Below are 141,269 nucleotides of genomic sequence, written 5' to 3'. Positions count from 1 at the left end.
ATTATTTACTTAAGTACATTATATACTTAAGTACATATTATACTTGAACACATTATATACTTAAGTACGTTATATACTTAATTGCATTATATACTTAAGTACATTATATACTTTTTTACATTATTTACTTAAAAACATTATATACTTCAGTACATTATATACTTAAATACATTATATACTTAAGTACATTATTTTCTCAAGTGCATTATTTACTTAAGTACATTATTTACTTAAGTACATTATTTTCTTAAGTACATAATATACTTTAATACATTATATACTTCAGTACATTATTTACTTAAGAACATTATTTACTTAAGTACATTATATACTTAAAGCATAATATACTTAAGTACATTATATACTTGAATACATTATACTTAAGTACATTATTTACTTATGTACATTATATACTTAAATACATTATATACTTAAGTACATTATATACTTGAATACATTATTTACTTAAGTACATTATATGCTTAAGTACATTATATACTTAAGTACATTATTTACTTAAATACATTATATTATTAAGTACATTATATACTTGAATACATTATATGCTTAAGTACATTATATACTTAAGTACATTATAAACTTGAATACATTATGCTTAATTGCATTATTTACTTATGTACATAATTTACTTAAGTACATTATATGCTTAAGTACATTATATACTTAAGTACATTATTTACTTAAATACATTATATTATTAAGTACATTATATACTTGAATACATTATATACTTAAGTACATTATATACTTAAGTACATTATAAACTTGAATACATTATGCTTAATTCCATTATTTACTTATGTACATAATAAACTTTAATACATTATATACTTCAGTACATTATTTACTTAAGTACATTATATACCTAAGTACATTATTTACTTTAAAAGATTATATACTTAAATTCATAATATACTTAAGAACATTATACTTAAGTACATTATTTACTTATGTACATAATATACTTAAAACATTATATACTTCAGTACATTATATACTTAAATACATTATATGCTTAAGTTCATTATATACTTTAGTACATTTTTACTTAAATACATTATATACTTAAGTACGTTATATACTTATTTACATTATATACTTAAAAACATTATATACTTCAATATATAATATACTTAAATACATTATATGCTTAAGTTCATTATATACTTAAGTACATTATATACTTAAGTACATTATTTACTTAAGTACATTATTTTATTAAGTACATAATATACTTTAATACATTATATACTTCAGTACATTATTTACTTAAGGACGTTATATACTTAAATACATTATATACTTAAGTACATTATATACTTGAAAACATTATACTTAAGTACATTATATACTTAAATACATTATATACTTAAGAATATTATATACTTGAACACATTATATACTTAAGAACATTATATACTTGAATACATTATTTACTTAAGTATATTATTTACTGAAGTAGATTATTTACTTAATACATTATATACTTAAGTACATAATATACTTGAACACATTATATACTTAAGTACATTATATACTTAAATGCATTATATACTTAAGTACATTACATACTTATTTACATTATTTACTTAAAAACATTATATACTTGAATACATTATATACTTAAGTACATTATATACTTAAATACATTATATACTTAATTACATTATATACTTAAATACATTATACTTTACATAAGTAAACGAAAACGAAAACGTACTCGTATACGTAAACAAAAACGAAAACGTCATGGAATACGAAAACGAAAACGTCATCGTATATGTAAACGAAAACGAAAGTGTCATCGTATATGTAAACGAAACCGAAGACGAAAACGAAAACGAAAACGTCATCGTATATGTAAACGAAAACGTCATCGTAGACGTGAAATAAAAATTAAAACGTCCTCGTATACGTGAAATAAAAACGAAAACGACATCGAATACGAAAATGAAAACGTCATCGTATACGTAAACTAAAACGAAAACGACATCGTATACGTAAAAAGAAAACAAAACGTAACCGAAAAACAAACCGAAAAAGTTAATCGTATACGAAATCGAAAAACGTCATCGTATACGTTATCGTTTACATATACGAAAACGAAAACGATTTCGTATACGTAAACGAAGACGAAAACGTCATCGAATACGAAAACGAAAACGTCATTGTATAAGTAAACGAAAACAAAAACATAATCGTATACGTAAACAAAAACGAAAACGTCATCGTATACGTAAAAGAAAACGAAAACGACATCGAATACGAAAATGAAAACGTAATCGTTTACGTAAAAAAAAAACGAAAACGTTATCGTATTCGTAAAATAAAAACGAAAACGTCATCGTATACGTAAAAGAAAACGACATCGAATACGAAAATGAAAACGTAATCGTATACGTAAAAAAAAACGAAAACGCTATCGTATTCGTAAAATAAAAACGAAAACGTCATCGTATACGTAAACGAATACGAAAACGTCATGGAATACGAAAACGAAATCGACATTGAATACGAAAACGAAAACGTAATCGTATATGTAAACGAAAACGTCATCGTATACGTAAACGAAAACGAAAACGAAAACGTTATCGTGTACGAAAACGAAAATGTCATCGTGTCCGAAAACGAAAACGTCATCGTATACGTAAACGAAAACTAAAACGACATCGAATACGAAAACGAAAACGTATTCGTATACGTAAACGAAAACGTTATCGTATTCGTAAAATAAAAACAAAAACGTCATCTTATACGTAAACGAATACGAAAACGTCCTTGTATACGTGAAATAAAAACGAAAACGACATCGAATACGAAAATGAAAACGTCATCGTATACGTAAACTAAAACGAAAACGACATCGTATACGTAAAAAGAAAACAAAACGTAACCGAAAACCAAACCGAAAAAGTTAATCGTATACGAAATCGAAAAACGTCATCGTATACGTAATCGTTTACATATACGAAAACGAAAACGATTTCGTATACGTAAACGAAGACGAAAACGTCATCGAATACGAAAACGAAAACGTCATTGTATAAGTAAACGAAAACAAAAACATAATCGTATACGTAAACAAAAACGAAAACGTCATCGTATACGTAAAAGAAAACGAAAACGACATCGAATACGAAAATGAAAACGTAATCGTTTACGTAAAAAAAAAACGAAAACGTTATCGTATTCGTAAAATAAAAACGAAAACGTCATCGTATACGTAAAAGAAAACGACATCGAATACGAAAATGAAAACGTAATCGTATACGTAAAAAAAAACGAAAACGCTATCGTATTCGTAAAATAAAAACGAAAACGTCATCGTATACGTAAACGAATACGAAAACGTCATGGAATACGAAAACGAAATCGACATTGAATACGAAAACGAAAACGTAATCGTATATGTAAACGAAAACGTCATCGTATACGTAAACGAAAACGAAAACGAAAACGTTATCGTGTACGAAAACGAAAACGTCATCGTATACGTAAACGAAAACTAAAACGACATCGAATACGAAAACGAAAACGTATTCGTATACGTAAACGAAAACGTTATCGTATTCGTAAAATAAAAACAAAAACGTCATCTTATACGTAAACGAATACGAAAACGTCATCGTATACGTAAACAAATACGAAAACGTCATCGAATACGAAAACGAAAACGTCATTGAATACGAAAACGAAAACGTAATCGTATATTTAAACGAAAACGTCATCGTATACGAAAACGAATACGAAAACGAATACGAAAACGAAAACGAATATGAAAACGAATACGAAAACGAACACGAAAACGAATACGAAAACGAATACGAAAACGAATACGAAAACGAAAACGTTATCGTGTACGAAAACAAAAACGTCATTGTATTCGAAAACGAAAACGTACTCGTATACGTAAACTAAAACGAAAACGACATCGTATTCGTAAAATAACAACGAAAACGTCATCGTATACGTAAACAAATACGAAAACGTCATGGAATACGAAAACGAAAACGACATTGAATACGAAAACGAAAACGTAATTGTATACGTAAACGATAACGAAAACGAAAACTTTATCGTGTACGAAAACGAAAATGTCATCGTGTCCGAAAACGAAAACGTCATCGTATACGTAAACGAAAACTAAAACGACATCGAATACGAAAACGAAAACGTATTCGTATACGTAAACGAAAACGTTATCGTATTCGTAAAATAAAAACAAAAACGTCATCTTATACGTAAACGAATACGAAAACGTCATCGTATACGTAAACAAATACGAAAACGTCATCGAATACGAAAACGAAAACGTCATTGAATACGAAAACGAAAACGTAATCGTATATTTAAACGAAAACGTCATCGTATACGAAAACGAATACGAAAACGAATACGAAAACGAAAACGACTATGAAAACGAATACGAAAACGAATACGAATACGAATACGAAAACGAAAACGTTATCGTGTAAGAAAACAAAAACGTCATTGTATACGAAAACGAAAACGTACTCGTATACGTAAACTAAAACGAAAACGACATCGAATACGTAAAATAAAAACAAAACGTCACCGTATACGTAAACAAAAACGAAAACGACATCGAATACGAAAATGCAAACGTCATCGTATACGTAATCAAAAACGAAAACGTCATCGTATACGTAAACAAAAACGAAAACGACATCGAATACGAAAACGAAAACGCATTCGTATACGTTAACGAAAACGTTATCGTATTCGTAAAATAAAAACAAAAACGTCATCGTATACGTAAACGAATAAGAAAACGTCATCGAATACGAAAACGAAACGTCATCGTATATGTAAACGAAAACTACATTATATGATGTACATGAGTATGTAAGTACATGATTTACTTAAGTACATTATATACTTACCTTCATCATGTACTTAAGTATATTATATACTTCAGTACATTATATACTTAAGTACATTATATACATAAGTGCATTATATACTTTAATATATTATAAACTTAAGCACATTATATACTTAAGTACATTATATACTTAAGTACATTAAGTATATAATGTACGTAAGTAAATAATATACTTAAGTAAATAATGTATTTAAGTATATAATGTACTTAAGTATATTATATACTTTAGTAAATTATGTATTTAAGTAAATAGTGTTCTTAAGTAAATAATATACTTAAGTATATAATGTTCTTAAGTAAATAATTTACTTAAGCATATAATGTATTTAAGTATATAATGTAATTAAGTAAATAATGTACTGAAGTATATAATGTACTTAAGTATGTAATGTATTTAACTATATAATGTACTTAAGTATATAACGTACTTAAGCATATAATGTATTTAAGTATATAATGTACTTAAGTATAAAACGTATTTAAGTATATAATGTATTTAAGTATATAATGTACTTACGTATATAATGTAAATAAGTAAATAATGTACTCAAGTATATTATGTACTTAAGTATATAATGTATTTAAGCATGTATTGTACATAAGTAAATAATGTACTTAAGTATATTATATACTTTAGTAAATTATGTATTTAAGTAAATAGTGTTCTTAAGTAAATAATATACTTAGGTATATAATGTATTGAGGTATATAAAGTATTTACTGTACTTAAGTATATAACGTACTTAAGTATATAATGTATTTAAGTATATAATGAACTTAAGTATAAAACGTATTTAAGTATATAATGTACTTAAGTATTTAATGTACTTAAGTATATAATGTAATAAAGTATATAGTGTACTTAAGTATATAATGTACTTAAGTATATAATGTTTTTAAGTATATAATGTACTTAAGTATATAAGGTATTTAAGTATATAAAATATTTAAGTATATAATGTTCTTAAGTATATAATGTACTAACGTATATAATGTATTTAAGCATGTATTGTACATAAGTAAATAATGTACTTAAGTATATTATATACTTTAGTAAATTATGTATTAAAGTAAATAGTGTTCTTAAGTAAATAATATACTTAAGTATATAATGTTCTTAAGTAAATAATATTCTTACGTATATAATGTATTGAGGTATATAATGTACTAAAGTATATGATGTTTTTAAGTATATAATGTACTTAAGTATATAACGTATTTAAGTATATAATGTACTTAAGTATATAATGCATTTAAGTATATAACGTACTTAAGTATATAATGTACTTAAGTATATAATGTTCTTAAGTATATTTTATTTTAGTTTATTTTATTTTTTCTTTAATTGGAAAACCAACAGTACTATACTTTAGTATATTATGTATTTAAGTATATAACGTATTTAAGTATATAATGTACTTAAGTATATAATGTGCTTAAGTTTATAATATATTTAAGTATATAATGCACTTATGTATATAATGTACTTAAGTATATAATGTACTGAAGTATTTAATGTACTTAAGTATATAACGTACTTAAGTATATAATGTACTTAAGTATATAATGTATTTAAGTATATAATGAACTTAAGTATATAACGTATTTAAGTATATAATGTACTTAAGTATATAATGTACTTAAGTATATTATGTATTAAAGTATATAATGTACTTCAGTATATAACGTATTAAAGTATATAATGTATTTAGGTAATTAGTGTTCTTAAGTAAATAATATACTTAAGTATATAATGTTCTTAAGTAAATAATTTACTTAAGCATATAATGTATTTAAGTATATAATGTAAATAAGTAAATACTGTACTAAAGTATATAATGTAAATAAGTAAATAATGTATTTAAGTATATAATGTACTTAAGTATAAAACGTATTTAAGTATATAATGTATTTAAGTATGTAATGTACTTAAGTATAAAACGTATATAAGTATATAATGTACTTAAGTATATAACGTACTTAAGCATATAATGTATTTAAGCATATTATGTATTTAAGTATATAATGTACTTAAGTATAAAATGTATTTAAGCATATAATGTATTTAAGTATATAATGAACTTAAGTATAAAACGTATTTAATTATATAATGTATTTAAGTATATAATGTACTTAAGTATAAAACGTATTTAAGTATATAATGTATTTAAGTATATAATGTTCTTAAGTATATAATGTACTTACGTATATAATGTAAATAAGTAAATAATGTACTCTAGTATATTATGTACTTAAGTATATAACGTACTTAAGCATATAATGTTCTTAAGTATATAATGTAATAAAGTATATAATGTACTTAAGTATATTATGTATTAAAGTATATAATGTATTTAAGTATATAACGTATTTAAGTATATAATGTATTTAAGTAAATAGTGTTCTTAAGTAAATAATATACTTAAGTATATAATGTTCTTAAGTAAATAATGTACTTAAGTATATAATGTATTTAACTATATAATGTACTTAAGTATATAACGTACTTAAGCATATAATGTATTTAAGCATATAATGTATTTAAGTATATAATGTACTTAAGTATAAAACGTATTTAAGTATATAATGTATTTAAGTATATAATGTACTTAAGTATAAAACGTATTTAAGTATATAATGTATTTAAGTATATAATGTTCTTAAGTATATAATGTACTTACGTATATAATGTAAATAAGTAAATAATGTACTCTAGTATATTATGTACTTAAGTATATAATGTACTTAAGTATATAATGTATTAAAGTATATAATGTACTTAAGTATATAATGTACTTAAGTATATAATGTACTTAAGTATATAATGTTTAAAAGTATATAATGTACTTAAGTATATAACGTATTTAAGTATATAATGTACTTAAGTATATAATGTTATTAAGTTTTTTATATACTTTAGTATATTATGTATTTAAGTATATAATGTACTTAAGTTTATAATGTATTTAACTATATAATGCACTTAAGTATATAACGTACTTAACTATATAATGTACTTAAGTATATAACGTATTTAAGTATATAATGTATATAAGTATATAATGTACTTAAGTATATAATGTACTAAACTATATAATGCACTTAAGTATATAACGTACTTAAGTATATAATGTACTTAAGTTTATAATATATTTAAGTATATAATGAACTTATGTATATAATGTACTTAAGTATAAAATGTACTTAAGTATTTAATGTACTTAAGTATATAACGTATTTAAGTATATAACGTACTTAAGTATATAATGTACTTAAGTATATAACGTATTTAAGTATATAATGTTCTTAAGTATATAATGTACTTACGTATATAATGTAAATAAGTAAATAATGTACTCTAGTATATTATGTACTTAAGTATATAATGTATTTAAGCATGTATTGTACATAAGTAAATAATGTACTTAAGTATATTATATACTTTAGTAAATTATGTATTTAAGTAAATAGTGTTCTTAAGTAAATAATATACTTAGGTATATAATGGATTGAGGTATATAATGTACTAAAGTATATAATGTTTTTAAGTATATAATGAACTTATGTATATAATGTTCTTAATTATTTAATGTACTTAAGTATATAACGTACTTAAGTAGATAATGTACTTAAGTATAAAATGTACTTAAGTATATAATGTACTTAAGTATATAACGTATTTAAGTATATAATGTTCTTAAGTATATAATGTACTAACGTATAAAATGTAAATAAGTAAATAATGTACTCTAGTATATTATGTACTTAAGTATATAATGTATTTAAGCATGTATTGTACATAAGTAAATAATGTACTTAAGTAAATAATAAACTTAGGTATATAATGTATTGAGGTATATAATGTACTAAAGTATATAATGTTTTTAAGTATATAATGTACTTAAGTGTATAATGTATTTAACTATATAATGTACTTAAGTATATAACGTATTTAAGTATATAACGTACTTAAGTATATAATGTATTTAAGTATATAATGAACTAAAGTATATAATATACTTAAGTATATAATGTACTTAAGTATATAATGTACTAAAGTATATAATATTCTTAAATATATAATGTACTTAAGTATATAATGTATTTAAGTATATAATGTTCTTAAGTATATAACGTATTTAAGTATATAATGTTCTTAAGTATATAACGTATTTAAGTATATAGTGTAAATAAGTAAATAATGTACTCTAGTATATTATGTACTGAAGTATATAATGTATTAAAGCATGTATTGTACATAAGTAAATAATGTACTTAAGTATATAATGTTCTAAAGTATATAATGTACTTAAGTATATAATGTATTTAAGTATATAATGAACTTAAGTACATAATGTATTTAACTATATAATGTACTTAAGTATATAACGTATTTAAGTATATAATGTACTTAAGTATATAATGTTCTTAAGTATATAATGTAATAAAGTATATAATGTACTTAAGTATATAATGTACTAAAGTATATAATGTAAATAAGTAAATACTGTACTAAAGTATATAATGTAAATAAGTAAATAATGTACTTAAGAATATAATGTATTAAAGTATATTATGTATTTACGTATATAATTTACTTAAGTATATAAAGTACTTAAGTAAATAATGTACTTAAGTATATAATGTATTTAAGTAAATAAAGTTCTTAAGTAAATAATATGCTTAAGTATATAATGTACTTAAGTAAATAATGTTCTAAAGTATATAATGTAAATAAGTAAATAATGTACTGAAGTATATTATGTACTTAAGTATATTATATACTTTAGTAAATTATGTATTTAAGTAAATAATGTTCTTAAGTAAATAATATACTTAAGAATATAATGTATTTAAGTATATAATGTATTTAAGTATATAATGTACTTAAGTAAATAATGTACTGAAGTATATTATATACTTTAGTATATTTTGTATTTAAGTAAATAATGTTCTTCAGTAAATAATATGCTTAAGTATATAATGTACTTAAGTTTATAATGTACTTAAGTATATTATAATGTACTTACATATATAATGTACGTAAGTAAATAATGTACTTAAGTATATAATGTACTTACATATATAATGTACGTAACTAAATAATGTACTTAAGTATATAATGTAAATAAGTAAATAATGTACTGAAGTATATAATGTACTTAAGTATATTATGTATTTAAGCATATAATGTACATAAGTAAATACTGTACTTAAGTATATTATGTACTTAAGTATTAAATGTATTTAAGTAAATAATTTACCTAAGTAAATAATGTAAATGTATTTAAGTACATAATGTACTAACGCATATAATGTACTTAAGTATATAATGTAAATAAGTAAATAATGTACTAAAGTATATAATTTACTTAAGTATATTATGTATTTAAGCATATTATGTACATAAATAAAAAATATACTTAAGTATATAATATACTAAAGTATATAATGTTCTTAAGTATATAATGTACTTAAGTATATAACGTATTTAAGTATATAATGTTCTTAAGTATATAATGTACTTACGTATAAAATGTAAATAAGTAAATAATGTACTCTAGAATATTATGTACTTAAGTATATAATGTATTTAAGCATGTATTGTACATAAGTAAATAATGTACTTAAGTAAATAATATAGTTAAGCATATAATGTATTTAAGTATATAATGTACTTAAGTAAATAATGTACTGAAGTATATAATGTACTTAAGTAAAAATTGTCCTAAAGTATATAATGTAAATAAGTAATTAATGTACTTAAGTATATATTGTATTTAAGTATATTATGTTCTTAAGTGTATAATGTATTAAAGTAAAAAATCTTCTTAAGTAAATAATATACTTAAGTATATAATGTATTTAAGTACATAATGTACTTACGTATATAATGTACTTAATTAAATAATGTACTTAAGTATATAATGTAAATAAGTAAATAATGTACTGAAGTATATAATGTAAATAAATAAATACTGTACTAAAGTAAATAATGTAAATAAGTAAATAATGTACTTAAGAATATAATGTATTAAAGTATATTATGTATTTACGTATATAATGTACTTAAGTATATAAAGTACTTAAGTAAATAATGTACTTAAGTATATAATGTATTTAAGTAAATAAAGTTCTTAAGTAAAAAATATGCTTAAGTATATAATGTACTTAAGTAAATAATGTTCTAAAGTATATAATGTAAATAAGTATATTATGTATTTAAGCATATAATGTACATAAGTAAATAATGTACTTAAGTATATTATGTACTTAAGTATAAAATGTATTTAAGTAAATAATGTATTTAAGTAAATAATGTATTTAAGTAAATACTATACTTAAGTATATATAATGTACTAAAGTCTATAATGTGCTTATGTAAATAATTTACCTAAGTAAATAATGTAAATGTATTTAAGTACATAATGTACTAACGTATATAATGTACTTAAATAAATAATGTACTTAAGTATATAATGTAAATAAGTAAATAATGTACTGAAGTATATAATGTAAATAAGTAAATGATGTACTTAAGAATATAATGTATTTAAGTATATAATGTATTTAAGTATATAATGTACTTAAGTATATAATGTGCTTAAGTTTATAATATATTTAAGTATATAATGCACTTATGTATATAATGTACTTAAGTATATAATGTACTGAAGTATTTAATGTACTTAAGTATATAACGTACTTAAGTATATAATGTACTTAAGTATATAATGTATTTAAGTATATAATGAACTTAAGTATATAACGTATTTAAGTATATAATGTACTTAAGTATATAATGTACTTAAGTATATTATGTATTAAAGTATATAATGTACTTCAGTATATAACGTATTAAAGTATATAATGTATTTAGGTAATTAGTGTTCTTAAGTAAATAATATACTTAAGTATATAATGTTCTTAAGTAAATAATTTACTTAAGCATATAATGTATTTAAGTATATAATGTAAATAAGTAAATACTGTACTAAAGTATATAATGTAAATAAGTAAATAATGTATTTAAGTATATAATGTACTTAAGTATAAAACGTATTTAAGTATATAATGTATTTAAGTATGTAATGTACTTAAGTATAAAACGTATATAAGTATATAATGTACTTAAGTATATAACGTACTTAAGCATATAATGTATTTAAGCATATTATGTATTTAAGTATATAATGTACTTAAGTATAAAATGTATTTAAGCATATAATGTATTTAAGTATATAATGAACTTAAGTATAAAACGTATTTAATTATATAATGTATTTAAGTATATAATGTACTTAAGTATAAAACGTATTTAAGTATATAATGTATTTAAGTATATAATGTTCTTAAGTATATAATGTACTTACGTATATAATGTAAATAAGTAAATAATGTACTCTAGTATATTATGTACTTAAGTATATAACGTACTTAAGCATATAATGTTCTTAAGTATATAATGTAATAAAGTATATAATGTACTTAAGTATATTATGTATTAAAGTATATAATGTATTTAAGTATATAACGTATTTAAGTATATAATGTATTTAAGTAAATAGTGTTCTTAAGTAAATAATATACTTAAGTATATAATGTTCTTAAGTAAATAATGTACTTAAGTATATAATGTATTTAACTATATAATGTACTTAAGTATATAACGTACTTAAGCATATAATGTATTTAAGCATATAATGTATTTAAGTATATAATGTACTTAAGTATAAAACGTATTTAAGTATATAATGTATTTAAGTATATAATGTACTTAAGTATAAAACGTATTTAAGTATATAATGTATTTAAGTATATAATGTTCTTAAGTATATAATGTACTTACGTATATAATGTAAATAAGTAAATAATGTACTCTAGTATATTATGTACTTAAGTATATAATGTACTTAAGTATATAATGTATTAAAGTATATAATGTACTTAAGTATATAATGTACTTAAGTATATAATGTACTTAAGTATATAATGTTTAAAAGTATATAATGTACTTAAGTATATAACGTATTTAAGTATATAATGTACTTAAGTATATAATGTTATTAAGTTTTTTATATACTTTAGTATATTATGTATTTAAGTATATAATGTACTTAAGTTTATAATGTATTTAACTATATAATGCACTTAAGTATATAACGTACTTAACTATATAATGTACTTAAGTATATAACGTATTTAAGTATATAATGTATATAAGTATATAATGTACTTAAGTATATAATGTACTAAACTATATAATGCACTTAAGTATATAACGTACTTAAGTATATAATGTACTTAAGTTTATAATATATTTAAGTATATAATGAACTTATGTATATAATGTACTTAAGTATAAAATGTACTTAAGTATTTAATGTACTTAAGTATATAACGTATTTAAGTATATAACGTACTTAAGTATATAATGTACTTAAGTATATAACGTATTTAAGTATATAATGTTCTTAAGTATATAATGTACTTACGTATATAATGTAAATAAGTAAATAATGTACTCTAGTATATTATGTACTTAAGTATATAATGTATTTAAGCATGTATTGTACATAAGTAAATAATGTACTTAAGTATATTATATACTTTAGTAAATTATGTATTTAAGTAAATAGTGTTCTTAAGTAAATAATATACTTAGGTATATAATGGATTGAGGTATATAATGTACTAAAGTATATAATGTTTTTAAGTATATAATGAACTTATGTATATAATGTTCTTAATTATTTAATGTACTTAAGTATATAACGTACTTAAGTAGATAATGTACTTAAGTATAAAATGTACTTAAGTATATAATGTACTTAAGTATATAACGTATTTAAGTATATAATGTTCTTAAGTATATAATGTACTAACGTATAAAATGTAAATAAGTAAATAATGTACTCTAGTATATTATGTACTTAAGTATATAATGTATTTAAGCATGTATTGTACATAAGTAAATAATGTACTTAAGTAAATAATAAACTTAGGTATATAATGTATTGAGGTATATAATGTACTAAAGTATATAATGTTTTTAAGTATATAATGTACTTAAGTGTATAATGTATTTAACTATATAATGTACTTAAGTATATAACGTATTTAAGTATATAACGTACTTAAGTATATAATGTATTTAAGTATATAATGAACTAAAGTATATAATATACTTAAGTATATAATGTACTTAAGTATATAATGTACTAAAGTATATAATATTCTTAAATATATAATGTACTTAAGTATATAATGTATTTAAGTATATAATGTTCTTAAGTATATAACGTATTTAAGTATATAATGTTCTTAAGTATATAACGTATTTAAGTATATAGTGTAAATAAGTAAATAATGTACTCTAGTATATTATGTACTGAAGTATATAATGTATTAAAGCATGTATTGTACATAAGTAAATAATGTACTTAAGTATATAATGTTCTAAAGTATATAATGTACTTAAGTATATAATGTATTTAAGTATATAATGAACTTAAGTACATAATGTATTTAACTATATAATGTACTTAAGTATATAACGTATTTAAGTATATAATGTACTTAAGTATATAATGTTCTTAAGTATATAATGTAATAAAGTATATAATGTACTTAAGTATATAATGTACTAAAGTATATAATGTAAATAAGTAAATACTGTACTAAAGTATATAATGTAAATAAGTAAATAATGTACTTAAGAATATAATGTATTAAAGTATATTATGTATTTACGTATATAATTTACTTAAGTATATAAAGTACTTAAGTAAATAATGTACTTAAGTATATAATGTATTTAAGTAAATAAAGTTCTTAAGTAAATAATATGCTTAAGTATATAATGTACTTAAGTAAATAATGTTCTAAAGTATATAATGTAAATAAGTAAATAATGTACTGAAGTATATTATGTACTTAAGTATATTATATACTTTAGTAAATTATGTATTTAAGTAAATAATGTTCTTAAGTAAATAATATACTTAAGAATATAATGTATTTAAGTATATAATGTATTTAAGTATATAATGTACTTAAGTAAATAATGTACTGAAGTATATTATATACTTTAGTATATTTTGTATTTAAGTAAATAATGTTCTTCAGTAAATAATATGCTTAAGTATATAATGTACTTAAGTTTATAATGTACTTAAGTATATTATAATGTACTTACATATATAATGTACGTAAGTAAATAATGTACTTAAGTATATAATGTACTTACATATATAATGTACGTAACTAAATAATGTACTTAAGTATATAATGTAAATAAGTAAATAATGTACTGAAGTATATAATGTACTTAAGTATATTATGTATTTAAGCATATAATGTACATAAGTAAATACTGTACTTAAGTATATTATGTACTTAAGTATTAAATGTATTTAAGTAAATAATTTACCTAAGTAAATAATGTAAATGTATTTAAGTACATAATGTACTAACGCATATAATGTACTTAAGTATATAATGTAAATAAGTAAATAATGTACTAAAGTATATAATTTACTTAAGTATATTATGTATTTAAGCATATTATGTACATAAATAAAAAATATACTTAAGTATATAATATACTAAAGTATATAATGTTCTTAAGTATATAATGTACTTAAGTATATAACGTATTTAAGTATATAATGTTCTTAAGTATATAATGTACTTACGTATAAAATGTAAATAAGTAAATAATGTACTCTAGAATATTATGTACTTAAGTATATAATGTATTTAAGCATGTATTGTACATAAGTAAATAATGTACTTAAGTAAATAATATAGTTAAGCATATAATGTATTTAAGTATATAATGTACTTAAGTAAATAATGTACTGAAGTATATAATGTACTTAAGTAAAAATTGTCCTAAAGTATATAATGTAAATAAGTAATTAATGTACTTAAGTATATATTGTATTTAAGTATATTATGTTCTTAAGTGTATAATGTATTAAAGTAAAAAATCTTCTTAAGTAAATAATATACTTAAGTATATAATGTATTTAAGTACATAATGTACTTACGTATATAATGTACTTAATTAAATAATGTACTTAAGTATATAATGTAAATAAGTAAATAATGTACTGAAGTATATAATGTAAATAAATAAATACTGTACTAAAGTAAATAATGTAAATAAGTAAATAATGTACTTAAGAATATAATGTATTAAAGTATATTATGTATTTACGTATATAATGTACTTAAGTATATAAAGTACTTAAGTAAATAATGTACTTAAGTATATAATGTATTTAAGTAAATAAAGTTCTTAAGTAAAAAATATGCTTAAGTATATAATGTACTTAAGTAAATAATGTTCTAAAGTATATAATGTAAATAAGTATATTATGTATTTAAGCATATAATGTACATAAGTAAATAATGTACTTAAGTATATTATGTACTTAAGTATAAAATGTATTTAAGTAAATAATGTATTTAAGTAAATAATGTATTTAAGTAAATACTATACTTAAGTATATATAATGTACTAAAGTCTATAATGTGCTTATGTAAATAATTTACCTAAGTAAATAATGTAAATGTATTTAAGTACATAATGTACTAACGTATATAATGTACTTAAATAAATAATGTACTTAAGTATATAATGTAAATAAGTAAATAATGTACTGAAGTATATAATGTAAATAAGTAAATGATGTACTTAAGAATATAATGTATTTAAGTATATAATGTATTTAAGTATATAATGTACTTAAGTATATAATGTACTTAAGTATATAATGTACTTACATATATAATGTACTTAAGTAAATAATGTACTTAGGTATATAATGTAAATAAGTAAATAATGTTCTTAAGTATATAATGTTCTAAAGTATATAATATACTTAAGTATATAATGTATTTAAGTATATAATGTACTTAAGTACATAATGTATTTAACTATATAATGTACTTAAGTATATAACGTATTTAAGTATATAATGTACTTAAGTATATAATGTTCTTAAGTATATAATGTAATAAAGTATATAATGTACTTAAGTATATAATGCACTTAAGTTTATAACGTACTTAAGTATATAATGTTCTTAAGAATATAATGTACTTAAGTAAATAATGTACTAAAGTATATTATGTATTTAAGTAAATAATGTTCTTAAGTAAATAATGTACTTAAGTATATAATGTACTAAAGTATATAATGTTTTTAAGTATACAAATACTATATGTTAATAAGTAATGTTCTAAAGTATGCAATGTAAATAAGTTAATAATGTGCTTAAGTATATAATGTACTTACGTATATAATGTACTTAATTAAATAATGTACTTAAGTATATAATGTAAATAAGTAAATAATGTACTTAAGTATATAATGTAAATAAGTAAATAATGTACTTAAGTAAATAATATACTTAAGCATATAATGTATTTAAGTATATAATGTACTTAAGTAAATAATGTACTGAAGTATATAATGTACTTAAGTAAATAATGTACTAAAGTATATAATGTAAATAAGTAATTAATGTACTTAAGTATATATTGTATTTAAGTATATTATGTTCTTAAGTGTATCATGTATTAAAGTAAAAAATCTTCTTAAGTAAATAATACTTAAATACAAAATATACTAAAGTATATAATATACTTCAGTACATTATTTACTTAAGTACATTATATACTTAAATACATTATATACTTAAATACATTATATTCTTAAGTACATTATTTACTTATTTACATTATATACTTTAGTACAGTATTTATTTATTTACATTATATACTTCAGTACATTATTTACTTATTAACATTATATACTTAAGTACATTATTTAATTAAGTACATTATATACGTTAGTACATTATGTTACTTAAGAAGATAATATACTTACGTATATAATATACTTAAGTATATTATATACTTAAGTATATAATGTATTGAAGTATATAATGTGCTAATGTAAATAATTTACTTAAGTAAATAGTGTACTTAAGTATATATTGTACTGAAGTATATAATGTACTAAAGTAAATAATGTACTAAAGTATATAATGTTTATATACTTAGGTACATAATTTACTAAAGTACATTATTAACTTAAGTACATAATATACTTTAATACATTATATACTTCAGTACATTATATACTTAAGAACATTATTTACTTAAGTACATTATATACTTAAAGCATAATATACTTAACTACATTATATACTTGAATACATTATACTTAAGTACATTATTTACTTGAATACATTATTTACTTAAGTACATTATATACTTAAATACATTATATACTTAAGTACATTATATACTTGAATACATTATATACTTAAGTACATTATTTACTTAAGTACATTATTTACTTAAGTACAGTATATACTTAAATACATTATATACTTAACTACATAATCTACTTGAATACAATATAAACTTAAGTACATTATATACTTATTTACATTATTTACTTAAAAACATTATATATTTCAGTACATTAAATACTTAAATACATTATATGCTTAAGTTCATTATATTCTTAAGTTCATTATATACTTAAGTACATTATATACTTAAGTTCATTATATACTTTAGTACATTATATACTTAAATACATTATAAACTTAAGTACATTATATACTTGAATACATTATATACTTAAGTACATAATCTACTTGAAAACAATATATACTTAAGTACATTATATACTTATTTACATTATTTACTTAAAAACATTATAAATTTCAGTACATTATATACTTAAGTACATTATATACTTAAGAACATTATTTACTTAAGTACATTATATTCTTAAATACATTATATACTTCAATACATTATAAACTTCAGTACATTATTTACATGTTTACATTATATACTTAATTACATTATGTACTTGAATACATTATATACTTTAGTACATTATATACTTAATTACATTATATACTTAAGTACATTATATTCTTGAATACATTATATACTTTTATATACTTAAGTACATTATATACTTATTTACATTATTTACTTAAAAACATTATATACTTCAGTACATTATATACTTATTTACATTATATACTTGAATAAATTAAGCTTAATTCCATTATATACTTATATACATAATAACCTTTAATACATTATATACTTCAATACATTATTTACTTATGTACATAATATACTTTAATACATTATATACTTCAGTACATTATAAACTTGAATAAATTATGCTTAATTCCATTATTTACTTATGTACATAATAAACTTTAATACATTATATACTTCAGTACATTATTTACTTATGTACATAATATACTTAAATACATTATATACTTCAGTACATTATATACTTAAATACATTATATACTTTGATACATTATATGCTTAAGTACATTATATACTTAAGTACATTATATACTTAAATTATTATATACTTAAGTACATTATATACTTGAATACATTATACTTAAGTACATTATTTACTTAAATACATTATATACTTGAATACATTATATACTTAAGTACATTATATACTTAAGTACATTATATACTTGAATACATTATATACTTAGGTACATTATATACTTAAGTACATTATTTACTGAAGTACATTATTTACTTAAGTACATTATATACTTAAGTACATATTATACTTGAACACATTATATACTTAAGTACGTTATATACTTAAATGCATTATATACTTAAGTACATTATATACTTACTTACATTATTTACTTAAAAACATTATATACTTCAGTACATTATGTACTTAAGTACATTATTTTCTTAAGTGCATTATTTACTTAAGTACATAATATACTTTTATATATTATATACTTCAGTACATTATATACTTAAGAACATTATTTACTTAAGTTCATTATATACTTAAATCATTATATACTTAAGTAATTTATATACTTGAATACATTATACTTAAGTACATTTTTTACTTATGTACATTATATACTTAAATACATTATATACTTAAGTACATTATATACTTAATTACATTATATACTTAAATACATTATTTACTTAAGTACATTATTTGCTTAAGATCATTATATACTTAAGTACATTATATACTTAATTATATTATAAACATTAAATACATTATTAACTTAAGTACATTATATGCTTAAGATCATTATATACTTAAGTACATTATATACTTATTTACATTAAATACTTAAAAACATTATATACTTCAGTACATTATATACTTAAATACATTATATACTTCAGCACATTATATACTTTAATACATTATATACTTAAGTACATTATATACTTGAATACATTATATAATTGAGTACATTATATACTTAAATACATTATATTCTTTATTACATTATAAACCTCAGTACATGATTTACTTATTTACATTATTTACTAAAAACGTTATATACTTAAGTACATTATTTACTTAAGTACTTTTTATATACTTAAAAACATTATATGCTTAAGTACATTATATACTTAAGTACATTATTTACTAAAGTACATTATTTACTTAAGTTCATAATATACTTTAATACATTATATACTTAAGAACATTATTTACTTAAGTACATTATATACTTAAAGCATTATATATTTCAGTACATTATATACTTAAATACATTATATGCTTAAGTTCATTATATACTTAAGTTCATTATATACTTAAATACAGTATTTACTTAAGTACATTATATACTTTAATACATTATATACTTCAGTACATTATATACTTAAGTACATTATATACTTAAGTACATTAAGTATATAATGTACGTAAGTAAATAATATACTTAAGTAAATAATGTATTTAAGTATATAATGTACTTAAGTATATTATATACTTTAGTAAATTATGTATTTAAGTAAATAGTGTTCTTAAGTAAATAATATACTTAAGTATATAATGTTCTTAAGTAAATAATTTACTTAAGCATATAATGTATTTAAGTATATAATGTAATTAAGTAAATAATGTACTGAAGTATATAATGTACTTAAGTATGTAATGTATTTAACTATATAATGTACTTAAGTATATAACGTACTTAAGCATATAATGTATTTAAGTATATAATGTACTTAAGTATAAAACGTATTTAAGTATATAATGTATTTAAGTATATAATGTACTTACGTATATAATGTAAATAAGTAAATAATGTACTTAAGTATATTATATACTTTAGTAAATTATGTATTTAAGTAAATAGTGTTCTTAAGTAAATAATATACTTAGGTATATAATGTATTGAGGTATATAAAGTATTTACTGTACTTAAGTATATAACGTACTTAAGTATATAATGTATTTAAGTATATAATGAACTTAAGTATAAAACGTATTTAAGTATATAATGTACTTAAGTATTTAATGTACTTAAGTATATAATGTAATAAAGTATATAGTGTACTTAAGTATATAATGTACTTAAGTATATAATGTTTTTAAGTATATAATGTACTTAAGTATATAAGGTATTTAAGTATATAAAATATTTAAGTATATAATGTTCTTAAGTATATAATGTACTAACGTATATAATGTATTTAAGCATGTATTGTACATAAGTAAATAATGTACTTAAGTATATTATATACTTTAGTAAATTATGTATTAAAGTAAATAGTGTTCTTAAGTAAATAATATACTTAAGTATATAATGTTCTTAAGTAAATAATATTCTTACGTATATAATGTATTGAGGTATATAATGTACTAAAGTATATGATGTTTTTAAGTATATAATGTACTTAAGTATATAACGTATTTAAGTATATAATGTACTTAAGTATATAATGCATTTAAGTATATAACGTACTTAAGTATATAATGTACTTAAGTATATAATGTTCTTAAGTATATTTTATTTTAGTTTATTTTATTTTTTCTTTAATTGGAAAACCAACAGTACTATACTTTAGTATATTATGTATTTAAGTATATAACGTATTTAAGTATATAATGTACTTAAGTATATAATGTGCTTAAGTTTATAATATATTTAAGTATATAATGCACTTATGTATATAATGTACTTAAGTATATAATGTACTGAAGTATTTAATGTACTTAAGTATATAACGTACTTAAGTATATAATGTACTTAAGTATATAATGTATTTAAGTATATAATGAACTTAAGTATATAACGTATTTAAGTATATAATGTACTTAAGTATATAATGTACTTAAGTATATTATGTATTAAAGTATATAATGTACTTCAGTATATAACGTATTAAAGTATATAATGTATTTAGGTAATTAGTGTTCTTAAGTAAATAATATACTTAAGTATATAATGTTCTTAAGTAAATAATTTACTTAAGCATATAATGTATTTAAGTATATAATGTAAATAAGTAAATACTGTACTAAAGTATATAATGTAAATAAGTAAATAATGTATTTAAGTATATAATGTACTTAAGTATAAAACGTATTTAAGTATATAATGTATTTAAGTATGTAATGTACTTAAGTATAAAACGTATATAAGTATATAATGTACTTAAGTATATAACGTACTTAAGCATATAATGTATTTAAGCATATTATGTATTTAAGTATATAATGTACTTAAGTATAAAATGTATTTAAGCATATAATGTATTTAAGTATATAATGAACTTAAGTATAAAACGTATTTAATTATATAATGTATTTAAGTATATAATGTACTTAAGTATATAATGTATTTAAGTATATAATGTATTTAAGTATATAATGTTCTTAAGTATATAATGTACTTACGTATATAATGTAAATAAGTAAATAATGTACTCTAGTATATTATGTACTTAAGTATATAACGTACTTAAGCATATAATGTTCTTAAGTATATAATGTAATAAAGTATATAATGTACTTAAGTATATTATGTATTAAAGTATATAATGTATTTAAGTATATAACGTATTTAAGTATATAATGTATTTAAGTAAATAGTGTTCTTAAGTAAATAATATACTTAAGTATATAATGTTCTTAAGTAAATAATGTACTTAAGTATATAATGTATTTAACTATATAATGTACTTAAGTATATAACGTACTTAAGCATATAATGTATTTAAGCATATAATGTATTTAAGTATATAATGTACTTAAGTATAAAACGTATTTAAGTATATAATGTATTTAAGTATATAATGTACTTAAGTATAAAACGTATTTAAGTATATAATGTATTTAAGTATATAATGTTCTTAAGTATATAATGTACTTACGTATATAATGTAAATAAGTAAATAATGTACTCTAGTATATTATGTACTTAAGTATATAATGTACTTAAGTATATAATGTATTAAAGTATATAATGTACTTAAGTATATAATGTACTTAAGTATATAATGTACTTAAGTATATAATGTTTAAAAGTATATAATGTACTTAAGTATATAACGTATTTAAGTATATAATGTACTTAAGTATATAATGTTATTAAGTTTTTTATATACTTTAGTATATTATGTATTTAAGTATATAATGTACTTAAGTTTATAATGTATTTAACTATATAATGCACTTAAGTATATAACGTACTTAACTATATAATGTACTTAAGTATATAACGTATTTAAGTATATAATGTATATAAGTATATAATGTACTTAAGTATATAATGTACTAAACTATATAATGCACTTAAGTATATAACGTACTTAAGTATATAATGTACTTAAGTTTATAATATATTTAAGTATATAATGAACTTATGTATATAATGTACTTAAGTATAAAATGTACTTAAGTATTTAATGTACTTAAGTATATAACGTATTTAAGTATATAACGTACTTAAGTATATAATGTACTTAAGTATATAACGTATTTAAGTATATAATGTTCTTAAGTATATAATGTACTTACGTATATAATGTAAATAAGTAAATAATGTACTCTAGTATATTATGTACTTAAGTATATAATGTATTTAAGCATGTATTGTACATAAGTAAATAATGTACTTAAGTATATTATATACTTTAGTAAATTATGTATTTAAGTAAATAGTGTTCTTAAGTAAATAATATACTTAGGTATATAATGGATTGAGGTATATAATGTACTAAAGTATATAATGTTTTTAAGTATATAATGAACTTATGTATATAATGTTCTTAATTATTTAATGTACTTAAGTATATAACGTACTTAAGTAGATAATGTACTTAAGTATAAAATGTACTTAAGTATATAATGTACTTAAGTATATAACGTATTTAAGTATATAATGTTCTTAAGTATATAATGTACTAACGTATAAAATGTAAATAAGTAAATAATGTACTCTAGTATATTATGTACTTAAGTATATAATGTATTTAAGCATGTATTGTACATAAGTAAATAATGTACTTAAGTAAATAATAAACTTAGGTATATAATGTATTGAGGTATATAATGTACTAAAGTATATAATGTTTTTAAGTATATAATGTACTTAAGTGTATAATGTATTTAACTATATAATGTACTTAAGTATATAACGTATTTAAGTATATAACGTACTTAAGTATATAATGTATTTAAGTATATAATGAACTAAAGTATATAATATACTTAAGTATATAATGTACTTAAGTATATAATGTACTAAAGTATATAATATTCTTAAATATATAATGTACTTAAGTATATAATGTATTTAAGTATATAATGTTCTTAAGTATATAACGTATTTAAGTATATAATGTTCTTAAGTATATAACGTATTTAAGTATATAGTGTAAATAAGTAAATAATGTACTCTAGTATATTATGTACTGAAGTATATAATGTATTAAAGCATGTATTGTACATAAGTAAATAATGTACTTAAGTATATAATGTTCTAAAGTATATAATGTACTTAAGTATATAATGTATTTAAGTATATAATGAACTTAAGTACATAATGTATTTAACTATATAATGTACTTAAGTATATAACGTATTTAAGTATATAATGTACTTAAGTATATAATGTTCTTAAGTATATAATGTAATAAAGTATATAATGTACTTAAGTATATAATGTACTAAAGTATATAATGTAAATAAGTAAATACTGTACTAAAGTATATAATGTAAATAAGTAAATAATGTACTTAAGAATATAATGTATTAAAGTATATTATGTATTTACGTATATAATGTACTTAAGTATATAAAGTACTTAAGTAAATAATGTACTTAAGTATATAATGTATTTAAGTAAATAAAGTTCTTAAGTAAATAATATGCTTAAGTATATAATGTACTTAAGTAAATAATGTTCTAAAGTATATAATGTAAATAAGTAAATAATGTACTGAAGTATATTATGTACTTAAGTATATTATATACTTTAGTAAATTATGTATTTAAGTAAATAATGTTCTTAAGTAAATAATATACTTAAGAATATAATGTATTTAAGTATATAATGTATTTAAGTATATAATGTACTTAAGTAAATAATGTACTGAAGTATATTATATACTTTAGTATATTTTGTATTTAAGTAAATAATGTTCTTCAGTAAATAATATGCTTAAGTATATAATGTACTTAAGTTTATAATGTACTTAAGTATATAATGTACTTACATATATAATGTACGTAAGTAAATAATGTACTTAAGTATATAATGTACTTACATATATAATGTACGTAACTAAATAATGTACTTAAGTATATAATGTAAATAAGTAAATAATGTACTGAAGTATATAATGTACTTAAGTATATTATGTATTTAAGCATATAATGTACATAAGTAAATACTGTACTTAAGTATATTATGTACTTAAGTATTAAATGTATTTAAGTAAATAATTTACCTAAGTAAATAATGTAAATGTATTTAAGTACATAATGTACTAACGCATATAATGTACTTAAGTATATAATGTAAATAAGTAAATAATGTACTAAAGTATATAATTTACTTAAGTATATTATGTATTTAAGCATATTATGTACATAAATAAAAAATATACTTAAGTATATAATATACTAAAGTATATAATGTTCTTAAGTATATAATGTACTTAAGTATATAACGTATTTAAGTATATAATGTTCTTAAGTATATAATGTACTTACGTATAAAATGTAAATAAGTAAATAATGTACTCTAGTATATTATGTACTTAAGTATATAATGTATTTAAGCATGTATTGTACATAAGTAAATAATGTACTTAAGTAAATAATATAGTTAAGCATATAATGTATTTAAGTATATAATGTACTTAAGTAAATAATGTACTGAAGTATATAATGTACTTAAGTAAAAATTGTCCTAAAGTATATAATGTAAATAAGTAATTAATGTACTTAAGTATATATTGTATTTAAGTATATTATGTTCTTAAGTGTATAATGTATTAAAGTAAAAAATCTTCTTAAGTAAATAATATACTTAAGTATATAATGTATTTAAGTACATAATGTACTTACGTATATAATGTACTTAATTAAATAATGTACTTAAGTATATAATGTAAATAAGTAAATAATGTACTGAAGTATATAATGTAAATAAATAAATACTGTACTAAAGTAAATAATGTAAATAAGTAAATAATGTACTTAAGAATATAATGTATTAAAGTATATTATGTATTTACGTATATAATGTACTTAAGTATATAAAGTACTTAAGTAAATAATGTACTTAAGTATATAATGTATTTAAGTAAATAAAGTTCTTAAGTAAAAAATATGCTTAAGTATATAATGTACTTAAGTAAATAATGTTCTAAAGTATATAATGTAAATAAGTATATTATGTATTTAAGCATATAATGTACATAAGTAAATAATGTACTTAAGTATATTATGTACTTAAGTATAAAATGTATTTAAGTAAATAATGTATTTAAGTAAATAATGTATTTAAGTAAATACTATACTTAAGTATATATAATGTACTAAAGTCTATAATGTGCTTATGTAAATAATTTACCTAAGTAAATAATGTAAATGTATTTAAGTACATAATGTACTAACGTATATAATGTACTTAAATAAATAATGTACTTAAGTATATAATGTAAATAAGTAAATAATGTACTGAAGTATATAATGTAAATAAGTAAATGATGTACTTAAGAATATAATGTATTTAAGTATATAATGTATTTAAGTATATAATGTACTTAAGTATATAATGTACTTAAGTATATAATGTACTTACATATATAATGTACTTAAGTAAATAATGTACTTAGGTATATAATGTAAATAAGTAAATAATGTTCTTAAGTATATAATGTTCTAAAGTATATAATATACTTAAGTATATAATGTATTTAAGTATATAATGTACTTAAGTACATAATGTATTTAACTATATAATGTACTTAAGTATATAACGTATTTAAGTATATAATGTACTTAAGTATATAATGTTCTTAAGTATATAATGTAATAAAGTATATAATGTACTTAAGTATATAATGCACTTAAGTTTATAACGTACTTAAGTATATAATGTTCTTAAGAATATAATGTACTTAAGTAAATAATGTACTAAAGTATATTATGTATTTAAGTAAATAATGTTCTTAAGTAAATAATGTACTTAAGTATATAATGTACTAAAGTATATAATGTTTTTAAGTATACAAATACTATATGTTAATAAGTAATGTTCTAAAGTATGCAATGTAAATAAGTTAATAATGTGCTTAAGTATATAATGTACTTACGTATATAATGTACTTAATTAAATAATGTACTTAAGTATATAATGTAAATAAGTAAATAATGTACTTAAGTATATAATGTAAATAAGTAAATAATGTACTTAAGTAAATAATATACTTAAGCATATAATGTATTTAAGTATATAATGTACTTAAGTAAATAATGTACTGAAGTATATAATGTACTTAAGTAAATAATGTACTAAAGTATATAATGTAAATAAGTAATTAATGTACTTAAGTATATATTGTATTTAAGTATATTATGTTCTTAAGTGTATCATGTATTAAAGTAAAAAATCTTCTTAAGTAAATAATACTTAAATACAAAATATACTAAAGTATATAATATACTTCAGTACATTATTTACTTAAGTACATTATATACTTAAATACATTATATACTTAAATACATTATATTCTTAAGTACATTATTTACTTATTTACATTATATACTTTAGTACAGTATTTATTTATTTACATTATATACTTCAGTACATTATTTACTTATTAACATTATATACTTAAGTACATTATTTAATTAAGTACATTATATACGTTAGTACATTATGTTACTTAAGAAGATAATATACTTACGTATATAATATACTTAAGTATATTATATACTTAAGTATATAATGTATTGAAGTATATAATGTGCTAATGTAAATAATTTACTTAAGTAAATAGTGTACTTAAGTATATATTGTACTGAAGTATATAATGTACTAAAGTAAATAATGTACTAAAGTATATAATGTTTATATACTTAAGTACATAATTTACTAAAGTACATTATTAACTTAAGTACATAATATACTTTAATACATTATATACTTCAGTACATTATATACTTAAGAACATTATTTACTTAAGTACATTATATACTTAAAGCATAATATACTTAACTACATTATATACTTGAATACATTATACTTAAGTACATTATTTACTTGAATACATTATTTACTTAAGTACATTATATACTTAAATACATTATATACTTAAGTACATTATATACTTGAATACATTATATACTTAAGTACATTATTTACTTAAGTACATTATTTACTTAAGTACAGTATATACTTAAATACATTATATACTTAACTACATAATCTACTTGAATACAATATAAACTTAAGTACATTATATACTTATTTACATTATTTACTTAAAAACATTATATATTTCAGTACATTAAATACTTAAATACATTATATGCTTAAGTTCATTATATTCTTAAGTTCATTATATACTTAAGTACATTATATACTTAAGTTCATTATATACTTTAGTACATTATATACTTAAATACATTATAAACTTAAGTACATTATATACTTGAATACATTATATACTTAAGTACATAATCTACTTGAAAACAATATATACTTAAGTACATTATATACTTATTTACATTATTTACTTAAAAACATTATAAATTTCAGTACATTATATACTTAAGTACATTATATACTTAAGAACATTATTTACTTAAGTACATTATATTCTTAAATACATTATATACTTCAATACATTATAAACTTCAGTACATTATTTACATGTTTACATTATATACTTAATTACATTATGTACTTGAATACATTATATACTTTAGTACATTATATACTTAATTACATTATATACTTAAGTACATTATATACTTGAATACATTATATACTTTTATATACTTAAGTACATTATATACTTATTTACATTATTTACTTAAAAACATTATATACTTCAGTACATTATATACTTATTTACATTATATACTTGAATAAATTAAGCTTAATTCCATTATATACTTATATACATAATAACCTTTAATACATTATATACTTCAATACATTATTTACTTATGTACATAATATACTTTAATACATTATATACTTCAGTACATTATAAACTTGAATAAATTATGCTTAATTCCATTATTTACTTATGTACATAATAAACTTTAATACATTATATACTTCAGTACATTATTTACTTATGTACATAATATACTTAAATACATTATATACTTCAGTACATTATATACTTAAATACATTATATACTTTGATACATTATATGCTTAAGTACATTATATACTTAAGTACATTATATACTTAAATTATTATATACTTAAGTACATTATATACTTGAATACATTATACTTAAGTACATTATTTACTTAAATACATTATATACTTGAATACATTATATACTTAAGTACATTATATACTTAAGTACATTATATACTTGAATACATTATATACTTAGGTACATTATATACTTAAGTACATTATTTACTGAAGTACATTATTTACTTAAGTACATTATATACTTAAGTACATATTATACTTGAACACATTATATACTTAAGTACGTTATATACTTAAATGCATTATATACTTAAGTACATTATATACTTACTTACATTATTTACTTAAAAACATTATATACTTCAGTACATTATGTACTTAAGTACATTATTTTCTTAAGTGCATTATTTACTTAAGTACATAATATACTTTTATATATTATATACTTCAGTACATTATATACTTAAGAACATTATTTACTTAAGTTCATTATATACTTAAATCATTATATACTTAAGTAATTTATATACTTGAATACATTATACTTAAGTACATTTTTTACTTATGTACATTATATACTTAAATACATTATATACTTAAGTACATTATATACTTAATTACATTATATACTTAAATACATTATTTACTTAAGTACATTATTTGCTTAAGATCATTATATACTTAAGTACATTATATACTTAATTATATTATAAACATTAAATACATTATTAACTTAAGTACATTATATGCTTAAGATCATTATATACTTAAGTACATTATATACTTATTTACATTAAATACTTAAAAACATTATATACTTCAGTACATTATATACTTAAATACATTATATACTTCAGCACATTATATACTTTAATACATTATATACTTAAGTACATTATATACTTGAATACATTATATAATTGAGTACATTATATACTTAAATACATTATATTCTTTATTACATTATAAACCTCAGTACATGATTTACTTATTTACATTATTTACTAAAAACGTTATATACTTAAGTACATTATTTACTTAAGTACTTTTTATATACTTAAAAACATTATATGCTTAAGTACATTATATACTTAAGTACATTATTTACTAAAGTACATTATTTACTTAAGTTCATAATATACTTTAATACATTATATACTTAAGAACATTATTTACTTAAGTACATTATATACTTAAAGCATTATATATTTCAGTACATTATATACTTAAATACATTATATGCTTAAGTTCATTATATACTTAAGTTCATTATATACTTAAATACAGTATTTACTTAAGTACATTATATACTTTAATACATTATATACTTCAGTACATTATATACTTAAGAACATTATTTACTTAAGTACATTATATACTTAAATCATTATATACATAAGTACATTATATACTTGAATACATTTTACTTAAGTACATTTTTTACTTATGTACATTATATACTTAAGAACATTATATACTTGAATACCTTATATACTTAAGTATATTATATACTTAAATACATTATATACTTAAGTACATTATATACTTAAATACATTATATACTTAAGTACATTATATACTTGAATACATTATATACTTGAATACATTATATAATTAAGTACGTTATATACTTAAATACATTATATTCTTTAATACATTATAAACCTTAGTACATGATTTACTTATTTACATTATATACTTAAAAACATTATATACTTCAGTACATTATATACTTAAATACATGATATACTTCAGCACATTATATACTTTAATACATTATATACTTAAGTACATTATATACTTGAATACATTATATAATTGAGTACATTATATACTTAAATACATTATATTCTTTAATACATTATAAACCTCAGTACATGATTTACTTATTTACATTATTAACTAAAAACGTTATATACTTAAGTACATTATTTACTTAAGTACTTTTTATATACTTAAAAACATTATATGCTTAAGTACATTATATACTTAAGTACATTATTTACTAAAGTACATTATTTACTTAAGTTCATAATATACTTTAATACATTATATACTTAAGAACATTATTTACTTAAGTACATTATATACTTAAAGCATTATATATTTCAGTACATTATATACTTAAATACATTATATGCTTAAGTTCATTATATACTTAAGTTCATTATATACTTAAGTACAGTATTTACTTAAGTACATTATATACTTTAATACATTATATACTTCAGTACATTATATACTTAAGAACATTATTTACTTAAGTACATTATATACTTAAATCATTATATACATAAGTACATTATATACTTGAATACATTTTACTTAAGTACATTTTTTACTTATGTACATTATATACTTAAAAACATTATATACTTAAGAACATTATATACTTGAATACCTTATATACTTAAGTACATTATATACTTAAATACATTATATACTTAAGTACATTATATACTTAAATACATTATATACTTAAGTACATTATATACTTGAATACATTATATACTTGAATACATTATATAATTAAGTACGTTATATACTTAAATACATTATATTCTTTAATACATTATAAACCTTAGTACATGATTTACTTATTTACATTATTTACTAAAAAGTTATATACTTAAGTACATTATTTACTTAAGTACTTAATTACTTAAATACATTATATACTTGAATACGTTATATACTTAAGTACATTATATACTTATTTACATTATATACTTAAAAACATGATATACTTCAGTACATTATATACTTAAATACATTATATGCTTAAGTACATTATATAATTAAGTACATTATTTACTAAAGTACATTATTTACTTAAGTACATAATATACTTTAATACGTTATATACTTCAGTACATTATATACTTAAGAACATTATTTACTTAAGTACATTATATACATAAAGCATTATATACTTAAGTACATTATATACTTGAATACATTATACTTAAGTACATTATTTAATTATGTACTTTATATACTTAAATACATTATATACTTAAGTACATTATATACTTGAATACATTATATACTTAAGTACATTATATACTTAAATACATTATATACTTAAGTACATTATATACTTGAATACATTATATACTTAAGTACATTATATACTTAATTACATTATATACTTAAGTACATTATTTACTTAAGTACATTATTTACTTAAGTACATAATATACTTTAATACATTATATACTTCAGTACATTATATACTTGAATACATTATATACTTTAGTACATTATATACTTAAGTACATTATATACTTGAATACATTATATACTTTTATATACTTAAATACATTATATACTTAAGTACATTTTTTATTCATTTATATTATAAACTTAAAAACATTATATAAACTTAATGAAACCGAAATCATTTTAATAATTCTGTAATATGTTAAACCTATCGTACGTAATGTTTTCATAAACCTATTTTAATAAGTTGTAAATATTCTTATTTTCCAAATATTATGTGCATATACTTAATCAATATCACATATTGAGACCTTAATAAACTTAATCAAAACGTAATTATTTTGATAACGCTGAAATATGTTAAGTTTATATATTTTGATTTTATCTTATCAAAGTATGAATTTACTAATTGAAATTACGATAATTTGAATTACTAATTTAAAGTGCGAGAAAATCTAATAATAATTAGAATAATAGTTTGACTAGCTTTGGTTTAAGAAACTTGTTAGAATTCAAATATACCTATATCGAATAGTAAAGTTAATAAAAAAAGTTATATCTGCTATAGTGTAATGCGTACTGGAACTTATCCCAATACGCATTACACTCATGAACTATATTCCAATATGAATTAGAATCCACAGACTTAGGTAAAAACCTAATAAGGTAGAGTCGGCGCATTTATCAGTGATATGAGATAGTATTTTGACCTATATAACGCAATGGAATTAGTTAGATTTTCATCAAAATCCAATAAGAATCTTATTAGAATCCTCAAAAAATTTTCAGGGTGAGGGAAACTGGGCTTGGCCCGGTTTCAGAAGTTAGGCAAATACGGCATTCTATACTACTTATCGCTTTGTATCTTAAGTTCCGAAGATGTAAAAATATTCATTAAAGTTGTCATGTGTGGTCTCCTGACGATCTTTATGAAAAGTTGTGATGAGGTGTACTTATTTTGCTATAATATACATCTTTATATAAATAGCTGCCGTGTGTGAAGTCCTTTGCTCCTTCGATATGTTGCGGTGATCAGGACCGTGTCATTTTGAAATTCTTACGAGCTATTTACGAACAGCAGTGAACGTTTATCTATTGATATGATAATAATGTTGATGACTCCAGCTGTTACATACACTAAATTATCGTGTCCAATACAAATTTCGTGTCCCTCCAAAAATGGAAGCTTAATGTTATTAATTATTAATTTATATCCGTGTCCAACAATTTAACATTCAACTAGAGACTGAAGCAAAATCGTCCTAAATCTAAATTAGTTAGCTGTCTACCGAACCCTCGCAACTTACAATTTTAAGTTATCGCTGCAACAGGCTTATGTATATGAGTAGGTAGGTCTACATATTTATTTTTGAATCTTTGTAAACTGGTATGGTAATTAAACCTTAATAATTACAACCGATGGTGTGACTCCAATTTTCATAACGCAATTTCCAACTTACCTACCAATTTTTATTAAAATGTCATCTCAATTTTTTTTTCGAATATCCCTTGAAAAAGTCTTTAATTACCGTTATTAGGCATTATAAAATATAAGAATGATTATATTGTCCATCATCATCATCATATCAACCGAAAGACGTCCTCTGCTGGACATAGATATTTTGTAGGGAATTCCAAATACCACGGTTTTATGCCGGTTGGATACAATGGCTACATTTAACGGCTTACCTTATTGTTAAACATAATCAGCTATAATTTAGTAATAATCACAGCTATTCTTCTTTCCTTAAGGTATACTTATAGAGTTCTGATCCTTCAATATCTATAGCAGTCATTGACCTTTCGTAGGGACTTCCCCAATCCACCATCTTGAGCTTATATTGTTCTTCCAAGCGTAGATGGTCGTAATAACACGGGCTACCACGATTTTCAGACCGGGGCAAAACAATGCTGCTTAGCGACAGAAATAAAGAGTGGGAGCTTAACTTAATTTGCATTCTGCACACAATATGGTCTGCCAAATCTCAGTTATGTAGAGTGAATTGCTAATTTTTACCTACGTATATGGCTACGTGGATGGCTAGATGGTGATGTGTCACCATCTAGCCATCTAGTCAAGTAAGCGTAGCTTGTGTTTTGGGTACTAAAATAGCTGTTGAATATTTTTATGAATATAATACATATAAATACTTATAATATACAGATGAATACCCAGACACTGAAAAACAATCATGTTCATCACACAAACATTTTCCAGTAGTGGGAATCGAACCCACGGACTAGGACTCAGAAAGCAGGGTCGCTGCCCACTGCGCCAGTCGGCCGTCAAAAAAAAAAAACAATAACAAAACGCAAGGGAGGGCAAATATAAGTATAGCTATCCTTCATTCTCGATAGACGGTAAGCAGTTACTGATACTTCAATGGATAGATGGCAAGTTACTATTTACCTATCTAACTATTAACTACAGTAAGTTACTGAAAACGGCCGTAAGATGGCAACGGCCTAACCTGTTAGGGGTAGGTATAACCGTTTTATTAAACCCGATGGAATTTACGCTATATTGTGCTAGAATGCTAAAACGTTTGCCGGCACGTGGGTGGTGGTGCGAAGACTCCAACCAGACCGGACAAGTGAAAAATTCGGAAATTAAAAATTCCCAAATTGCTTACACTCGCATTTCTCTAATTCGAGTCTTTTTTCATGTAAAACACAGCGATCAGCACTGCGCAATGAAGATCGTCAAAATAGTTTAATCTTCTTATAGTGATTTATTTACTTGAAAAGCAATTTGAATAATATAAATAACTACATTGTCTCGTAGGCCGTAGCCTACTAAGAAATTGTCTTACCTATTCCGATTATAAAGGCAAGTATCGTAGGTATTCCGCGTAAGTACGGTAAACTGTCATGTACAGAATAAACTAAAAGTTTTGGAGTGGAATCACGTACTTATATTGCGAAATTGCTGTTTGTACTTGCATGTTTATTTTGTGTACATCCTGCGGTAGCCGGTAGTATTGAGATATTTATGATCATATTATCTCGAGTTTGATAGATAGATAAATACATTTTATTGCACACAAATACATTTAAGACAACACAAATAAGTACAGCGAAATTATTTCACAAACATTGTTTTACAAAGGCGGTCTTATTGCTAAAGCCTGGAGGGCCCAAGCCTCTAATCTCTTACAGACACCCGATGGGAACCAACAAAGAATTATGAAAATTAAGCTTAATTTGCTATACTCCGCGAACAGCAGGAGAATCTGTATTGACTTTACAATGAATAATTGTTCAGTAATTAAAGTTATGATTGTAAAGTCAACATCTCCTGAGGATGCTCCGGTTTCGGAGCGAAACGTGAGTAGAGGGTACATTGCCGAGGATCTGTTTGGTGTGGAGTATACGGATTGAAGTAATTATAAACTACACCATACAGAGGATTTCCGCAAAGTAACGCCTGCTTCTATCCAATACCAACAAACAATCCTTAGCAGTTTGGTTGCATTTCTTAAAGCGATAAGGCCGCCAATGGTACTTCTGTTGAACATTATGGCGTTTGTCAGTTAATAGATTTAAAGGAAAGTTTAGTGGTGCAATGTTAATATTCAATCACTGGGCAAAGGCCTTCGCATGCACAGTAAAATTTCTAAGCTCTTAGGAATTTAACATTGTGAACTCTACATCTCCCAATGATAGTAATAGTCTCTAAACAGAGAAATGACTTCGCAAGGCATGCAAGGAAAACACTCTACAAAGAACCGCCCTGTTGGCGCAGTGGCCAGCTACCCTGCTTTCTGAGTCCAAGGCCGTGGGTTCGATTCCCACAACTGTGAGATGAACATGAATGCCTTTCAGTGTCCGGGTGTTTATATGTATATTTTAAGTATTTATGTATCCTATTCATAAAAATATTCATCAGCCATCTCAGTACTCATAACACAAGCTACGCTTACTTTGGGGCTAGAAAGCGATGTGTGCGTTGTCGTAATATATTTATTTTATTTTTTTAATCAAACCCAGGGCTTCGTGGGTGGTAGTTAAACTTGCTAACCAACGGACCAGCGAGGCAAATATAGGCCATAGTTACCGTTTAAAAACGCAATCGACTGTTGGTCCAAATCATTCCTAGTCCATAAGCCGAGTGCTTATAAATCAAATCACGGAGCCTAGCATCCGTTTTGCGCCAACATCTTTCACTTGGGCGTATGATCGGAATGATAATTTTTTAAGAAATGTGCCCCATTACGTAAGGAATGCGAACGCAATGCCACAGCTGGGTATCACTTTCTTTTGAGAGTAGGTTGCATGCAAGGGATAGACAGAGATTGAAGCGGAGGGGTAAAATCCTCAAAGATCAAGTTACTGACAGATTAGGAAGAATACACCATTATAATCTTAATTATCAAACCACTAGAAGGCACAGCCCTCTAGAAGGCATTAGTCTCCTCTCAGAATGAAAAGGTGTGTGTATTATAAAAATTAAGCTTTATTTGCTAATATACTCTGCGAAAAGCAGGAGATTCTGTATAGTGTAATTTATAACTTCTTCAATCAGAAAGACTCAGAAACTCTCAGAAAGCAGGGTCGCTGCAAACTGCGCCAATCGGCCGACAATTCCGATCCGGGGGCCGGGGTCGATTCCGGGGAAAGTAAGGTTTAAAAAATCTTAGCAAGTATTATCCCGTAGTTAGGAAATTGGTGGTGTACTCCCCTGGTCGGAGAACACATTATAAGCCATCGACGTCGGTCAAGATTATTATTAGTAACAATCTTGACAGACGTGTCACTAACATGCCCGCAAACCAGCATAGAAGCGTGGTGGATCTATGCTTCAAAACCATTAAAAAAACACTTTCTTATGAGACAGGAGACCTGTGCACAGCTTGAGATCGTTAATAGACAGCTTAATGATGATAATGAATAATCCCTACTAATATTATAAATGTGAATGTAAGTTTGTTTGATACGCTTTCGCGCCAAAACTACTAAACCGATCATCATGAAACTTTGTACACATATTTCTGAAGGTATTAGAATTAATGTAGGATGATTTTTATCCCGAAATTAAGCTCAGTTCTTTTGGGAGTAGGGTAAAAGGTGTTTGACGATTTTACACCATAACGCCGTAAAATCATAACCGATTTAAATCATTACTTTTGTCCTTCAGATGTTATAATGTCTATTTAATTGTGCCCAAATTTCGTGTAGATCACAACTCCTCAGCGGACTTTAACCCCATGATGATATCTATAAATATTTACTATAAAAAAACCTCAATAAGTACTAGGCACAGTTATCACTCGCATATTTAGCTTACCTTCATCAGTAATTAGATTATTTATTACATTCAAGATTCATTTGTATAAAAATCAGAACAGCCCATAAATCTTTACAACTAGAAATGGCATTCAGCCCCTAAAAGCTGTCAAAATAGGAGTTTAGGAATAAAGGTTCAATTATCCGCATGGCGGCTTAATTGGACCATATCTTGATTTTATTATTTTACTACTACTATTATTTTATAATCCCCAAATATTTTATCCACAAATTACATCAAAACATTTCTTAGAAGGTATCGGCCATTAACAGCCTAGTTTGTAAGTTAAACTTTTTCTGACTTACTGTGCTAAAAATCTATTTTTTAATTTGTTTGTATATTTTTTATAACATAAAACAATTAATAAAACGTTACTTAATTAAAGAAAACATTTACAGTAATGTACTATTTCAATGACGTACAGCTAGTTATGAGTGATGTAACATCACCAGGAGAAGATAAACCGACACTTGAAATAGCTTCTGAACCTCTATCAGAGGTTATGCAGTATGGCTCGATGTAATCCGAACCACCTAAAGAGCGCATCTGGTGTCGATGAAATCTATTTCCGAGTAACGAAAGAAATCGGGGACGCCGTCATAGAAGTTTTCTGTTTTGTTGTTGTATGGAGCCCTAGTACTTATTGGCAGGAACAATGTATATGTTTGCAAAATCCACTACAGCTCCCCGATTTTCAATATTTTCGGCTACTAAAAGCTCTACAACCCAACCATCAAAAACCATCCAAAGTTTTTAGTACAATAACTCTGGATGGTTTTTTCAAAAACGGTCTTATTCTCAGTATACTTGTGTCATTGTTGTAGATAAGTTAAAACAAACCGTTCTAAATCAAAAGGAGGAAGAAGTTTTTGCAACCACTTTCTACTAAATCAAAAATGTAATACTAACATTTGTAATAAATTATGCTTCGTCACATATCCCTTATCTAATTAGAAGGCGCTAAAACAGAGTGATAGTTTTCCAATACAGTGTTGCCTCCCAATTAAAATGTACCACCAGCCTACCAATCGCACATGTATCGCCAATGTTAGCACCAAAGGACATCAAGCCATCACGTCACGTATTAATGCTCGTATATAAACTCAGTCCTGGACTTCCCTAACATACATTGTGGCCGTATAACGGACGGCAGTAAGACGACCCTGCCGTCGAACAGTGACAAAACAAAAGTGCAATATGTTTAAATTAATAGTGTTATTGTCTATAGTGGCATTCGCCAGTGGCCAATACTCGGCATCGAGACTAGTGCGGAACATTTACAATGAATGTTTGAGTCAATATTCCGTGGAGTGTGTGAAACCCAGGACACTCGAATGGATTTCTCATGTGGCGAACAACGAGGAGATCAAGATAACGGACAATCTGTCAATCGTCAGGCAAGCGACGATTGAGGATGAAGCCTTCGACCCTAGGATGGCGAAGGACCCCGCTTACGCGATCATCGACTCCGTAGACAGATTCCTCCAGACCCATTCAGTGCGAGTGAAAGTACCTGAAGAAATTGCCAGCAGTGCTGCTTCGGAATATGTGCCAAGGTCGCTCCTCACAGACCTTCCGTCTGAACTGGACATGCCTTTGGACGGTGAAGAAGAGATTGCGACCTTCGAGGGGAGGAAGAAGAAGATCAAGCTCCCAAAACCTTTGAGGATTAAGAGCAGTGCGTTTGTTTATCATCGAAGATTAACAGAATAATTTTGTGAAATGTTTCTAATATATATAATTTTTCCAGAACATGGATTCATCAAGAAGGTGCTGCTTCCATTCCTCCTTGGTTTGAAGTTCAAGGCTTCTGTTTTGGTGCCTCTCGCACTTGCCCTCATTGCCCTCAAGACATGGAAAGCTCTAACACTTGGTCTCATCTCTCTTGTTCTATCTGGTAAATTATCATCATTACTCATTTAGTAATTAGGTTACATGTTTAGTATCATAGCTAGCATTAGTTATTTAGAGTTTAGTCGTTAAAACATACGTGAATGGAACATTTTTGAATAATATGGTCATCTATATTTACAGGTGCAATGGTGATCTTCAAGTTCACGAAACCCAAGGTTGTAAACTATGAAGTCATCCACTATCCTCAACACCATGTGGAACATCACGTAGACCACCACGCTCCAGCCTGGGACGCCCACGGACCCTACCAGGCGAGGTCTTATGAAGATGCACACGAAATCGCCTATTCTGGACAAATTTAACTTGACGATTTATTTAATAGGACGGACCACTGATTAATTAATTTATTTAAATTATTTATTACTAATGTAAATAAATCTTTATCATTTAAGAATCAAATTAAACAAAGGAGTGTTTTATTATCCTTTTTCAAATAACGGTACCTGATTTTTTTTTTAAAGTTTTCAATAGAAAGTGAAACCTACAAATAAAGAAACGCCTTCATTGAATTATTGATCAGACGAAGCAATCAAGACGTGTGACCAGTTTCTTAAATAAGTTTTACCGACCTATTCAAAGACATGTTAGACAATTTTAAACGACACTTAAATAATTTGCTAGTAATTCAGCAACGTTATTTAAATTGATCAATTTCAAATCTGCATGATGAATTGTTGCTTTACGAGATAACTACCTATCCTTCAGCCGTGATAACATTGTAAGAATTAAATTTAAGCTATAAATATTTTAGGAAACTAGTCATTACAATAACCAATAACTATATAAATTCACTAAAGTCCATGAATTTCACCTCATGGAAGCCTAAACTGTTACTTTTCCTAGCAGTAAAACCTTATGGATATTCATCGAGTTCAATACACATATTATAGAAATCCAAACCCAAGTTGGCACGTTTCGTCAGGTTCTTAGAAATACCTATAGATGCTAGTAAGCAAATCTTAACCTACTAAACGTAAGTATTGTCATTATGTTCACAAAGTTGAAAAGGATGCACTATTTCAGAGCTGTCTTTATTGTTAAGTATATATATATAATTAAATAACACCATGAAGCAACCACCCAGAATTCTAGATGGAAAAATATTTAGCGCGCGTAAAATATATTTGGATCAATCTAGACTTTTAACGCTACCCAAAAACTACATAGCATTTACCATCACGATGTTAGCCTTTTTAAATTACAGTCACAGCAAATTCTGCTGTTAGTTCGTAATTTTTCGGGTCCTTAACTCTAATTTCTGACTTTAGTCAGTAGTAAAATGTAGCAGCCAATGGTAGATTATTGCGGTCATAGCATTATCTTAATCAAAGTTACATATTCCATTAAAAGGATCGAAGGAATTAATGAAATAAATAGACACCTCACAGTTTACTTTTTTTCATAAATACGTTATATTACTACAGTTTCAGCAACATCGTTGGGTTCTTTATTATCATCACTATTCATAACTTTTTTATCTTTTATTGTAGAGAATTTTTCAATAGCGATCCCTTTTGTCTGTTTTTCTGGTTGAATAATATCATTTTGTAATGATTTAGACTGCGAAGTACTATTTTGAACTAAATTGTCATTGAAAATATATCTGTCATCGTTTTCTTTATAATTAAAATCAGTACTGTTAATTGAAACTAATTTGTTAAGAAAGTATTCAGGTTCCAATTTTTCCGGTGTTTCTTCCTCTATGTATAAGGGTCGATCAATTGATTTGTGTGTTGCATAATTAATGACCTGTCCGTTTTCCACTTTGGTATTCGTACTGTTTTCTTTCTCGCTACTTTCATTTATATTGAAATTCAAGGCGGTGCGATGCTCATCCGGTGCCGGTAAAAGTATCCGATTAGAGAACGTTTTGAATACATTGGAATGTTTTAAAGGATTTATTTTGTAAATATTTAACAACACCTTAAAGTTTTCCGCGTTGCTCCTTTTTGTTCTGCCTCTGGTTCTAGCTATACATAGTGTTGACATCTGTAAATAAATTTACTGTCATGATTATTATTCTAGTTAGTAAACAGACTGCCGTTATCAAGAATATCTAACTTAGGTTCACCACGCTGACCCAATGCATGCTGAAAAACTTGACGAACATAGTTTAACGCTTTGATTTTTATTTCTATTAAGTAATCTCATTAAATTAGCCACCGAAATGAATTTTCTTACCGATGTGAGTAAAAATGAAACAATTAACGCTTCGGTTTTCATATCGTTGTGTTTAGAACCATTTGCACGGGGGTTTGCTAGTTCGTTGAAATGTTTATAAACAATTTAGGCTTATCGTTCGGATTTTGGAATAACTCTCTGGCATAACGGTAAGCATTTGTAGGTTTCGAGTTCCTTACTCGGCTGAATCGGGTAAATTAGGGTAAGTATATAAGAGTTTTGCTAGATGATAAATAAATAGCTTGTGTACATATGTACTAAGATGACTGATGAATATTTTTAATAAAATTAACACATAGCAATAAGTTTATAAAGTACCTACACGTTACACAAAAACATATCAATGACAACTTTAACTGTATAAAAAAAAGCTAGGATCTTAACATTCGGTAGAAAAATAAACTTAAATAAGCTAAAAACAAACACGTATAATAATTGCATGTTGGCAGTGACATAAACAGAGTATCGCCCCTCAGCGTTATGCTGTAGCAGTGGTTTTGAGATCTCTGCTATAGCGCTGATTTTCAGGCGACCTCTAATATAATGCTCAATCATATGCATATAAAAGCTGCCCATTGTGCCATTCAGCCGTAAAATTTATTATTATAATTGGTGGTCTCTGTAGATGAGCCACGTTGCTCCTTCGCAGTTTTGTTGGCTTGAACGATTGTTATCATTATGTCACTATAGCTGGAACGTCAGTTTAAAGTTGTATCCCAGGCAGGAGGGTAAATAGCACCAATTTTCTATCTACGGGCTACCAAAGCCAAACCCAGGAATTGAGACCTTGTGATACGTAGGTTCAACCTGCTAACGGCAATTGTAATTCAGCCAACCATTTTTTTCTCTTTTAAATATTAATAGCGGGCAAACGCGGTCGCACGCACCTGATTTTAAGGGATCACCGCCGCCCATGAACATCTGCAGCGCCAGAGGAGCCACCGATGCGTAGTTGAAGCATTTTATCATAAAAAAAATAGCATACATCAATTTTAATATTTTCGAAACCAAATTCTGACTAGTCCTCGTCATTCCATCTTTTGATTAAAGAACAATGCTCGATAAAATGTTGAACGGATAAAACTAAACGTGAAAACAAATAATTGTGTTGCCAGTTGTAAAGAATTTCCAATAGCTTTTTTTAAATTGGAAAATCTTTTTGTTTAAGGATTGTGTATTAATGTGGGCTCTTCTATTAAATCCAGATAAAATAACTAATTCCTAAGAAATCTTACCAAAATTACCGGATCACTAGTCTTACCACCTATCTCAAAATAGACGCCTTTTTATATTTGCACAAGCAATGCCTTCATCAGCATCGACCACTATTTTTAATGTTTCACTGGTGGGAACAGCCCTGCCTTCTTATAGAAAAGAGGCTTTTAGAACTGAGACTCTTTAAACTGCTTCGTTTTAACTTTTGTTATGTTTATACCATGCTAATTGGAATAAAAAGGATCGACAATATATATTATATTACTCTCTACAGCGGGGTTAAAACATCCTATTTTCTCTAGAACCTTAGAAAAAAAAACCCTTGAAACAGTGGCCAGTTACGTGAAATAAATCCAGAAACTCGTGATCCTCAGTCAAATATACTTACTAACAGGCATTAGAGGAAGGTTGCATCAGTGGGTAAATAGATGGCAACATTAGTAATATTGAGCCATAACAAAAAGCTTATTCTGATGTAACCTATCATAATGTAACAGTTGATTTCATTTCTGCCTGAGTTAAGAGCAAAATGAAGTTACTGTGTTATTATTTTAGTACTTGGTTATATTTCTGCCTAAGTTAAAAGCAAAATGAAGTTATTGTGGTAATTATTATTTTAGCCCTCGATTACATTTCTGTCTAAGTTAAGAGCAAAATGAAGTTACTGTGGTTATTGTAATTTTAGTCCTTAATTATATTTTTGCCTAAGTTGAGAGCGAAATGAAGTTACTTGGGTAATTGTTATTTTAGTCCATGGTTATATTTCTGCCTAAGTTAAGAGCAAAATGAAGTTGCTGTGTTAATTGTTACTTCAATTCTTGGTTACATTTCTGCCTAAGTTAAGAGCAAAATGAAGTTACTGTGGTAATTGTTATTTTAGCTCTCGATTACATTTCTGTCTAAGTTAAGAGCGAAATGAAGTTTCTGTGGTAATTATTATTTTAGTCCTCGATTACATTTCTGCCTAAGTTAATAGCAAAATGAAGTTACTGTGGTAATTATTATTTTAGTCCTCGGTTATATTTTTGCCTAAGTTGAGAGCAAAATTAAGTTACTGTGGTAATTGTTACTTTAGTCCTTGGTTACATTTCTGCCTAAGTTAAAAGCAAAATGAAGTTATTGTGGTAATTATTATTTTAGCCCTCGATTACATTTCTGTCTAAGATAAGAGCAAAATGAAGTTACTGTGGTAATTGTTAAATTTATCTTTTATATCCTAATGGTACTTAAATTTCTGACCGACAAACATTATTGATACCATTTATAGCGTAAGTGTTTTTGTTTGTGTATACACACAAACAGACACCTTCCCTTTTTTTTTTTCATAATACCTATAGTTATAATTTACGGACCAAGCAGATGGCCCACCCGAATAAAACCGAATTGAGAAGCTGCTCCTTTTTTGTAAGTCGGTTAAAAATACATTATTAATATAACACTAAATACACCGAATTCCGTTTCCGATATTATATTTACATACTTACATACTTTGCTGCTCCGCGTGCACGCATGCAGACTCGGATAATAAGAAGGTAAAACCAAAACATGATAACATAGCCTTTATTATCTTTAATATAACAAATTAACACAAACTTTAACTCTTCCCGCAATTTTGTATGGTAAGTATGGACTACGTTATTGAATGAAGGTAAGAAATACATTTTATTTTAGCTTTATAACTTTTTTTTTAATTTTAAATTCAATTCCAATAATAAATACTTAAACCAAATCGTTTCCAAGACCATATTTCAGTTGGAAATTCGTAAGACGTGCATTATTGTGAGGTTGCAACTAGTCTTGAGTCGATTTGATAATTGAATAAAGGTAAAATATAAAACATTTTTATAAAAAAATTGATGTTACAAACAATAAGCATTTAAACTGTAATGTGTCCGAGACTATAGTCACGTGACTACGCACAGGAAAAAACTGTGGTATTTGAAAGATGTAAAGAAATGTAATATTTAAATTTATCCTTTATTAAAAACATAACATATATTTTTTTATTATAATATAACAATAAATACTTATACGACTATTCAAATAAATAATTACGTAATAAGGTACACTAAATTATTGTCCTAGTGACTTGATGGCTACTAAAATATAATATTATGTACTAAGATACTCAACAGACATCTATGATTGGGATCACCTTTATTGATTTTTGAAATTGACTGAAGATTATTTTTATGACCTACTTAATAGGTAGTTTTTAGTAATTATAACAACAACATTTTTTAACAAGTTTACTGTCAATGACTCTAAATGGAACTCAAAATCTAAGTGGATCTGTTACGCGACCACGGCTACTATTACGGGTAGTTTGCAGGCTTGAGAGCAATTTTGACATGAGACGTTTCAATATTGACAGTGTCTACTCCTATTTTTTTTGTCATTTGGGACGTGCAACCAGGACTGTAGATAGTGTATCCTATTTATGCCCTGAACAGTGAACGTGTTAAAACACAAATTTCTTTAAAAAAAAAAAACAAATTTAACATAATAAGTCTGAATTTATTAGCATTGGGCCAGCAGTGTGGACTACGGCCTAAACACTTCTCATTGTAGGGACTCCCTCTGAGAAGGCTCTGTAGTAGGCCAATAATGGGTTGGTATGATGATGATGGAATTAACATAATTAATATTAAGTTACTTATTAAATAAAATAAATATTTCTCTACTTATCTACATAAATTATTCTAGTTTTAATTGGCGTTTAAAAACTTAACTCAATAAATGCAACATATCGCTGATTTGCTTCAATGATGACACATCTCGTAATATTACATTTTACGCGAGAGCATTTTAAAGTTTGATTATAAATATGAAAAAGGAAAAAAAAGCTATTTCGGAACATTTTCTCTCACGCCTTTGTCTTAGTCTGTACAGTATCAAACTGTACGGACCGCATTCGGTCCGCTTCAGACGTCTGATTCTTTCCACAGCCAGTAGGCTGTATGCCAGTGAATTGGGGTGTTTTAGCAAGAGTTCCCTAATATTTAGGGTTATAACTGATATCGATAACTGTAGTCATTCTTAATTGTTGTGTTCATATTAGAGAAATGTCCTCATTGTAGCTCATACTATTTTATTTACCGTACTTAATTTGATTTATAATTTACTATCGTTAAAACTTTAAAGCACAGTTACATTGCTCAACCTTTCGTTGTCGCGCCTCGGAGAGTACGTTAATCTTACCCTCCCGACAATATTTCATTTGATCTTCTTATTTAAGCTCATTAACTCCCAAATTAATTCTTCCGTCTTGCTCTCGCTCATTACTATAAATACTCGCGTTAATACCAGATTAAAATATTTTAAACCATTTGCCCTAAGTGTCTACAAGAACAATACTTCCTTTTACAATCCCATCGTTCGCATGTGCCGCCTTTATAATGAATTAGTATCAAGTAATCATAATATTGACATTTTTAACAAAAGGATAAATATTTTTAAAAATCAAATTATTAAGCACTATTCCACATAATCTTTAGGGAAATAATATATATATTATTATTTAAGTGTTTTTTTTTGTTTCAACTTTAATTTTATCTTTACTTTCTGTTTAATTTAATTCGAAGTTGTGTACACATACTTTGGGTTGTAACTTAGAACAAAACTTGTTATTACTTATATTTAGATCTACTTTTATTTATTACCTGTTTTGTGTACCTAATAACAATAAACAATAACCTTTAAATCCCGCCAATATGAAATATGAAAGCAGTGTGTTGGGTGGATACTCTTAAACCTTTTCGCCTTTCAGAGCCCTGTGCCCGATGTTTTGGGCTTATGATGTTGGTGATAGTATTAGAGCCGTTCCTTTCTATTAAATAATATTCGAAACTACACGTTCACCGTGGAATCATAACCTGGTAGTTTCACTCTATATCATAACAAACGCAGGAAATTGTGTAGTTAGTTGTTTTCGAGTTGATGAGCTTAGTTCAAACACAAACCGGTAAAACTATGCACATTATTATAGCCGATGAAAAAAATACCGGTAAATAAAACAAGTTCCGAGACCTGGTTATGAGAGTTTTCTACCTACGTTTAATTTTTCGATTGCTTGGAAGTTAAATATGATTTGTATGGAATCGGAAGAGCGCCATCTAGTTAAAATACTGAGAAACAGTTGTGTTATTCACGCGATCGAATAACATAAGATCGAACACATCAAGCATTCTGAGTGTGTAGTGTGGTATCGAAGAAGCTCTCTAGTATATTGGGAAACTGCACTGTCACTGAAGCGGTGATAGCCCAGTGGTTAGGAGCTCGAATTACCTTTCGGGGGGCCGAGTTCATATGTAGTAGCACGCACCTCTCACTTTTCTAAGTATTTAAATATCACTTGCTTCAACGGCGAAGGGTAACATCGTGGGGAAACCTGCATGCCTGAGAGTTCTGCATAATGTTCTCAAAGGTGTGTGGCGTCCACCAATACACACTAAGCCAGCGCGGTGGACCGCGGCTTTAACCCCTTCTCATAGTGGGAGACCCGTGCCCTGTGATGGGTTGATATAATGATTTACTGTCACTAGATGGAGCTTATTCGTTACCCTATACTTATATCGTTGCTAAATTTCACGGGACCAAATAAGCTAACGTAGGTGGAAAATCTCCCACTAGGCACTCTGTGCAGGGCTAGCATAGGCAGCCGACAAAAATTATATCGCCTGACAAGGGATTTAAAATTAGTCTTTATGTTGTGGGGATTTGGCAGAGTATCCTGGCAGCACCTTACTCTCAAGCTAGCTAGAATGCTATTCGATTTTAAGTTAAGATAACAGAAGGAATTATTTATTTTCGTAAAAAAAAAAACAGAAAAAAAAGTGATTTAATTAACGTCTCCACCTGCTTAAGCACGGGAACATGGAATTTTAGAAGTTTACTCCTGTTTATTATTACACATATATGTTTTTTTTCTTTTTCTTAATTCTTAACAATGCTTAAAAATAAAATAAAAAACACTATTAAAAATTTATAAAAAAAAACTTCCACCCTCCGCTTGCGGGGCTTTTGAATGCCCAAGCAAACGGCGGTCAGGGCTCCAGAGTGAGGAACCTCCTCACAATACGCGCCGTTTCGAGGACATATACTCGTATTATACCTATACCATTTGTGCGCCAATGCTCAGAGAATTGATAAAACTGTGGGAGAAGATAAAATTTTATCCTCTCCCTGGGGAGATATTTGTCTCCTGCCCATGCTAGCCGTTCAGTAAATGTAAAATGACACAAGCGTATCACGAGGTGACATTACGGCGTGGCGCTTTCATTCGCCATTTATATGTTTATTTATTGTAATCAACGTTACAATTGGGGTAGAGGAGGACACAGTCTTTGGACTCCTGGCCGTCCCTAGCTGCTTGCACGTATCTGAAGTACCGCAACGCCATCGTGCTGTCGGCTGGCGGTACCAGCTCGTTGGAGTCTCTGGAAAACATTTTTCAGGTTCCTTCAAAAAGTCTAAAATCTTTATTAATAATAAAACCGAAAGATTGGATGGATATTTCTTACTCAGTCACGATCTGGATGAATTTAAGAACTGAGATAAATTATAGTCTGGAAAAGACTACTATTTTTTCCCGAAAAATGTACGATGCTCGTGGGATTAATATGTTTTTCATTTTAACGGTGCATCCACTTTTTTTGCATTGTGGTTGTAAAGGTTTCTGAGTATAACTCAGGTTACACGTTCAAATTTCCGAGCGAACAAAGTCGCGGACAGCAAATAGATTTTCATCACTTTCCCTAATCCCAAACTGGCTTACCAAGCTAAACGGCCTTATGTTTCCTATTTCTATTTTATGCAACACGCAAAATTCGACAGATTGTACACTCTTGGCAGTGTTTCCAAAGTGTACCCACTAGAGTAAGCTTAAATAAAATGAGTGATATTAAATTTGGAATTGTGAATTAAGAATTAAAAATGATTTGGAGGCGCAACAAAAAAAATATACAAATTTGTCTAAGTTATACTAACTTGCTGAGCTCGTTAGACACTAGATTGCTGTATGGTGCATGCTTGAAAGGATCCTTGTACAACGAGCATACAGCTCTCTCTTTGCAGCCTATGTCCTTAGCGCCAATAGATCCAAGAATTATATCTACTCTCTCCAGCAGAGTCCCGTAGAACTTCTCCGCAGCTATTGAATCCTGGAAGATAACATAAGTTTTGTTATTTTAGTCCAGAAGTCTTATTTTTTAAAATTCTAACTAGTTGTTTTTTGTACCCCTGACTATTTCATGATAATCTCATATCTTGAGTAACGAACCTGGTGCTACCGAAATACTTTCCTTTTTAATCTCATAATTCACTCATTCGTTTTTCTTGCACGTCCGAAGGTCGGCTTGTTGACCGTTTTTTTGGATGTGCAATAAAGTGAAAAAATAATGAATAAATAATTTAAAACTATTGAAGCGACAGCATAGCCTACCAAAACGTTTAAATTATAGCCTGTCCGTCTGTTTGTCCGGGCTAGTCTTTGGAACAACTGAATCGACTTTGACAGGAATTTGAATTACAGGATTATATAGACAGAGACGGGTGCTAAGAAAGAATGTGATAGAACACAAAGTAGGAAGCAAGTAAAGGAACTCAAGTTGCTTAGTCGTATGGCGTTGTGCAATTCCCTCTAGCTAGCATGCTAGCCCGCGAACCTGCATTAGAACAACGTGTTGGGTTAACACTCTATTATAAGAGAGCAGATCTGTACGAAGCATAGGCTGAGGACGTATTGAACGCGCGTTCACTACCACGACAAGTGTCTTTAAAGAATATCATTGTCCAGCCTATATAGGTTTATACTTATTAAAATAAATATAATACGACACTACACACATCGCCATCTAGACCCAAGGTAAGCTTAGCTTGTATTTTGGGTACTATTATGACTGTATAATATTTTATTTAAAAATAAATACTTATAATATACAAATACCTACACTGAAAAACATTAATGTTCATGACACAAACATTTTTCAGTTGTAGGAATCGATACCCATAGCCTTGGACTCGGAAAGCAGGGTCGCTGCCAACCGCGACAATCGGCCTGCAAAACTTACATTTCTGTAAGTTTACATTTTATTTAAACTTTGAACTCATTGAGTGACATATCATATTAATATTTGCACTGAGTCATTTAAAGTGAAATATATACTATGCCTGAAAATGAGGAATATCCTGATTTTTTTAAATTTAAACAAATTCCACACAACACAATACATTCATGTTTATCACACAAACATTTTCCAGTTGTGGGAATCGAACTCACAGCCTTGGACTCAGAAAGTACGGTCGCTGCCCAGTGCGCAAATAAGCCGTCAAAAGTTTACTTACTGGATCCTGTGCAGCCAAGATCTCTTGCTGTTGTCTAACCAGCTCAGTCTCCGCCTTCACCCGGTTGCTCTCGGAGAGTTTGGCCGCGGAAACACGCAGCAGTTCATCTCTAACTGGCGATGGAGGCGCTTTGGCTGCTAAGGATGCAGCTCTTATCTGGAATTTAAAAGACAATAATGCTTATTCGCTATATTTGCTACGAACATACAACAGACAAAATCGCTTGATATGTTTATAATAAATATACTACGACAATACACACATCGCCATCTAGCCCCAAAGTAAGCGTAGCTTGTGTTATGGGTACTGAGATAGCTGATAAATACTTTTTTATGAATATAATACACATAAATACTTATAATACACAGATAAACACCCAGACACTGAAAAATATTCATATTCATAACACAGACATTTTCCAGTTGTGGGAATCGATCCCACGACCTTGGACTCAGAAAGCAGGGTCGCTGCCCACTGCGCCACTCGGCCGTATGATTAAAAACGCAGTTAAATCTTTTTACTTACTAATTTTTTTTTCAAAAGATTTGGCAAAAATCCCTATCTCTACTAATATTATAAATGTGAATGTAAGTTTGTTTGTTACGCTTTCATGCAAAAACTACTAAACTGATCATTAGGAAACTTTGTATACATATTCCTGAAAGTATTAGAAGTAATATAGGATGCTTTTTATCCCGAAACAGCTAGTATGTTATATTTTGTTATATGCCTGCTATCTTTCAAACGTGAATTGGGTTAGTTTAAAAACCTTGCAATGTCTTTACAAATTTTTTTTTTATAATACTTTTGTCTTTTTTGGCAGTTGAAAGTGCCAAATCCAAAGAGGACTGTTCCCAGCAGAAGAACAATTTTGGGCTGAAGATGGTAAAGGCTTTACCATCTTAAAAGTTTTTACTAGGGCATGACTTAAAAAAGCTCACTCTCATACAATTATTTTAACTTAAAAAGTTGCGATTATATGCCAAGTGCATAATACTTAACTTAAATATAACAGCTTTGATGTTAATCGTAATTTTACCAGGGCCCGGTTGACTGCAACACTTATACCTGTTTTCACTAAACCAAGACATTGCCTAAATCGAATGCATATGATTATAGAAAAATAAACGTTTCACCAACTCTTAGGTGATAACTATTGTTGTACGGTTGAAGTATTTCTAGGAGTCTCCCAAGATTAGGGTTTACTTATTTAGGCATTGCCTTGTTCGTCGTTAGTGAAAACGGGAATTAGTTTTGTAATTGCGATTCCATGAAGAATGGAATGTGAATATATTCGGGTTTTCGTCACTCTCAGTGGAGTTATTTCAAAATGTATATATATACTCGTATATACTAGCGGACCCCAGCGTCATCTATCGGGCTGATTTGTGAATCAAAACCATCCAAGGTGCCACCCAAACGCATACCAAAAAAAACATTCATATCGGTCCAGCCGTTTAGGAGATGTTCAGTGACATACACACGCACACAAGAAATATATATAAAGACTAGCTGACCCCAGCGCCATCTTTCGGGCTGATTTGTGAATCTAAACCATCCAGGGTGTCACCCAAACGCATACCAAAAAATTCATTCAAATCGGTGCAGCCGTCTCAGATGAGTTCAGTGACATACACACGCACACAAGAAATATATATATAAAGATATAAGGCCTTTAAGAGTCCTTTAAGCGTCTTTATGAAGCAAAGGTCGTATTTTACCTCATAAAGAAGATAAGGGGTAGGTAGAACCAACTCACAATGTAAAGTCTTTATATACACCCTCAAAATATTTCAAATCTTTTACGCTAGGCGGACTTTGGCGGAGTTGCCAAAACATGGTTGAATGAATTACCAAAGATTCCTTTTCCAACTGTACTGGATCCCGAACGCCTACTTTTTTATTTCGATAATATGGATTCGGTGGACCCACGGGCCTGTAAGCAAAAAATGTCATGATTTGTAAGCATTGAAAATCCTTTGTATATTGGTGATTATATAAATACCAACTGTACTAATCAGATCTAAAATATCAAGGTTTTTTTTATTTTTCCTACAAGTTAGCCATCGACTGCAATTTCACCTGGCGGTATGTGCAGGCGGTAAGTGATGATGCAGTCTAAGATGGTAGCGGGCTAACCTGCTAGGCAGTATGGTAGTCATACCCTTCTTCGGTTTCTAAGCGACATCGCACCGGAACACTACATCGCTTAGCGGCAAGTCTATGTCGGTAAAGTAACTAGCCACGGCCAATGCGTCCAGCAAGACCAGAACTGAGAAAATTCCGAAATTATAAATTCACAAATTGCCCTTGCGGGAATTGAACCTGGGACCTCCTACTTAAATTCACAGCGCTCATCGCTGCGACAGGGAGTTTGTCAAATAATATGGTCTTCTTCCGATGAATTAGCTTACCTAAAGACATATTGTGGAAACTGGAAAAATCCAACACTCATTGTACTGACATCTTTAGGGAAAAGGAAAGAGGCCTTAAATAACTTATTCTGAAAGTATTTAGTAATTGAAACAAAAATGTTCTTATCATACCTTCCCGGATTACCCGTCATCAATATCTTTGGCCCAGTATTGTGGTTTGGGCCCGGCACCGTATGTGGAACAAGAGTGTTTCCGCTGGCGTACTCTCCGACGTTCAAAGATGGTCCTGAAAGAACAAAACCTGAATTAGGTGTACAAATATAGAAAGTATGGTCGCGAACTCCTGATTTTCTCCACCTTCTTCGTACTATCGTCTTGTAAAAGTGTCCACTAGACTAGAGACTAAACGTTCAGGATTAGACCATTTAGATTATTGAGAGATGGCGTGTCGATGTCATTACGGATGCACAGGGAAAGAACCGCCATTCAACCGAAAAAATGGCGGATAATCCACCAACAGAACAAAGGTTAAGGAACTACATAATTTATGGATAACTATAAGACAAATGAATGAAAGATTGCATTAAACATTATAAAAGATGATATTAATGTAGTGTATTATAGTGATACTCTGAGAATACTAAAGTAAAGGTCATTCAGTATTCTCAGAGTACCTCAACAATTCATGGAACAATGCTGTCCACCCGTCATGGAATAGATCCCATTGAGATCCAAGAGCGCATTAAATGACGATAATGAACGCGGTATAGGAGTCATGCTTCGTGCAACAGCGTTACAGGAAGGGAGCACGAATAATTCGTTTTTGCGTTAGTTTTTTTATACTTATTTAAAGGCCTTGTTCTTGCTTGCTCTTAGAGCATTCGTATTTGTACTTTTAATTAATTTGTAATTTATTAAGACATAGCATACCTGGTGGAAGACCGAGTCCCCATGAGTTGATATCGTTCGCGTCATTTTCGTTTGGCTTGAAAGTGGCTATAGCATTGCGGTGAATGTCTGACAGATATCTGGAATTGCAAAACACAGGATTTGATATAAATAGGAAGACAATGTCAAGGATATGTCCTAAAAATTTTTATCCTTACTGCTTTATTATTAAAGGGATCAGCGACCTCTCTTGTGATGGAAAAATTTAGCAAAAAATTTAGGAATGTACGCGTACAGGTCTGCCATTAATTTTGAATTTTAGTCTAGTTTTTAGCCTTTGCTAATTAGGTACAAAGATTGGATAGAAACAGGCGTTACTTTGCGGAATTTCATGATATATTATGAAAGTAAAGCTTAATGTGCTATACTCCGCGAAAAGCAAAAGAATCTGTTTGGTGTAATAAATCATTTCTTCAATCTTTATTAAAGAAAAATTAGAGAAAAGGGAGGGCGTCCCTGACAAGGTTATCCTGCTATTATCTGGCAAGTTAGACAAGAACTAACTTGCAGAGAGACTAAAAAAGTTGCGGTTGTATGGATGCGTACAGCCAATTAACTTGTTTCTGTGATGAACATGAATGTTTTTAGTGTCTGGGTGTTTATCTTTAATTTAAAAGTATTTATGTATATTATTCATCTTAGTGCCCATAACACAAGCTACGCATACTTTGGGGCTTGATGGCGATGTGTGTATTGTCGTAGTATATTTATTTACTAGATGGGCCCTGCGGCTTCGCCTGCGTAATTTTGGGAGGCAGCGTACTGCTGCATAGTCTACCCCTATAGTAATGAGGTTTTTTTTACAAACATTTTTTTGTCTTACGTAATTTTTTTTTTAACGAAAAGTATACTATATTTTTTCTGATACCTCCAAAAATATGTATAAAAATGTACATGTGTGTTTTCGCGTGAAAGCGTAACAAACAAACTTACATTCACATTTATAATATTAGTAGGGATAGGGATTAAATAAAAAAACTTGAGCAAATCTTTTTTTTTTCAATTTCTAATCTATGAAGGACTACAAATAAATCTTACTCGCTCCCAAGACCTGGTCCAGACAGCTCCCAATCTTGAGGGTAGTGGTCAAATGACGCTGGTGGGCTGTCCGCGTGCTGCTTCACTACCACTGAACCGTGCGGTGGAGGTCCATATACGTGAGGGTGGTGTGAATGTGGTACCTGAATAGTAAGATTTTTAATTACGTACGAAAAATTTGCAAAACAGAGAATTTGAACAGGTATGTGAAGTTATTTGCAAGGAGTGAAAAAAGTATTTTTTTATTAATCTAAAATAAGAAAGAATAAAAGACAACGGGTAAGTAAGAACTACTCTTTGTCTCTTACTTCTTATAGGCAACTTTTGAACGTTTTAACTTGCGGAATTTGTATAGGCAAAGTAGAGTGCAAGTAACTATCGAGGGCAAAGTAGGTACATTTTAATTTTACGGGATGTGCAAAGAAAGTTAATTAATTCTATGTTTATCGCTCTAAATTCGTACAGGAAGGTAGAAGACTGCAAGAAGTAATCAACCCTACCTTTCACTGCTTTTAATGTTGGATTTGCACCTTCCTAACGAAGGTTGCCTCAGTCATTAATCAATAGCCACACTAGACTTGTTTAAACTCTAGCAAAAAAGGGTAAATCTAATTGAAACTTCAGTATCGTGAACTAATACTTTGACGGCCGAGTGGCGCAGTGGGCAGCGACGCTGCTTTCTGAGTCCAAGGCCGTGGGTTCGATTCCCACAACTGGAGAGTGTTTGTGTGATGAACATGAATGTTTTTCAGTGTCTGGGTGTTTATCTGTATATTATAAGTATTTATGTGTATTATATTAATAAAAAAATATTCTTTAGCTATCTCAGTACCCATAACACAAGCTACGCTTACTTTGGGGCTAGATGGCGATTTGTGTATTGTCGTAGTATATTTATTTATTTAATAGTATACAGAGTTAAATAAAAAATACCAGAAAGCTCTAAGCCTTTTAGTTCCTATCATTAAAACTAACATTTTATTCCATACAAAAAAATTAATAAATCATGTTACTTCTGTAAAGTGACATTACACTGTGAAACATGTGATTTGTCAACGTCGCGCAGTCAAGTTAGTGACCGCACGATAGAATCGTTATGCGCGCGCTGTTGCCCAGGTTACATTACAGAGTAGTGACAGGTAGATAATCTATGTAAAATCTGTTCGTGTAACCTATACGCGCGATAGAAGTAAAACTTTTTTTATTATTTATTGATGAAAGAGTAAAATGTTCCTGGGACTCCGCCATTTCATTTAATATTCACTATTCCATTTTATATTCTATTTAAAATACACTCTCACATTTTATAAATATTTTCATTTGTTAAATAGAATAATTGTGAGTAGAAAATTGAAGGTTAGATCAACACATTTCAATATAACCTTGAAAAATGACGCAATCGTCAGAAAATTTATTAATAATTTATTTATCACAAAAGTAATAAATAAACAAGTATATTTAGAGATTTTCGAAAAACTTTGTAATTGCAAATTATTTTTTTAAAACTGATGAATTTTTATTCACTTTGCTATTCACAATTGATCCGTTTGAAAATATTGAAATTAATGTAAACAGCTACAGGCCGAGAGTATTCTGATATTATATTATTCAACTGTGTATATATCCTCCAAAAAATATCTGTACTTCTCTTATATGCCGTTTGTCCATGAATACTAACTAATGTTTTGTTTTAAGTACAATGAATAAACACAAACCTTGTGGTGATGCGTTATCAAATGGTGGTGGTGATGATACTTCGTTGTGTGATAGTTCTGATGGTACCACGAGCACAGCTTGAATATATGACTCAGAGCAGGGAATAGGAAGAGTAGAATCTTTAGGAACATCTTCTTGGCTGTGGTCACTCCAAGTATTATAGGCAAGACGAATATTAGTTTCAATGCTATCAGTTTTACCACCAAAATTATCGCGAGTGCTGCCATAACCAATTTCTTTTTGATGTACTTTTCTGGAAACACATAAGATTATACTATAAGTACACAGGCTTTATGGTCTAAGGATAATTGACAGTCTTTCGCCAACTTCGCATTATAAAATAACTGGTTACTGGAATTAATATGTCAGTTGGGCGATATCTCAAGAGACTACATAATATTTATGCGTATATTGATAATACATTACATTTAAAACTTTTTATAATTAGTTTTTAGTTTATGTTTTAGATTGACGGACCAAGCAGATGAACAATAAGTGGAAACCAATCACCATAAGTAAACACTTAGAATGTTTTGAATTCGTTTGTATGGAAAAATAAATATACTTCTTTTGATTTAATATTTATACTGGGTATACCCAAAACATATAATAATTTATTTGCAAGAATGTTTGTACAATATCAAGATGTTAGTAAACAACACAGTCAGTTTAGAGGGCATAACATTTCTACTAAATGAATATATTATAAATTTGGTTCATGGATATGAAAAAATTTTAAAAATCAACCTTAAAAAAAAACGTCAAATTAAATTTAAATAAACAGTTTATATTATGCATCCTTCAAAATTATTTCGTGATTCGGTTACACGTTGTTTATAGCGTTTAAAGCATTTTAAATAATATTTCTAACGATATCATAGGTTATTATAATAACACTCACTAATTTTATGAAAGAATATCCTTCCATGTCCCACATGATTGTCACTTGGCTCCAAATCGATGTGCACCAATGCACCAGTCTTGGTTAGAGCGCGTGGTGATACCTTCAGAGTGGCACCGTCAAACAGCATCTCCGGTAACGTTACCTTCATGTCATGTGTCATGAGAAACTTAACCCCCTTTTTATAGAGAGCATCTGTCACTTCTTCAAATGGTGTTTCTGGAAAAGCAGAAGTGTTCATTTTAGTGAGTTCGACGGCGCGGCGCAGCGTTGAGACCTGTGGTTTTAAGTTGAAGATCCCGGGGTTGATACCCGACAGGAGATATTTGGGAATTCAGAGTTTCTGAATTTCCTCTGGTCTGGTCTGGTGGGAGGCTTCGACCGTAACAAGTTACAAACCTATTGATAAACACGCCATTTGGGAATTTATAATTTAAGAATTTTCTCTGGGCTGGTTACCACCAAAGACGCACAGCTAAGCGATTAAGGTACGATGTCGGTAAGAAAAGATTAAGGGTACATGTTTATTATAACTGCCATACCTCTAACTGGTTAGCCCGCTACCATCTTAGACTGCATCATCACGTAGCAGCAGTTGAGATTGCAGTCAAGGGCCCACTTGTAGTGGAATAATAAATTAAAGAAAAAGCAACACGTGTAATCCAGTGGTACCTAGAATTGTGGTTTTTGCATATCATATCAATGGTTAACTTTATGTATGCTTTATTGTGAGCTTTATGTTATCCTAGTCCTAAGTGACATTATAAATGTGCGAAAGTGTGTCTGTCCCAGTGGCGTGCATAGAGGGTATGGACAGGGTATGCAGATGATATAGAATGAATAAAATATCCAGTACGAGTTATAAATACTTTAGGAGTAGGCTTTTTATAACTCTTGCAATGCCTGTCCTTAAGATTTTAACGCAGGAAAAATAAATTATTGTATAAGCCACATTCCACAGCGTTATTTGGGAATAGTATTTTCATTATGGCGCCTAAAATATACAAAAAATTGCCAGCGTCACTAGCCAACAGAAACATAAATCTTGTAATTTTTAAATATAAGATAAAAAAATTACTTGTCGGGAAATGTTATTATACCATCCAAGAATATTTAACAGATACAATATTATAGATTTGACATTTACAGTGATTATAATTTGACATGAATAATAATTGATTAGATATTTGTAACTTTGATATCAGTCTTAAATTTTATTCTTATTTTATTCTTATTTTAATAATGTCGATTGACTTAGGATATTATTATTATAGTAGGAATTAGTGTACGAACATATATATTTTTTGCATGCCATCTAAGGCGGATTGTTTGTTAGGGACAAACAATCCGCCTTAGATGGCATTTTGTGTACCAACAATGTAAAACCAATCTACAAATAAACGATATGAATTTGAATTTGAAATTGAATTTTTTAAACTTGTACTGCAGATTATCTTCATTTTATATCATCTGCATACCCTGTGCATACCCTCTATGCACGCCACTGGTCTGTCCTTCCTTCACACAAAACAACCAATCAGCTTCATTTCTGGCATCGAGTCAGTGGCGTGCATACAGGATATGCACAAGGTATGCACTAAGCCGGCAGATGATATTAAATGAAAAAAAGACGGGTTGCACTCCGGGAGTGCCGGCAGAAGTGAAAACTTGATTATTAATTAACATTGAGCATGTTTGATATTTTGGAATGGTTAGGGAATAATTTTGCACCAATTGCTTTATCATTTATGTGGTAGGATACAATATTCATTTATTGCGCTATCGTACACAAACATGACAATTTATATTACATTAAAAATTTAACACTTTAAAACTATTACAATTATTTTACATTAAAAAGTTTATCTCTTCTAAAAATCAACTTTCATCCATAATTTCAACGACTTTTTCACCATCATCATTACCAGAACTATCATCGCCAATCTCTAAAACTGATACGATAGGTTTATGGTAGCTGAAGTAAGAAACGAACAGTTTTGATTCGAACCTATTTAAATGTCTAATAAAGACCGCATCAATAGTAGTTTTGACAAATCCGTCTTACGCTTTTTCGATCAGGTCACGTGTCCTGACGCGAGTTTAAGATTTTATACCCATTACAGAAAAAGTGCTCAACGCCGCTATAGAAGTTTTCACTTCAAAAATCTCAAGTACTAGCTATAATAAACTTAATCTGTAAGTACTAGCTATAATAACCTGAGATTTTCTTCACTTTATATCATTTATACCCAGTGCGTATCCTCTATGCACGCCACTGCATCGAGTTTGTTTTATAGATGTAGAGTAGGTAGGTAACATAGGCTACTTTTCGTCATAGATAAACATCATATTATCAAGGGTGGCTTACACGACCAATCCCTCTTCATTCGCGTCCTAATAAACAAGCATAGTGATAGATAAAAAGACGGAAAGTAACATAATAATAATAGTATTAATCATCTATTGCAAAATACACGTCAATAAGGTGTTATATATTGTTTTAGGGAACAGTATTGCCGTAGGCATAAAATATTACATTATAATCAAGCGGGTTACAGAAAAATACAAAATTGACGAATAATAATTCTTAGTCAGATGAATGAGTTGTCAAATAAATTAATTCATTAACAATTATTCACTGTAAAGTCAACATCTCACGAGGATACTCCGGTTTGGGAGCGAAACGTGCGTAGAGGGTACATTGCCGAAGATCTGTTTGGTGTATAAGTTGGAAATTATAAATCACACCACACAGACTCTCCTGCTTTTCGCGGAGTATAGCAAATTAAGCTTAATTTTCGCATTTAACGCATGCTTCTGTTCTGAAAATTTTTTTGGTGTCTCATATCATTATTTTATGTAATTTTTTTTATTTTCTACGACATTTTAAAATTTAAAAAATAAACTATTCAAATATCATTATGAAATGTAGCATTTAAACTACTGGGTACATTGGAAATAGGAGGGCTGCTCATAGGCTACTTTTGGGACAACATGAAATTCCCATGTTAGCCTCTTTGTCTAACTGGAAGTCTATTTGTCTATGCTACAATTAATTTTTTTTATTGCGTGTACCTACAGACTTTTAACCGCAGAGTTCACTAGTCTACCAACTTATAATGCTGAAACTGGAGAGTTTCCATTTTCGTTCTAAGCGCACTAATCTTTATAATATAATATGTTGTAAATGAAGAAATAAGAAGAAGTAAAATAGGGGATGAAAGTCCGCATTTTTTTAGTAATATCTATAAAAATATATACATGTTTCTCGATTAAATAAAAAATCGTCGGTAAAGAGTGCGGATTGGTAGACTTCATACGAAAACATTAAGGAGAACTCTTCGTTTTCCAGTCGATGTTTCCCTAAACAATTAAGTATATCATAAGGTTGCTTAAAACGCAAACACCGAAAGTTAGAAATACGTGCTGGGAATCGAACCCGGTGACTCTGAAAGGTAGGCCTAAGTATTAACCACTGAGTTTTCTCCGCTTCATATTTAATGTCATACTTATTTTATGTAGGTATCTAATTGTATACCGGAAAAATTCGAAACTTCAGACAGACACATAAAAAACCTTCACAACGTTTCTAAGAACTAGTAAAATTATAACTGAATCGAATAAAACAATAATATTATACTGTATTATTTATTGTATTATGATAGTCTCACCGTTATATTTCTATTGTATAATATAAGTGCAAAAAGTTTAGAAAACCGCAAGAAATATTGGAATATTTAGTTTCTATACTTATTGTTATTATTCATTTCCGCTGTGAAAAGTAACTTGGAGAGAAATTATATCATTGAATAATAATTAACGATGAAAACCTAGTGGTTTCTACTACGTAAAACAGGGTACAAAGTTTTGCTTCACGTATTAATATATTGATTATAGGCGGTGATAGTCAAGTGGTTAGGGCTTTCTCATTCCTTTTTGGGGACAGAGTTCGGTCCCCGACACGCACGTAAAACTTTTCGGGAGTTATATGCGTTTTTGATTTGAAAGCAATTAAAACATTACTTTAACGTCGAAGGAAAATATCGTGGGGCAACCTGCATGGCTGAGAATCAGGGGATATAATTTTTGTCTCTTGCCCGTGCTAGCCCTGCTGTAATGGGCCGGTAATGGGTTGCAGCAGGGTTGCAGGGTTTGGATATTATTTACACTTGTGCGCCAGTGCTCTGAGAGTCGATAAAGCTGTGGAAGAAGATAAATTTATATTCTTTCCCCGGGGATATAATGGTCTTCTGCCCATGCCATGCTATCCTAGCCATGCTGATGATGGATAATCAATAAGCCTTTCAAAATCCTAACAAAAAATGAATATTCTAGTGGGTTTTTTTCAGGATCCATTCCTCCACGACCTAACTAAGAAATTTTTTAGTTGAATGGTCGTAGAGAAAAAAAGTTTATTTTTGGTATTGGTAAACTTTTAATTTCAAAGGGTGCTTTACAGGCACATTAAAAAAATCGTCCTTCTTTCACGTCCAAACAAAACAACCTTTATTTTTGTTATACACATAGTTGAAATCCGTCGATTTGTTATTTTGTTAGTACGTGAATGAAGGACGATATTTTTGAAACAAATGTAAAGTCCTGTAAAGCACCCATGTTGATTTATTGCTGAGTTAGTGCGTGAAGTGAGGAAAACAAACAAACAAACACACTTTTGCATTTATAACATTAAAGTAGGGATACTAATGACTTCCTAAATGGTTGCATTGTATAGTAAAATAACGGCAAAAAATAGATCTTCATTACAAACGTTGCTAAGCTGAAGACAATTAGTGCTAGGTTTTCATGTGCTATGATTTATAATAGAACAAAGGTATTCTCAAAGATTTTTAGAGCATAAACCAGCACGCTTGCGAATGTAGGTAAGCTGGTTAGTTTTATTGATGCAGAGTACCTACTTAGTTGTATGCAAATAATGTAGAATCAGTGTATCTACATTTGAGTAAGTTAACTAGGTATGCATTTAAGATACATTTGAAATATGTCCTATCTAAAATATTATAATACCACTCGTTTTAACAACTAAACAATAATTTGACAAAAATAATAATAATTACACAAACCCACTGGAAGAAATGGCATTACCTATATTAATGACAAAAAAAGTCATTATATTTTCACTAAAGGGTTAAGGGTACTAAGAAAATTTTATGAAAATTGATATAACTTATAGAAGAGAGAAGTTATTTTTTTAATTATTTAGTAACAGTTCGTGAAAGGAATCGTAACACAAATCTTAAATGTATCGGCCCGCTCCGGGATTCGAACCTAGGAAGATTCGCAGCCGATAATGCTAAAGACTAGGCTTGCTTTTTTTATTTCTTTCTTTACGACATTAGACACATCGCCATCTAGCCCCAAAGAAAGCGTAGCTTGTGTTATGGTTACTAAGATGACAGATACATTTTTTATGATTGGTACTTATAAAACCACCCAGACACGGAAAACATTCATGTTCATCACACAATCATTTTCCAACTAGGCAAGTAAAACTATATGTATGATACTATACTGTATGTAACGTATGTATGTATGTAGTATGATATTTTCCGGCAATAAATACCAAGCACTGCTAAGGTACATTTATTAGACAGTTTATCGACATAACACTTTTGGAAATCATCACAACAACATAAAAGTCCGAGGTGAAAGTATTACCCAATATTGCATAATAGCTTCTATGCGTCCATACATAAGTGTTACAATTGAATAACTTTATTATTGGAGAGATGCTGTCAACGTAACATCACGTCATCACTGAGTAAATTTACATCTGCACGGAGTTCGATTTCGCCGTAAGCATGAAATTGGGAAGAGATAGCTTCGTCCTTTTATCTCGAACTAGCGGTCCCCCGTGACTTTGTCCGCGTTTGTGTCAACCTTAAAAGGATGGAGGATAGACATTTGCTGTCGCGGATCTTTAGAACGTTTATAGACTATTTTGGCGTAATTTGAACCGATTTTTTGATTTTTTTTTTGTTTTTGCCAAAAGTGTTGGCCTTAGCGTGATGTTATAATAAACCCTTCCTCGATAAATGACCTAACCAAGACCAAAAGATGTTTCAATTCGCACCAGTAAGTAGTTCAGGAACTAAAAGCACCCTGGAACCGATACCGCGGGATTTAAAAATCGAACCTTCTTATCTATGTGATATCTCGTATAGAGAATGCTTGCGCCCTAGTACCTGACATAGAATATATATAATAATATATTTATCATCACTTTTATCAACCCATTACCAGCTCACTTAAAGGCATGGGAAACCTTTCAGAATATGAAGGGATTGGGCAACTGTTAACCAGAAGGTTCACTACGCAAACTGCGGGTTGGTGAAATTCACACGCCTTTGACAATACTTCACAGTCTTTAAAGGTACATTATACACTGACTCTAAGACTTATCCGTGAAGCTGAAAACCTAATAGTGTCTGAGTAAACCACTGCTATAGTTTTTACTGAAGGAAATCAGAGACAGCCCTAACATCAAATACAAAATTAATATGCTTTGTTAGATTTAATATTTTTACAGGCTGATTTCTTATGAAATATACTGATGCATCCTTCAATATTATTTCGTAAATCTGTTAAAGACGTTGTATATCAAAGACTTTAAACTAAGATTTTCGTGGTTAATCTTTTAACATTTCTTAAATATAGTTCAACGGGTAAATACCACGATAATATTTTTGGATTTGTCGATATTTCCACCCAGTTGCATAGATCGTGGTCACGACGGAACTGTCCCGTCGTTACCATGATCCGTGATCCACGTGGTAACTATATTTAAGAAACGTTGTATATCTTTGATAAGTTACAGGTGCAACCGTGCATGCCAAGGATCCAACTGGGTTCCCTCGCTAGTGAATCTGAAGTCCCAACTAGGCTATTACTTTTTATTTATCGTTGAATATTTTTAGTACGACGAACAAACGGTTTTCGCAGCATTTTTCGAACACCGTTAAATGCTGACGAGTGACGACGTATTGAAAATGAAAGAAAAAGCGGGTAACAACTTTTCACCGGCAAGAAAATATAACCATGACATTGCCTACTAAAGTACAATAGGTAGTATAGTAATAACATATAGACTTTAACATAAGGAATGGACGAATGCGTAGGCTACAAACATTTGCTTAGACAATGGTGCATTCCTCCACATCCGTGTCACATCCGTTAAAGTTTAGCGGCTTAGAAAACTGTGTCTATTTTGTAGTGTTAACCGCAAAGTATTCGGTCTTGATATTTCCCCACTCAATTATAAAAAAATAAACTCAAATAAGTATTTATTTATATGATTCATAAGAAAAATATATTAATCAGTTATCTTAGTACCCATAACACAAGCTACGCTTACTTTGGGACTAGATGGCGGTGTGTATATTGTCGTAGTATATTTATTTATTTATTTATCGTGGTGGATCTAAAGTTAGATATTCTAGATAGCCGGCAGTCTAGTCAGTAAGACTAATGATCATGACAGTACATACATCGTTTACCGACTTCATTCAAAAGAACGGGGGTTTTAATTCGGTTGTTTATATTTATTTATTTGTATTATGTAACAAGACGGTTAAATAAGTTAGACCAAAATACCCCATTATATTCTTCATTCATTATATTTTTGCTTTAAAAAGTTTAAAATAAAAATAATTTTAAAGCAAAGGGCGACCTTATCACCATGGATGGAGCCTTTGATACCCTTGAGGGGCGGAAAATAGCAATAATATAAAAACTTACACACTAATAACTACATGCTAGATAATATATAAAATAATAAAGATAAACATAATACATATATATAATAAAAAATACAATGAAAAAAAATGGAATATGTTTAAAATTAATAGCGACAGATAATATTTCCTTACACGGGATTTCGAAACCGCTAAGGATTGAGAGCGCCGAATTTCAACAAAACAATGTGCATATGATTCATGTTACTCCGATGCTCAAGATTTCCTATACTCGATAAAGACTTCTCGATTGCGAGCAAATCTTGTACTAAGGCAACAGGAGTCTTGTGTTGGAGTTGCGTGACGAGTCTCATTTCTAAACCCCACTCTCCTATGAGTAAATTGCTACTGCTCAGCATCAGGGCGTTAATGGGCTGAGGATGATTGATGATGACAACTTTGAGCTTCATTATCGGACTACAATTTGGTTTTTCTGTTCGACATATTTATAATCGGTGTATCATACGAAAATAACAGGACAAGGCTCGTTATATTTTCATATTTTCATCGTCATGTATTCTTTTGTTAATAGTTGATCGTTCAAGCAGAAAGCCCACCTGATGGTACGAGTAAGTGGAAAACTTAAAAATCGTGAATAATCTACATTTATCAATCTCTATCACGGATAAAACAAAAGCGTTTGTTTTTTGTTTGTTTGAACGCGCTTATCTCTGAACTAGAACTACGGGGTAGATTAGACAATTTTTTTTTCATATAACATCACGTTAGTATCCTTAGAAGTCAATCAACGACAATAAAAATTGGAAAGAACGCCTAACGGCGTAGAATAGTGGATATCCCTATCCCTACTAATATTATACTTAAATGTGAATGTAAGTTTGTTTGTTACGCTTTCACGCAAAAACTACTTAACCGATCCTCATTAAACTTTGTACACATATTCTTGAAAGTGTTAGAAGTAATATAGGATACTTTTTATCCCAACATTTAGCTCGGTTCCTTTGGGAGAGGGGATGAGTGTGTGACGATTTTACACCATAACTCTGATAAATTATTACCCATTTAATTAATTATTTTTGTACTACAGAGGTTATAATATGAGTTTAATTTTGCCCAAACTGTGGTTGGAGATAGAGGACAGAACTCCTCAGCGGACAGCAGCAAACCCCTCATTTAAGGCTTAGCGATACTGAATACTTTAATTTTTATTTAGATCTACAACTAAATTTAATGCCACATCAAAAAACAAAATCAAACGCAGACGAAGTCGCGGGCAACAGCTACTTTGGTTATAAGGGAAGCAGATATGAACTTTTTAAAACAGACTGCGCAGCCGGATATCAGGAACGAACGGAAGTTTATCAAGTTGATGGGTAAACTCGAGTTAAGGAAAAATATAAAATTATCGTCCAGTTGTCGTCTGGTTTACCAGCTCGATGTGATTCATAAAATTGTAACTACTTTTCCCTTAAAGTAGACCAGATGTCGTCTCTCAAGTATAAGCATCCATATTATTGCATGTTACCACAAGAAACGCACGTAACGATTTTATAAGAGTGAAAAAAAAAATTCAATTTTTGGAACGAAGTTACTTAACGCGGCTTGCGGTAGGAGTTTTGAGGTCTTGAGTAATCGCACCTGCTGGTAACTGACGATGCAGTTTAAGATGGTATCGAGATAACCTGTTACGGGTATCTGTGGCCATTATAATAGCCCATAAATCGAAATTAGCGGTTTGTCTGTGTCGGTAGGGTGATAACTAGCCACGGTCGAAGGCTTCTACGCAGATCAGACAAGAAGTATAATAACTGGTAGAAACTTAACTGGGAAAAACGTAAAAATTAATAAATAATAAATGATATTATGTGGGTTGTTGGCTTTCGCTCGGTTATTAACGTCAAGCGCGTGACGCGATACTTCTTAATTTGCTCATGATCAGAGCAGAGTTTAAGCTTCGTTCTACCCCAAATGTACACATATATTTTATATAACCTAATTACTAAAACTTTTGTAATGTTCGACAATTTTAGAAACGAGATCCAAGACTGCCAACGGTGTTATGGTTTTGCGGCTCATTTGGTAATGTGTTATCAACTTTGCAGAACGGAACCAGCTTGTATCTAAGCCAATAACAAGTACGCCCTGCTCACCCTCACTGTATATACAAGGTGTCCCGGGTTTGAATCCAGGACCGCCCGGCGTTTGAATATTTGGACAAAATTATTAATAATTAAACTTGAACTAGAGGTCTAATCCATATAGTTTTTTTGAAGTTAAACTTCTTTTGGCGCGTTAGGGCAAAATGATGAGAGTAATTTTTACGATGCGCGCGCACACCGTCACAAAATGCCGACACCCTGAAGTTAGCTATAAGGTTTAACAGTGTAAACTTTTAATCGTCAAAGTCTGCGGGCTCATTCCGGTGATTTAATTGATTCAATTGTACAAAAAACTACAATTTTATTGTTGAGTGAAACTTGGTTGTCCAATAATATAATAAGCCTATTAGTATTCCAAATTTAATGATGTTTATTATGTCTATTTCTTTAATTATGTAGAAATATTTTTTTGTCATATTTATATAATTTTATTTAACTAGATAATGCGTTATAATAAAAGTTCCAACGTATTAAATACCTTTTTCTATTGTTAGTGCTGTTTTTCTACAAACGTAGAATAAGGCGAAAGATACATTTTTTGAAAATATTTTTAACTTGTTACGCCAAAGATGTACACACACGTTTTTTTTACTGGGCTTTTGATTTTTTTATAGAAATTCCTGACTTGCTGCGGGATTTTTATTTTTTTTTTACTGTTTTTTTTTCATTCTGCCTGTTATCATAGTTTACCAATTCAAGATATTAAATATATCTAAAATAAAATGAAACAATTAAAAAAAAAACTGTACGGATTACACCTTAGGTTAAGGTTATTTGTTGTTGTTGTGTGTCTAAATGGTCCATAAACGCCGGGCGGTCACTTAGCCCTGGGACACCTTGTATAGCCGTGTTAAAAGGTACACATAACTAATATTTTTTTTTAATACACTAGTGGTGGTTCACGACTTTTTTCGCATAAAACGTCTTAATTGTAATATTTTTTATATCACCTGGTGCCAGAAGATCAGACTCATTATTTGCCCATGAGATCAACCTGAAACTTGCACTCTCAGCAACATTCCAAACAGTTATGGCTTAGTACTATAAAGTTTATACATTGAGTATCTTCTTAAAAAACCGTGAGTTAAGAATTATCAAAAAAAAAACAAAAAAATTATATCCCGGTTTTAATAAACCTAGGAATCGCCTAATTCGAATGCCAAATTACTTAGGCGATGTCTATAGAAAAGACGTTTCACCAAATCTTAGGTGATTAATTTTGGTCAAAGGTATGCCTATGAATATCCTTAGATAAGGCGTTACTTATTTAGGCATTGCGTTTTTCGTCACCCGTCTACAATAAACAATGTGCATAAGTTTCATACATAATATTGGATAATTTAAATTGATTCTCAACTTACCAGATTCCTCATCATCATTGATCTCATTTTCTTCTTCAAAGGATCTTTCGTATTTATCCTTATCCTTACTGCCGGTGAGGTAGATAACGTTCGCTTCTTTACTATATTTATTCATGTCCACATTGTTCTTTTTAAAATTAACTCCACTTGCTACACTTATATCACCATTTAAATCTAAACTGTCATCTAAATACGAATAAAAATTCTTTTGTAAGCAACTCACTGATGGTTTTAACGAGCACTTATTCAACAAGTTATCCCACAAACTGTTACCAGTCCTAAACGTCCCATTTTGATACACATCACTAAAGAATCCTCTGCCCGTGAATGCCTCTAATATTTTCAGTTTCTCAGGTATTTCGCTGTTTAATCTTGTGATGTCTTCAGTTCCATTATTACTACATTCAGTGACTAAAACATAACTAATTAATATTAATATAAATATTTTCGCTATTATCGATTGAATTCGAAAACTGTCGTCTCCTCCATACGCCCAACCGTTTCGATCTCGTCTTGCCATTGTCAGACCATTACTAATAACATATGAAATTGTTTTGTCTCATTTAAATAACTGTTCAAAAACACAGTGTGTTACTGTGTCCAGTTGGGCATGCGCTTATTAATTTCATTTTCTGTTGTGCCTTATTATTTTAGTATTGAAAGTGTGCCAGTTATTTCGTCGTTTTCCTTGTCAGTCTTCGAACTTAAGTTTTGGTGGCAAATTGTCGACGTATCATCTGGAAAGAGAAAACGTATATCATTATGCGTTTCCGGATTTTTTATTCTAATTTATTTTGTTGACAGTATAACAAGCTGTTATTAAAGAGGCTTTTTTGAAGTTATACTTCTTTTGGTGCGTTAGGGAAAAATGGTGTGCGCGCGCATCGCAAAAACTTACTCAGTTTTTACGATGCGCGCGCACACCGTAAAAAAAAACAACACCATGAAGTTAGTTATGGTCAACATTTTAGTTTATTTAAAAAGGTTTGATAGTTGACTATAAATTTATTTATTTATAAATGACAACCAACAGTAGATACATTAAAACTTGCTTTTTTTTTTGGAATGAGTCACATAGTAAATGTGCAACTATTTACAGGTTATCACAGCATGCATTAAAATGTAAAAAAGTCATGGTTATAAATTATTTACAAATCATTATTAGTCAGTTAATATAAACCTTTAAAAGTATAAATATTTAAAGCTAAATTACAATAAAAAATTTAACTTAATCAATTATTAGGAGACAAAACAAAACAAAATTGAATTAAATCGGATTAAAATAATTAATATTAATGTCTTAAAAGTAATAAATAAAATTAAACTTAAACTTAACAAACTAAAATGTAAGTCAGGTTAATTAGTAGAACAAATATCTATAACTTTTCGTCTAAATTCAATGTAACTGTCATGAAAAATTTCTAAGTCATTAAGCTTAATCACACACTTATTATAGCAATCCGAGACACGAGGTATATAGGACAAATTTCCTAATTTGGTTCTGTAACGCCTGTGATGTAACAAATTGCAAGGATAACGTGGTGTATTGGTACGCGGAGCTTCGATCGAAAATCTGTTAATTAGTTCAGAGCAATCCAGCTTGTTATTGAACAGTTTTAACAGTAACATCATAGACAATGTCCCCCTCCTATCTTCAAGACTCTGCATCTTGAAAAAATTATTTTAATTAATTATTAAGGCTTTTATTGTATCGATATGAAAGCTGGCGTAAAAACTTTTCTGTATTCTCTCGATTCTTTTCGTGTGAACTTTTGTAGACGGCGAACAGACTGAGCAGCAATATTCCAATCTACAACGTACGTAGCAACCGTCTTATTACAGTAGAATATTGCTTAAAGCTTTTAGAAAATCTAAGCACAAAACCTAATGCTCTGTTGGCCAAGTCAAGGGTTTTATCAATATGAGGAATGAAATTTAGTTTACTATCTAAGATAACACCCAAGTCAAGAATAGAATCAACTTCAGTCAAACGCAAGTTGTTTATATAATATACAGATGATATTTTATTCTTTTTACGAGTAAATTTAATATGATAACATTTGCTTATTATAAGGAACATTTTATTATTCACACACCATTCACTCAATCTACACAAATCCTCCTCTAGCAACTGAACATCAGATTCACACTTTATAACTCGAGTCAATTTTAAATCATCAGCAAACAGGCTCTAACAGACTATCATTCAAACAATACCTTTTTTCTATTGATAGTGTAGTTTTTTCTACAAACGTAGAATAAGGCGAAAGATAAAATTTTTAAAAAAGATTTTTATCTTGTTACGACAAAGAAGTATAACTTCTGACGCGTGTACATAAATACACACACGCTTTTTTTGTACTGTTCTGTAGTTATTTTTTTAACAGCTAATTTTTTTAATCATAATTAAGTTAAAAGTTAACCTAGTAAGACCAATCAATAAACCTACATAAAAAACTTACGGTGATGTACTTGTTTTACTTAGTCTATTCACCTCTTCTTTTTTTTTCTAATTCAAAGGTTGTCTGGCTGAGATCGCTATTAAGCGGTAAGGCCGCCTTTTGTATTCTACTTCTTTCTTTATGTTTCTGTTTTTATTATATTTTGTATATGTTAATGTTGTGGTAAACAAATACAGAGTTTAACAATAATAATAATAAGTAGATATAACAGTAAAACTATTCCACATTCCCACATAGTATCTACTTTTGTACAAGTTTACATTTCTGATATAGGGAAATTATCACGATATTAGAGAAATACTTGAGAAATCACTTTCTCTTGTCGAAAGTTCTTACTTTTGGGCATCATAAATCATGGTTCGTTTGGCCTATAGCATGCAGTATATGCATTTATTTATTTTAATGAAAAATATACATTTTTTATGTTAACATAATAATATCTGTTACGGCGTAACAAAAACCCAGTCGGGTTTATCCGTACACCGGTATTAATCGTTAAGCGCTCTGCATTATAAGTAGGTAAAGTATTTTAAAGCTACATACAAAATAGTGGGGTAGTTCTAAAAAAAAAAAACATACTTTACTTTGATACTTTGATAGAATATAACATCGATAGTAAGTTTACTAAATAGAGTAAAGTTACAAAGTTAGCTCTCCTGAAGAGCTAAATAAATAAAATTATATCAGCTTTTGCTCTCTATTTATTTTGGGTCCATAAACTTCCGCAGTAACCCTTTATTTTTCGGGATGAAATGTATCCGTCTCAAGGATGCAAACTATCTAAATGTATAGATAATCTCACCAATAATGGATAGAGGCAGGCGTTACTTTGCGGAATTCCATAATACTCCATGAACATTAAGCGTAATCATCCACTCAATCATCGAAACAACAATTTAAGGAGAGCACTGTCGCCTGTAATACAGGTTTTTACCTAAATCAGGGACAGTAGATTTTAAATGGCACCATTACACACATTTATTACATACACACCAATATAATTTGTGAGGCACGCATTTGTTTGTATAAATATTATAATAACTACTTTACATTTTAAAAACTGTATGTACCTACAGTTCTTGTGAATAAATTATTATTATTATTAAATTATTATTATTGGCCTCATAAGACGGCTTAGAGTCACTCAGCGGGCGATGGAGAGAGCTATGCTCGGAGTATCTCTATGCGATCGAATCAGAAATGTGGAGATTCGTAGAAGAACCAAAGTCACCGACATAGCTCAACGAGTCGCGAAGCTTAAGTGGCAATGGGCCGGGCACATAGTTCGGAGAAAGGATGGACGTTGGGGTCCCAAGGTGCTGGAATGGCAGCCCCGTACTGGTAAGCGCAGCATTGGTCGACCCCCAACGAGGTGGACAGACGACATTAAGCGCGTCGCAGGTAGCCGTTGGATCCAAGCGGCTCAGAATCGTGGAACTTGGAACTCCCTACAAAAGACCTATGTCCAGCAGTGGACGTCTATCGGTTGATGTGATGATGATGATGATGATTAATTTACTCTGTGAAAAGCACGAGAATATGTACGGTGTTATTTATTATTTCTTCAATCTTTATACTTCACACTCAGGAGATGTTTTACATTGGTTCATTGTAACTTCCTCTTCAGTCTCCCTTCAACATCACTAACTTATGCACTTTTTTCCGACCAGACTCAAATCCAGTAAAAAGTTATTTTTATTAAATTCATAATTTATGTTTGCTTGAAGCGGTGATAGCGCAGTGGATAAGAGCTCGACTTCACTTTCGAAGGGCCGAGTTAGAATCCCAGCACACAACTTTCTAAGTTATGTGCGTTTTAAGTTATTAAAAATATCACTTGCTTCGACGGTGAAGGAAAACATCGTGAGGAAACCTGCATGCCTGAGAGTTCTACGTAATGTTCTCAAAGGTGTGTGGTGTCCACCAATCCGCACTGGGCCAGCTTGGCGGACAACGGCCTCTCCCCCCCCCCCCCCCTTCTCATTGTGGGAGGAGTGGGCCGGTAATGGGTCGATATTCTGATGATGACGATGTAGCTTGCATACCAAGTAACGGTAATTTCTTAGTCTTTAAAATACTTTAGAACATTTCGACTGATGTCTATTTCCATCCATACCATCATATCCATTATTTAAAACAGTGTGTAATATGCTCATAAAGTTAATTTACATAGACCGTGAAGAATGAAATTCGTTTTACTACTCGTATAAACATTACACCAAGCAAAACAATTTAGAGTCGAATTAAGAGTCTACATTATATAGATAATGTAAATTATCTAGATTTACCTACCTAATAAATATAACTTCTAAGTGCACTTGGTACATTATGTCCGATTTAAATTACTTTTGTTTTATTCATACATACTTTCATACACTATTTATTCTACACATTTATAACAATGATTTTAGACGTTATTAAAGACTTCTGCTAACATCCGACTACTACCCGTTATGATGATGACTTTATTTCTTATAACTTTACTAGCCGTCTATGAAAGTAGTTGTTAGTATTCAAAGATTAGGGCAAATTTACGAAAAACCTCTTCTCGGTAGAATCTGTATTCTGAACCGGTGGTAGAGAGATTTCTAAAGTGCTTATTGGGTTTTACAGATTCTTTTATTCTATTTTGAAAACTGTTCATATTGAAAAAAAAAGCAACTGATGAGATTCTTGCGGATTTCTTCTCTTTGGAATCTGCCTTCCTAATGGTGGTAGGGTCACTACCAACATACAAATATCATTGACGATACTGAAGTACTTTTCGCAGCGGACATTTCTAAAGGGCTTTTCGTATAGATGTTTCGAAGGTGCCATTTCATCAGACTATCTGCTGTCTGCCGCGTAGTTGGAAAATCTCTCTGGAGATTGACCACCCACCATAGCCTCAGGTCAGGGAAGCTATATACTTTATAAAGTAAGCAGGTTTGAAAAAAAATATTTTTTGATTCCTTTTTTAAATATTCAACGGGTAACAGGATAACAAAACAATATACAAGGATGGCTAAGTATATGTCATAAGGAATCACCCTGTAAAAATATTAAACTAAAAATAGCGTATTTATTTTTCCATACAAACGAATTCAAAACTTTTTAAGTGCTTACTTATGACAACCCTATTGAAGATAAAAGACCGAGATGCGCATAGTACCTACCTACGCTACGAGGCGTACCTTATATAGTGATAGCAGTCACATTTATTTATTCTCATTGATTTTAATTATGCATATCATGTTAGGGTATCTGATTTCTTTCAGTGGAACCTATGCCAGTGGTTTATTCAAAAACTATTAGGTTTTCGGTTCCACAGATAAGTCTCAGAGACAGTACATAATGTACCTCTAAAGCCTGTGAAGTATTTAGGTTTTCATTTACACGTTGTCTAAGGTATGGCACCTTTTAAAAGTTTATAAATTCCACAGTATGGAATATGCCTCCTCTGTGATCGGAGAGAGGGTTTCAGGGCATACACTCACAATGCTGTTCCAATGCAGAATGGCTGGTTTTAACTAATACGTTATTAACAATAACCGAATGGATATAACGCTCTCCGTGGCACTGCTATGTGCAAATTTTCTAACCTCAGGCTGGTATTGAGAATATGGAACAGGCAAACATTGAATACCTAACAATTCTTGAATCGAACGCAGGACAACGTGATCCGCAGTTAAACGCAATTCGGTATGCGTTAAAAGAATAATAATTAACATTTCGCTTTCATTTCCAGCCACTCTATATAGACGGCACGCGTAGGAAAGCGGAACGGATTTGGACGCTTCAGATTCCGTCGGAATTGATTTATTTAGCTCTAAGTAGTGGATTAGTGATCCAACGTATTTATTTTATCATTTATTGTTTTTTTTTTTTAATTCTTAACAATGCTTACAAAAATTCCATGAACATTAAGCTTCATTTACTCTGTGAAAAGCACGGAATATGTACGGTGTTATTTATTATTTCTTCAATCTTTATACTTCACACTCAGGAGAGGTTTTACATTGGTTCATTGTAACTTCCTCTTCAGTCTGTCTTCACCATCACCAACTTATACACTCTTTTACCACCAGACTCAAATCAAGTCAAAAGTTATTTTTATTAAATTCATAATTTATGTTTGCTTGAAGCGGTGATAGCGCATTGGATAAGAGCTCGACTTTACAAAAACAACACTTAAAAATTTATAAGAAAAAAAAAACACCCTCCGCTTTCGGGTCTTTTGAATGCCCAAGCAACCGGCGGTAATTATAATCCACTGTAATTATTATGGAACATAAATTACTATGTTAACTGCCTTGCTGGTATATATGTTGAGCTAAACTGTACGGATCACGAAGTACCTACTGGGTTCAGGTCTGGTTTTTTAGGTATATCGATATTATTACGACTAACTTGTGATAACAGAAGTTAAAACCCATATAATGTTGAATTATGGATTTCGTGAATCACGAATTTAGTTTCGAATCCCGAGTCGGGCCAGCCTTTGTTAAGTTTTTATTCTGTTAACGCAGCACGGCTAGTATGGGCAGGAGACAATTATATCCCCGGGGAAAGGATAAAAAATAAGTAGATAGATAAATTATCTATTGCACACAATTAAGGGATAAAGATAATATAAATTGAAAACATAAAAATAAGAAGAATAAAAATGCGCAAAGGCGCGGAGGCGCTTTAAGCGATCTCCTCCAGACAACCCTTAATGAGAGAAGAAAATGATTATGGAAACGGGATAGAGCAATTTTAAAAATATGTCATAACATAAACTACATCTACTATATATAACAATAATACATAAATAGCTAATACAAATACACATAATATAGGAATTAATACATACACATATAAATATATTTATATCTTATATATATATATATATATATATATATACAATACATACAGCGCAAATATATAATTTTATGTCTCCATAGATAAATAATATTCTTTTAAACGACTTTTGAAGATGCTTACTGAATTAGACTGTCTTATGTCTCTTGGCAATCCATAATAAAATAATAATTAAAGGCAGCTTTTATAAATTACACTTTCATAAAGATCAATGATTTGGCAAGCCATACCGCTTACAGAACCATGATAGGTGGTCTGGATATTTTTTCTTACGCATTTCCCTGAATAGTGACGTAAATGTAAAAACGGAAAAAAAAAGAAGTAGCCAAATTTTCTAATTTTGAACCTTATTAAAACAGCCCAGAAAGTTCTTCGTCTACCAATAGGTTAAAGAATTTTCAGTATCAGTTCGGAGCGAAAATTCAAAAATGAATTCCAGACTTCCTCGGCCGGGGACCGAATCCCTCCCACTCAGAACACGTTGCCCACCGCTGCGTGACAATTTTCAATATACCTATGTGAACTATTTTGAGTTGCAAACTCCTTAATTGCAAAAAAATACTTTGTTCCGTTTTTGGTGCATAATAGGACTATAAGAACTCATGAATACGAGAAACACGTTCCTTATACCTTGTAGAATTTATATAGATACTAATATATTAATTCCGAAAGTGTGTTTGTTTGTCTGTTTGATACTTATGTTCTTCTTAACCTCTGGTTATCCTTAACTTACCAAGCAAATGGAACCACTGCACCGATCTTGATGAAGTTTGTACATACGATGGACATTTCATCTTAAGATGGTTACTTTTAGTCCCGGTAAGGGTACTTTTTAGTCCCTTCATATCTAAACCGTTCTTGGCAAATACTCTGACTTAGTACCTACTCTTTTTATCTCCGGAAAAGTTAAGTTTCCACCGGGATTTAAAAAAAAACAGAAACGAGGTCTAAACTGCAGGCTACAGGTAGTAGGTATGTTAAATAATAGATAAATATACTACGACAGTACAAACATCACCATCTAGCCCCAAAGTAAGCGTAGCTTGTGTTATGGGTACTAAGATAGCTGATGAATATTTATATGAATATAATACACGTAAATACTAATAATATACAGATAAACACCCAGACACTGAAAAACATACACGTTCATCACACAAACGTTTTTCCAGTTGTGGGAATCGAACCCACGACCTTTAAAGCAGAAAGCAGGGTCGCTGCCCTCTGCTCCAACCGGCTGTCTCAAATGAGAAATACTAAATTGCAAAAACTGTTTCCTTAGTTGGTTTAAATTGGAATATGAGAACTTTTGTTCACGGGAAAGACATTTTTACAACCTTTTACAGAAGGTATTTAACCATAAAAACGCTACCGTGTCTTTACCGATCGTTATAACTGGATAATACGAGTAAGTATGTCGGCTACATGGCGATCAATTAATAACAATACAAACGTCGAGAATTATAACTACGTACAGAATACAGTGTATCGGTTAAAAATAATAATACTCCAGGTTAGCCCGCTACCATCTTAGATTGCATCATCGCAATCTTACCACCGGGTGAGATTGCAGTCAAGGGCTAAATGGTAGTGAAATAAATAAAAAAAATCGTTATCATTATCAACACAATACTGTTTTGCGATCAAAAGAAGCAGATGTTACGCACCTTTTTATTTTTTAAATTCAAGAATGTTTTATTTATGTAGACCTTATCACAGGCACTTGTAAAGCGTTCATACATTTAACATGCTAACACTTATTTTAGGTGATGGTGATAACTGCATTCGTTAACTTAAAACTAAAGTTAGCTTCACACAAACTCTTTCAAGTTCCACAATCGAAGCCACGGCCTCAAGAAGCAGGGTCGGTGCACACTGCACCAATCGGCAGTCGAAATAAAATATGGCCATATTTTACTGAAGCCTGAGCCATGTCCTGTAGTGGACGTGTCATGGGTGTGTGATTACAATGATGATGATAAATAATTTATTTAAAGGAGTAGGTACCTATTAGAGATACTACCTACATACAACCAGAAAGTAGCAATGTACGTATGTAAATAAATAAATAAATATATTACGACAACGCACACATCGCCATCTAGCCCCAAAGTAAGCGTAGCTTGTGTTATGGGTACTAAGATGACTGTTAATATTTTTATAAATAATATACATAAATACTTAGAATATACATATAAACACCCAGACACTGAAAAACATTCATGCTTATCACACAAACATTTTCCAGTTGTCGGAATCGAACCCACGGCCTTGGACTCAGAAAGCAGGGTCGCTGCAAACTGCAAACATTACAGTTGCCCAATTCGTCTCCCCGGGGCTATTAAAAGAATTTAACAACAAGTAATAATTACAAAAAAATAAATAAAATCAAAACATAAAAATAAGCTATATAAAATTGAGAATTTAAAAAAAAACCATAATAATAAAAATAACCAAAAAAACAATAATAAAAAAAACTAATTATTCAAACATATAATTATTATACACCTAGTCTCTAATAATATTTTAAATTTGGTTTTTGGAGTTGAAGCTGACGTAATTTTCTCAAAGGTGTGTGAAGTCCACTAATCCAGCCTGGAGGACTATGGCCTAACGTCTTCTCATTGTGAGAGGGGAGACCCGTGTTCTGTAGTGGGCCAGTAATGGATTGATGTGATTTAGTTTAGTTTTTAATTATTCTATTTATGTTATAGTGTAGTGCGTTGTGATGGGTCATAGATACCAAATAAATAAATAAATTAATTAATTAATAAATAAAAATTTTAACACCTACTATTAGAATACCTGTATCTATAACTAAAATAAATGTTTATTTTTTTCGAAACGCCTGGGAAAACTATGCTTTAAGGTAGACTTACCAGTTAAATACCTAGGTCACGTAAAACGTATGTAGATAAGGCCTATTTGGCTTTGAAGTTTATGGAATTTCTAAGTTGGAATTCGAGATTGCATCGAGAACATTATGAAATCATTAAAAAAATACACGTTCTCAATAAAGTAACTAATTTGTATTCAAGTCAAAACAAGAGAAAACGTGGGCGTAGGCGCATTTCGTGAATACATACAAGGTATACTGTATAGTTTGATCGCAGACTGCTGCAAGGGCAGTAAGGGAGAGAAAAAGTGAATGCAAGGATGTTCGCATGGTTGCTTCTTCTAAGAAACACGAGCTTATCATATTGGACAAAGAAATACGCAAGATATGCATACTTATTGTAACGTTTAATAAATGTTAAATACCTACACGTTGCGCACAATTATGAACTTTATTAAGATATAAGAACATTATTACTTTACAAATATTTCATGACAGTCTAGAAGTTCAGACACTCTTTTCAATATTTCTATATATACTTCTCTAAAGAAACAGGTAAGATAATACCTAAGTAAATTAAGCCTCTAAATCTGATAATCCAAGCGTCCATCATAAACCTACGGCGCACACCGCTGATCTAAAACGCTCGCCCCTGCGGTTATTGCAGCAGTCTGCGATTAGCTTAAACATCCAAAAAGGCTAACACACGATCCAAGAGTGATGTGACAATCGAAATTAGGTCTGCAGTAATGTACGTGCTTATCGGTTTTTGTCAAAATGTACGGTCGCTGGCCAGTGGGTAATGTGACGCTGTTTACCAACTTTCACTGAGAAAGTGAGTAGCTCACCGGATAGATTAACGCTTGACTACTAAACTTAAGCCGTCCATTTTCCTAATTAACTATAGAAGTCGAAAGAGTTTGCCTGGTATTTTCAACCGACTAGTAGATACGAGTACGTTGGTAGATTTTTTTAATAAAATTTTAGACATCCTTATTAATATTATATTCTAATTGCGAAAGTGTGTTTGTTTGTTTGTCTTCTACCTCCAAACTAAGCAACCGATTGACTTGATTTTTAGCTAAGAGTTAGCTTAACTGACGAAGAGTAGCTTGGAGTAACTAATTTTTATTCCAGAAAAACAAACGGTTCCCACTGGATTTGTGAAAAAACCGTAACAAAAGCGGACGAAGAACGGAGCAACTGCTAAAAATAAATAATACAAAGTCCCCAGCTGCGTCTGTCTGTCTGTCCGTGATAAGCTTAAAAACTAACAAAACTGATTATCAAACCAATGGGCAGATTACAAGTTTTTACAACTTTTAGCATTTGTGTAACAGAAAATTCGAAAGACATCAATAAAGACTATATTATTATTATCCATTTGATACATTGTGCCGTTGCGACATACCTATAGCTACTATTGATATAATATAGTGTTAGCAACCACTTATAAGATCTCGATAGAGTTTGTCCGGTGGTAGAGTCACTTAAAATGCATATAGTGGAAGCATACTTAAATAAATGTTTTTTTTTAAATCACTACCTATATATCTACACGGTATGCCCATCTGCTCATTTGCAAATCATCATCCACAGTCTAACGTCACGTTCAATATGACGGCAAAATAGATCTACTTTGCTTGTATGAGACTTTATCCTGCTTTTATACGGGAAACATCAAATATGAACGGTCAATCAACTCAGTCAACGCTCAAACAAAGAAACAAATATGGCTGGAATGGATTTAGTTTTTTGGATGGATGAACGGAACCTAATTTTTGAGTAAGGTGGCTGGTTAAACTGAACTTTTTATAAACAAAACCGCTATTATTAATTGGATTGGCATGCAAAAGGTGAGCGCTTGTAAAGCCATCGCTCGGCATGCTCGTCATCGCTTTAATCGAAAAGCCGGAATGGCAACAGTTTGACGACCTCCCTGGCGCAGCGGTGAGCGCTGTGGAATTAAGTGGGAGGTCCCGGGATCGATCCCCGGCGGGGACATTTTGTGAATTTATGATTTCTGAATTTTCTCAAGTCTGGTCTGGTGGCATGCTTTGGCGTGGCTACTTAGCACCCTACTGACAAAGACTTGCCGACAAGCGATTCAACGTTCGGGTACAACGTCGCGTAAAACCGATTAGGTTTATGAGTTTAATTTAACTGCCCCTAACAGCTTAGCCCGTTACCATCTTCGACTGCATCATCACTTACCAGCAGGTTAGATTGCAGTCAAGGGCTAACTTGTACTGGAATTAAAAGCCAACGCAGCCAACGATATAAATACAAATTGAACATACCAGCACAAAGACTGACATTGTATACCCAGACTAATTGTTATTGCTATTGTATGGCTGTGATGTTATATAACAAACTCTGGAGATATAAAAGGATTATCTGTAACTAAATTGAAGAAAAAAACTGATTGACTACCTACTTGACCGATGTTAATGAATTTTTAGAAAAATGTAAGAAATGACTTTTAAATTTAATTTTTTCATTCTATCTATCTATATATATAAAAGAGAGAAAGTGTGTGGGTATGTTCCGTATAGGCTCCGAAACATCTGGACCGATTTCAATGAAACTTTCAGGGAATCTCCGGATTGACCTGGCGAGTAATCCTGTAAAGTTTGGTGACGATCGGAGCACTTCTATTTGTGAACTGTCAAACTGTCAAATACAGCTTTTATTTACTATGATGATATTCTATTGTTGAGTTTACATGGGTGTAGATAATGATCTTCACCCGCTCGAGAAGAGAATAGAAGAGAATGAATACGGAGAGAAATAAATGATTTAAAATTTATGAGACTTAAATTAAAAATTTAATGATGTAAGTTTATTGTTTAAATAAAATAAAGCAAAATCTAGCCCGGCGAAGCGGACTGGGTACGCTAGTTTAATATAAAATCGTACATAATTATAATGAAATAATTAGTAATAAATAATATCCAGTAATTTGAATCAATAGTTATAAATTGTAATAAAATATTTGAACGCTATATTTCTATGGCAAAATGTGAGCATTGTAAAACGAGCGAACACCAAAACTGTACCACATTTAGCAAATAAAGATGATTTGATTTGAAAAAAAAAACCCCTTAATGTATTACAAACATATTAACATCAATTTCTGAAGCTGTTTTATTTTGCCACTTTCGATTTAATGCTAAAGTTAACGACTTACTACAATTTCACCCAAATTAACCTTTGGGCCTCGCTTCGCTAATTCATGTAAACATAAATTTTTTTGCAAAGCTGTTTTTAATTTCTTAAAATTAATCACCTCAACTTTCTCAATTTTACCTCATTATCTACATGTATTATGCGATTGACGTAAATGTTTAACTTAACCAATGAGGTCACAATGTACTGGACTCTATCGCTCATTATGTTATACGCAAAAGAAAAAAAAAACTAAAAAAAAAAGATTCTAGTGCCAATACCTAATTTAATTTACACAGCACGGCTAACATAAGCTGGAAATAAACAATTAAATCTCTCGTTTTTTAACACTATTCCTTGAGTTACCTGCTCTGTCTATAGTAACTTATCATCAAGAAGGCACAAATGTCAATCAATTATTATTTAAATAAATGTATACCTACTACAATATCCACAACCCCAAAGTAAGCGTAGCTTGTGTTATAGGTACTAAGATGAGTGATGAATACATTATAAATATAAAACACACACATAAATACTTATAATAAACCTACAGATAAACGCTCAGACTCTGAAATACATTCATGTTCATCATAAAAACATTTGCCAGTTAGGAGAATCAAAACAGCCTTGGACTCAGAAAGCAGGGCAGGAAAAAAAAATGCCATGCCAACGTCAATAAAAAAAACTATTGTAAAATACTGCGTTAAATTGTAAACAATATGTTATGGTAATTTTTTCTTTCTAGAAAAGCATTATTCTTAGATTGTTTTGTATAGTCTAGAATAGAATAATTGGCACCAGATGTGATCTAAACTCCTATTTTTTATAGAGAATAGAAATAGGCATTTTTAGACGCTAGATTTATGTATAAATACCTAAATAGATACAGGTTGTATATAATTACCTACCTTTTATCGGCAAAATCTCTCCATTTAGCGTTCGAATATACGCAACAAATATTGCACAGTGAATTTGTACTTTCTTACAAGTTAAAGTAAAAGATCTTTGCATACTATTTGACCAAGCGAAGTGAGACCTCGAGTTTAGGTACCTACTTGTGTGAAATTGCGTGGCGTCAGTACTCCCAGTCCGTTAGATTGTCTGTAAGAACTCTAAAACATATGAAGTAAGGAACGCAATAACTACAAATTCACAATAGTAGATTATTAAACGAGAGGTATAGTACTTTATTTGCACCCGAGATTGTACGCACGTGTGTAACGATGGTTTATTTTGCTTGTCTCTCGGTGGAGAGTAGAATTTGCTACAGAATCACTTAATTAATATCACCAATAAAAGAAAACATTAGTTATTTTTTCATAATAATTAATGTTTTCTTTTATTAATAATGTAAATTACAATGACATTAGTATAAAATTCTAATTAATTATGTATATTATGGCATGAATTAAAGAAAAAACTTTGTTTAAGTGCCTTGCTTTCATTTAGTTCATAAACGTAGAAAATTGACGACTTAAAAAAAATGGCTTTCCCTGTTCTTTTTTTGAACAACTTTACTAATCAGTAGGCCCGAGTGTAGTGCTTACCTAACATACAAATATGAAATGAAAAATTAATAATATAAAAAGAGCCGTCAAGGAACTCAGCAGATTGCTCTTTTCCAACATAATTTTAAAGTTAAACAATCTTTAGAATTTTTCTGTTTTGTGAGAGATGAGAGCGGAGTGGCCTGCTTCCAAGCAGCCTTGTCGTTAAGGAATTCATCAATCGTATAGTAACCACGATTTGTTAAATGTGTTTTAATATATTGTTTAAACTTAGGTAAAGGTAGATCTTTAAAAAACTACATACATAGGTATACGATAAAAAAAAACATTTTACATTTAACTACGCTTACTTTAGGGCGATGTGTGTGTACATTTATTTATTTATTTACAACTAAAATAAAACAGGTTCTTTAACGGTTGCATATTTTATTTTTTTTGTGAGTGACCTCACTCACAAAAAAATAAAATGTTAAAATTAATGTTTTTAATTTAATTAAACTCGCCGTTTTTAATGTAAATCTTCTACTTTCTTTCGAAAACCTACCCACTTAGTATGATAATTAACGCTAAATTATTAAAAAAATCTGATTGTAAACTGAGATTATGTCACAAATATAATAAGTTCAAAAAAATTATCGTAATTATTTAATATTATTATTATAAATCATGGCTTAAGTAGGTATGTATCATCATAGAAGTGACCCGAAAGCCTCTCTCACAACTATTTTAAAACTATACATTCTTTAAACATTGTTAATCTTTCTTATCTCTAAAATAAAATCCATATCCCTATCCCTATCCTTATCCCTACTAATATTAAAAATGTCAATGTAAGTTTGTTTGATACGCTTTCACGCAAAAACTGCTTAACCGATCCTCATGAAACTTTGCACACATACTCTTGGAAGTATTAGAAGTAATATAGAATACTTTTTATCCCGACAATAAGCTCCGTTCCTTTGGGAGCGGGCATGAAAGTGTTTGACGATTTTACACCATAACTCCCATTTAAATAATTATTTTTGTACTACAGAGGTGTGTGTTTTAATAAGAGGTTTTAATATGTGTTTAATTTTGCCCAAACTTTGTGTTGATGAATGTGGTTGGAGATAGAGGACAGAATTCCTGAGCGAACAGCAGCAAACCCCTCATTTAAGGCTAAGCCATACTGAATACTTTAAATTTTTTTTATAACCAACTAAATTGAATGCCACATCAAAAAACAAAATCCAACGCAGACGAAGTCGCGGGCAACAGCCAGTTAATGATAAATTAACTATGCCACCCGAAAGCATGCCCGCTTTAGACTGAATACATCAATACTGCTTAGCGGCAGAAATAAACATGGCGGTAGTACCTACTTTCCTGGACGAGCCCTGTCTCTTCTCTAAAAAGCTCTACAACTGCTTATTACTTTTAAACTAAGAAGATAATAGTTCAAAATTAAAAAAAAAATCAAAATTCATTTATTTCAAGTAGGCCTAATTAATAAGCATTTATGAAACGTTAAGTCTGTTTGTAGTGACTCTACCACCGGTTCGGAAGGCAGATTCCACTGAGAAGAGCCGGCAAGAAACTCAGCAGATTGCTCTTTTCCAACATCATTTTAAAATTTAACAATCTTTAGAATTTTTCTGTTTTGTCAAGCAGCCTTGTCGTTTAGGAATTAATTAATCGTGTAGTAACCACAATTTATTACATGTGTTGTAATATATTTAGAAATATAGTATAATCAATACATGAACCCTTTACCGACCCACTACAGGACACGGGTCTTCTCCCATAATGGTAGGTGTTTAGGCCGCAGTCCACCACGCTGGCCCAGCGCGGATTGGTGGACTTCACATGCCTTTGAGAACATGTGGAAAACTCTCAGGCATGCAGGTTTCCTCACAATGTTTTCCTTCATCGTTTAACAGGTGATATTTTTAGTTTTTTTTATTTTATTTTATTGGTCAACTTAAGAGTAAAACAATTAACGACAACTAGGTCACTGACCTCATCTCAAACCACACAGAGTTTATGTGACAAGGTTTAATGATATTCATTTTAAAAACAAATTACTTACATAACTTAGAAAAGTTAGAGGTGCTTGCTGGGATTTAAACTAAGTCCCCCGAAAATAAAGCCAAAGTTCTCATAAATTTAAAATATAAATAAATATAGTACTACGACAATACACACATCGCCATCTAGCCCCAAATTAACCGTAGTTAGTGTTATGGGTACTAAGATGACTGATGGATAACCCTAAATGAATAATAAACATAAATACTTATAATATACTAGATGTGCCCTGCGGCTTCGCCCGCGTAATTTTGGGAGGCGACACCTATAGTCATATTGAGATTTTTGCACAAACTTTTTTTATATTACGTAATATTTTTTTGTCAATGAAAAGTATACTATATAATTTCTAATACCTCCAAGAATATGTATACGAAGTTTCATGAAGATCGGTTCAGTAGTTGTCGTGTCAAAGCGTAACAAACAAACTTACATTCACATTTATAATATTAAGTAGGGATGTACAAATAAAACTCCAAACACTGAAAAACATTCATGTTTATCGTAGAGACATTTTCCAGTTGTGGGAATCGAACCCACCGCCTTGGACTTAGAAAGCAGGCTCACTGCCCACTGCGCCAATCGGCCGTCAAAATATCAATAATGTAGTTTTATTTATGGACAAACAACGTAGATAATAATCACAATTAGCTTAAAATCCGGCCGGTCTACACGTTCTCCATCAAATTACAGTACGCCTGAGTGAAAGTGGTCTGGGTGCGATAGCGTACAGCTGCGAAGTGAAAAGAAAAGTCTTTTTGCCGCCCAATACGATGAATTGAGTGAATTTAGAAGCTGTGATAGGTGCCCAGTAACACGTCAATATTATCGTCAGCAATTTGTAGCTTGCTTTCTTCGTTCGTTTATTAAAGTTTGGTAAGAACTCCTTGGTACCCTATGTTCGTTATATAGTTATATTTATATAGATATATATTTATGTTTTATTTATATATTTGTATAATTTTAAATATTATTTATTGCACCACCTACCTCTTTTCTATGTTTTTTCCTTTTACGCCATTGGTTGCCTGGAAGAAATCGCTATGATAAGGCCACCAAGTTGTACTCTCTTGATATGTATTTATATCTCTGTAACTACTTTTTTCTTTGGTGTACAATAAAAGTGTATTCATTCGTTATATCGTCTGTCTACCTCGTCGGCTCCCAACGAGGTGGACAGACGACATCAGAAGAGTCGCTGGTAGCTGCTGGAAACAAGCGGCCCAGGACCGTGGATTTTGGAACTCTCCACGAAAGACCTATGTCCAGCAGTGGACTTCAATCGGTTGAAGTGATGATGTTAATGACCCTATGTTCTCCTGGTATACAAATTAATAAATCAATAAATATACTACTACAATACACACATCGCCATCTAGCCCCAAAGTAAGCGTAGCTTGTGTTATGGGTACTAAGATAGCTGTTGAATATTTTTATGAATAGAATACACATAAATACTTATAATATACACATAAACACCCAGACACTGAAAAACATTCATGCTCATCACACAAACATTTTCCAGTTGTGGGAATCGAACCCACGGCCTAGGACTCAGAAAGCAGGATCGCTGCCCTCTGCGCCAGTCGGCCGTCAAAAGATACAAAGTATGTTACTCTCCGTCCTTTCAACTAACTCTATGCCAAAATCAAATTGATCGGTTGCTTAGCTAGAACTTGTAGGAAGGACAAACAAACAAAACCACAACTAAAATAATCTGGAATTATCTTTTTGTCCAATTTGGCTGTATCGGCATGTAGAAATAACCATAACAAATAAACACTATATTTTTGAAATATCCTTACATATTCCCTTATGAATAACACTTGAAACTACTGTGATAAGTTTTTGTTTTATCGCAGTTTGTTAAAAACTTTATCATTTGAAGATGCTGTAGCTTGCTAACTTATCATTTCAAGGATTTTAAGGGACATATTTTATTTCATTATACCAAGTAGGTAATGGATAAAGAAAATAGTTTTCACTTTAACGAAAATAGTTTTGACATTATAAATGCAAACATTTATAATATTTAAGGAGTTAGCGGATAAGACACAGAGGCGGAAAGTGACTTTGTTATATAGTATGTAAAGATTCGCATAAAATGTATAAAACAACAAACAATATTTTCTTAACCTTGAAAAGGAGAGAAAATGTAAAAGGTATGAAATACTCCCTAAAGACTGACATCTGAATAGAAGTTCATTCATATTCATAAAGGTAACTGAATGGTTAACTAATTACTACTTAACAAGTTAACCTATTATCACTAGGTTTCACTGTTAAATAATGGAGCATTGTTTTGGAGCAAGTTACCGCTAAGACCTACTTTACGGAATCTGTACTTATATACTAATATAGTATGAATATATAGTATGAGACCGGACGTAAATTTTAAACGCGTTACAAAGAGCACCATATGCTCGTTCAATCATAACCATCCTGAAAAATCTATTTTTGCAAAACATCTTTAAGACAGTGGGCATAACGTAGCCAGTAATCATTGATGTGACGGCCGACTGGCGCAGTTGGCAGCGGCCCTGCTTTCTGAGTCCAAGGTCGTGGGTTCGATTCCCACAACTGGAAAATGTTTATGTGAAGAACATGAATGTTTTTCAGTGTCTGGGTGTTTATCTGTATATTATAAGTATTTATTCATAAATCATCTTAGTACCCGTAACACAAGCTACGCTAACTTTGGGTCTAGATGGCGATGTGTGTATTGTCGTAGTATATTTATTTATTGATACGAAATCTTAAATACCTGCGATAAAGAGTTGAGGCTTGATTTGAGAAAACAATTAGAAATTATTAAAATAAAGATCGGAGGTTCGAATTTCTAAACGAACAAATAAACTGCACTGCACCTCTATTGAATATATTCAGAGGCACTAACGAGGTGGCTTAGAAAGATAAGGTGTAAGAAAGGTATAAAAAACAACACATTTGGCGTATTTTGCGTAGAGGGTACATTGACGAAGATCTGTTTGGTGTGGATAAGGATTGAAATTTGAAGAAATTATAAATTACACCATGCAGATTCTCCTGCTTTTCGCAGAGTATAGCAAATTAAGCTTAATTTTCATAATATGAATAAAACTTTAAAATTCACGACATCATGTGTCTATATAGCCTGTCTATATTGATGTTTCATATAGCCTTTCTCGATAATTTTACTATCCAACAAAAACATGATTTTTTTCAATTCGAAGTAGTAGTTCCTGAGATTAGCGCGTTCAACCAAACAAGCAGACTTTTCAGCTTTAAAAAGTGAGTCTGCTCGTTTATAATATTAAAAAAATATATAGGCCCTGCGTGTAATTCTACAAATACATAAAGCCTATATATATATTTAGAGTGTTGAACGGAAGGCCTAAAATACGTATATTTTTTTAATATTAGCTGATTTAATTTAAACATCATCTAGTGAAAAATCCACCCATAAAGTCGTGAAACAGTGATTGAAAAGTTGCTTAAATAACCTACTTACCGAAGAAAAAAATTACGAGAAATCATATGCGCAGACGAAGTCGCGGGCTACCGCTAGTCTAAATTAAAACTTTCTAGTTACAATCAATTAGGGTTTAGTCAAAGCTGCTACTAGTAAATGACTAAGATTACGGTTGCAGTTAAGTAAAAGTAACAAAGTCATAACTTTTGATTTATGTGCTGGCTTCTAAAGTGGCAGGTTTATATTATCAATGCATTGGTAGCGGTATTGCGCAGTTTAGCGATCGTACAGTTCTATGCCCGAGTCTGTCAGCGTCTGGGCCAGCGTGGCCTTAACCGCTTGTCATTGGAGACCTGTTGTCAGAGGAGACCCGTGCCCTGTAGTGGGCCGGTAATGGGTTGATGCGATGATGATAATGAATGATTGGTGGTAGAGTCACTACAAACAGATTGACTTGACGTTTCAAAAGTGCTTGTAAACTGGGTCCACTTGAAATAAAATAATTGTTACAGTAAAATTATAAAGTGGGTCAAAAAAAGTGTGTGTCAGCTCCGACGCACGACTGGAGTTTACTCCTTCAGTACGATTGTCGAAACATACACAAAAAGAATTTATTTAACTGAATAAAGATTAATACCATATGAAAGGGTAAATTAAAAATCCTCTGCAATTTATTCACACACAGCGGAAGTGTAACTTCTTAAAAGTAGCCTAAGAGAGATTGAGGTGGATGTATAGTATCTGAACTATTAGGATAAATGTAATGTTTATTATTTAGTTTCCATGGTAACTAGAATAGGTAAAAAAATGTATTATGTTTTCTATCTCACTCTGGCCTATACATTTATGTGTTTGTTTCTTTATCTAGATATTATTCGGTTTCCTTGGTAACGTAAATAGGAAAAATAAGTGAATTAAACCAAAGCGACGTTGCATGTTTGCGCATCACGGTTGCCGGGCATGCAACGTTGCAAAGCGAAAACGTAACGAGGTCATTCATTAGTAGATTTTACTCCTGACATTTTTCTCATACCGGGCGCCTTGTATATGAAAATCGATTCTTAAGGAGTAAACTCTAATAATTAAAGTTTAGATAACTATAAATTTATAGTTATCTAAACTATAAATTTATATTTGCCAGATTTATTTTTAAATTGATTAGGATTTTTACAAACATGACATTAAGTTGATGGGTATTTTCATATGAATACGACTGCTTTTTGGATACACTTCAGTCCTACATGGACTCGAACGATGCAAAGCCGGTTTCTTAGTCGTTTATCAGCATTTAGATTTTTTAGACGCATGGTCATATCAATGTCAAGCTTACAGTTTGTGCCCGCGTTGCAAAGCCCCACTATCTGTTGCTCCGAGTACCTGTATAGTAGGTACTGAACTGTATTATTGCTACACTGTGACTATGGTCAACTTTCTATGCCAAGGTCGAAAGCTTGGCTCAAAGCAATGTAGATGTGCAAAAAGACTAACATCTCAAAGTTTTGTTTTTAGAAACTGGTATTTGATAGAGACATGTAGAAATCTTGGCAGGAAATCAGAATGCTGTGAATGCTGAATAAATATTGGTAGAAATCTGAAATACTGTTCAATATTAACGGTTGATTTTTGGCGCCCGCTGTTAAACTTTTTTTAGTATTTATCTTTTGTTTCTCGGTGGATAACGGTAGCTGATTGATTCAGTTTGCAGATTATATAGCTGTACGCTGCGTCCAGTAGTTTCCGAGATGAAACCGCAGGGCGCAGCTTGTATTAAATTATAAAATAATAATGCTTTTAACGATGGTAGTAAGCCTCCAGTAGCAGTAATTGTTTGTGGCAACCACATCAACCACTAATCATTAGAAGGCATCCACAAGAAAAAAACAAAAAGTAAAAACAAGGTTTACTGTGAACCGCAATTATTTTGTATTCATCATGATGTTATAAAGTTCTTATTTGGATGTATTGTACCGAATATTACAAAAGAGCGTGGGAAAGTTGGAGAAAGTTTTTTTTATAAGAGGATGATGATGAAGATAAGCATAAGCAAAACATTATCAAATAATGTGGCACTAAAGATCACCAATTATGTGATTAGAATGTTCCGCATCTCCATACTTCCATTCTTCTATATATATAAAAGGCAAAGGTGACTGACTGACTGACTGATCTATCAACCCACAGCTCTAACCACTTGACGGATCGGGCTGAAATTTTGCACACAGACAGTTATTACAATGTAGGCATCCCATAAGAAAGGACTTTTGAAAATTCCAACCCTAAGAGGGTTAAATGGGGGATGAAAGTTTCTATGAAATTCTTCATTAATCAATTCATTTTTCGAGTTACATCCATGAGACTTTGATTTTAGGTTTTCGATTAAAAATAAGGAAAACGTGTTTCACAAATTTTAAAAATTCCAACTAAGGCTTCAATTAGAGGATAAAAACGTATATGAAGGTTTATTGAAGGTGATTTCTTAAGTCATTTACGTTCATATTTTTCTATTACCGGCAAGATATTTTTTAAACCTTATAAGTAAATTTTACCACATAAAAAATTAACTTTACTTAAAAGCTAGTATATTATAAATGCGAAATTGTCCGTCTATTTGTTTCGAACGCGTCAGTAAGGTGGACTGAGCATGGAGAGCATATTATTATTATTGTTATAACTCTTTATTTGTACACCACATTAAGAATTATACAAGAAACATAAAATAGAAGTAGAATACAAAAGGCGGCCTTATTGCTTAGTAGCGATCTCTGCCAGGCAACAATTACAGCCAGGCTTAGAATTAGGGAAAAAATGAGGAGAAGTAACTGCAGGTGGTACAAAATATAAAATAAATACATACGAATAACTAAATTCTAATACAGAAACTAATATACACAAATACATCTGGTATATAATAAATATATAAAAAAAAACTAATAATAAACTATATACCTTATAATAAATACTTAGATAAAAGTAAATAAATACTATTAAACATCGCCTTCAGTTCGACAAATAATAAAACTTAACGGCTTTTTTAAATATCGCCAGTGACTTTGTCTGTCGTATGTTCATAGGATAAACTCTTTACGAGTCTCATCTGATTGAGGCCGCCAACTTAAACCAGATTGGACCTTAGCAACTGGCTTCCCTCGAAATGGAGGACATTCCGTCTATTTCTTTATAGCCGCTAGTACTAGTTATCAAACACCCACTTATTTTTGGTTTTCCTTATTATAGTGTACATTATTCTACTAGTCAATCCCTTTCATTTGATACCCATATTGAGTTGTGAAAAATATGTAATACGCCATGGCGTCGGCCGTCTGGGACAGATATTCATAAAACTTAGATAAAACACCATCAACAAATTCACTTTACAAACAAAACAGTTCATACGGGATATAGGTATGATGCTACAGATAGACACACACATACACATTTGACGGCCGGCTGGCGCAGTGGGCAGTGACCCTGCTTTCTGAGTCCAAGGCCGTGGGTACGATTCCCACAGCTGTAAAATGTTTGTGAGATGAACGTGAATGTTTTTCAGTGTCTGGGTATTCATCTGTAGGTTATAAATATTTGTGTGCATTATATTCATAAAAATATTCATCAGCTATCTTAGTACCCATAACACAAGCTACGCTTACTTTTGGGACTAGATGGCGATGTGTGTATTGTCGTAGTAATAAAACCCTCCGTTTTTTCGTCGGGGGTTAAAAGCACGCGGACGAAGTATCGGGCAACAAGTTGTTAGTAAAATCATAAAATCATACTTTTCTCATTTAATACTAATGTATTATGTGCATGCGCATCTAAGGAATTTAAAGCCAGCATGCGTGTAAGAGTGAATGTACCTATTGGTTTTATGAGGAAACTCACTCAAAGAATTTACTTTTCTTGTAGAAAGTTAACGCCAGTGGCTGTGCGTCATTCATTGAGATCTTATTCATCTTTAGAATCGGTCTACGCCTTTACTATGAGTAGTATGACTACTGCTTCTTTTTTATATGTATACAGACAAGTGCTTGGCTGCAATCACACTAAGGACGGGCGCGCTTGCCTAGAAGATGCCTATTCACTCTTGATTTGAAGGTATCCAGATTATAGGTATAGCCGATTTTGACGACGTCCCTGGAGACACAGAGAGCGCTGGGAATTTAAGAAGAAGGTCCCGGCTCCGATTTCCAATTTGAAAATTACAATTTCTGAATTTTCTCTGGTCTGGTCTGGTGGAATTCTGGAATTCAATCTACCATATACGACTTTGGATTAGGTAGATTACTTCATTGTAGTATTATTTTATTACATTATTTTATTTTATTGTATTATAACCTTTCTCTTTTTCAGCATGCTTAGGTAACCTCTAAGTGGATTTACATACACTATAACTTATTATAATTGTTGTTAAAATTAAAACCTGTTGATGTAAAACAACAAATAAATAACCTGTTATTCAGTTAATTAACAATGTTCTTATGTTAAATGTCAGTGTTTTACTTTAGGATCTCATATTTGTATACATTTGAAAGTTTATATTATTGTTCTACCTACTCACATTGAAGCGGAGTGGTGGGTAAATGCCCTAGACCCCATCTATGAAGCTTGAGTCTAGCAAAGAAACAAAAAGTGATAACATAAATAAAACTTGCTAAGTTTGTTGTGGGCTTCTCCTATAGCAGGGCGAACTGTTTAAGTAGCTTTATTTAAATAATTTGGTTATCACTGTCACCTCACAATGAAGTATGAGCACTGGCGTGCACAGGATTTCTGACCAGGGTATGCATAAAGAAGAAAAGGCAATAATATGGGAAAATCCTTCCCCTTTTCGAGTAATACAAAATTTTTAGGGTATGCAGTGCTTTTGTGCATGTATGAAGTGCACGCCACTGAGTATGAGGTACTGTGATAGGACTATATGGATAAAGAATTTTTGAATTTTGAATTTGATAATTGCATTTACCAATATGATCTTTCGAGGGCTTCCGGTGGGATTGATCGTGGTTTAGATACGGGACATTCCGGAATATACGATCCGATTTGCAAAGCTAGTCAAGAGTCACTTTCTAGTAGCGTCAACGTACTCGGACCTACCTACAGCTGTTGACCGAGATTTTGGTATGAGTGTCAAAAACGCACTCCTGGTGTCCTGCGCGTATATAATCAGTGTCCGGTTTAAGTGAAAGTTCATATGCCCTTTAATATTAAAATTTATGGGCGAGTTGCATCGTAAAGTCTATTTTATCTTACTTGTCTTATGTAACTTCAATCTTTCGGTTATTTAGTTATTATTATTTACACTCTTTATTGTGAAGTGTGGTGATAGCTCACTGGGTAGGGGCTCGAAAGTTAGCCCAGTACGGTACGAGTTCGAATCCCTGCGTGCTAACTTTTGTAATTTATGAGCGTTTTAAGTAGTTAAAATATCACTTGCTTCAACAGGGAAGGAAACTATCAAGGTGGTAGAATCACTACAAACAGACAGACTTGACGTTTCAAAAGTGCTTATATTAGGCCTACTTGAAATAAATGAATTTTGAATTTAGAATTTGAATTTGAATATCGTGAGGAAACCTGCATGCCTGCGAGTTCTATATAATGTTCTGGGTTGTGCAGTGTGTGTGGTTGAGGTGTGTGGAGTCCACAAATTCGCACTGCGCCAGTGTGGTGGACTACGGCCTTAACCCCATCTCATTGTGGCAGGAGACCCGTTCCCTGTAGTGGGTTGGTAATGGGTTTATATAACGATGATAATGAAGATATGTGTGATCAAAAATCAAGAAAATAGAATCTTCAAGAAATAGGACATAAGGTTACTTTTTAAACGACTTACAAAAAAGGCGTAGGTCCTTAATTCGGTTGTAGTTTTTACTTTTTTTTTACTGTAAAGTTTATTTTCTAATTGTTAGAAAAGTAAAAAAACACACCTATAAATAAATATAAATAAATATACTACGACACTACACACATCGCCATCTAGCCCCAAAGTAAGCGTAGCTTGTGTTATGGGTACTAAGATGACTGATGAATATTTCTATAAATAATATACAATACTTATTATATACAGATAAACACCCAGACACTAAAAAACATTCATGTTCATCACATAAATATTTTCCAGTAGTGGGAATCGAACCCACGGCCTTGGACTCAGAAAGCAGGGTCGCTGCCAACTGCGCCAGTCGGCCGTCAAACTTATACGACCTACTCGTATATACAGAGAAAATAATTTTATTGTGTTTGTTTTTATTTTTTTCATCGTTTTTGTTATTTTTTAATATTTTTTTAAAACTTACTCTACGTACTCGGAAAACCGATGGACGTTGGGTTTACAAGGTGCTAAAATGGCGACTCCGCACAGGTTAATGCAGCGTTTGGGGTTTGGACTCCGACCCCAACGAGGTGAACAGAGGACATCAAACGAGTCGCTGGGAGCCGCTGAAAAACGGCCGCCCAGGACGGGCCATGACGTCACGGCTATTTAAACATTATTTTGTACAGCTTGAATTTCGAAAATCTCTCCGTATACTTGACAAGTATCAAGTATTTCGTAATTTCAAAGTATCAGTAGCGGTTTTTTTGTTATCAATACTAAAGCTCTAATTTGCCTAGACGTCACCAGTACGGCCATAAAAACCGGCGAGCGTTTTCGCGGGACATAACCTTTTAAAAATTTCTTTTGCAATTAATATGCAAAAAACTTAGTCATTATGTCGGTTCACTTATTGACCCATACTTAGTCGAATTAAGACTAGCGGATGTGCACAAAGTGTAAAGGCAGTAATGATTAACTCAAAAAAACTCTTTCACTTTTAAAAACGCTCCAACTAAAACTCGTTTACTGAGAGATATACCTACCTTACTTTCTCACGACTTTATTGGGTTACAGTCGCGGAAAAATGATATAAAATACCTGTTTTATTTGGTTCAATGTGAAAATGTTATGAAAATTTTAATTTTATTTGTTTGATAGATATTATCGTTGCTATAAACAATTGACACCTTTTCACTGCACTGTATCCTTGCCGAAAACATGTAAACGTATTATTGTATAGAAGCTGTCCACGCGGACGCATCGCTCACTCAAGTAGGAGAGAGACAGATGTCGAACGCGGAGGCCGACTGTGCCTCTTTGTCGCTCGTTCCGCCCTCTCGCTTGCACTTCAAGCTTGAATGGAACGCCTCAGAGCGAGGTAACGCCGCATGCGTCATGTTTTTTCGTGCGTGCAGCCGGCTCCATCGAATTATAAGACGTTGTCACGTCAGAAGTAGGATACAAAGGGCGGCCTTATCGCTTAGTAGCGATCTCTTCCAGGCAACCATAGGATTAGGAAAACCAAGCCTATTGATTTTCCTATCAAGAAATTCTTGGTACCTTAGTTTTGTTGACCTCCCTAGCGCAGTGGGGAGCGCTGTGGTTTGAAGCTGGAAATCCCGGGTTTTGATTCCCGGCAGGGGAGATTTGGGAATTTATTACTTCCGAATTTTATCTGGTCAGGTCTGGTGGGAGGGTGGAGTGAAACCGATTAGTTGTATGCGTTAAATATAACTCCTTAACAGGCTAGCCTGTTACCATATTTGTAGTATTTTTATGTGAGTGGTGTCAATAAATTTGTCTTAGTCGTGAGAGTGATAATGGGTAAATCAAAAAAAAATTTTAAAAATTAAAAGAAACTTTAAAAACCCAACTATTATGAAATTAATGCTATTATTTAAAACTTTTCTTTTGCTGCGGCCGTCTTCAGGTTTTTTTTTATTGATATACAAGTTTTCACCCAGATAAGCGGTCAAGCCATTCAATTTATCTAAACCCGCGAGTAACTTCCACCAGCACCTTTTCCGGGATTAGTATCATCATATGTCCTTATCCAGGTGGTAAATATATGAATATTGTAAGTATTTATGTATATTATTCATGAAAATATTAATCAGTCATCTTAGTACCCAAAATACAAGCTACGCTTACTTCGGGGCTAGGCGGCGATGTGTGTATTGTCGTAAAAAAAAATATATATATGTGCCAAATGTGTAATCAATGTCTATTCAACGGTTGAGCCATCATCCCGTTACCGTAAAGGTCACTGGTCTCCTCTCAGTTAGAAGGGTATAGGTCGTAGTCCACCACGCTGGCACGGTGCGGATTGGGGACTCCAAAAGTCTTTGAGAACTCTCAGGCATACAGGATTTCTCACGATGTTTTCCTTCACTGTTGAAGCAACTTCTTTCTTTCCGTCCTTGTTTCTTGGTGGTGTACAAATTAAGAGTAATAAATAAATTCGAACTCGGACCCCTTAAAGTAAAGCCGAGGTCGAGCTTTCAGACTATCACTGCTTCCAGAATATATGTAGCAAATAATAAGATATACTTTAGCAGTTTGGTTTATGGATACAGTTATTAAAGGATTGAAGATATTATAAATTACACCATACAGATTCTCCTGCTTTCCGCGGAGTATAGCAAATCAGGCTTCATTTTCATGATATATCATGGATTTCCGCAAAGTAACGCCTGCTTTTATCCAATATCCAAAATTTTAGTGGAAGTAAAGCTTGGGATATAGCTCGCCCAGACAAATACTACCGCTTATCAAAATTAATCCAAAATGTTCTGATCGAAGATTAATTTTAATGTCCATTTCCCCTTCACCTTGTTTTATAGAGGATCGCTCAAATAACGGTTTTTTTCGAATATTGGAGAGAAACAAGCGTTACTATGCGGAATTCCAGAATATACAATAAACATTAAGTTTAATTTGTGTAAAATTTAGAATAAAAATATGAGTAAAGTTTTGGATTAGATTGTTTTATTAACTTCCAAAGTTAGTGGCGTAGTAATCTGCAAATTTTGTACTAAATATACAAACCTTAACGTATGTTCGTTTAAATAAAATGGCAGATTTACGCTAACGCCGATATAACGATCGACTCAACTTGAAAATTTGCATGTGAAGTGACCGCCAAATAACACGTGGCCTCCAAAGCTGTTTTTTTAATTAACGACAAGTGAACCCTTGCATGTATGCACAGGGTATGCAGATAAAAAATGAAGAAAATGTCCAGTACAAGTTATAAAAACTTAAGGGTAGGCTTTTTATAACTCTTACAAAGCCTATCCTTAAGTTTTGTATAACTCGTACTGGTGATTTATTTAATTTTTATCATCTGCATATCCTGTGCATACCCGCTATGCACGCCACTGCCTGCAATCTCACCTGGTGGTAAGTGATGATGCAGTCTAATATGGTAGCGGGCTAACATGTTAGAGAGTATGGTAGTCCTAATCGGTATAGGTGACATCGCACCGGTACACTAAGTCGCTTAGCGGCACGTCTTTGTCAGTAGGGTGGTAACTAGCCTTGGCCAAAGCCTCCCACCAGACCAGACCAGAGGAAATTCAGAAATTATAAATTCCCTAATTGCCCCTGCCCTCCTGCGCTCCCAGTTGCCAGGGAGGTTGTCAAAAGCTGGATACTTTACTTATAAATTTCATTTCAGAAAGTAATCTCACAGACAGTAATATATAATATAGAGAGCTATACCGGTAAAAGTCGCGCAGTTTACTGAAAATTCACACTTTTTTCATCCAGTTCTGTACGGAGGTGACTTAGACAATAGTTTTCCTGCATTTTTTGCTACAATAGATGCTCCCAGTAGAAATCATTTCATTCTTTATTGTTCCTATTACCTATTTAGTGGAAATCATTTCATTTTTATACTGATTAGCATAGTGTTTTTATTTTATTTTATTTTATTTATTAAGGCCCAAACAGTATACTTAATACTTAAAATTAGTACAAAGAAAATAACACATACACCAATTAAGTAGCCGCTAATAAATCTAACGAAATACATTAAAATTGACAGCAAACTTATAACATAATTATGAAACTTTAGAATATGTATAAAACACATATTATTGACAGATAATGTAAATAAGGGAATACCCTTATTAACAATATCCATCCAATCCAAGTGGATATGTGAAAACATAAGTAGAACTTTTACGTAGAACAATTAGAAGTTAGAATTTAGAATAAAGATGTTTTTTTAACTGAAACTTGTTTAAGTCTATAGAATAAGACTTAGGACACCGGTCATAGAGTCACTACAAACAAGCAAGACATAAGGTTTCAAAAGTGATTGTCATCTACATCATATCAACGTTATCGGGGTTAAGGCCTTAGTCCACCACGCTGGCCCAGTGCGGATTGGTGGACTCCACACACTTTTGAGAACATTATGGAGAACTCTTAGGCATGCAGATTTCCTAATGAAGTTTTCTTTGTTGAAGCAAGTGAAATACAATAATAAAACTATATTCCTCAGGAGATGAATAATTGTAACAATTATTCAATGTAAAGTCAACATCTCCTAATTCTGAGGATGCTCCGGTGTCGGAGCGAAACGTGCGTAGAGGGTACATTGCCGAGGATCTGTTTGGTATGGAGTATACGGATTGAAGTAATTATAAATTACACCATACAGATTCCGCTGCTGTTCGCGGAGTATAGCAAATTAAGCATAATTTTCATAATTGTAATTTATGTGAAGATGAAAAAGTTTTTTGAAGCTCTCACACACGTTAGCAATGTCGGTAGTTAGATCTTTTCTAGTGTTCCGTAAACAAAGGATGCTAACGGAATCCTATTATGAAGACACCGCTATCCGTCCATCCGTCTGTCAATTAGCCGAAGGTCCTCTGCGTGCATCTGTGAGTGCTGTCCGAAGCATTTTTTTAAATTTATTTAATCTGGCCTCTGACTTCAGACTGATGTAAATCAGTTTTCCATCCGATTGACCTGAGTAAAAGTTTCTTAGTAAAAGTAATCGACTAATTATGGATGTGATTAGGCCTTCAATCCAACTACCCCCAATAGACCTATGGGAGAGGTAGGTCTTTGTCCGCCATTGTTAATTTAATTATGCCAGTGATAATGCCATTATCACTTATATGTGATAATAAAACACACACACGCATTTTAGCATCGAGGTGGGAGTATATTTAACAGTATCTCCTATGCAGGAATAATTCTTAGCGCAGGTACTGGGACATAAAATAGGAAAATTAATTGCCAAAGCAAACATTTATTGTATTTTTAACACCACTGATAAATAAACTGTTTCCTAAAGAGATTAAAACACTTTCATTGAAATCAGCCCATACACTTATCAAATTAGCATCAAGTTTATAATAACTTTCACTATCACAACCAAACAAAATGTAGGTGGGTTACACAAATAAATTTAAAAAAAATCCGACTTTCATTTTGAAAATGGAACAAAAACAAAAACGCTCACCTCAACTATATGGCGCGAATTCCACAAATGTCACTGGGCACAGATAAAACAAGTTGATTCGAGTAAACGGGTCAGTAGTATCAACATGCGGTTTATACGGACACCGGCGAGATACTAGTTTGTCTGTAGATAGAGAGAGGGCCTTCGCGCCATCCAGATGGTGTAGTGGTGTGAAATCTTCGATGTATCGGTATCGATGACTTTTCTTTTTTGTAAACAATACATCCATAGAACTGCTTTGCTGGTTTAAACTGAAAGTTCAGGATTAGAATCGTAGGTAAAGAAAGAAATTAGGTGTTGGGCTTTTCCATCAAAAATCTAAGACTTAAAATCTTCATAAAGCATAACGATCCTGCACGGCTAGCATAGGTATCATCATCATCAGCCATTGTGCGTCCAATGCTGAACATAGGCCTCTATCAAGCAGAGCCAACTTTTCCTATTTTTGGCTTTCCTCATCCAGTCGATGCCTGCCACTTTTTGGAGTTCGTCGCTCCATCTAGTTGGGTTAATCTAGTCCGACACTTGGTTCACCGACACCTTTCGGCTCCAACGTCTATCGGTCCTCCGACAAACATGACCAGCCCACGGCCACTTTAGTGTGCTAACACAAAAGGCTATGTCAGTTACTTTAGTTGTTTGGCGAATCACTTCGTTACGGATCTTATTCCTCAAAGAAATAACAAGCATAGCTCTTTCTTGAAGTTTGTGAATCAGCCTCGCTGTCAGCGTCCACGTTTCGGCACCGTAAGTCATGACCGGCAGAGCATAGGTATACCACCTGCCAAATCACATGGACTCTTATTTATTTGGATAATATTTATTAGAGAGTGTATAAAACTGTGAAAGAATAGAAATATTTTTAAGTCCTGGGATTGCTCCGGTGTTGGAGAGATCTGTGTGGGATGCGTATAAAGATTGACGAAATTGCCAATTCTACCATGCAGGTTGGCCTGATTTCCACGTAATATAGCAAATAGAGCTTAATTTAGAACCTAGCGTCTTCTCCTATCTTATATTTAATTTCTAAATTATATTTGTCATAAAAATCGTCATAATGGCTTATTTGCATCAGACCGGTTATAGGCTTTACGGTAATTTTTTAGATAAACTAGAGATTTTTTTTGTATATACATAAACAGCATATAATTTTTTGACGATTTTATTCTGGCATACTTTACAAATACTAATATTTCAGCCTAAAAGCTTTTTATTACTAAAATAAAACAAAGCTTATGTCAATCGCTGAGAGTGTAGCTTTATTATATTGGCGAAAGAATTAACAAAATCCGTTTTGAAAATTTATGAGTTTATCTATCACGTATAAACATACAAGACTCAAATATTTCCTCTTTTATAGATGTATAGTTGAATATAATGATACGTCACTATTGCCGCGGTTTGCCAAACCGTGTTCAAGAGCAAGGTGAAGATCTGGGTCTTTGACCGCAAATGGAAGGCTATGACCACTGTCGCGGTAAGCAGCTGTGTTTCAACTGATGATTAAAATTTGTGCCGCATAAACGTAAATGACAAAAATATATAGACTGCGTTATTATAGCGAAAATTACAATATGTGGTCCACATTTTTGTTACCTATTTTTCAATGAAAACATTCTTTCATATCATCTTTTTAGTCAAAAATATGTTTTGAAAATAGAAAAAAATATATATAGTTAGAAAAACAACACAATTGTTTATTTCCTTTTTTTAAAACATAAATGGCAGACAGTTTATATTTCACATCTCGACCTCCTGATAAGAATTATAATTCAGAAAAAAAGGTATAAGAGTATGTTTATTGTTTTTATTTCGATAAAATTATGAGATTAAGTAGATGGTAGTAGAGATTTCCATTACAAAGATCGTCTAGTGTGGTACTTGTGGAGGTGGTCATACTTATTTCTGCCGCAAAGCAGCATTCCGAGTTCCGGTTCATACCAGGCGCCGCGCCGGTGCCGGTTGCTGTTGTAATTGAGTGCACATGACGTCTAAAACGCTTCAGGCTGATGGACGTAGGGCGACACTATGTCGGACGTGTTAAAACAGTTGATTAGTTTTAACACATTGATTAAGCTACGGTTAATCGCAGTTCATGCATGTGGTTTAACCGGCTACGCCGTGACATGCGCGATTGTGGTCATCAAAAATGTTAAATTTTATGCACTGTGACACTCCTTTACCATCATCATCCTGGAGAGCGGCATCTTCAAATTTATTACCATTAATTACGGTTAATTTTCCCTCGTATTATACTAAGGTATTGTTATATTCATCGTCACCATAATATTAAGAGTTGAAGTTTACGACGTTTCATATTATACAAGACGCAAGTGTTTTTTTATAAAAGTATAGTAGTATGTTGGGAATCACAGCAGGACTCCTGAAGCGGTTGTTCAATTCCGTCATTCATCAAGGCACAACGTCAGAGGCATGGCACAGGAGCGTGGTTGTTCTGTTCTTCAAAAAAGGTGATAATACCTTGCTGAAGAACTACAGACCTATCTCGCTGTTGAGCCATGTCTACAAGTTGTTCTCGAGAGTCATTACGAATCGTCTCGCGAATAGGTTCGACGACTTCCAGCCTCCTGAACAAGCCGGTTTCCGAAAGGGCTTTAGTACCATAGACCACATACATACGCTGCGGCAGGTTATACAGAAGACTCAAGAGTATAACCGGCCACTTTGCTTAGCGTTTGTGGACTAGGCTTTCTCGCCTTTGATTCGGTGGAAACCTGGGCTGTGTTAAGGTCACTGCAGAGATGCCGAATTGACTACCGGTACATCGAAGTTTTGAAGTGTTTGTACAAAAACGCCACTATGTCAGTCCGTATACAGGACCAGACTACGAAACCGATCCAACTGCAGCGAGGAGTGCGACAGGGAGATGTTATCTCCCCGAAGCTGTTTACCGCTGCGTTGGAGGACGTTTTTAAGCTTCTGGATTGGAACGGGCTTGGCATCAACATTAACGGCGAGTACATCACTCAACTTCGGTTTGCCGACGATGTAGTCATAATGGCAGAGACTCTGGAAGACCTTAATGCGATGCTCAATGACCTCAGCAGAGTTTCTCAACAGGTGGGCCTTCGTATGAACATGAGCAAGACGAAAATTATGTCTAACGCTCATGTTCCGCTCCACCTAATAATTGTTGGGAGCTCTGCACTTGAAATTGTAGACGAGTATATATACCGAGGACACACGATCCAGTTAGGTAGGTCCAATTTCGAGAAAGAGGTAAACCGCCGAATCCAACTCGGATGGGCAGCGTTCGGGAAACTTCGTGACATCTTCTCGTCCAAAATCCCCCAGTGCCTGAAGACTAAAGTCTTCGAACAGTGCGTGTTGCCAGTGATGACTTACGGATCAGAGACATGGTCGCTAACTATGGGCCTCATAAGAAGGCTCAGAGTCACTCAGCGGGCGATGGAGAGAGCTATGTTAGGAGTATCTCTATGTGATCAAATCAGAAATGAGGAGATCCGTAGAAGAACTAGAGTTACCGACATAGCTCAGCGAGTTGCGAAGCTGAAGTGGCAATGGGCGGGGCACATAGCTCGGAGAACCGATGGACGTTGGGGTCTTAAGGTGCTGGAATGGCGACCCCGCACCGGTAAACGCAGCGTAGGTCGGCCCCAAACGAGGTGGACAGATGACATCAGGCGAGTAGCTGGGAGCCGTTGGAGGCAAGCGGCCCAGGACCGTGCATTGTGGAACTCCCTACAAAAGACCTATGTCCAGCAGTGGACGTCAATTGGTTGAGATGATGATGATGATGATGATGATGTTGGGAATACAGGTCGTTTGTCGTTTATGCAAGTTTAGTACGTATCGTATACAGGTCGCAAGTGTCGTTTATGCAAGTTTAGTGCATCTCGTATAAAGGAATCCAGTGTGGTTCATACAAGTTTTGTAGGTACGTTTCGTATACATAATACAGGTCACAAGTGTCATTAATGCAAGTTTAATACGTCTTGTATAAAGGAAGCAAGCATATAGGTCATAAGTGTCTTTTATGCAAGTTTAGTACGTTTCGAATATAGGAAGCAAGTGTCGTTTATGCAAGTTTAGTACCTCTTGAATATAGGAAGCAAGTGTCGTTTATGCCAGTTTAGTACCTCTTGAATATAGGAAGCAAGTGTTTTCTATGCAAGTTTAGTACCTCTTGAATATAGGAAGCAAGTGTTTTCTATGCAAGTTTAGTACCTCTTGAATATAGGAAGCAAGTGTCGTTTATGCCAGTTTAGTACGTCTCCCATACAGGTCGCAAGTGTCTTTCATGCAAGTTTAGTACCTCTTGAATATAGGAAGCAAGTGTCGTTTATGCCAGTTTAGTACGTCTCACATACAGGTCGCAAGTGTTTTCTATGCAAGTTCAGTTCCTCTTGAATATAGGAAGCAAGTGTCGTTTATGCCAGTTTAGTACGTCTCACGTACAGGTCGCAAGTGTCTTTTATGCAAGTTTAGTACCTCTTGAATATAGGAAGCAAGTGTCTTTTATGCAAGTTTAGTACCTCTTGAATATAGGAAGCAAGAATCGTTTATGCCAGTTTAGTACCTCTTGAATATAGGAAGCAAGTGTCTTTTATGCAAGTTTAGTACCTCTTGAATATAGGAAGCAAGTGTCGTTTATGCCAGTTTAGTACGTCTCACATACAGGTCGCAAGTGTTATGTAAGTTTATGCAAGTTTAGTACCTCTTGAATATAGGAAGCAAGTGTCGTTTATGCCAGTTTAGTACGTCTCCCATACAGGTCGCAAGTGTTATGTAAGTTTATGCAAGTTTAGTACCTCTTGAATATAGGAAGCAAGTGTCGTTTTTGTCAGTTTAGTACGTCTCACATATAGGAAGCAAGTGTCTTTTATGCAAGTTTAGTACCTCTTGAATATAGGAAGCAAGTGTCGTTTATGCCAGTTTAGTACGTCTCACATACAGGTCGCAAGTGTCTTTTATGCAAGTTCAGTTCCTCTTGAATATAGGAAGCAAGTGTCGTTTATGCCAGTTTAGTACGTCTCACGTACAGGTCGCAAGTGTCTTTTATGCAAGTTTAGTACCTCTTGAATATAGGAAGCAAGTGTCTTTTATGCAAGTTTAGTACCTCTTGAATATAGGAAACAAGAATCGTTTATGCAAGTTTAGTACCTCTTGAATATAGGAAGCAAGTGTCGTTTATGCCAGTTTAGTACGTCTCCCATACAGGTCGCAAGTGTCTTTTATGCAAGTTTAGTACCTCTTGAAAATAGGAAGCAAGTGTCTTTTATGCAAGTTTAGTACCTCTTGAATATAGGAAGCAAGTGTTTTCTATGCAAGTTTAGTACCTCTTGAATATAGGAAGCAAGTGTCGTTTATGCCAGTTTAGTACGTCTCCCATACAGATCGCAAGTGTCTTTTATGCAAGTTCAGTACCTCTTGAAAATAGGAAGCAAGTGTCTTTTATGCAAGTTTAGTACCTCTTGAATATAGGAAGCAAGTGTCGTTTATGCCAGTTTAGTACGTCTCACATATAGGAAGCAAGTGTCTTTTATGCAAGTTTAGTACTTCTTGAATATAGGAAGCAAGTGTCGTTTATGCCAGTTTAGTACGTCTCACGTACAGGTCGCAAGTGTCTTTTATGCAAGTTAAGTACCTCTTGAATATAGGAAGCAAGTGTCTTTTATGTAAGTTTAGTACCTCTTGAATATAGGAAGCAAGTGTCGTTTATGCCAGTTAAGTACCTCTTGAATATAGGAAGCAAGTGTTTTGTATGCAAGTTTAGTACCTCTTGAATATAGGAAGCAAGTGTCGTTTATGCCAGTTTAGTACGTCTCCCATACAGGTCGCAAGTGTCTTTTATGCAAGTTTAGTACCTCTTGAAAAAAGGAAGCAAGTGTCTTTTATGCAAGTTTAGTACCTCTTGAATATAGGAAGCAAGTGTCGTTTATGCCAGTTTAGTACGTCTCACATACAGGTCGCAAGTGTTATGTAAGTTTATGCAAGTTTAGTACCTCTTGAATATAGGAAGCAAGTGTCGTTTATGACAGTTTAGTACGTCTCACATATAGGAAGCAAGTGTCTTTTATGCAAGTTTAGTACCTCTTGAATATAGGAAGCAAGTGTCGTTTATGCCAGTTTAGTACGTCTCACATACAGGTCGCAAGTGTCTTTTATGCAAGTTTAGTACCTCTTGAATATAGGAAGCAAGTGTTGTTTATGCCAGTTTAGTACGTCTCACATACAGGTCGCAAGTGTCTTTTATGCAAGTTTAGTACCTCTTGAATATAGGAAGCAAGTGCCGTTTATGCCAGTTTAGTACGTCTCACATACAGATCGCATGTGTCTTATATGCAAGTTTAGTACCTCTTGAATATAGGAAGCAAGTGTCGTTTATGCCAGTTTAGTACGTCTCACATACAGGTTGCAAGTGTCTTTTATGCAAGTTTAGTACCTCTTGAATATAGGAAGCAAGTGCCGTTTATGCCAGTTTAGTACGTCTCACATACAGATCGCATGTGTCTTATATGCAAGTTTAGTACCTCTTGAATATAGGAAGCAAGTGTCGTTTATGCCAGTTTAGTACGTCTCACGTACAGGTCGCAAGTGTCTTTTATGCAAGTTAAGTACCTCTTGAATATAGGAAGCAAGTGTCTTTTATGTAAGTTTAAGACCTCTTGAATATAGTAAGCAAGTGTTTTCGATGCAAGTTTAGTACCTCTTGAATATAGGAAGCAAGTGTCGTTTATGCCAGTTTAGTACGTCTCCCATACAGGTCGCAAGTGTCTTTTATGCAAGTTTAGTACCTCTTGAAAATAGGAAGCAAGTGTCTTTTATGCAAGTTTAGTACCTCTTGAAAAAAGGAAGCAAGTGTCTTTTATGCAAGTTTAGTACCTCTTGAATATAGGAAGCAAGTGTCGTTTATGCCAGTTTAGTACGTCTCACGTACAGGTCGCAAGTGTCTTTTATGCAAGTTTAGTACCTCTTGAATATAGGAAGCAAGTGTCGTTTATGCCAGTTTAGTTCGTCTCACATACAGGTCGCAAGTGTCTTTTATGCAAGTTTAGTACCTCTTGAATATAGGAAGCAAGTGTCGTTTATGCCAGTTTAGTACGTTTCACATACAGGTCGCAAGTGTCTTTTATGCAAGTTTAGTACCTCTTGAATATAGGCAGCAAGTGTCGTTTATGCCAGTTTAGTACGTCTCACATACAGGTTGCAAGTGTCTTTTATGCAAGTTTAGTACCTCTTGAATATAGGAAGCAAGTGCCGTTTATGCCAGTTTAGTACGTCTCACATACAGATCGCATGTGTCTTATATGCAAGTATAGTACCTCTTGAATATAGGAAGCAAGTGTCGTTTATGCCAGTTTAGTACGTCTCACGTACAGGTCGCAAGTGTCTTTTATGCAAGTTAAGTACCTCTTGAATATAGGAAGCAAGTGTCTTTTATGTAAGTTTAGTACCTCTTGAATATAGGAAGCAAGTGTCGTTTATGCCAGTTTAGTACCTCTTGAATATAGGAAGCAAGTGTTTTCTATGCAAGTTTAGTACCTCTTGAATATAGGAAGCAAGTGTCGTTTGTGCCAGTTTAGTACGTCTCCCATACAGGTCGCAAGTGTCTTTTATGCAAGTTTAGTACCTTTTGAAAATAGGAAGCAAGTGTCTTTTATGCAAGTTTAGTACCTCTTGAATATAGGAAGCAAGTGTCGTTTATGCCAGTTTAGTACGTCTCCCATACAGGTCGCAAGTGTCTTTTATGCAAGTTTAGTACCTTTTGAAAATAGGAAGCAAGTGTCTTTTATGCAAGTTTAGTACCTCTTGAATATAGGAAGCAAGTGTCGTTTATGCCAGTTTAGTACGTCTCACATACAGGTCGCAAGTGTTATGTAAGTTTATGCAAGTTTAGTACCTCTTGAATATAGGAAGCAAGTGTCGTTTATGCCAGTTTAGTACGTCTCACATACAGGTCGCAAGTGTTATGTAAGTTTATGCAAGTTTAGTACCTCTTGAATATAGGAAGCAAGTGTCGTTTATGACAGTTTAGTACGTCTCACATATAGGAAGCAAGTGTCTTTTATGCAAGTTTAGTACCTCTTGAATATAGGAAGCAAGTGTCGTTTATGCCAGTTTAGTACGTCTCACGTACAGGTCGCAAGTGTCTTTTATGCAAGTTTAGTACCTCTTGAATATAGGAAGCAAGTGTCGTTTATGCCAGTTTAGTTCGTCTCACATACAGGTCGCGAGTGTCTTTTATGCAAGTTTAGTACCTCTTGAATATAGGAAGCAAGTGTCGTTTATGCCAGTTTAGTACGTCTCACATACAGGTCGCAAGTGTCTTTTATGCAAGTTTAGTACCTCTTGAATATAGGCAGCAAGTGTCGTTTATGCCAGTTTAGTACGTCTCACATACAGGTTGCAAGTGTCTTTTATGCAAGTTTAGTACCTCTTGAATATAGGAAGCAAGTGCCGTTTATGCCAGTTTAGTACGTCTCACATACAGATCGCATGTGTCTTATATGCAAGTTTAGTACCTCTTGAATATAGGAAGCAAGTGTCGTTTATGCCAGTTTAGTACGTCTCACGTACAGGTCGCAAGTGTCTTTTATGCAAGTTAAGTACCTCTTGAATATAGGAAGCAAGTGTCTTTTATGTAAGTTTAGTACCTCTTGAATATAGGAAGCAAGTGTCGTTTATGCCAGTTTAGTACCTCTTGAATATAGGAAGCAAGTGTTTTCTATGCAAGTTTAGTACCTCTTGAATATAGGAAGCAAGTGTCGTTTATGCCAGTTTAGTACGTCTCCCATACAGGTCGCAAGTGTCTTTTATGCAAGTTTAGTACCTTTTGAAAATAGGAAGCAAGTGTCTTTTATGCAAGTTTAGTACCTCTTGAATATAGGAAGCAAGTGTCGTTTATGCCAGTTTAGTACGTCTCCCATACAGGTCGCAAGTGTCTTTTATGCAAGTTTAGTACCTTTTGAAAATAGGAAGCAAGTGTCTTTTATGCAAGTTTAGTACCTCTTGAATATAGGAAGCAAGTGTCGTTTATGCCAGTTTAGTACGTCTCACATACAGGTCGCAAGTGTTATGTAAGTTTATGCAAGTTTAGTACCTCTTGAATATAGGAAGCAAGTGTCGTTTATGCCAGCTTAGTACGTCTCACATACAGGTCGCAAGTGTTATGTAAGTTTATGCAAGTTTAGTACCTCTTGAATATAGGAAGCAAGTGTCGTTTATGACAGTTTAGTACGTCTCACATATAGGAAGCAAGTGTCTTTTATGCAAGTTTAGTACCTCTTGAATATAGGAAGCAAGTGTCGTTTATGCCAGTTTAGTACGTCTCACATACAGGTCGCAAGTGTCTTTTATTCAAGTTTAGTACTTCTTGAATATAGGAAGCAAGTGTCGTTTATGCCAGTTTAGTTCGTCTCACATACAGGTCGCCAGTGTCTTTTATGCAAGTTTAGTACCTCTTGAATATAGGAAGCAAGTGTCGTTTATGCCAGTTTAGTACGTCTCACATACAGGTCGCAAGTGTCTTTTATGCAAGTTTAGTAACTCTTGAATATAGGCAGCAAGTGTCGTTTATGCCAGTTTAGTACGTCTCACATACAGGTTGCAAGTGTCTTTTATGCAAGTTTAGTACCTCTTGAATATAGGAAGCAAGTGCCGTTTATGCCAGTTTAGTACGTCTCACATACAGATCGCATGTGTCTTATATGCAAGTTTAGTACCTCTTGAATATAGGAAGCAAGTGTCGTTTATGCCAGTTTAGTACGTCTCACGTACAGGTCGCAAGTGTCTTTTATGCAAGTTAAGTACCTCTTGAATATAGGAAGCAAGTGTCTTTTATGTAAGTTTAGTACCTCTTGAATATAGGAAGCAAGTGTCGTTTATGCCAGTTTAGTACCTCTTGAATATAGGAAGCAAGTGTTTTCTATGCAAGTTTAGTACCTCTTGAATATAGGAAGCAAGTGTCGTTTATGCCAGTTTAGTACGTCTCCCATACAGGTCGCAAGTGTCTTTTATGCAAGTTTAGTACCTTTTGAAAATAGGAAGCAAGTGTCTTTTATGCAAGTTTAGTACCTCTTGAATATAGGAAGCAAGTGTCGTTTATGCCAGTTTAGTACGTCTCCCATACAGGTCGCAAGTGTCTTTTATGCAAGTTTAGTACCTTTTGAAAATAGGAAGCAAGTGTCTTTTATGCAAGTTTAGTACCTCTTGAATATAGGAAGCAAGTGTCGTTTATGCCAGTTTAGTACGTCTCACATACAGGTCGCAAGTGTTATGTAAGTTTATGCAAGTTTAGTACCTCTTGAATATAGGAAGCAAGTGTCGTTTATGCCAGTTTAGTACGTCTCACATACAGGTCGCAAGTGTCTTTTATGCAAGTTTAGTACCTCTTGAATATAGGAAGCAAGTGTCGTTTATGCCAGTTTAGTACGTCTCACATACAGGTCGCAAGTGTCTTTTATGCAAGTTTAGTACCTCTTGAATATAGGAAGCAAGTGTCGTTTATGCCAGTTTAGTACGTCTCACATACAGGTCGCATGTGTCTTATATGCATGTTTAGTACCTCTTGAATATAGGAAGCAAGTGTCGTTTATGCCAGTTTAGTACGTCTCACATACAGGTTGCAAGTGTCTTTTATGCAAGTTTAGTACCTCTTGAATATAGGAAGCAAGTGCCGTTTATGCCAGTTTAGTACGTCTCACATACAGATCGCATGTGTCTTATATGCAAGTTTAGTACCTCTTGAATATAGGAAGCAAGTGTCGTTTATGCCAGTTTAGTACGTCTCACGTACAGGTCGCAAGTGTCTTTTATGCAAGTTAAGTACCTCTTGAATATAGGAAGCAAGTGTCTTTTATGTAAGTTTAGTACCTCTTGAATATAGGAAGCAAGTGTTTTCTATGCAAGTTTAGTACCTCTTGAATATAAGAATCAAGTGTCGTTTATGCCAGTTTAGTACGTCTCCCATACAGGTCGCAAGTGTCTTTTATGCAAGTTTAGTACCTCTTGAAAATAGGAAGCAAGTGTCTTTTATGCAAGTTTAGTACCTCTTGAATATAGGAAGCAAGTGTCGTTTATGCCAGTTTAGTACGTCTCACATACAGGTCGCAAGTGTTATGTAAGTTTATGCAAGTTTAGTACCTCTTGAATATAGGAAGCAAGTGTCGTTTATGACAGTTTAGTACGTCTCACATATAGGAAGCAAGTGTCTTTTATGCAAGTTTAGTACCTCTTGAATATAGGAAGCAAGTGTCGTTTATGCCAGTTTAGTACGTCTAACGTACAGGTCGCAAGTGTCTTTTATGCAAGTTTAGTACCTCTTGAATATAGGAAGCAAGTGTCGTTTATTCCAGTTTAGTACGTCTCACATACAGGTCGCAAGTGTCTTTTATGCAAGTTTAGTACCTCTTGAATATAGGAAGCAAGTGTCGTTTATGCCAGTTTAGTACGTCTCACATACAGGTCGCAAGTGTCTTTTATGCAAGTTTAGTACCTCTTGAATATAGGAAGCAAGTTCCGTTTATGCCAGTTTAGTACGTCTCACATACAGATCGCATGGGTCTTATATGCAAGTTTAGTACCTCTTGAATATAGGAAGCAAGTGTCGTTTATGCCAGTTTAGTACGTCTCACGTACAGGTCGCAAGTGTCTTTTATGCAAGTTAAGTACCTCTTGAATATAGGAAGCAAGTGTCTTTTATGTAAGTTTAGTACCTCTTGAATATAGGAAGCAAGTGTCGTTTATGCCAGTTTAGTACCTCTTGAATATAGGAAGCAAGTGTTTTCTATGCAAGTTTAGTACCTCTTGAATATAGGAAGCAAGTGTCGTTTGTGCCAGTTTAGTACGTCTCCCATACAGGTCGCAAGTGTCTTTTATGCAAGTTTAGTACCTTTTGAAAATAGGAAGCAAGTGTCTTTTATGCAAGTTTAGTACCTCTTGAATATAGGAAGCAAGTGTCGTTTATGCCAGTTGGTACGTCTCACATACAGGTCACAAGTGTTATGTAAGTTTATGCAAGTTTAGTACCTCTTGAATATAGGAAGCAAGTGTCGTTTATGCCAGTTTAGTACGTCTCACATATAGGAAGCAAGTGTCTTTTATGCAAGTTTAGTACCTCTTGAATATAGGAAGCAAGTGTCGTTTATGCCAGTTTAGTACGTCTCACATACAGGTCGCAAGTGTTATGTAAGTTTATGCAAGTTTAGTACCTCTTGAATATAGGAAGCAAGTTCCGTTTATGCCAGTTTAGTACGTCTCACATACAGATCGCATGGGTCTTATATGCAAGTTTAGTACCTCTTGAATATAGGAAGCAAGTGTCGTTTATGCCAGTTTAGTACGTCTCACGTACAGGTCGCAAGTGTCTTTTATGCAAGTTAAGTACCTCTTGAATATAGGAAGCAAGTGTCTTTTATGTAAGTTTAGTACCTCTTGAATATAGGAAGCAAGTGTCGTTTATGCCAGTTTAGTACCTCTTGAATATAGGAAGCAAGTGTTTTCTATGCAAGTTTAGTACCTCTTGAATATAGGAAGCAAGTGTCGTTTGTGCCAGTTTAGTACGTCTCCCATACAGGTCGCAAGTGTCTTTTATGCAAGTTTAGTACCTTTTGAAAATAGGAAGCAAGTGTCTTTTATGCAAGTTTAGTACCTCTTGAATATAGGAAGCAAGTGTCGTTTATGCCAGTTGGTACGTCTCACATACAGGTCACAAGTGTTATGTAAGTTTATGCAAGTTTAGTACCTCTTGAATATAGGAAGCAAGTGTCGTTTATGCCAGTTTAGTACGTCTCACATATAGGAAGCAAGTGTCTTTTATGCAAGTTTAGTACCTCTTGAATATAGGAAGCAAGTGTCGTTTATGCCAGTTTAGTACGTCTCACATACAGGTCGCAAGTGTCTTTTATGCAAGTTTAGTACCTCTTGAATATAGGAAGCAAGTGTCGTTTATGCCAGTTTAGTACGTCTCACATACAGGTCGCAAGTGTCTTTTATGCAAGTTTAGTACTTCTTGAATATAGGAAGCAAGTGTCGTTTATGCCAGTTTAGTACGTCTCACATACAGGTCGCAAGTGTCTTTTATGCAAGTTTAGTACCTCTTGAATATAGGAAGCAAGTGCCGTTTATGCCAGTTTAGTACGTCTCACATACAGATCGCATGTGTCTTATATGCAAGTTTAGTACCTCTTGAATATAGGAAGCAAGTGTCGTTTATGCCAGTTTAGTACGTCTGGTATAGGCCACTGGTGTTTTTATATCAGTTTAGTATGTCTCCTAAAGGGATTTTACCAGTGGCGTGCACAGCATTTTTGTCCAAAGTATGCGTTAAGAAGGAAGAACTATTTTTTATGATCAGTTACCTTTAAAATAAATCCTGATTGAGCAGGGTTTAAGCCGTAGGTACTCCACCAAGCTGGCCAAGTGCGGATAGGTAGACTAATCAACTTTAAATCAACGTATTAACTTTAAATTAATCTGTTTTTAATAGTGTAGATGGGTCATAGTAACCAAGTAAAGAATTATTATTATTATGATTATCACGACACTCCTTTTCGAAAATTATGGAGAACCCTTTCGTCGCGATAATTTCCTTCACAGTTTAAGCGAGTAATATTTAATTGCTGTAGACAGACATAACTGCGAAAAGTTGGATGTAAGTAGGTAGCGAATTCAGCTTTAAAAGGAAGCTAAACAAATTTTTATTTTCTTGCTTTTATTGGTTTATGTCGACCAAAAAGGCGCTCCTCATGCCCTAGCAGTTTTTTATTAGGTTTGCGAAGGTTTTTCGAAACGATTTTTACTTGGATTAATACTTTCAATACTTGCTTCTAACGTATAACAAAACGGAAATATGTTGCTATACTGCCGTTTTGTTATACATTTAGTATCTGCAAATTCAATAGGAACAAAACTTTATTTGTATGGTATCATAATTTTACAGTGACATCTATTAGGCATCAGTCGAAACGAGTTACCTCCTATCATGTACTAGGAAAATACAACATTCAGAAAAATAAAGCAGTTTGTCATGGTTGAAATAGATGGCGCTGTTGTTAATGATTTTTCCAATACTTTCTAAACTTGCGCACCTGAAACTGTGCGAGCATGCAAGATCACATTTTTATAAATCAATAATAAAATTAAATATGATAGTCCGTATGCTATTCAAAACGAAGCGGTGATAGCGCAGTGGGTAGGAGCTCGACTTCACTTTCGGGGGCCCGAGTTTGAATCCCAGCACGCGCCTCGAACTTTTCTAAGTTATGCGCGTTGCAAGCAATTAAAATATCACTTGCTTCAACGGTGAAGGTAAACATCGTAAACATACCTTTGAGTATTGTATAGAAGCAGGCGTTACTTTGCGGTGTAATTTATAATTTCTTCAATCCTTATACTCCACACCAAACTACTCCAGACTTAACAATTAATCATTGTAAAGTCAACATCTCCTGATGATGCTCCGGTTTCGGAGCGAAACGTGCGTAGAGGGTGTATTGCCTAGGATCTGTTTGGTGTGGAGTATAAGGATTGAAGAAATTATAAATTACACCACACAGATTCTCCTGCTTTTCGCGGAGTATAGCAAATTAAGCTTAATTTTGATAATAAACCTTTGAGTTCTCCAGAATGATCTCAAAGGTGTGTGAAGTTCACCAATCCGCACTGGACCAGCGTGGCGAACTGCGGCCTTAACCCCTTCTCGTGTGAGAAGGTTGATATGATGCTATTCAAAATACTAAGTATCGTTTATTTAATATTTCGTTTATTTGCTCAGTACTATTTATTTTGTATCCACTTCTTCTCTAGGAGTTCCTTCAAAATCGGTTCAGTTTTTTTGTTAAAAAATAGCCCACGTCTCTCCTCATACAACACGGATGCCTGTGAAACTTCTGTCAAAAATCAAAATCGGCTTAGCCGTTCCGAAGTCTAGCTCCGACATATAGACAGACATAGTTTTGGGAGGACTCTTTAGGTAATATCTGGCGAAAACTTGAATAAAATTCGTTTCGCGATAATAATATATCATTGAACAAAACTGAAGTAGTAAGCTTATCATTCGTTAAATTCTATTAAATATTAATGAAATTTTACAATCACAATAATTCATTTATTTATCACTAGCGGTCGCCTACGACTTCGTCTGCGATTATTACGGTTTCTTATGAATCCAATACAAATCGTATCGTCTGGGATAAAAGGTAGCCTATGTTACTCTACGAGTATGTCCTTTGAATTAATTCTATGCCAAAAATCAAGTATAGTAGCTATTGGTTACTTAGGACGCACCAATAGGAAAAAGAAACAAACAAACTTTCACATTTATAATAATAGTAAGGATAGTAAGGTCAAGGGTTTTCTTTTCAAATTAAAATATTATTTTTCAGTATGTATTTAAATAGAAAGAAAGTTTTTTTACATGGGCCAATACAGGTTCTTACATTTACTTTTTATTTTCTAAATTCGATACTGACCAAAAAAGGGCTACGCCGCTTCAGCTGCTGCAAGTCTTATCTAAATCGGTTTAGTCGTTCCGAAGATATAGCCGAAACAACAGACGGACAAGATAATATAACAATTGCATCTTAGGGTTATGCTATCGTACTAATTACCAGCTCATTAAAATGCATCTGTTTAAAAATTCAAAAGACATTCACTTCAGTATATTTATTTATTCAGAAGTACATTTACAACGGTCCTACAATTCATAAAACTAATAATAAATTACCTATGTTAATATTTTAAATATATAAATTACCAAAAGAAAACGTTCATCTATGGTGGCGACTGACAAGAAAATAGACGACCAATGACAACACGCGCCGGTTTGTGCAAGAGTTGTGATTGGTTATCCGGTACGACGAACTTTTTACTTCACCGTGGATTTAGGTTGAACGTTTTAGTTTGTCTTTGTCTATATTTTATTAAAAATAAGCACGCATTATTAAAGAAATATGAATGATTTGAAGTCCGGTTCAACTATGTTTTCCAGCACATAAAATTTCACCAAATAATATAGTCATTGCCACGGATTGTCGTCCACCATATCGACAGTCTCATTTACATTTTCCTTTACCTTGTGAAACTTTTTTCTTACCATCCTACTTTCTATCGGACCTTCCATTATTTCTCCTTTATTAAAATCATCCACAATAACTGTTTTAACTTCATTCTCTTTTACCACATTTGGCTGCAACTCTTTAGGTGATTTAACTTTTACGTTTCGCATTGGATGATAAACGTATTTGATGCCATTGACGATTTTATATTTTGGATATTTATTGAGCCTTATACTTCCTATGCCTAAAACTTTATTACTCCAATACAAGTAGGCGTTCTGGAGGACGTCTATTATACCTCTTTTCTTTCTAGATTTCGTTTTGATTTCATGATGAAGTTTTGTGATTTCATCGTTTACGTTTCTTAATGGTGACAGTGGTTTAACTGTATTGATTTTGCCATTAAATCTGATTATTGGTTTGGCGTATGAAATGATTGGTATTTCTTCGTGTAGGTTATGCATTTCTTTTTCGTCTTCTATGATGGATCTGCTTTGCCATTGTCCGTTGGCGTCGTATCCACCGCCGCCACCTCCACCGTAATCTTGACCTGGATGAAATGTTTTTGTTATTGTATGTCTTATTAGACGAGTAGTATTATTATATTGGTATAATACCTGTTGGCATCCACGCTCCACCACCACCTCCGCCTGCAGCCCATCCCTGAATATAATCATATAAAATTAATCACTTTCATAAATTTACCACAATGTGGAATAATATTGCAGAGACAGGTTATCTCTTCTTATTTTTTAATTTGCTAAAATCTCTCGGTGTATAGCCAACAACGAACCAGAAAAATATGTTGTATAGCAAGTTCTCTCAGGTAAGTTATATATCCGTTCTGAGTGTACCTAAAGAGATATAGTTTTTATTTTAGAATTACTTTAGAGTGTCAATACTGTATCTCTATTTATTTACTTTGGTTTAGTATTGCAACACAAAACTAATAAATAGTCTTTGATTTCTTTCTATCATATGCGTTAACTTAACATGAATCAAGATTTTATTTGGTGAATTTGCTATGGACTTAAGTAAGGCGTTATATGCTTCTTCGCGGCTTTCAGTCGGTAAAAGCTTTGTCTCGTGGTTTCACTAAGGGTTATAACATTATGTGATATAGCGTATTTTATAAAAGACTAATAATTCTATTGATTAGCACCTTGAATAATACAAACGAGAGACAATAATTTTAATATTAGAAGATTAAGTAAAGAGAGTTTGCAACGTCTCAAAACACATTTCACTTATCAGCGCTCATTCCCACTTGGCGATTTTTCTAACCACTGGTCGTTTTTCTCTTATTGTGACAAACCCAAGAAGTAAACTCTTGGTGAAGCTTTAAACTCGAACAACCCCAACGATGGTGTTACCAACTATTTTATACTTATTAGTTTTTCTTGGAAGAAGAAGGATTGATTTGAGTATCATACCCCGTCAGCCCCACCTCCACCGCCGGCACCTCCACCCTTCTTTTCCAAAATTTTCATCAAAAGCATCATCTGTAATAACATAAACATATATATTTACTAGATGGCCATCCAGAAAATATTACTAAATAAATATACTTATAAATATTATCATACAATTTGAACTTTTTACTAGGAAAAGCAGATAAACGAGTGATTTTTTCTGTTATTCTTTTCAGCATTAATATAGTTAAAACTTCTCACGTTCAGGTGTTTCGGGAAAAATCCGTGTAGATATCTAGATTTTTAAGATTTCTACTCGTTCTAGTCCTTTGTCTGCTAAGTTTTACTATTGTTTTATTAAAGTATAAGTTTTACTATTTTATAACATGTTAATTTCTCACCTTTGATATCATAAATGACATCATGCTAAACATCATTCCCTTGAACGACATCATTCCCATCATACCCATCATTGCTGGCACCATCTAAGACAAAATTAGCATTTATAATTTCTGGATTTTGAGTTATCAGCGTTCCAGTCCAGCATTCAGGTGCACGCTTGTTTCGTATTAGCTTCGTAATTAAGTGGTTATTATGTTCAACTTTGGATTCGAACCCCAGATTAGGCGATAAAATGGATATAGGATTTTTAGGTTAAGAAATTCTCGGTGTCAATGTTAACCAGAAACGGCGACAACCGTTCTTAGTTAGTATCAAGACACCTTGCCATCGTTTCCGGTTAACATTATTATCTTGCAAGGTGGGGCGGGGCTATGCTCAGTGGCGTGCACAGGAACTTGGACCAGGGTAAGTATAACGAAGTAAAATGGCATAAAATGTTACGGTATGCAGTGCTTTTGTGCATGTATGCAGTGCACGCCACTGGCTATGCTCTAAATCTATTTATTGCCTATGAGAGGGTAGACTTTTAAACCTGCTCAGTAGTGAGACATCGTTAGGCTTAGAATTTCTGGTGGAATTCTGAACTTCCTAGCTTGATGATGAAAATCTGAATTACCATCATTAGCTTCATCTTCATACACATCATGGCCATCATCATCATCTTCTTTTTTCCTCCATCACCATCCCCGCCACCGTGTCCACCTCCACCCCCTCCCTTGCGTTTCTTTCTACCCACAAATTCTTCTACTGAAACACACTCATTTATTACTTGTATCCTAGTTTTTAAGTTGGTAGGTTCTTCTTCTTATCATCATTTATCAGACTCTATTAGTATCAATTCATGATTTACGCTTACACGTTTATTTAAATTCCTATGTTTCGCTTTATGTTAAGTTAAATAAATAATATTATTAACTTAATTTCAGAAATCTGAAAATTTCGAGAATATATTTTCCATATGAAGCTTCGGATACAGTTATTCTGTATTCTGATAGAAGTTAATTATCTTAACTGTTTCTGTTAAGCTTTATGTGCTGTTTTTTTGTTAATCTTAGTATATATATTTTCTTTCTTTTATTTATACCCAAATACTTGTTAGTGAAAACTAAAGTCGAAGAATTGAATTCGCATCACCTAATAAATAACACTTTTATGAACGCTTCAAAAGAGTCTATGATTAAGTAAATTTGATTAAGATGTTATTGAAGAATAATATCTTTGTGTTTGTTAATTTTAAAATATTTTTTTTAATTATATTTACCTTTGTTGGGCACTAAGACATCTTTGCCCAAAGCGCTGAACCTTATGAGGTGGTTATCGAAAAATTTGTCAACAGCCTTATCAATCATGAACGCCAGTTCATCAGAGCTCTGTCCCACGGTAAGGGAAGTATCTTCAGCATAGTTAAAGTTTTCACTGTTATTTAATTTCACTAAAAAATTAAAAAAAAACATAGTTTTTCATTTGCTTAACTTTTTACTAATAAATGAATATTACATTTTCATCTTCAATCGTTTACATAGAAAACTTTTATGTAGACGATATTAAGACTGTTCGCATACATTAATCTATCCTAATGGGAAAACAGCTAGTCGGATTGGCCTCTAAAAAGCTACTCGCTTCATTTTTAGTTGCTTTCAATAGACACTAATATTTGTAAGCAAGGCCCTTGCCTGATAGTAGTTAATATAAACATATATTTCTAATATTTTTCAATATATTACCATTATTTGGCTGTACACATAGGATTTATTGGAAATTGTAAATAACCAAACTGGCCAGACCCAGTTTGGTTAACTATAACTCGGGGCTTATAAGGTCACAAAGACTGCTGTGCTAGACAGGTCGTTAAAGTATGAGGTAGTTGGTTGCAACAATAATTAAATCACTCAAGCAAATATAAAGAAAGAGCTACAACTCCGCGTCCATTCTGCGTCCATTGCGTCGATCGACTTTGCGTCCAATAACAAGACTTATGGCTTGTGATATGTCGCACACTGGACGCAATTTTGAACGCCGTTTGGAAAAAGAAGCCAATGTGCGACCAGTCTAAATTAAACACTTACCAAACTTTACGTAATCCCCAATCACTGATATTTCGTTAAGTCTGTTCAACTCTTTAAGGTATAAAAGCGTCTTTTTTTGCAAGCATGTGTACGACAGGTGAAAGAAACATTCAGTATATACACCATTGAAGACATTCGCTGGATTATCACTTTCTCCATTTTTTGTATCAGTTACTTCATCACTTATCTCTTCACTAATTTGGAATTTATCATTATCATCTTCTATTACGAAACCATTAATAAAAGCTAAATACAGAAGGTTCAAAAGTAATCTACTTATATCCATTGCTGCTAAAAGATTGGATTCAAATGAAAAACGTAGTCGTGGGCTGACGTTATTTATTTTATTTATGTTTATGGGATTTTAGGTCGAATGTCATTGGGTTTAGGTGAAAACATGTCATTTCGTTGTTACAAGTAAGCAAATAATGGTTTTGTGGTTTAAAGGGGCGGTGTCGTAAAGAAAGCTTAGTAACGTCTATACTACCTACTTACTGAATAAGTAATGAAAAATGGACTGGCAAAGACGTACAGCCAAGCGATTTAAGATCCAATCATACAATCATACAGCGGTCACTCAAAAATGTTAAAATAAATACTAGTGAAAAAGTCCGGACCGTCTTACCCGGTACAGAAGCGGCACACAACCAGAATCCTGTTAAAATATAAGCAAAACTACATCAAAATCGGTGCAGCCGATTAGGAGTTAGGAAGAATTATAAATATTACTTTCAGTTTTAGTATTTTTCTCACCGTTTAAACCTTCTCTAGATTTCTACAAATATTTCAAGACCTAAATTAGCCATATTAGTCCTTCTCGAGTCTTAGTGAGACTACCGTGTGCTGAGTGCGAGATTTTCCATTTATTCGGTCGCGTAAAAGTTAACTATGATTTGTATGGCGTCGAATGAGCGCCATCTCTGGTACCTAGATGGCGTTCTTTCAATCCCATACAAATCATAGGTTGTTAACTTTGTATAACAGCATTAATAAAGTGCTTGACATAGACATAATAGGGTATAGTCTTCCTACATTAAAAAAAAAAACTAAAGGACCACTTCCTATCGCAATACTTTGTTACTATTTAAACTTAGTTTTTTCTTTTTTTCCTTTGCTCTTTTTTGTGTTAGTTTAGCTAGTTTTGTTCTATAGTATATATTGTCAACATTTTTAATATTATTTTATATATAATTTAGGTATTTGTTTTTTTTAATTTATTCGAAATGAATGTTTTTGTTCGCGGAGCGGAGCTAGATTGGTCAAGTTTATGTAACAGCCTGATGGATCTTACACCTTCACTCTCATGTCTCTCTTAATCGTTTTTTCTCCTTCTAACTGACAATATAGTTTTTTAATCGCAAGTTGTGGCAGTCTTTAAGTGGGTCTACATTTTTTGTTTAGATTTATAAGAGTTGTTGTTGTAACCTGTTGATTGCCCATTAAATAAATAAATCATAGTTAACTTTTACGCGATCGAATAAATGGAAAATCTCGCACCCAGTACACGGAACAGCAACTCGGCTTTATATATAAAGATGTCAGTTACTCAATAGTTTATTTTATTCTACTATAAGTTAGGTCTTGACTGCATTCTCACCTGGTGGTAAGTGATGATGTAGTCTAAGATGGTGGCGGGCTAACCTGTTAGGGAGCATGGTTGTCATACCCCAAATCGGTTTTTACGCGACCACACCGGAACACTAAACTAAGCTGCCGCTAAGCGGCACGTCTTTGTCGGTAGGGTGGTAACTATCCACGGCCTCCCACCCAGACCAGAGTAAAATCAGAAATTATAAATTCCCAAATGCCCCTGCCGGGAATCTAACCCGGGACCTCCTACTTAAATTCATAGCGCTCACCGTTGAGCCACAGGGATTTACCGGTATCTTATAGGAAACTTGACTGATGTATTTGAACGATCCGTTAAGCTGCAACTCTAGCATAGCACCGCTATAGACTTACCATACCATACCATACCATCAAATCTGTACTAATATGCCAAAGTATGACTGTTTGTTTGTTTATTACCATGTTCGTCCTTGTACTGAGAACTTCTTGACGGGGAATTCAGAGAGATCTCGTCAACCATCTATCAGTCTACTTAACGGCATGGGTCTCCTATCAAAATAAGGAGGGATTGGGCCTTGGTCCAGCACAATGGCCCAGGACTCAGGCTTGAAGCATTGAGAACTCTCAGGCATGCAAGTTTTCTCACAATGTTTCCTTTACCGTTAAAGCAAGTGATATTTAATTGCTGAAAACGCACGTAACTCGAAAAGTTCGAGGTGCGTTCCGAGGCTTGAACTCGTTTCTCGCAAAAGGTACCAGTACTTATTGCCTGTTCCCTTGAAAACCTTTTTTGATTAACTCAGAAATCTAAGCCAGGACTACGCTAACTATATGCAATCATCCTAACTACTATACCAACGAGACAGTTGGGAATAGTATTAACCACAAACACGGATCTTGAATTAAATTATAATTTACATTGAAGGTAGACACAAAGGTTCATTTTCACTAAGCAAGTAATACATATCTGCTTGGAGTATCACATTGGAAATGGGAGAAACCGTAGAGGAACCAGAGTTACCGACATAACTCCACGAGTAGCGATGTTGCGTGACAATGGACGGGACCACATAGCTCGGAAATCCGAGTGACATTGGAGTTCCAAGGTGCAGAATGGAGATTTCACTTTCAGTTTTGTTACGAGGTGTAAGCTCAGCGTTAGTCGAACCCCAAGGAGATGGACAGACGACATCAACCGCGTCGCAGAGAGCTGCTAAACTGAATTGGCATAAAACCGTGGAATGTGGAATTTGGTACTCGCTACAAATTACCTATGTCCAGCAGGGGATGTCTGTCTGTTGACATGTTAATAGCGATGATGAATTAAATAAAACAACTAAATATAGAATTTGATATTCTTTTAATCCTTACTCTAAAAACAATAAATTAATTAAATTAAAACTTAATTAGTTTAACCATAAGTTTCCAATTAAAACCTAGATAAAACTTGGTCTGACAATTGGAATATAATACATGAATAAATTAAAAATACTAATAAGAAGCACAAAAAAAATCTATTTTTTACGTGGTATTGTAATAAATAAAAAGATTTGTATCACAGTTAATCATACTGCTTTTAAAAAATATAAAGAATAATGCTTTAGTTGTCTTAAAGTCCATAGTGGTTACTAAAAAAAATAAACTTATGTTATAAATATAAATAAAGCATGGTGAATACATAGAACTGACAGTATTAAGTAAATAGAACTAAGAAGAAATAAAAGCGACAGAAAATATTTTAAAGAAATAAAACTTTAACACGCCACACTTTTACTGCAATAAATAATTAACATCAACGATTAAGGAAATGGCAAACAATAAATAAAATCAATTTATATAATAAATCAATTTTTGGGTACATATAATGTACCTACGTATCGAGAGTCGAAAGACAAAATATAGAGAAAGTACCTACCTTAAACTAAATGATTTATAAAATAGTATGCAATGGTTCAGACACTCAATAAATATTAAACAACAATAGCTGACAAGTATAGCTTGATTTAAGTTAGCAAATGTAGTTATCACCATCACACCCCAAAATAATGGAACCATAGTATGAACACTTCACAAGTGCCTGTGAGAGGCCAAAATATTTTTTTTTTCTATTTAATTTGAAATTTGAATTTTTCATGTACTCATAGCACGTTGGGTAGGAGCTCGACTTCACATTCGGGGGGCCGATTTCGAATCCGAGCACGCACCTCCAACTTTTCTAAGTTACGAGTATGTGCGCTTTAAGTCATAAAAATATCACTTGCTTCCACGGTGAAGGAAAATATCTGAGGAAACCTGCATACCTGAGATCTCTGTATAATGTTATCAAAGTTGTGTGGAGTCCACCAATCCCCATGGGGCCAGCGTGGTGGCCGGCCTTAACCCCTTTTCATTGTGGAAGGAGACCCGTGCTCTGTACCGTGATGTACTCATTAGTAAACTAATGACAATAATGCTAGAAACCATTGTATCAACAATGTTCTATTTATGATTCAACAAACGTTAAGACCAGTACTTAATGCTTGTAGCGATTACGCGTTATTATTTATTAATCGTTATATTTATTGAATGTCTAAAACTTTTCATAGTTCTGTATTTAAATATTTTACGATGGGTTAAGCATACAGATCAATCCGCTTTGTAATTCGTGTTATCATAAGGCATGTAGCTATTATAATTATTATAATCTTTCTCATACGCTCGTCTGTAGCCACCATGGTGCCCATGATCATGGTCATGCTCATGGTGTTCTTCATGGCTGTGCGAATGATGATGGGATACTTCGGGTTTTGTGATGATCTCGTATGTGGTGGACTTGTGACCTCCGCTGCCCTTGAGGCCCACTAGTGCTGATAGTAGGAGCGACATAAGTGCGGTCATCAATGCTTTTCCAGCTAGAAGTGCTAGGGCTCCCAATGCTGCAGCGGCTAATGTACCTGGAAAGATAGTCAAACTCAAGGTCAAAACATTCCTCATTCTAAAACACGGAAGTTATACAGTTTAATTTTTCTATCTTATATCTTTAAACGAGCAATTCTTGTATATATATAATTGGAATCTCGGAATCGGCTCCATTGATTTTCCTGAAATTTAGTATACAGGGTATATTTAGTTTCGGGGGGGAATTTGTGGAAAATGTCATTTTATTTGTGTTTTCCGGTAATAACCGATTAGGTGCAACGAAGTTGCACGGGTCAGCTAGTTTTAGTGAAAATATACTTTAAAAAGCTACAAGAACTGCAAACGAAGCCTGCTCTTAGAAAAAATTAAAACTTTAAACAAATTTGAAAATATTTACTGAAATAGAAATAAAATTAAAAAAACTTCTCAAACAGGCTTAATTTTACGTAGTGTAAATACAAAGATTGTAGATGACTACAAAGGTTATTAAAAACTAAAGCTAAAGTCAGGTATATCAATTCTATTGTACACAAGATCCAAATACCGCTATTCTTTTTCGAACAGCACTGTGAAAAGGACCGTATCTACTACTTTTAGTTTGGCTTAGAGATTTGTGTACAACAGAATTGATACTAAAATATGTATAAATTACTATTTGCGCGCTTCTGTCACTTTAAGATTCTCTAACTTAATCTCTAAAGTATGGCTGTGACAGCTCTAAGTTACGACCCTGTCGCCAAAGACCTACAGCGAAATGATGTAGTGTTACGGCACGGAATAAATAACAGTACTTATCAGTAGTTCCAGTTAGAAACAGCGTAGAGATCGTGAATGGGAAAAAGGAGCACCGAAAAATGTAAACCTAAGTACGTACAACTTAAAAGTTAATAATTTACTAAATGCGGCAAGCATTGATTTCCAGAAAGCATTGATTTCCAGAAGATATTGAGCAGCTGTATAAAATGAAAAAGCATTATCATAATTATTTTAAATTTTAACTATTGATTAACCAAAACATTTTATGGCTTTTTCAATCAAGGCTTACTTAAATAGACTTTCGTCACCTTATCTTGTTACAATTTTTTTTTGTCAATATTACTTACCAAAAAGATATCGATTATTATAAAAATAAAATCTAGACCCTTACCTTTCATCATCAAAGCGGCCGCAAGTAAAGCACCTCCTCCACCGCCCTTTCCTCCACCGAACCCTCCACCATCTTTCTTCCTCCCCACAGACTCCCTATCCCCTTTAGCTATATTCAAAGCTTCCTCAGAAGTCTTAGTGTCCAGCAGTCTATACCTCAACGAATGCCCATCTAAATAACTCTGTAATCGATACAAGAGAAACCTGTTCAATTTCTCTTCAGATTTTCCTGGAAACTGGCGTGCCAACTCCGCAGCTATTTCCTCTGAACTTGTTATATTTGTCAGATTTTCCTTTACTATGCTGAGCCCAGGTAATAAATTGAGCTCATCTCGAGAACTCAAGTCTTCTAAAAATGAGAGCACATGGATTTTAAGGCATTTTGCACTCAGACCATTATTGCATTCTTTGTGTAGAGATCGTCCGCTTCTTTCAGTGTTGGACGCATTCTTTGGTTCTTCATCTATACTGTTAGTTTCTATTCCTTTAGCGTACAAGGGTCGGGCACACAAAATCACTGCTATGGAAATAATGGTCACATTTCCTTTAAACATCGTGTCACTTTACACTGCACTAATTAAAAAAACTTTTTCATTTATAACAAATAACAAAACATTTCGTTGGACGACTCCAACGTACTGATAGATCTGATACGATCGGAATTTGTTTTATACCTTCAACTTAAGTATAAAAAGTAAGCAACAGAGCTTGAAAATATAAAACGAATAAGTCCCAACGAAGTATTGTGTTGGATAGAAATCACGGTACTTTCAAGTCGCAAATAGACTGTTGTAGAGCACTTAATGGAAAAGTCAAAAAATCTAGCAGGTAATTTTTATTGATTCGAAATGCGTGCTGATCGGACCGCAGACACTCGAGTACATTATCTAATTTAATGCTTTCGAAGTAAAACTGCACGTATACTTAAGTGGAAGAAAAAGCCGTATAAGCATTTAGGTTTCTTTCATCCCGTAATTAGTTTATTCATGGTATCCAAATCGTGTTTTAAAATACTAATATAATACGTTCAATATTTTCCAATCTAAATTGAAATGATGACTTGGTAAATAGTTACTCAGTATTGGTTTTTATTTATTTAACTTTTACTAGGTACATTTTTTTAAATGAATTATTGTTTATGAAACAATTACTCTGAAACGTGTAAGATCTCAAATCTTTTCCCTTTCCAATATCCAATATAATACCCCTTATGGTCTATTGTCTTATTGTTAGAGGGGAGTTCAATCGCTCTTCACAAACACTACCTAACCGCGAGGCACCGTAAGGATCTGCATCCCTACGTGGTCGATATACCGCGGACGCGTACGAAGCGCTTCGCATCTTCGTTTCTGATGCGCACCGCTAGGATCTGGAATGCCCTTCCAGCTTCCATTTTCCCCAGTGCCTACAATATGAGAACCTTCAAATCAAGAGTGAATAGGCAAGCGAGCTCCACCTTAGGCTGCATCATCGCTTACCATCAGGTGTGATTGCAGTCAAGCGCTCGTCTATAAACATAAAAAAAAAACTCACGGTGTAGGTACAAATACAGCCGCCCTTAATCAATAATCTGAAGGGCTTTTGGGCTTCCTTTTTAATCCACTACCCGTTAGCCCTTGAATGCAATCTTACCTGCTGGTTAGTCATGATGCAGTCTAAGATGGTAACGAGTCAAACTATAAGAGGTATGGCAGCTAAATTAAACCTATACCCCTAATCGGTTTCAATGCGACATCGCTCCGGAAGCTAAATCTCCTAGAGACACGGTTTGATTATTCAAAATATCCAATAGGCACTTTTTCGGTAGGGTGATAACTAGTTAGACTAGTGGGTGGCTTCGATCACCAGATCAGAGCAGAGAAAATCAGAAATTATAATTTCCCAAATTGCCCTTGCTTTTTTTCTTATTTATAGAACCTGAAACCTTTCACTAGCAACTAATAGTGAGCAAACCGCTCCGCCAGAGACTACAAAAAAAGCTTAAATGCAACTAACGTAAATGCTGATAGATTAGATCTGATAAATACCTGTAGTAAACAGACCGATCTTTAAAAAGAGGAACAAAAGCAGTACTTTCTCTACGCATTAGTGGGAAAGGAAAAAATAATCAAGTAAAAGAAATAAGGTCTTGATTATAGTATCTATAGTAAATATTGTAGTTTCTGTGTCCGTATTAGAAGTGAATTGTAGGCATTTCAAGTCTTTTTGGATCCTTTCGAGCTTGTTTTTGAATGATAAAGCCCATGGTATATTATTGTGCCTATTCATAAAAAAAAATCCTTTTTTTCTTTATTAAGTTGATATCATAATTGGAACATTTCGACACCTTAGAAGGCAAAAACAAAAAAAAAATTGTCGTAAAAATAGCTGATCACATTCTTCATAATAATTTAGTTCAATTTTTTTGTATGTTTATGATTATTTTATCGTTACACAGAATGATTGGACGCGTCAGACGATGTTTATAATGAACTTTTTTTTTTTTCGTAACACGAAATTCCAATAGAGAGCTTAATACAGTAAACCTAGGTAGTTGGCTAATCCGCTAATTAATTTTAATAATTTTTTCAACATAATAAACCCTTAACCAGCCCACTAAGGGGGTATCTTCTTAGAATGACTCACGCGCCCTGGATTCAGGCATGCAGGTTACCTCATGTCGTTTTCCTTCATCGTTAAAGCAAATCATATATGAATTGTTTAAATTAAAAATGCACTACCTCCAAAAATTAAGAGTCGCGTGCTGATCGTACTTGGTTCCTCCGAAAGGGTGGCCGCAGCTCTGAGCTATGTAATCTCAAATAACGCATACTAAATTTGATATTAAGTATTATTTTGTTCACTTCTTCTTTAAAGCAGTCCTTCTTCTACGTTTACTTACTTACTTACTCAACGTATAAGCTTTTTTTAATATTGACACTCGCTCAGTAATAAAAGTAGCTGGATGGCTTCAAACTTCAAGAGTTGAAGTTGAGTCCAATGCTTATGGGCATCAAGTTAGTTTGTTATTTACTTTCTTGACGTATTCAATTTTCAGAACCCGATGAATGTCCTAATTTTTTCATAGTAATAAAAGTCTGGCCAAGCAAATGGCTGAACTAATGGTACTTGGAAAACCATTGCCTATAGCCAAAGCAACACTTCACTAGGCATGCAAGGAACGCATTCTAAAAAATGCCATACGTCACTCAACCTGGGACGTAGGTGTTGAGTCTCACGTGCCTGTAACTACACCAGCAACCACGAGACCGCTTCACAACAATTATGCTGCAGAAATAATCACGGCGGTAGTTTTTGTTTTTCGGATTTTATGTAGCTGATTAACCCTAATGATTTTAACAGCGTAACGCGGGCTTTTTGGCGTGCCTCGGAATGTGGCCCTGCCAGGAAGAGTAAACGGCGGTAGCGCTTCATCGGACGGGCTCTGTCACAAAAAGTTCGAGAACTAATAAAATCTTTACACGTTAATGAATCTAATACTGTATTATTATTCGTTAATAAGAAATGTTAAAACTTGGTACATTTTGGACAAGTACAAGTACAAGTTTTGGAACCGATTTATGATTAAACGCTTATTGGTAGCTTTATGCTATAAGTTCCAAGTGCAATCAGGACTTGAGGATTTTGTTACGTTGCGATAACTAGGAATGCCTGCCAAATAGCCTTCTTTTTTTATTATATTTACTATTTTTCCTGACGTAACTTTAGCTTTACACGAAGAGCCGTTCAAAAACTCGCTGTATTATTCGATAAAAATCTCAGTTAAATTGTTTCGCATGTCAATCAATAAACATCTCCAATTCTTCATGTTGATTCAGTTAAATATCTTAACTGTGATTGTAATTACACCTGCAACCACGTCTTTCAGACCGGGTCTCAACATTGTAACAATGCATATAACGGCAGAAAAAGTAATTCCCAGGACGAGCTCTGTCACAAAAAACTCGCTGTATTCGATAAAAATCTCAGTAAAATTGTTTTGCATGTCAATCAATAAACATCTTCAATTCTTCATGTTGATACAGTTAAATATCGCCTCAAATTGTTTTAATGTTTAACGGTCTTGAGATTATCTTATTATGTATGATGGTTTAAATTTTTGGTAGAGACAGTAAATAAGACAGGTCTATTTAATAATTAAATAATTTATTGGTAGTGCAAAAGTTTTAAAAGATAAACAACACAAATAAAAATAAAAACAATATTTGAAACAGCAAACAAAAAATAATCACAGCATAAACTTAAGGAATTTAATAACATAAAAATAAAAAGCATAAATAAGTACAATATAGGACTACAATATTCAATAATATTAAAATATATAAATAAACACTCTACGCTTTGGCTGTACTAACACACTATACTAGTAAAGTACTAGAAATTTAACGAAATAATGTCTTAAGATATAAAAAAATAATAAAAATAATATACTATACTAATAATATACAAAATACGTAGTTAGATAGGTACCGATGCATAAATTAATATAATATTGCCAGTCTTACCGATTTCTATAAATATGATATTGTATTAAATATTTAATAACTATTAAACTCTCAACTAATCATATAAATATCATCAAAATCATACATATTATATTAAAATACATTGAACAATATAAACAATAAAATTTATAAAACACAGCTAAATATGTAAAAAAAATATCAAATAAGAATTAACATAATAAATAAAAAAATAAGCGAAAATATATACGATAGTATACTTAGTATATACTACTAATACTTTAAATTAATTTTGTAAATTATGCTGATCAGACATTATAATAATTACTAAAATATATTGAGCAATAAAATATAAATAAAAATAAAAAGATTAAAGCGGATAAGTAGAAAACTAAGAGGCAAACGTTTATAACATAAAATAAAGCAAAAAAAAATAAGGAAAAAATCTGTGATTTAAAACTAAACTTGTACAGTCAATAAATAAAATAAATTAATAACACGTTCACACACCCAATCATAACTCTATAAATTAATTAACATTTGTACATATTTAGGAAATGCATTATTTTGTAACTTTTTTGACGTATTACGACACTTCAAGTACGAAATTCAGTGAGATATTAAATACATAGGTGACATTCATCTGTTGACACTACGATGTAGATTAAATGCAAGTTCTTAATAAACAAATTTAAGAAGTAAGAATATATAATATTATAATAATAAAGAAAATAAAATATAAAAAAAATATTGAAAGTGAAGATAAAGTAGGGAAACACTGCCACAAGATACTGTAATGAGTCGTATATATGTATATATATACGACTCATTATCCGATATCTAAACCTATAATGAATAAGTATAAAAAAGAATATATAATAATCTTTGGAGTACTTGAATTTAGAAAATAATATTACGATAAGTAGTGTAGTATAGAACAAACAATGATAATAAATTTGAGAGAGATGGATAAACAAAAAATTACTGAGCAATGTACTCTTTCGTTAGGAAACCTGCATGAAAAAATCATAAGTCAAGAAAAGTAATAAAAGCTTCAGAATTCATAAGGAAATGTTGCTAACGTGAAATGTAGTTAAAATCAATGATAATAGTATAACACATAAATGTTTTAAAAATCGATAATATCTCACTCAATTTATTCTTTTTTAATCAATAATAGAAATAATATATCACTCAATAAGTCATACTATGACGATGAAATGCAAGGAGCGATCTAAAAACTAATTTCCAATTACAACGACATCTCATCAAAGTTGGAGACCTATTGTGTCGACCTCACATAGATTGGGATAATGGTAAAATAAAAAATACTCGATAAATCATACAACCATACAAAGAACATTGATGCATATCAGAACTTTTGTCTAGTTTAGTCCCTCAGCGTCTCCTTATTTTGAGATTTCTTCCATATCCAGAATGCCCGTAACCTCCGACGTCTTCGTGCGCCGTGGAATGTGAGTGCGAGTGGCTGTAGACAGGCTTGGAGACAATTTCGTAGGTGGTAGATTTACCACCACCAGACAGAGACTTGAGACCGATGACCGCGGAGAGAAGTAGAGACATGAGGGCTGTCATCAAAGCCTTGCCTGCTAGTAGAGCGAGGGCTCCAAGGCCCATGGACATGAGGGTACCTGAAAATAAAACCATTTCATTATTTAATGGAGATGCCTGTTTGTTTAGTAGTTAGAATGTATATCTACTGAGCACGAGGTCCTGATTTCGAATCCGGGGTCGAGCAAAAATTTGTTAGGTATTGTATTAAATTAGTTTTTGCGTGAAATAGTAACAAACATCCATTCATCCATAAAAACTTCCTCATTTTTAATATTAGTAGGAGGATCCACACAAAACAATGTTAGGTATTGTATTAAAGTAGTTTTTCGTGAAAAAGCAACAAACATCCATACAAACTTCCACATTTTTAATATAAGTAAAAAGTAGGCAAACCGAATATGCATAATACGCCCGGCACACTAAAAATCGTAAAATTCGTAAAATTCGTAAAATTCGTAATCGTAACAGATTGGAAAGTTGCATATAACTAAAGATTAAACTAAAAAGTCCTCATTCCTCATTCCCTTTCATTATAGTGTTTAATATTCTACTAGAAGTAGACCTTTTATTTAATATTGAAAAAATGAAATTTGCCATTTCGTGGTGGCGGCCATCTTGGATAGGAAGTTTATAATAGCGTTCTACTAATAAATATGTGCTTCGCCATATTTTAATTTAAAAAAAAAAAACAAAATAAGTGCGGTAGCTACGGTGCCCCAGACGGACAGACACACGCACACGCATACACAAACACTCACACAAAGTATTAACACATCGATCGTTTTTGCGTCTTTGGCTAAAAAAGAACAGTGACAATAGTATTGTAGCAACGAACTCAAACATAACATATAATAATAATTATCTGACCCGACATAATATGTTGTCTATTCCACATTTAAACTATTTTTGATCGTTTGGAAAATCGTTTCAGCTTTTCTAAGCCCAACTCAGCAACACTATTTATTCGGAAGAAACAGAGATGAATTGAATGTTTCTCTACTAAAATATGGCTGAATCCTACACAATAATTTGTGTTTTTGTATAAATCCATACAATCAAGGAGCACTTTACGTATTTATACTTAAAATATGTATTTTGGAAAATCTCACGTAGGAATTGGGGAAGGTTCCAGCAATATCTCACGAATCAACAAAATTCTCATCACTTTTATGCTCCTTTAAGGATGAAAGTTTATAAAAAAAAATTGATTCGAAATTTGAAAGTAAATCCATTGAGCCAATATTATTTTCAGAGGGCCATCATTATTGCTGGCCACGGGTCTCCTCTCAGAATTAAATGGTTTTAGGCCGTAGTCTACCACGCTGGCCAAGTGCGGGTTGGTAGACTTCACACGCATTGGAGATCATTATGGAGAACTCTCAGGCATGCAGGTTTCCTAACGATATTTTCTTTAACCGTTAAAGCAAGTTATCGCTTCATGTAGTTCCCCGGGCGTCTAACAAAGCCAACAAGAGTGAAATGCCGTGGTGGTTTTTAGTTTTGGTATACCCTCTTTAGAGGGGGGAGTCCCACATAACGTCCTGCCCAAGGGTTGGAGTAGCCAATAAGCTTTTCCACCACGAAAAAAAAAAGTTAACACTTTGTCATATATTCTCCGTATTATTATAGGGAGTAGAAGCCTGGACACTCAAGCAATGAGTTATAAGCTGAAAGCTTTGGAGATGTGGGTGTCAAAGTCAAAGTCAAATATTTCCTTATTCAAATAGGCACATAGATGGCACTTTTGATGCGTACATTACATGTAAAATATGACATAGGAGTGTGTTGATGGCGATAAATAAATTCGTCAACTTAAAACTAAAGCTACGAGTGTTCCAAACGCGCCCTGGTCTAAGAAGAAGCCCACAACAAATTTAGCCGGGTGTTTTTTTTTTTGTTATCACCATCTCACAAAAAAAGAAGAAAATTAAAAAAAAGAAAATTATTAGAAGAGCAACCTGAATAGAGCAATAATTTGCACCCAAGCTTTTTTATCGATTAAGTAGTCCTTAATACTATAATAGGACTTTTCTATAAGCTTACGTTTAATACAAACTTTGAACTTTTTAAGAGATATCTAGAAGATGTCAATTGGTAGTTAATTGTAGATAGGAGATGGCACTAGAAAAAGTTTAAGAAAGTGATATATCTTAATTTGCTTGAATAAAGAATTCAGAAGGTCTATGATTTAAAGAACGTACACCTACAACTTAGTAGGTTAAGAGGCACTTTGGCGTACTGTGAGACTTCACAGTAACATAAATAAAAACGAATAGGTATGTTATTAATTCATCAGGTAATAACACATAATCTGCATCACTGTCAATAGAAAACAGAAAAAACATCAACCATTATCAAGTGTCATTTATGCTATTATTTCTATGCTCTGATTGCGCCCTATCTAATGATCTTGTTTGTTGGAAATGGATAAAACTTAAAAGCTAATTTTACTGCTGCGAAATACGGTCCAAATTGAAACAATTGAAAATATTTCCAGTCCTTTACAAAGTTTTTCTTTACAAACTTGTTGATGGTCAAGATACGAGTACGTATTGTTTTATGAGATTCTAATAAATGAAGGCTTTGGCACAACTAAACTAAATACAGAAAATCTCGTCCTAGGGGAATTTATTATATTATAGCGATGCTAGAAAGGGTTTGGCTTTCCTTTCGGGGATACAGAGTTCGATCGCCTCTAAATTTTTCGGAGTTATCTGTGTTTTTAATTTAAGCTATTAAATGTCACCTGCTGCGGTGAAGGAAAACATCGTGAGGTAACCTGTATGCTGAGTTCTCCATAATGATTTCAAAGGCGTGAGAAGTCCACCAATCCGCACTTGACCAGCGTCGTGGACTACGGCCTAAACCCTTCTCATTCTGAGAAGAGACCAGTGGTAGCCCGTTGATGGGTTACAAGAATTTTTAATAAATTTTACTATATAGACTTTTTTAATTTGTTTTTATTTCTATACTGTATACATTTATATATTTATTTTATATATATATATAAATACCTAATTTATATCTATCTTATAAATGGACATAAAGCACAGTTATATGCAATTAACCCACCGTGGAGTTATAGTTGACAAAGCACTCATGTCGCGATTCCTACAATACGCGGGTTGAAATCCTTCCAAATTTCAAATATAATGTGCATAGAAAATTTATTTGTACATTAAGAAACGCGCCTTTAACGTGTCCAAGTTATGTGCGTTTTATGGATTAGTATATAACGATGAAGAAAAACATTCTGAGGAAACCTGCGTGCCTGAGAGTTCTCCACAATGTTTTTAAAGGCATGTTGATTCCCGTGATATTATTCAATACAGAGCTTTTTTTGACAGAGCTCGTCTTGAACTCGTCGTAATTTTTTTTTTAATTTTTTTTCTTTATAACACAAACTAAGACGGTTAACAAGGCGAACTTAATGCTAAAGATTTTCTAAAAGCCAATCTTCGGGCGCGGAGAAGGGAGCCACTCGAACCTTTTTAAGAGATACTCCTTGACTAGTCACTTAAACGACGCTCTTGAAGGTACTAACGGGAACAAGAGGCTTACACGTATTCTTACGCTTTATTAGGTTGATGTACACAGGGAACAGACTTGACGTTTCAAAAGTGCTTGTATTAGGCCTACTTGAAATAAATGAATTTTGAATTTCGAATTTTTAGGCTCCTTGCATGCCCTGCAAAGTGTTGCTTTGTTTATGGGCGGTATTGTTCCATGTACCTATCTGGAGGGCATATGCTTAGTTTATACATTATAACTAACAAAAAGAAGTAATAACCCGAACTTTGCCAGTGTGGACTGTGGCCTGAGCCCTTCATTCTGAGAGGAGACCGGTAAAGGGTTGATAATGATGATTGCCGTATATGTTAAGCAACTATGGCTTAAATATATAAATAGAGTTAATATCGATGAAAAACTCTTTTTTATATGTACATTATTTGGCTGCCCGGACCTTGGAATCCCGTCCCGAAACTGTCGGGCCAAAATATGGCAGGTATCGGGTTTTCTTGTTATGAATTCTCACTGCGGTACGCTGGATTTTAAAAGAGATCTAAATAATCTTAGTTTTGTCTCACTTTATCTGTTATGCTATCACTCATCACTATAACCTTTATTTTTTGTAAAAGTTCACTAAAATCGGTATATCATACGCCTTAGCCCAAAGGTGAGCGCTGTGAAATTAAGCAGGAGGTACCGGGTTCGATTTCCGGCAGGGGCAATTTGGGTATTTGTGATTTCAGAATTTTCTCTGGTCTGGTATGATGGGAGGTTTTGGACGTGGCCACAACCCTACCGACAAATCATGGTCGATCGATTATACCATATAACCGTGTTATGGTTGATAAAATCCTTCACTACAACTACACACTTTTTATGAAGCACTTTTCACTTTGCTAGCGTACCATACACTACCATGCAGTAAAACCTTCCCCAAAAACCCCCCCATTGGTGAAAATCGTAGGAAAATCTGTTCAGTAGTTTTTGAGTTTAGCGCGTTCAGAGAGCCAGCCACGACTGTGTAATTTTTTTCACAGAGTCATATTGTGTGATACGTATGAATTTTAACTTAATTTTTTTATACTTAATATGACAATATGAGATACATTTGTTTTTTTATTCCACTAGAAGTTAGCCCTTATGCAATCTCACCTGGTGGTAAGTGATGATGCAGTCTAACTTTGTAGCGGGCTAACCTGTTAGGGAGTATGGTACTCATACCCCTAATCTGTTTCTACGCGACATCGCACCGGAACACTAAATCGCTTTGGCACGTCTTTGTCGGTAGGGTGGTAACTAGCTATTTTTATGGGCTGTGTCCTTATTCGTTTTCCATTTAATATATATTATTCATGATAATAACACAAAAATAACATACCCTTCATCATAAGAGCCGCTGCAATCAATCCACCCATACCCCCTTTCTTGCCACCACCCAAGCCGCCACCCTTGCCTCTTGCTTCTCCAATTAGAGCCCTAGCTTCTTCAGAAGCACCGTCATCCATGAGTCTCAGTTTCACCGAGTGATTATCCAAATAACTCCCAAGTCTGTACAGCAGATATTTGTCCAGTCTCTCATCTGGTTTGGAAGGCATCGCTCTCGCTAATTCCGCTGCGAACTCTTCCGCCTTGCTGTCATTTTCTTTCGATTCTTTCACAACACTTATTCCTGGTAGAAGACGTAGTTCTTCCTTCGAACTGAGCTTCTCGAGCATTGATATGGCTTCGATTTTCAAACACGTCGCACTGAAAATCCCGTTCGGGCAATCCTTTCCCATAGCCCGCGCAGACGACTCGATTGTAGGTTCGATGTTATTTGATTCGACATTCTCCGGGTTCGGCAAAGCCACAGCGTATACAACACTGACCACGAAGATTAACAAAAATTTCGTCATTTTTTTTCGGGAAACGCGTCCGTATTCAAACGTTTGCGGTTATGCTTTGATAAGAATTGTACTCCGCTCTGCTTTTATATGTCTCACATAGTTTAATCATTAGTACCGCGTCCATTATATTTTCATAGAACGCTGATTGCAAAAAGTCTGGTTTCGGCCAATGTGAAGTGAGCTTTGATGCTTTAAATTTAAAGTTTATTTTACGCTATCGTTGACGCATTGGTTTATTATCGTAGGCAGTCACTAGAGGGAATTGGTATACAGATGTTAAAGATATATTTTTAATTTACAAATCTTTCTGTAACGAAAATTATGTTAGAAATTATTTGATTCGTGTTTTAACGAAGTGTAATTAATAACTTCAAGTTTTAAAATAACTGTTCTAGGTAAGCTTTTTGCATCTTAAACCAAATTTAATAACAATCCTTATGATAAAGAAAATTGTGTTACAAAGTTTAAATTTACAATTTTATTACCACCTTTTAGTAAAATACTTGTGATAAAAACGTCTATAGTCATTACTTTTGAACGGTTACTTAACTTTGTAGCTATTCTAAAATAAACTTAAGCAGGCTATTAATAGAGTTGATTTTTGATCTGGAATTATTTTCAGAGCTTATTTTGATCCTTTTACCTTTAACTATTAGCTACCTAAGTGTGTTTGCATGAATAAATAACTTTTCTAGAAATCTGTAATTTTGTATTGATTTGTGCCGAGTTGTATAATCTTAGAAGCGGTGATAGCTCAGTGGTCAACATTTCAGTCTCCCTTTCAGAGGTACTGAGTTTGTTCTTTGCCACGAGCCTTTATGTGCGTTTTTAAAATAATGTGAAACCTGTGCGTCTGAGATTTCTCCATGAGATTCTCAAAAGCATGCAAGCAGATGGCGCCAGTGGCGTACATAGAGGGTATGCACAGGCTTTGCAGATGATATAAAGCGAAGAAATTCTCCAGTACGAGTAATAAAATCAAATGGGTGAGCTTTTTAAAGCTCTTACAAAGCCTATCCTTAAGTTTTTCGTAACCCTGTATGCACGCCATTAGGTGGCGCGTCTGGTAAGTGGCCTATATATAAAGCCACTCTTTTCATGGCATGCTAGGAATTATAAATAAATAAATATACTACGACGATACACACATCGCCATCTAGCCCCAAAGTAAGCGTAGCTTGTGTTATGGGTACTAAGATAGCTGATGAATATTTTCTTTATGAATATAATACACAAATCACAATACACATAAATACTTACAATATACAGATAAACACCCAGACACTGAAAAACATTCATGTTCATCACACAAACATTTTCCAGTTGTGGGAATCGAACCCACGACCTTGGACTCAGAAAGCAGGGTCGCTGCCCACTGCGCCACTCGGCCGTCAAATTCATCCTACAAAGTGCTGCTGTAAGCAATCAACCTGAGGCCTGCCTGTAATTACACCATGGTATACGAGCAGCGTGGTTGGTTTATGTCCTAAGCCCTGGTTCTATGTTCATGATTGCCACATTAAGAATTAAGGCTAAAGTAGGAGTAAGTAGGGAGGACTAAAAAATGTACCTTTATTACACAATTTTTAATAGCTTCACCTGTGTAATAAATAAAATAAATAAATAAATAGGTATGCTACAACCAAAAGTAAGCGTAGCTTGTGTTATGGATACTACTATTTTATATAACTAACTTTTGCCCGCGGCTTCGCTTATGTTAAGTTAAATTTTTGAAAGATAGAAAATTGTCTTGCTGCTAATAGAAAAAATGAACGTAATTACTTAAAAAATCAGAAACTGTCAAATAAGTTTCCATTCCCTATTTGATGGAATTGAAATTTTTAAAATATGTGAAACACGTATTTCTTTAGTTTAAATTGTAAACCTAAAATCAAAGTTTCATGAAATTAATTTAAAAGTGAAGTGATAAATCAAGGATTTTATACAAACTTTTATCCCCCATTTAACCCTATTAGGGATGGAATTTTGAAAAATCCTTTCTTAGCGGATTCTAAGGGTCTAGTAGTCATAGATGTACGTTTTTACATCAGTCAGTCAGCCAGTCAGTCAGTCAGTCACCTTTGCCTTTTATATATATACATATATTTAATTACTTATAATATACAGATAAACACCGAGAAACATTCATGTTCTTCACACAAACATTTTACAGTTGTGGGAATAGAACCCACGGTCGTGGACTCAGCAAACCAGGGTCGCTGCCCACCACGCCAGTCGGCCGACGTATGTTTGTACGTTTGTAACCGACTCCTTTGTACTTTATTTTCAGTCTTCAAACGGTCTGATTTCGTTCAAACTTGGTAGGTATATCGAGGGTCAATGACAATACACTAATTTGATAAGACTATTCAATATTTCAATTTGCATTAATGAATATTTTACCGATTAATATTGCTCTAATAAAAATAATAATTTAAGAAAAACTAAAAACCACGCTTTTTTTATTAAACTACACTACAAGGTAGAAATTAGTTGTTTTTTTTTTACATTAAGCGTGCTTTTTTTACTTATTAAAATAATAAATTATAGATACATTTTTTTAAAGCAGGAATTGATATAGTTATTGGAAGTATAGATTGTGGGGAAACTTTACATAAGGTAAGATTATTTATGTTGTTTCCATGGCGTAGCTTAGAATTAGGAAACCTCCTATCTCTTATGTTTTGGGGTGCTTTAAAGTGCTTTTGCAATATAGTAGGCTTTACAAGTTAACAAGTAGTAAGACGTATTAAGTAATAAATATTCAGTAAGTAATCATCATCGTTACATCAATCCATTACCGGTCCACTACAGAGCACGGGTCTCCTCCAACAATGAGGAGGGGTTAAGGCAGTAGTCTACCACGCTGTCCCACCACCTTTGAGAACATTATGTAGAACTCTCAGACATCCAGGTTTCCTCACGATGGTCTCCTTCACCGTTGAAGCAAGCGATATTTTATTTACTTAAACCGCACATAACTTCGAAAAGTTACAGGTGAGCTGGGAGGCTGGGATTCGAACTCGGTCCCCCGAAAGTGAAGTCGAGCTCCTACCCAATGCGCTATCACCGTTTCAAGTAAGTAGTGTTATAAAATGTACTTTGAGTCTACTTTGAGTTGTAAAAATTTCATAGAAAATTAGTTCTTTAAAGTTAAATTTAAAAAAAAATCAAAATTCAAAATTCATTTATTTCAAGTAGGCCTAATTAATGAGCACTTAGGAAACGTCAAGTCTGTTTGTAGTGACTCTACCACCGGTTCGGAAGGCAGATTCCACTGAGAAGAGCCGGCAAGAAACTCAGCAGATTGCTCTTTTCCAACATCATTTTAAAGTTTAACAATCTTTAGAATTTTTCTGTTTTGTGAGAGATGGCAGCGGAGTGGCCTGCTTCCAAGCAGCCTTGTCGTAAGTTAGTTCAGTTAGTCAGCTAGTAGACCTGTCTGGCGCAGTGATGAGCGCTGTATCTTATAAGTGGGAGGTCCCGGGCTAATTTGGGAATTTAGAGTTTCTGACACCCTACCGGCAAGGACGCGCTGATTTAGCTTACCGGTACAATGTTGGAGAATCTATTAGAAGTATGGCTTGA

General features: G+C 31.6%; 5 protein-coding genes across 7 annotated transcripts; 1 reads left to right on the top strand and 4 right to left on the bottom strand.

Moving 5' to 3' along the window:
* Positions 1-39,416: 39,416 nt before the first annotated feature.
* Positions 39,417-40,435, top strand: LOC120634284. Its single transcript, XM_039904774.1, has 3 exons — positions 39,417-39,897; positions 39,970-40,116; positions 40,254-40,435. The coding sequence occupies exons 1-3, from the start codon at positions 39,417-39,419 to the stop codon at positions 40,433-40,435; spliced, it is 810 nt and encodes a 269-aa protein (XP_039760708.1).
* A 1,086-nt stretch (positions 40,436-41,521) lies between these two features.
* Positions 41,522-42,365, bottom strand: LOC120634338. 3 transcript variants are annotated; one of them, XM_039904848.1, is made up of 2 exons: positions 42,315-42,365; positions 41,522-42,122 (listed from the first exon to the last, which is right to left on the bottom strand). In XM_039904848.1, the coding sequence occupies exons 1-2, from the start codon at positions 42,354-42,356 to the stop codon at positions 41,544-41,546; spliced, it is 621 nt and encodes a 206-aa protein (XP_039760782.1). In that variant the 5' UTR covers positions 42,357-42,365; the 3' UTR covers positions 41,522-41,543. The 3 variants fall into 3 exon arrangements, with proteins under 3 accessions (XP_039760782.1, XP_039760784.1, XP_039760783.1); XM_039904850.1 differs by having other exon boundaries at positions 42,195-42,349; XM_039904849.1 differs by having other exon boundaries at positions 42,214-42,349.
* A 6,365-nt stretch (positions 42,366-48,730) lies between these two features.
* LOC120634248 lies at positions 48,731-100,799 on the bottom strand. The gene is made up of 11 exons (XM_039904725.1): positions 100,715-100,799; positions 69,084-69,820; positions 57,852-58,070; positions 56,950-57,203; positions 55,235-55,377; positions 54,179-54,276; positions 53,420-53,534; positions 52,728-52,809; positions 50,874-51,029; positions 49,518-49,690; positions 48,731-48,967 (listed from the first exon to the last, which is right to left on the bottom strand). Exons 2-11 carry the CDS (start codon positions 69,601-69,603, stop codon positions 48,826-48,828), a joined length of 1,902 nt encoding a protein of 633 aa, XP_039760659.1. The 5' UTR covers positions 69,604-69,820; positions 100,715-100,799; the 3' UTR covers positions 48,731-48,825.
* Positions 100,800-124,828: 24,029 nt separating this feature from the next.
* LOC120634093 lies at positions 124,829-126,801 on the bottom strand. The gene is made up of 2 exons (XM_039904485.1): positions 126,249-126,801; positions 124,829-125,136 (listed from the first exon to the last, which is right to left on the bottom strand). The coding sequence occupies exons 1-2, from the start codon at positions 126,799-126,801 to the stop codon at positions 124,829-124,831; spliced, it is 861 nt and encodes a 286-aa protein (XP_039760419.1).
* A 5,307-nt stretch (positions 126,802-132,108) lies between these two features.
* On the bottom strand, positions 132,109-137,690 carry LOC120634375. Its single transcript, XM_039904893.1, has 2 exons — positions 137,174-137,690; positions 132,109-132,362 (listed from the first exon to the last, which is right to left on the bottom strand). The coding sequence occupies exons 1-2, from the start codon at positions 137,688-137,690 to the stop codon at positions 132,109-132,111; spliced, it is 771 nt and encodes a 256-aa protein (XP_039760827.1).
* Positions 137,691-141,269: the final 3,579 nt, after the last annotated feature.

This window comes from Pararge aegeria, chromosome 23, assembly GCF_905163445.1.
Source record: "Pararge aegeria chromosome 23, ilParAegt1.1, whole genome shotgun sequence".
In the NCBI taxonomy this organism is placed as follows: Eukaryota; Metazoa; Arthropoda; class Insecta; order Lepidoptera; family Nymphalidae; genus Pararge; species Pararge aegeria.
The sequence above is the reverse complement of the archived record's forward strand: the minus strand, read 5'-3'. Positions and strand labels throughout refer to the sequence as shown.

Bases quoted from the DNA above. Each gene is read 5' to 3' on its own strand.
- LOC120634284 (XM_039904774.1), top strand. From the start codon at position 39,417: ATGTTTAAATTAATAGTGTTATTGTCTATAGTGGCATTCGCCAGTGGC. The intron at 39,898-39,969 runs GTGCGTTTGTTT...TAATTTTTCCAG, and splicing joins ACCTTTGAGGATTAAGAGCA to AACATGGATTCATCAAGAAG. The intron at 40,117-40,253 runs GTAAATTATCAT...CTATATTTACAG, and splicing joins CATCTCTCTTGTTCTATCTG to GTGCAATGGTGATCTTCAAG.
- LOC120634338 (XM_039904848.1), bottom strand. From the start codon at position 42,356: ATGAAAACCGAAGCGTTAATTGTTTCATTTTTACTCACATCG. The intron at 42,123-42,314 runs GTAAGAAAATTC...ATTTATTTACAG, and splicing joins TTTCATTTTTACTCACATCG to ATGTCAACACTATGTATAGC.
- LOC120634248 (XM_039904725.1), bottom strand. From the start codon at position 69,603: ATGGCAAGACGAGATCGAAACGGTTGGGCGTATGGAGGAGACGACAGT. The intron at 53,535-54,178 runs GTATGCTATGTC...TTGTTCTTTCAG, and splicing joins GGGACTCGGTCTTCCACCAG to GACCATCTTTGAACGTCGGA. The intron at 52,810-53,419 runs GTATGATAAGAA...TTTTGCTTACAG, and splicing joins ATGACGGGTAATCCGGGAAG to GCCCGTGGGTCCACCGAATC.
- LOC120634093 (XM_039904485.1), bottom strand. From the start codon at position 126,801: ATGTTTAAAGGAAATGTGACCATTATTTCCATAGCAGTGATTTTGTGT. The intron at 125,137-126,248 runs GTAAGGGTCTAG...CTATCTTTCCAG, and splicing joins GGCCGCTTTGATGATGAAAG to GTACATTAGCCGCTGCAGCA.
- LOC120634375 (XM_039904893.1), bottom strand. From the start codon at position 137,690: ATGACGAAATTTTTGTTAATCTTCGTGGTCAGTGTTGTATACGCTGTG. The intron at 132,363-137,173 runs GTATGTTATTTT...TTTTATTTTCAG, and splicing joins AGCGGCTCTTATGATGAAGG to GTACCCTCATGTCCATGGGC.